Source organism: Lissotriton vulgaris, chromosome 10, assembly GCF_964263255.1.
Source record: "Lissotriton vulgaris chromosome 10, aLisVul1.2, whole genome shotgun sequence".
NCBI lineage: Eukaryota > Metazoa > Chordata > Amphibia > Caudata > Salamandridae > Lissotriton > Lissotriton vulgaris.
Window position 1 is genome coordinate 932,700,618 of NC_141698.1, and position 144,179 is coordinate 932,844,796.

The following is a 144,179-nucleotide window of genomic DNA, read 5'->3' on the forward strand; positions in this document are numbered from 1 at the left end:
CAAGGACATGTCAAACTTAAAACCACATGTCTATCCTTTAAATATAATGCACGCTGTCGTACTGCCACTATAAGGCATGCCATAGAGGTACTTGTATGTATTAAAAATAGAGATTTAGACCTGATGAAAGGTTTACTTTGCCAGGTTGAATTGGCTATTTTTTTAAAAACTTTATTTATAACTTTTCACCACAAACTGAGCGGTCATATACACAATCCTTCGAGACAATATCCATAGGCTTGTTTACATTTTACACATTAGAGCCCCGGTCACATAGCACAGATAAATACACTTTACATTTTTATGGCTTAGTAGTAGACACAGCATCATATACAATTAAGGGTACTCGCGCACCTGCGCTCTCATACTATCATCACCATCTGTCTCAGCAGCCTGGTCACTTTCCGTCCCAGTTAAGTTCAACAATTCTCTATATAATTTCCTCCAAATTGCTGTATCCTCATCCAACCTTTCATCCCTGCGGCACACTTTCATAGGTAGTTCCTCCGCCAGGGACCACTTCCCCATATCTCTCAACCAGCTTGCAAAAGAGGGAGCCTGTTCCCCCATCCAGCAAATGGCAACCTGCCGCTTAGCCAATACTAGTGCCAGTTGCAAGAACTATTTGGCCATTTTCCTCTTCTTACGGTGTGGCACCAGTCCCAGAAGACACTGCTCAGGCTTTGCCTCGAACGCTATTCTCACCCTTCCACTTAGTCATGCCACTACCTCATGCCAATACTGATGCAGTTCCGAACATTCCCATGCCAAATGCATGAACCCAGCATGAGTTGAATGACATCTAGGACATTCATGCGAGCTGGAACCATCAATACGGTGGAGTCTCACCGGGGTCATATACACCCGCTGCAGGAAATGATAGTACAGCAACTTGAACCGGGCGTTGCAGGAAACCTTACGCGTTAGAGTACATACTCTGGCCCACTCCTTCTCCAGCAACATTACCTGCAAGTCTTCATTCATTCCAAGCATCTCATGACCTACGTGCCAAAGACCCTGAGTCTGCCCTCATAGCCTTATATAACAAGGAAACACAACTGCGCCTCCCTCCACACGTTAACAAAATGTCCAAGGTCTCAGTGGTCCAGGGCATATCCAGATACATAGGCCATTTCATCTTAGCCACTTCCATTAGACCAGCATATTGGAGATATTGTCCCTGACCCAAACGGAATCCTTCACATGCCTACTCAAATGTAAGGTAGGTATGTATCATTGATACATAGATCATCCAACACTCTGCAGCCAACCTCAGCCCGAAACTGGAAAACATGTCCGCCATCCAGCACACAGGGGCCAACTGCCATACTGACAATTCTGGGTGAAAGGGAGCCCGTCCCAGCACTCGTTGCCATATTTAGGCCGTTTGTCAAACAATGTATGGCACTTCTGTGCTCACCCGCGCACCCTCCATCAAGAGCATAGGTAGATCCTCTGGCTGCACTTGCCCAGCATACAAACGCTTTTTCCCAATTGTCACCCTCATCCAACCACTGCACCGCGTACTGCAGGTGTGCCGCATAATAATAAATATAAAATCTGGGTACTCCAAGCCCAACCTCCTCGTACCATTTCTGGAGCACCTGCAGTGCAACTCTACAAAGCTTCCCTGCCCAAAGCCGAGTCACCAGAAGAAAATGTGGTTGTTAAAACACAGTGATAGGAATCAGGCACAGTGCGTTCTGCAAGGCATATAAGCATCTCAACAGCATCATCATCTTTGCCACCACCAGTCTACCCATTAAGGACAGTGGCAGCATATTTCAGAACGCTACCAAGTGCCTGAGCAACTCCTCCACCCCGTTCGTATGCAGCTGGAGCAGCCACGTGTCACCATCACCATAAGCCACCTTCACCCATAGATAGCTAAAGTGATCTATTTACCACCTCAATCCTAGACTAGGCAGGTCCTCCGCTTCACTGTCTTGCAGTCCTGCTAGCTGGAACGCCAAGGATTTACGTCTATTTATGCGCAGTCCTGAGTAACATAAAACAATGCATTGTCCGCATAGAGTGAAATAAGATGCGTACTCTGCCCAATTTGTATGCCCCAGTGGCCCAATTCTTGTCTTGCCTATATTGCCATAGGCTCAATAGTCAGAGCAAACAGTAGCGACGACAGTGAGCACCCCTGTCACGTGCCCCGCCCCGACAACTATTCTGCCGATCTGGTTTGACCCATTTGCACACACAGACAGGTTTTTATACAGTATTCTAACCCATCTGCAGAATCACGGGCCAATCCCCAACTTCCCAAGAATTTTGAGCAGGTAACCCCAATCCCCCGTGTCAAACACCTTCTCGAGGTCGTCGGACACCAACGCCATTTCTCCAGAGCTCCCTGCGTCTCTTGTAAGACATGCGCTAGCCTTCTTATATTCATTGAAGTACTCTCAAAGTACTCATTAAAAATTTGCAATAGGGCCCGGGTTAGTATAGCTGAAAATGTTTGGTAATACTCAATGGGTAACCCATCCACTCCCAGAGCTTTGGCCCTGGGCATGTCGGCGATCGCCTCTCTGAGCTCCTCCTCTGTAAGCTGCGCATCCAATTCCTCCTTGACCTCATCAGATACCTGCAGCCCCTTTAAAAAGGGGACGTATTGTTCCGCACCCACCAGGGGGGGAGCCAAATACACAGACTGCAAGTGCTGCCGGAATACCTCCAGCATATCTGCCCGAGAATAGACCAGCTCGCCCGACTGTGCTTTTAGACTGGTGACCATGGGGGGGACTGTTCCCTTTGCAATATCCAGGCCAATAACCATCCAGATTTATCGCCCTGCGCATGTAGCCACTGGAGATATTTCTTAAGGGTATATTTATCCAGCCTATCCCAATTGTCTGCAACCTGTTCCCGCAGTGCACACTCTCGTTCCTGGGAGTCACCTTGCCCTTGTGGCCCTGACTGGAGTTCTGCCAACATTTCCTCCCTGTCCTGCAGTTCAGATAACAATTGCCACCGGACACCATAAGTCAGCCCCATCACCACCCCTCTAACTACTGCTTTCATCGCATCACACTCATGCACTCTAGTGCTAGTGGTGGCCCAATTGAGGAATACATACTCTGTTAACGCACTCGAGATTGCCTCCTTACCGATCGGATCCTCAAGAATATCAGCGGGGAGCCACCATCTGCGGGGGCCCTGCTACACCATCACCTACCGCACCGCGCATCACACCAGCGCATGATCTGACAAAAAACGCACCAGGCGTTTAACCTCCGCCGCTATAAATGCCGGATGCTCTTTCGCTAGTACCTCATCCAAACGACTGTGCGTATTGTGAGCGGGTGTAAAACAGGTAAACACTTTCTGAGATGGGTGGCTCTCCCTTCGAACAGCCTGGATGCCTAAGTCGCTCATTAGTGTTTGCCGCTGCTTAGTCATACGAGACTTGGTGCCCCTTTGAGGGGGGCATCTATCCAAATCCGGATCCACCACACAATTAAAGTCACCCAAACATACAAGAGGAGTATCCAATTCCACAGTAATCAAGTCCTGCAGGACCACAAAGAAGTTTGGGGCATCAATATTAGGGGCATAGGTGTTTAGTACGTTGATGTCTTTACCATCCAACTTACCCCGCACTAGCACATAACAACACTCTACATTTGCTTTGGAATATTCTGTCATGAACGGGACCCCAGGTGACACCCAAACCAACACCCATGGCATATATAAAAGATGACGAGTGGAACACCTGCCCCCTCACTTTTTAGCTACGGGCTCCATCCCAGCATCATCCAAATGCGTCTCCTGCAAGCAAGCAATCTTTATGCCATGGCGCTTAAGAAATGTAAGAATCCTGTGCCACTTAGTGCAGGTGCCCAAACCCCTAAAATTCCAACTGATGACATTTTAGTAAGTCCGCCATAAGCATACATTCGCATTTCCCATCTTGCGATGCACCAGGACTCAGCTCTCTTCTGCAATGACTTACTCATGGGCGCAACCCCACAACTGTTCACACAAAAACTACTGAACCAATAAAAACCCCACCTCCTGCACCCACAGACAATACTCGACTATCATCACAGGCGATTTTGCCCACCCACTGCTTGTGCCAGGACGTGCACAGCATCCCCCTATTCCCAACAGGGGCAACAGGGAAACATCATACCCCCGCCCACCTGCCCGCCCCAGATCTATGATCCTGCAACCATTTTGAGATACACCCATTATATATATGCTTAGTCTAGATGAACCTCCCTCCCTGAAGCCCCATCGGGCCCACAGATAGCGCTATACTCCCTCCCCCCGAAAATACTAATGCAGCAAACACCACCCAACAGCATTACCAGTTTCTACACAGTAGATCTGTAATAACATGTAGCGTTGTAGTCCAGCAGGCAAAATTTAGTCACTGGCCTCCCCAGGAAGGTCCTCCATCAAAGTCTCGGGCACAACATCCATCGTTAAGGGCAGAGTCTGTTCCCGCATACTCTGTCCAGTGGAAGCAGCTCCCAGCAATTCGACCTCCGCAGCACTCGTCACATGGGAACCCGGCTGCAGCATTCCGTCATCCCCCACCATTATCCTCCGCTGCGACATCTCCGGTGTGTTCTGCGAGTCTATTCGAATCTGCTGCCCTCGCCGGCCTCCTTCCGACTGTGTCCACCAGAAGAGCTTCTGACCCCTTGCTTCTCCAGGCGGCATGCCATCATCACGGATCTCCAACTACTCCCAGACGGCTTCCAGGGAGTCAAAAAATTGTGCCTTGCCTCTGAAATCACCTTCAGCCTGGCTGGATACAGGAGAATGTATTGCACGTTCATTTCTCGCAGCTTACGCTTCACGCCCAGAAAGGCCTGAACTTGCTTAGTGTAATCTGGGTAGATAGTTACTTTACTATTTTCATACTGAAGATTCTGGTGCTCCTTCACCACACACAGGATACAGTCTCTATCCCGATAGTTGAGGATTTTAGCTATGATAGCTCGTGGCTGCACACCCTGAGGAGGGGGAGGAACAAGAGCCCTGTGCACTCTCTCAACCACCAACACGTCCAACAGGCCCTCAGGGCACGCTGAGTATGAATCCAAGGAACTGCTCCGATGCCCCCAGTTCCGCCCGTTCTGGAATGCCTAGCACTCGAATATTACTGCGTCTCGCCCTCCCATACTCCTCCTCAGCACGATTTTCCAGTGCTTTCCTGACCACAGTCATCTGCGCCACCTGCTGTAATATCCCCTTCAGCGCTTGTGACCTTACCAGCTACCTTACGGAGATCCGCACGCAGTAGTTTCACATCCACGGAGACCATGTCAATCCTATCTTCCAATGCCTTTCTGGAGCCCTATATGGCCGCCATGAATTCTGCCGTGGTGGGTTCCGGGCTCTCCCCTCCCGAGTCCCATTCTGTCCCCTTAGTCTGTCTGGTCAGGCGCTAGTGGGGTGCCTAGGCATAGTGTACTGCGTGATAGTGTTCGGCCCAGTCGTCTTCTGAGGCTTAACATTGCCCATTACGGCCCCTGGCACAGAGTCCATACTCTTCCACTGTCGCGACACACGCACAATAGAGCCTCCTCAGTGGGGGTGTACTAGTCACTCCAGTCCAGTAGACACAACAAAGCACAGTTGCAGCAATCCAGGGATACAGCATGCACCAGCCTCCCCCTCTGATGAGGTGTCCAACACCAGTTCCAGGGCCGTCCCGACCACAAGCCCAGCAATACACATCAGCAGAACCAGCGCCAGGGCACAAAAGTCCACAAAAGATACCACGTGGGAGTGGGGGGGGGGGGGCACAGCAAACCACACAGTCGGCCCTGTTGACACGATAGTTCCTCTTGCGCCACTTATCCGTCGATCCCCTGTATCATGGCGCTGCCCTTCACACAAGTCCCAAGTACCTGCCTGAAGCCCTGCAGCAAGTTCAGCACAGTCCTGTGAAGGTCCTCAGCCCTCGACTTCTGGCAGCACCCAGGTCCCCAGGAACAAGAATGGATTGGTGGGCAGGGGGGTGATTGACAGCAGCCCCGGCTAACACACAACCCCACGAACCAGCACACCTCGTCTGCAATCCCGCAGCTCCCAGGGGTGGGGGTGGGGGATGACACTGCAGCAGGACCTACAAGCTGGTGTCCCTGCAGTCCTTATAGTCCATCCACTTCCAGGCTACCCAGCATGAAAGAGGGGGGAAGGGAATTGTAATGAGCAGCAACCCCTCACCCTGCACACCACCCCCAGAGTCCAGAAGCACCAGCCCCACAAGTCCAGGAGCTGGTGCACGCAGTACATGCACAACTCCTGGGCTCCCCAGCCGGTCCCAGAGCGGACTTCTCCACCCTATATGGGTCCGATCGGGGGGGAGAGTGACGCCTGCCCCAAGCCCACTCACCAGCACTGGCCGGGGGCCCGAAGTGCACCTTTAACAGTGCTTCTCTGGAGAGCTCACACCACCAGCCGGGGCACAGGAGAGGTCCGCGTCGCTGCAGACTGCCAGTCATCCTGTTCCTTAAAAAGGGAGCGCGCTGCACCCAGCAGGCAGGGTCTCCGCTCCGCCATCAGCATCCGGCGGCAAGATGGCACCGGTAAACAGTCAAAATATCGATTTTTTTATTTCGACTTACACTTATATCGAGTTGCTAATATCAATGGGACAGAATATCGATGTCCAGAATATCGATGGCCAGAATATCGACCCTAAGGTAAGTAATATCGAAATTACTTATATCGATAGCATATATATCGATGTAAGTAATTTCGATTTACTAATATGTGTTAGAAATATTAGTTAAGTATTTAAATTAATTGTTATAATATGTGTTTAATATGTTTTTATAAATAAAAAATATATAAAAGTAAATAATATGTTTTACTACCAGAGCGGGTTGTGGGTTTTTAGGGGAATAGGGTGGGAAGTAATTTATTTGTAATTAAATAATTATTTTTTAATGATTAATTTATTTTGCAATGAAATATTAATTGGCAATGAATTATTTTAATTGATTAATTGATTATTTAATTGATAATTTATGTATATTTTTAAGTAAATTATATGTTTTACTACTGGAGCGGGTTGTGGGTTTATAGGGGAATAGGGTGGGAAGTAATTTATTTGTAATTAAATAATTATTTTTCAATGATTCATTTATTTTGCAATTAAATATTAATTGGCAATGAATTATTTTAATTGATTAATTGATTAATTAATTGATAATTGATGTATATTTTTAAGTAAATTATATGTTTTACTACTGGAGCGGGTTTTGGGTTTATAGGGGAATAGGGTGGGAAGTAATTTATTTGTAATGAAAAAAATATTTTTTAATGATTAATTTATTTTGCTATGAAATATTAATTGGCAATGATTTATTTTAATTGATTAATAGAATAATTAATTGATAATTTATGTTTATTTTTAACTAAATTATATGTTTCACTACTAGAGCAGGTTGTGGGTTTATAGGGGAATAGGGTGGGAAGTAATTTAATTGTAATATTAATTAATTTTGGGTAAAGGAGTATTTTTAGGGTTCAGGGTCAGTTTTGGGTTTTTGGGTAAAGGGGTATTTTTAGTGTTCTGGGTCAGTTTTGGTTTTTGGGGTAAAGGGGTATTTTTAGGATTCAGGGTCAGTTTCCAGTTTTTGGGTAAAGGGGTATTTTTAGGGTTCAGGGTCAGTTTTCAGTTTTTGGGTAAAGGGGTATTTTTAGGGTTCAGGGTCAGTTTTCAGTTTTTGGGTAAAGGGGTATTTTTAGAGTTCAGGGTCAGTTTTCAGTTTTTGGGTAAAGGGGTATTTTTGGGGTTCAGGGTCAGTTTTCAGTTTTTGGGTAAAGGGGTATTTTTAGGGTTCAGGGTGAGTTTTTAGTTTTTGGGTAAAGGGGTATTTTTAGGGTTCAGGGTCAGTTTTCAGTTTTTGGGTAAAGGGGTATTTTTAGGGTTCAGGGTCAGTTTTCAGTTTTTGGGTAAAGGGGTATTTTTAGGGTTCAGGGTCAGTTTTCAGTTTTTGGGTAAAGGGGTATTTTTTGGGTTCAGGGTAAGTTTTCAGTTCTTGGGTAAAGGGGTATTTTTAGGGTTCAGGGTCAGTTTTCAGTTTTTGGGTAAAGGGGTATTTTAGGGTTCAGGGTCAGTTTTAAATTTTTGGGTAAAGGGGTATTTTTAGGGTTCAGGGTCAGTTTTCCCTACTGTTGCACCCACTGGAGTGGGAATAGTAATTATTGTTAAGTAATTATATATTATATATGATTTTTAATTATTATTTTTTTAATTAAATATGTATTATTATTTTTTTTAACCATTATTACATATATGTAAATATGTTTAAGTAATTAATAAGTATTATTTACAGTATTTTTTATGTTATTTTAAATTTTAAAAAAATCGATATATTTAACAACGATATTTTTAACATCGATATTATTTTTTCGATATTTTGGTACTTACCATGTTGTACATAGGGCGTCGATATTTTTGCTATCGATATAATTACGCCGATATTTGTGTAGGTCGAAATTCTGTCTGTCGAAATTCTGTCATAGATCCGATGGCACCAGCAGGGGTCACGATCAGCTGCTCCCTCACCTCCGGAGGCCCGATCAACCCGCTTATCGATGTCGCAGGTCCTCTCTCAGTAGGTCTGGACGTCCCTGCACAGTTTAGATTCCGGCCGCACACCGGCCCTCTGTTCCTCTGTGGTTTGAAAGAGGGAGTCTTGCAAAATGGCTTCTCTGCAGCCAGAAATATTTTGCTTCGATCAAGTACCGTAAATGCTACTAGTGGGCCTCCAGCACTGCTTGTGCTACCCACTTAAGTAGTCCTCTAACCATGACTGGTGAGCAGTTTTACACTGCTATTTTGACCAAGTAGATAAACCTATCCCCAGACCCAAAACTTCCCTTTTTATACACATAAATCACCCCTGAAGCAGACCATGGGAAGTTTTGGGTCTGGGTATAGGTTTATCTACTAGGTCAAAATAGCAGTGTAAACTGAAATATATTGCACAGGACAGGGTGCAATATATTTAGAAGACAGGATATGCACTTTTAAGTTTAACGTGCACTAGCAGTGAAAAATTATAACATTTGCAAGGCACTTGCACTACTGCAAGGCATATTTTGCTCATAGGATAACATTGGAATTACCTTATTACATTTTTTAAGTGTAATTCCCAATTTCGATTAAATAGATTTTTCAAGTTTTAAATCACAGGAATTACAATTTCAAATCACAGTTGATGGTGACGTTGGATTTTAAATTGCAACTCTGAAAATGCCCCGTTTAGAAAGTTGGCATTTTCTTTCTTCAGCCATTTGGTGTCTGTTTCATGTCTCCTTTACATACCCACACACAATGGGAACTTAGATGCAACTTGATGGGCAATCTTGTCTGGATGCGAGGGAGGAGTTGGACCCACTCTCACTTACACCTGAATAGGCTGTGCCCTGTCGCCACACAAAGAGCTGCTTACCCCCCTTTAGTGAGTCTGGAGCAAGGGCACGAAGTTAGAAACTCTGCGCACTTCAACAGTATGTCTTCAAAAAGTCTCCCCTACTTCAAGAGTCCAAGTGTGTATAAGTACTGGATCTCTGACATCACCACTTCAGTACACTTCTGGACCTGGGAAGCCTTTGCCAGGAAGAAGTCCTGCTGAGCTGCTAAAGGACTGCTACTCTTCTGGACTGCTGCTTTGCTGGACTCTTGCCTTGCTGTGTTGCCCTGCTGCCTACTGTTCCCCTGCTTTGGTGAGAAGGACTGTACCTGTGTTGCTTGATCCCAGAGTGAATCCAAGGGCTAAAAAGATTGATGGAAGGAGCGTCGTGTTCAAAAAAGTCTTCAGTTCAATGCAGTATTCTAAAGTTTTATTATAGCAAATTTATCCGATATCAACAAAAGATTTATTCCAACAGTACAAATGTCCAATTGAATGTGGATTCAATAACCCAATTTCATCCAAATCAATATTTTGTTGATAATTTAAAATAGCTAACGTGTTTCGTCCAGTATGGACATCATCAGGACTGTAGATAAATTATAAAGAAACAGAAAAAATACGCTAGGTATTACACTGGACAGATCATATTCTTTTTTTGGACACGCTTCATTGATGACATTTTAATGATATGGAGAGGGACACAGGTCGAATTGTTGGAATACTTTGATTATCTGACCAACAATGATTTTAATGTGGCCTTTACCTTAAATCATATCCAAACCAGCATTGTTGTTCTAGATATTTGTTGAGGGTGACCGAATTTTGAGCAAATTATACAGAAAAACAACAGCCACCAATTTGATACTCAGAGCTGATAGCCATCACCGGTTGTCAGTTATTCGTGGGATCCCCTATGGAGAAATGATAAGAACAAGACGTAATTGTAGTAAGGATGTTAACTTCCAATTGGAACTCAATGTATTACAAAACAGGCTAGCACAAAGGGGCTAGAAAAGACAGGCATGTCAACATTCTAGGACTACTTCAAAATAACACAACCCTTATACCATGATAAAGGGAAAAGCAATAGTGACACTTATGGGTATTGAAAAATACACAATTGTTTATTCATTCATTAGTAATTTCTGGGTTTAAAAAAAATATAAATTGCATTGTAAAAAGACATATATTCACAATAAAAAAGTAAAAGTGACATTCAAATCATACAGAGACTTTGACAGGTGCACAACATTCTTACTGCTTTCATACCAAACCATACACACTAAGACATACATCATTTGACTTTACATTTATGTGTTTTGCGAATGATATACGATATATAATAATATTCAACCAAAAGATGATAGATTGATGAATGGGATAAATCTTTAGGATCTTTAAAGTGAGCATAAAGCTGACTCAACGCGTTTTGACAGAAACACTGTCTTCATCTGGAGTATCACCTCTGGAAGTTGTGCTCACAAGAAAAATAACCTTGTTTGACGTCTTTGAAGATAGAAAGAAAGAAATACCAAAGAGTCTTCGACATGAGAATCTCAAATAATATCCAGAAAGATATCCGAACATCAGTCAGTCCTTGACGTTATGTATCTGGGGAATCACGATGTAAAAATAGAATGTCCTCGTTGATGAAGTTTTAGAAATACTCTCATATAGGATTGAGCCTATCTCGAGCCCGAGACAGGTCTAAAAGGTCCACCATTGGAGGAAGGAATGATTTCCTCTCTGGCAGGCGACGATAAAAACTTGAACAAGCAGCTAGTCCTGATGAAAACGATTCATAAAGCAGATAAAAAGATATAAACGAGCATTACAGCTCTATACTGGTAACTGGCAAACCAACGTATATGGGCCGTAACATTAAAAAAAGACAGGACCTTTTGAAGGCAAGAGCAAGAATCATGAATATGAATAGGCAGTCCACTCTAACACAAAAACGAAAGGACAAATCGAAAGAACATCTAGCATTTGTCACTAAATATTGTGCACAGAAAGATGGTATATACAAAGCCCTAGGAAAAAATTGGAACCTTTTGAAAAGCGTGCCAGGGCTGATGCCACTCATTAAAGACCAACCTGAGGTGATCTTTATAAGAAGTCCTACTCTTAAACAAATGGTCACTTGTAATTATTTGGAGCCCAAGATTGTGAATGCTGCAAATTGGCTTCCTAAACCACCAATAGGTTTCCTTTGTCTGTGGATCTTGCAGTGTATGTAATTTGGGACTATACAAAACTAAAGATTTTTCTTTTGAGGTTCTGGTTTTTCCAAGTACACTAGATTGCACAACTCCATTTTAAAATATGGGTCCATTTTGTACTGTGCCACCAAATTGTGTTACCCTCACGTAGGCTCATGAAGGCAGCCTGACAAACAAAGTGATCTGACCTTCTTGGTTCAAGTACACATTAACTAGGTTTCCTTCTGACACTGGAGTGAACTATAGAAACTGACCTCTTCACCAGAAACTGGCCTCGCAAAACTAATTTCCCTGATCGATCTCGTTTTGAAATTGCCAATCAATGTTCAGGACATCAGTAACTTTTAGTTTCCTTGCAATCTGCCTTATCTTGTTCATCAGCTATAACTGTTCTTTCCTATGTTTCTTCAATTACATGGGTCATGCTTTCAACTATGGGTTTGTTCAGCTTTTGGAAAATGTATTTAAGACATTCCTAATAATTAACTTTTGTGTTGGGTTACTGTAAATTGAGTTTTTGCTGTGTCATACTTTGTTTTAAAATGTTACCGATTGGTCAGAATTTTGTGCAGTGGGTGTGCATTTATAATGTGATTTTTCTGCATAAAAAGAGACGTCTCGCCTTAGTAAAGTGAGCAGTCTCCTGAGAACTTACACTGTGTTGTACTTCTAGGACCACTGTAACCAGCTGCAGCTAATAAACTTGGTCTCTGACGCCACCCAGAAGTATTCCGTGTCTCTGTATACCAAGGCAGGTGAATCCAGAGATTGCAGGCATGGCCCTGACGCCGCTGGGTTTAAAGGCCCGGTCCTCCACTTTTAATACTAAAAACAGATGCATACTATCAAAGAGTTCATTAACTGTAAGAGTACGGTAGTGGTTTATGCAATCATTTGTGAATGCAATAAGGTGTATATAGGTATCACTAAATGGATACTGAAGCTAAGAATCCAAGAACACAGCAGATCTATCGCCAATCGTGCTGAAAGATCACCATTGTATCAGCATATTCGAGAGCACCATAAATCGCAGACTAGGATTAAGTTTCTTGGCATCCAGAAAGTCAAACCTCGAAAACGGGGTGGTGACTGGGAATTAGATCTTAGACAACAGGAAGCTAAATGGATTAGCAGATGTAGAAGGGTGTTCTTTGGGCTCAACAGCGATGATGAGTTACATTATTTTCTGTAATGTGTCTGTGCATTAGGTACTTAAATTAGGTGTTAGTCTCTCTTGTTTTATGAGTGCTGGTAATCAATTTTGTTAACAGTTGCTAGGAGTCAGTAGTGCCTTTCTGGCTATGTAGATTTTATGTATATAAAGAAAGTGGTCCTAGACACTGATTTAAAAGCACGGCTAGTGATGTGAATCTTACTTTTTCACAGTACACACAACTAAATAGTCAGACTAAATCTGAACATGCAAACAATGGAGATGTATTATTAGCTTAATTCAGCTCAAATTGCAATAAAAGCAAAAAATGTAGAAAACCCAACACAACATTATTATAACAAATTCTACTGCAGTTTATTTACAAATTCATAAAAATTTTGGAAAAAAAGAGAGGGGAAAGAAAAGGATGGTGCTCGAGTACACACTTATGGAACTTACTTGCTGTACAATTAAATGTACTATGGGACTGATTGGTTCCTTTTCTTTATACAGCACGATTGAATCGACTGCCCACTTTGTACTTATTGGTACTCGACTGAACCCTTAATTGTACCAAATTTCTCAGCCAGAGGTGAGTCCTAATTGTGCTGAACACCTCCTCTCTGACAACTTGGGATAACTGTGCCTTTGGAGATGGGCTAACAGTTTCCTGGTCTGTCTTTTACTTTGCATAGGTGCATCGCCCAACTGATCTGGAATTGCGACACCTTATCATTCTCAATTGGTAACGTACCCAACACCTCTTTTAGTTTCTTTTAGATTGGAACCCCACATTATAAATTGTAAAATATTTATACTTACCATTACAGGTGCGTCCCCGCCCCCGTCCCCACCTCCGTCCTGAAGAAGACCCGCAGCAGAGGTCGTGACTTTCCCTTATTGCGCCAGGGTCGAAACGTCGACGATCCCCCCGTTGTTTTTTAAGCCTACACCTGCCCCCCCCCTGTCCCCCTGTATAATATTGTATATATACTGTGATTGGGTAGGCTTCATATGTGCAATGTACAAATAATTCCCTTTTGCACTAAATCACTGTAAATCTATACTTACACTTTTCTCTACTCGAGCACCATCCTTTTCTTTCCCCTCTCTTTTTTTCCAAAATTTTTATGAATTTGTAAATAAACTGCAGTAGAATTTGTTATAATAATGTTGTGTTGGGTTTTCTACATTTTTTGCTTTTATTGCAATTTGAGCTGAATTAAGCTAATAATACATCTCCATTGTTTGCATGTTCAGATTTAGTCTGACTATTTAGTTGTGTGTACTGTGAAAAAGTAAGATTCACATCACTAGCCGTGCTTTTAAATCAGTGTCTAGGACCACTTTCTTTATATATATACAGTTACCCAGGTCCTATTGATTTCTTGGGTTCACCCCATTGTTTTCAATGATGTAGATTTTATGGTCAGATACGTGGCAGACTGTGTTTCACAGGTCACATCACACATAGATGCGATACTTTGATTCATGTGATAATTTTGGAAGTAGTGAGGCTTATTCAAGGTTTCATGAGAGGTGAAATGTGATTACATTTTTACTTGTGGCGTATTGTACAGTGACGGTGGTATGTTCAGCGTAAGAATTTTTTTGGGAGATAACTTGGAGAGAGTCATGATGTATTTTCTTATTGATGCTACACGCTCGGAGTAGCTCCCTCAAGTCTTGATATATGTGTCGTATAACTCGTTCACATTCCCTTTAGAATTATTATGATGTTAACAGTTGTGTACATTTTTTACAGAATGAATACTTCATGGGGCATATTAGAATCTTGTCTCTTCATTGATAACATTTCATACATTGGATTTGTTGTTTTTGAGGAACAACCAATAGTCATTGGACTTGTCCCTTCTCTCCCCTATTGCTACGGCGATACGATTAGCACGAAGCGATTTGATCATGTTCCCGTATTTTGTTATACGGACATCAGGATAGGAGGCGGGAGCAACTCTTTATGGTTTAGAATAGAATTTGTTTTCCACTGTCTGTTGAAGTATTAGAAACCCGCCATTTTCTTTTATTTATTTTTCACAAAAATAGCAGCGGGAGCCAGTATTGGCTTTAACAGTACTGGGCTTTGATTGGCCCGTATGTTTGTGTTTCCGTCGAATGAATGAATGGGTTTGTCTTCTCGCTAGCTGATCTGAGAGGGAACATGTTTCATTTCTATTTTGCGCATAATGATTGGCCAAGCGCAACACGGTCAAAAAGGTGGATATTCGTGATTGGCAGTTCGTCAGATAGTGGATGACGTTTATGTTTTCATGCATATCATTGGAGGATGAGATTTGCGGACCAAAGAGTACACCTTTGGTCTTGAAATTTGGCGGGAGTGAATGGTAATTAGGATTTGTTCGTAAGGTCTTTTTAACTGCACCGCTGCGGCGGTTATTTTTCCGCTGTGCAGCTTTTTTCGAAAAGCTGCGTTAGATGACGAGCTCAGCTCATCAGCACACGACCACCGTGGCTGATGACGACCTGAGCTCATCATCAGCAGCGAAGGGGTTAAAGGGAGACCGGATTTCAGACCGGTGCACAGTGGATGTATACGTACCCAGTGTCGCCGGTCTGGATTTCGCTAAACAGAACCTCTTTTCGCCCAGGTGAGAACGTGGGGGTCTTTTCGAATAGTGAGGTTCTATTACAGTGCTTAGCAGGTTGGTTAAATGATTGGTTACTTTCTTCTTTTGCAGATGATGGCAAATGGTTGAATTTAACTTTGCGAGAATCACTTTGAATGCTTTACTTGGGAGGTAAGCCTTCCAGTCTTTGCTAAATGCAGGACTGGGGGTGGTGACTTTTGAACTATGCTTTGGGTACATGTTTAGTGACTCTCTCATTTTTGCAGATTTCATTTTCAAAATCACACAAGTTACTTCATCCAGGCCTTATTTGAATAAGAAGTCGTTATTGTGAGGTGAGACCATGGGCACTTTGGGCCCGATTCACAGAATGAACTTGAGACTCAATCCTAAACTTACTACTGTTTTGGTATTCACAGATTGCACTTACTACTGTTTTGGTATTCACAGATTGCAGTTACTACTTTTGGTATTCACAGAATGAACTTACTACTTTTGGCATTCACAGAATGCACTTACTACTTTTGGTATTCACAGAATGAACTTACTCATTTCGGTATTCACAGAAGTTAGGACTCCTAACTTTAGGAATCCTAAATGCCTTCTGTGAATACCGAAACTCCTAAAATTACGATTTTTCTCAGTTTAGTAGTAGTAAAGTTAAGACTCCTAACTTTAGGACTCCTAAATACTTTCTGTGAATACCGAAAGTCTTAAAATTAGGATATTTCTCAATGTAGTAGTAGTAAAGTTAGGACTCCTAACGTTACTACTACTAAATTCAGAAAAATTCCAATTTTAAGACTTTTGGTATTCATAGAAGGCATTTAGGAGTCCTAAAGTTAGGAGTCCAAACTTTACTGCTGCCAAATTATGAAAAATCCCAATTTTAGGACTTTCGGTATTCACAGAAGGCATTTGGGAGTCCTAAAGTTAGGAGTCCTGTCTACCTTGCACAATGCTGTCTCCACCCCTGGGGTCACACTGCACCATTAAGAACAGAACTGGTTTGGACTGTGCTCAGGGCCCCTTCTTAGAAGAAGAACAAAGACAAAGTGGGGTATAAGTAGTGGACCTTAAACCCAAGAACTTTAGATCACTTCTAGACTCAAGAGGAACCTTTGCCAAGGAGAAGAACTGGAGAGCTGTGTGGAGGAGTATTGCCCCTTTTGCTGTGTGGGGTTGGGCCTGCAGTTCCTGCTTCTGTCAAGGAAAAGACAAAGACTGGGCCTGTGTGTGTGTGTTGGCCTCCTGTTCTGAAGCCTCAGGGACACAAAGACTTCACCCCAAGCTCCCCTGAACTCTATTGCTGAGCGTTCTGACCTGCCAGGAGGTGCCTATTCCAGTTTTGGGCCTCTGGAGGTTGTTCCTGCTGTTGGGAGCTGGAAGAAGCCTAAAAGAAGCAAGAAAAGCAATCTCCAATGCCGCCAGTGATGCCACAGTGATTTGCACTGAGGCCGGTGGAACAGCTTGTGAAGTGCACAAAGCACCACCCTGTCTGCACTGCAGCTCCGAAGCCCTTTGACGCCTGCCAATGCCTGCAGTTATCAGCATTCCCAACGCCAGAGCTCGCACCAACTCCTTCATCGCCAGCGCCTGCTTCCTGTTATCGTGGCACCAATAACCACCAAGAGTGACTCCACAAACTCGCCGATTTCCATTGCCTCACCGGAACCGACGCCTCAATGTTGATGCAACCAACTTCCCCTGTCCTAGATTCAACACGTTGCCTCCTTTCAGGCACGATGCATCGCTTCACTGTGGTAGCCAGAGTGCCGGCCTTGACCTCAGCACCGGCGCCTCACCTCCACAATGTCATGTATCGTCATAGACTTCCTTTTCCAAAGGTACTGTTTGTTTGGGGGTCTGTGTGACTCAGTGCCAGGCGTCAAGCACCTCGCGGTCGGCGCCGTACTTTGGATTTATTGCTGTTGCTATGTCGTAATAGCCCCAGGTGGAGCTATTTGTTTTCTACAAACGTTATTTCGGAAATAACTGTTTTTATGTGCTATTTTACTACACGTAGCTGGATGTTTGTTGTTTTGGTCTCGTTGGGTTTAGACAAAGATACTTTATTTTTCTAAATGGGTGTGCTGTCCATTTGCGATGTTATCACAGTGTTACTGTGTGTTTCATTTATTTATTAATAAAGTTTTATATAACGCAAACTTGATCCCGAAGGATATCAGAGCCCTTTACAGTTAGAAGGAGAGGAAGGAAAAAGATCATAACCAGACTAAATGGGGAAGCAAACATAACAGATCCTATATAATTCAGGGGTAACGTAGGGTGGGCTAGTCAATGAGAAAATGACATGAAGGGAGTGATGATACATAATGAAGTAAGGGGGGCAAATACAATTGTAAGAAACAAAATTATTAACCAATGCTGTAGTATTTACAGAGCGATTAGGGCTACAGTAGTTCATCTTGTTAAGGTAAGAACTTGTTCATGAGGAATCTCTTTGCTTACAATTTTAAAGCAACCTTGGAGGATATTCTACAGATTTTTTTTGGAAGAGAGTTCCAAATTTTTGGTGCAGCGCCAGAGAAGGCTCGTTGGCATGTTCTCTTTTTGCGGAAGATCTGAGGTTTCAGAAGGAGGGAGTTAGCACTCCTAGATGGTCTACCCCTCCGGATAGAACTAGTTTTTGCACAAGGTAGTTGGGGGTTTTGAAGTGAAGTGCTTTGTGGGATAGGCAGGCAATCTTCAGTTGAATTCTAGCTTCATAGGGCAACCAGTTTAGAGCTTTTAAGACCGGGGAGATGTGGGCACTACGCTTGGTGTTTGTGATCAATCTGGACGCCGCATTCAGTGAGGCCTTTAGGGGGGCCAGAGTGTATTTGGGGAGACCACATAACGTAGCACTGCCATAGTCCACCTTTGGCAGTACAAGGGTTGGACCACTTGCTTGAAGTCAGATTGGGGTTGGAAGGGTTTGAGATTCCTGAGTCTTCTCAACACATGGTTAGCTCCCTTGTACACGTTGCTAATATGGGTCTTCATATTCAGATGCTTGTCCAGGGTGATTCCAAGAGATTTAGCTGAATCAAATTGCAGGGGGAGCAGTTCAAAGCAGTGAGCTGGTTCATCCAGAGGTCTATTTTAGGAGTATGTTTCGGGGGAATAAGGAGGAGGAATTCTGTTTCTGGATGTGTTTAATAGGAGTTGGTTCTCAGTTAACCAGTTTTGGATAGTCAGTAGGGTGGAGTTGAGTGAAGTGAGGTCATCCGAGGAGGAGATTTTCGGAGAGAGTTGGGTGTCGTCTGCATACATGCGGAAGCGAATGTCCAAGTATTTTAGAACAATAGCTAAGGGTTCAAGGAACAAGTTGAAAAGAATGGGAGATAAGGAGGACCCTATGTGAGTACTATCCGCCCTTCCTGCACTGCTATTCTGCCGATTTTAAAGTTACTTGTCTTCGCCGTTTTTTTTAATCACTCGCTTTTTAAAATTAAATTGTTTCTTCTCATTGTTTTGCCGCCTTTGCGCGAGCTGTGTATTAACTGCTGCTATCTTGCCTACCTCTCTGCCTGAGTCCACTGCACGCTGCACTTTCCAATTGCGTTTTTTGCACAGTTTGTCCAGCGCCGCCCTCAGCGCTCGGCCCCAGCGGTTCCCGGAAGTGAGTCGGGACCGCATTGCACCGGGGTTGGCGCTCTAGTCTCCTGCCTCGCCCGCCCTACTATTTAGAGAGGGGAGGTCAGTGCGACGCTATGTGAGTACTATTCGCCCTTCCTGCACTGCTATTCTGCCGATTTTAAAGTTACTTGTCTTCGCCGTTTTTTTTAATCACTCGCTTTTTTAAATTAAATTGTTTCTTCTCATTGTTTTGCCGCCTTTGCGCGAGCTGTGTATTAACTGCTGCTATCTTGCCTACCTCTCTGCCTGAGTCCACTGCACGCTGCACTTTCCAATTGCGTTTTTTGCACAGTTTGTCCAGCGCCGCCCTCAGCGCTCGGCCCCAGCGGTTCCCGGAAGTGAGGCGGGACCGCATTGCACCGGGGTTGGCGCTCTAGTCTCCTGCCTCGCCCGCCCCTACTTATTTGGAGAGGGAAGGTCAGTGCGACGCTATGTGAGTACTATCCGCCCTTCCTGCACTGCTATTCTGCCGATTTTAAAGTTACTTGTCTTCGCCGTTTTTTTTAATCACTCGCTTTTTAAAATTAAATTGTTTCTTCTCATTGTTTTGCCGCCTTTGCGCGAGCTGTGTATTAACTGCTGCTATCTTGCCTACCTCTCTGCCTGAGTCCACTGCACGCTGCACTTTCCAATTGCGTTTTTTGCACAGTTTGTCCAGCGCCGCCCTCAGCGCTCGGCCCCAGCGGTTCCCGGAAGTGAGGCAGGACCGCATTGCACCGGGGTTGGCGCTCTAGTCTCCTGCCTCGCCCGCCCCTACTTAAAGCAGCAATGCGCCGAGCGCGTAGCGGTCGCGCGTTGCGCGCGCGCCGCTTGCGCACCGAAGGAGCGCCAAAGGAGGGCCCGTCTGTGCCCGTCCGTGTCCCGGACGGGCCCAGGGCCGGGGCACCCTCGCATCTCCCTCGTTGCTCTCAGGCTGGCTCTCTGAGGTACTCCTCTGAGGAGCTGTGTGCCCTCAATACCTTCAGCTGCGATGCCGCCAAATCTTGGGAGTTGCTAAAGGATATGCATCGCCGATGCCTGACATGTGGGTTCCGCTTTGCTAGCCATCATTCTCCGACCATTGCGTCCAGGACCAACCTAGAGACTATTAAATCTGGCCTGATCAATGCTAGATCAATAGTCAAACACGCGGCTGATATATTTGAGCTGCTTGATGAGAAGGAGCTTGATCTCCTTTTCCTCACCGAAACTTGGCTTTCTGAGTCATGTATGTCGGTGGTGGAACTTGCTATACCACGCGGCTTCAAGATCACCAGGATGGACCGACCGAAGGGTAGAGGTGGCGGTATGGCCGTAATTTACCGAGACCACTGGACATTGGTGAGTGAACCGTCCGAACTACTTGGCGAAACCGAAATGTTACACTTCGCCGTGATCCTCTCCCCTCATTTCACCCTGGGAGGTACTTTGCTTTACCGCCCCCTAGCTATGCGGGCTGTTTTGCTGGTAATATTGAGGAGGTTATCGTCCCCCGCGCCCTTAAATTCTCTCGATATCTTATTCTGGGGGATTTTAATATTCATATGGACGCGATGGACTTACCGGAATCGATCGGCTTGGCAGAAGTCTTTTCGTTGGCACATCTTACACAATGGGTGACCTTCCCCACCCATGCGGCTGGCCATCGGTTGGACCTGGTCTGCTCCAACTTTGAGATCTCTATGCTACCCCCTAGGTGGGTCACTTGGTCAGACCATGCCTTAATTCTGTTCACCTGGCCCATAAATTCAAAAGGGCCGAAGAATTCTTCTGCCTCTCATGCTCATGCCCAGAGAATAAATTTGTCTACCTTTTAGGACTCTCTCACGTCTAACCGGCCGACCCTGCCATTAAATCTGGATTCTGCGGTGGAATCATTCAACGCTTGGGTTGAACAAAGTGCCGCTCTACATACTAATAAGAGTGGTAGCAGGCGGACGAGGTCGTCTCCCTCCAAACCCTGGTTCTCCCATACGCTTAGAGAACTTAAATTAGGGTGTAAAAAGCTGGAGCGAGCTTGGCGCCTTGAGTTCTGTCCTGTACTTAAGAGCAAGCTGCGGAGGGCGCAGAAAGCTTATTATGCTGAAATCAAGGCTGCTAAAAGTAGCTACTTTTCAGGAAGGATTGAAAAGGCGGATAACAATGGCAGAGAAGTCTTTGCCATTGTTCAAAGCTTCCTCTCTCCATGTGCTGCCTCCCCAGCTCTCCCGGCCTCTGATCTGTGGTGTGAGGAACTGTCTTGTTTTTTTGATAATAAGATCAAAAAAATTCAAGAGGAGCTCCTAAACTCTGATAGTCCCCTTCCGCTTTTACCATCTAACATTGCTATGGATGCGAAGCAACATGTTAGCCAATTTTCCACCTTTGAGCCTGCTCAGCAAGCTGATGTGCTGGCCATTTTGGAGTCGTTAAAGTCTGGTTCACCCTCTGACCCATGCCCTGCTAGGGTTTTGGGGGGAGCGGCTAGTCTGGTGTATCAGGAGGTTACCCAGGTTGTTAACATGTCTCTGGCTTCTGCCTCAGTGCCTCTTTGCTGGAAACAGGCGAAGCTTCTTCCCCTGTTGAAGAAACCCAGCCTGGACCCCCTGTCTACCTCCAGCTATCGTCCGATATCACTGCTCCCGGCACTAGCGAAAGTGACCGAAAAAGTAGTTTTTAGGCAATTGAATACTTTCATCGAGTCCTCTCACGCCCTGCATCCGGCTCAATCAGGGTTCAGGGCTGCTTTCAGTACTGAAACGGCTCTGGTGGAAGTCTCAGAGGCCATTAGGGAGTGTCTTGACGGAGGCGGCAGAGCGGTCCTGGTTTTGCTAGACTTATCTGCCACCTTCGACACGGTGCCCCATTCCCAGCTGCTGGCTAGGCTGGCAGAGGTGGGGCTGTCGGGTGCGGTTCTGGCCTGGCTGTCCTCGTTTTTGTCTGAGCGGTCGCAGCAGGTATGGTTGCCTCCTTTTCCCTCATCTCCCAAGACGCCCACCACCGGAGTGCCACAGGGCTCGACGTTGAGCCCATTGCTGTTCAACGTTTACATGACTACGTTGATCTATCTGGCTGAGCAGTGGGGAGCCAAAATAATGTCATACGCTGACGACACACAGCTGTTGTTCACCTGGCCTAAGGACTGCTTAGACGCTCAGACGGTTCGTTCTTGTTTGACCCATGTCTTCCGTTGGCTTGTCTCAGCCCAGCTTAAATGCAACGAGGACAAGTCTGAGCTACTATTCTATGGCAATTTTCCGGCCAATTTTAGAGAGCTTATTTGGCCGACAGATTTTGCATGTCCTAGCTACCATGGAGGCCCGGCCAAAAACCTGGGGGTCTGGTTTGGACAGGATCTTAAGTTTGAAGCCCATCTAAAAAAACTTACTGCGACCTGTTTTGTGACCCTAAAGTCACTCAAGCGATTCCTTCCACTTCTCCATAGGGAGGCTAAGGAGACTGTTTTGCGTGCTCTGATTCTGTCAAGGCTTGATTATGCCAATGCTCTCTATAGTGGTCTCCCTAAATACCTTATAAAGCGAATGCAGATCATTCAGAACGCGGCCGTGCGACTTCTGTTCCATCTTCCACGAAGAACTAGTGCGCGTGCCCATCTTCGTGAGCTCCACTGGCTCCCTGTGGCACATCGCATTATGTTTAAATCATTGGTTTTGGCCTTTCGGGCCCTGCACCAGCAAGGCCCACAATACTTGCACAAGAGGTTTTCCTTTTACACGCCGCATCGTGCTCTTCGATCGGCCAATCTTCATCTGATGTCTATACCTAAAATCAGATATGCGAGACTGGGCGGCCAGTCAATTTCGGTCCAAACAGCACGGGCCTGGAATGCCTTGCCGCTCTCTCTGCGAGCATCAACTACATTGGCAGGTTTTAAGAAAGGGCTAAAAACCCATCTTTTTAACCTTAGTATTTAGTTCTCTGCTTCTTTCTTTTTGGACTGGGTCAGTTTAGTGCCTACATACCGCGCCAGGATACTCTGTAGTAGCAGAGCGCGTAATAAAATATTTTATAACATAACATAACATAACCTTAGGGAACACCCATGATGACTGGGAATGGCAGGGAGAGGGAGTGGTTAACTTTAACTCTTTGTGACCTGTGCTGCAGGAAGGATGAGAACCAAAGTAGCACCTAACCGGAGAGGCCCATCCTATGTTCAAGAATGAGCAGGAGGTTGTCATGATTGATGGTATCAAAGGCGGAGGAGTGGTCAAGTAGGATAAGGAGGCAGGATTCATTTCGATCAAGCATCATTAAGATGTCATCCATCACTTTGGGGCAAGATGGCGGCCGCTTAGGTGGACTTGAGCAGTGCGAGTAGGCTGCGGTCCGTCCGTTTCTATGTGACTCCAGTACTAAAAGCACCCTCACGCTAAAAAGGAAAAGAAAAGGATATACCACCCCCATTTGGGACTGAATGCTGCTCCTCCGTAAGATGATTCGGCCCAAACACTTGGCTGCAATAGTGAGATGCTGTGTGACGCTGTACCTGAAACGGTTGGTGTATCAGCTTGTGGACGAGGAAGAAGTTATGCCCCCGAAGTCGGTCCTTTGTGGTGCTGCCTCCAATGTTTCCGTGGCTGTGGCTGCTCGGAAAGCTCGATCGGAGGCGCTGGCTGCGTCTACACTGCACGATGTCCCGAATCAGGAGGAGAGAAACTTACTCACAGGAGAGAGCTCCCCCTGCTGCCAGCAACGTCTCGGACACCCGGACCCGGCAAAGAAAGGAAGGGGGGGGCATCGGCTGCGGGAGCCGCAAAGGGCCAGACGGTGATCGAAATACTGCAGAAAGGGAAAGAGCAGGTAGCGGGCCCGGCGAATGCGGGGAATGCGACTGCAATGACGGGAACCAGGCCGACAGAAAACAGGAAAATGGATCTCGGGCTGATACTGGCACCACCAGCCTGGAAGTAAGTCTGGGGAGAACGAATTGACATAATTACCAACCGGAGAGAGACAGACGGCAGTAAGCCCAGCAGAGGTAGATTACGGCTGGGGTAGGGGGTGAGAAATTGAGGAATGCAGCACACCACGATCAGTTGGAGCAGCCAGAGCCTGAGCTGTTAATGGGGGGCAGCGAGGATAATGGCAGGAATGTTAGTGTTAATAGAGTCTGTACACATAATGGGCAGACACTCGATCCTACTAGGTCTGCTATGACTTTTTCTCCTGTAAGCTAGTCTGAAAGGTCCAATATAAATAATATAACGGAGGGTAAGATCCCCATGGAAGCAAAAATAAGGACGAAGGAGAGAAAGAGTCTAGTGAGTGCTTTTTCTCTGTGACAGAAGAAGCAGAATGTTCAGATGACGCATTGAGCATTTCACAGGGAGCGAGCAGCCTAGAATCAGACCCCGATGACACCGAGGAGGACCATCAATTATCTGTTAAAAAGATGATCCAGTGGGGAAAGAAAAAAAAGGATCTGTTATGGGATTACTCCGCTACCACTCCACTATCAGGGGCACCTGGTGAAACACCTCAAGGGTCAATGCCTGTACCTCCACCGACCCTAGAGACTATCCATCAAGCTATCCTCGCACATAGGGAAGAGGCTCGGCAAGATAGTCATAAGGCACAGGCAGGGATGCGAAAAATGCAGGGGGTGGTAAGAAAGCTATCAAAAGCATTCTCTAATTTGGGAGAAAGAGTGGTAACTTTGGAGGAAAGAATGGTGGTTGTCGAAGCTGATGCAGCTAACGCAGTAACCCTGGTGGAGTCTCATGAGGATCGGATAAAAGACATTCAATGGAAGCTAGAGGAGTCTGAAAACAGACAAAGAATAAATAATTTAAGAGTGCTAGGTATCCAGGAGCGTCTCAAGGGGTCTGACTCCAGGTCTTATGTGGTCACCCTTCTCTCGCAGCCTTCCCAGAACTTTCCGAATGGAATTGGGCCTCTGAGATTCAGAGGGCACATAGTATACCCTTCAAACAGAGAACACCGGTAAAAGAGGGTGACAAGCCTCGGGCCATACTCATTTTTTTCTGGAATTTTCTGCTAAGGCAGGCCATAGCAGATAAGGCCAGGCCAGATGCCAGGAGGATAGTCCGGAGGGTCTCATTTTTTGTAAGACCAGATTTCTGCCATGTAACATTTGAAAGGCGGTGGAGATTAAGGCAGTTATTGAAACCCTTCCAGGACAGAAAGATTCAAGCATATCTGGTCAACCCTGCACAGCTTAAGATCATCAATCAGGGAACCACACATTTTTTTCCATCAGAAATAAAGGCAAAAGAATACCTGGACTCTCTCTAAACAATTGAGTTGTTTAATCTCTGATATGCCAAGCCAGTGGGGACATGGTGGGGTCGGGGGGATGGGGGAGGTGGCGGTAATGGTGATAATTATCCTTTTTGTTCCTCTTGTGTTTTTTTTTGAGGAAATGGCGTGGGGGGAGGATTGGGTAGGGAATGGGGGAGGTAAGTCTGAAATTATACTGTTTATTTTTGTTTCTTTTTAAGATATAGGAAGAATGATGTCTTGCCTCACTTTCTTCCCTTTTCGAACTGTAAGGGGTCAGTATGGTAAAATTACTAGTTTTCTGGATGCAATTAAGAGAATGCGGTCTACTCGCACTGTAAATGTAAATGTAAATGTAAATGTACATGAATTTATATAGCGCAAATCACCACTGGTTTCTAAGCGCTTGCTTAGGGAACCCGTCCTGGTATTCCCCTGCGAGATAACCCCAGCAGGGAATCCGCAAGGTGAAAGTCAGGCATCCCGCTGCGAGGGGCTGTTGTGGAGATTAAGCAAGCTATTGCCCTAAGTCGAAGAGTGTGAACCCGTGAATCAAGTAGGCACCGGAGAGAGAATAGTCAAGTCCATGGACATTTTAGGACTCAAGACCCCGCCGAGCCGGGAATTGAACCCTGGTCCCGGGCTGACCTCTGCTTCCAGGTCTGCCTCCTCCAACCAGTGAGCCACACTTCTCCACACTGTGTACATCTCATGCACAGACCTAGGTCTGAGCGTCCAGCAAGGGGGGTAGGTAGCTGTGAGGAGGGTTTGGGAGGAGGGGTAGGGGGTCTTGAAGGGGGTGAGAGGGTTACTAGGGTCAGAAGGTACTGGGGGTAGGGGTAGGGATAGGGGTGCATGGGGGAGGGAGGGTTCAGGGGAGGTCAGGGGAAAAAGGAGGAAAAAGAAAAAGTAAAATCTATCTGGTGCACTGTATTGAGCGTTAAAAAATCTGCAATTTCCAAAACTGATGATGATCGGGCTCCGGATCTTCCAGGAGATTTAGAACAAATGCCCAATGATGAGGAAACTTTAGATCTGTACGCTGAATATAGGGGGGATGAATGATTGGTATAAAAGACAAAAATGAGGGCATTTTATAGGGATAAATCATCTTGATATAATTTGTATACAAGAGACTCATCTGCCTTGGTCTAAACGCCATCTCTTAAATGTTAAGGGGTTTGATGTATTAGTATGCTCCACCCAGACATCTACTGTTAAGGGGGTTGCAATTTTGGCTAAGAATAATCTGGGTGGTAGTAAGCGGTCCCTGGCAGACATTCATGGAAGATGGGCGATTGTGGAACTAAAGATAGGTACAACCCTGTGCACAATTTATGGATCTAATCAAGACGAATAAGAAGTGGTTGACAGATTGAAAGTGGAATTATTGAATTGGCCGCACCCCCTAATAGTATGCAGTGATTTTAATATTTCAGCAGATATTGTGGGTGATAATAATAGGGTACCCTATATGGGGCAGAAACCTAAAGTGTTTAGGGCGTTGTCTGCTTTAATGGATACATATAGTTTGGTGGATGTGTGGAGAGACAAGGAACCTGATAACCACGGATATACCTACTTTTCATGCCCTTTCAAAAGATATACTAGGCTAGATTATTTTTTTATATCATCTTCAGAGGTGGCCAAGATAGGGTTTAATAGGTTACCTAAAACAATATCTGATCATAACCCCCTAATCCTAAGCTATGAATATCATCTGGCTATTACTCCCTCATCTAGATGGACTTTTGAAAGAAGGTTGTTATTGGATCCCGAATTTGTAGACCATCTTAGGAGCTGGGCTCAAAGCTATTTTGACTTAAACAGGTAGGGCGCCCACTCTGAATTGCGTTTAAAACTCCTTTAAGGCAGCATTAAGGGGTGAAACGATTAGCTTTTCTGCCACCCAGAGGAAAAAAAGTAGGAAAGCACAGGAAGTATAAATGGAACAGCTAGCCAAGGCAGAGGAACAGCATGTAAAGGAGATCTTAGGTGGGAATGATACAGGGGAAAGTTTAGCTAAGATCGTGACTCTCAAGGCGGAAGTACATAAACAAACAGCCCAGAAAAGCGCTGATGAATATCAAAGCCAAAGGGGCAGAATGTATGAGACAGGGGAGCAGGCAGGAAAGCTTTTAGCATTAAGAATTAGGCAAGGATTCAGCAGAAATTCCATAGATAAAATTAAGATCGCAAATCAGGAATATACGGAAGCAGAAGGTATCAGGAGGGTGTTTAAAGATTTCTACCAAAAATTATATCAGGAAAATGATAGGGTAGATCCTCCTGGCTTGGCTGTTGAAGATTTGGGTCATAATCTCCCAGATCAGGAGAAAGCGGACTAGATAAAAAATTGGAATTGATTGAAAAAACAAAGGCGATGGAAGACCTAGCTGTAGGTAAAGCCACAGGCCCGGATAATATACCACTTGAGGTATATAAATGCCTCCAGACAATTTTGGGCCCGATATTATTGGATCTATTTTGTGGGATAGTTTGGGCTGGAGTAGTGCCAGATTCCTGGAAGGAGACAAATATATCTGTCTTTCATAAAAAAGGGTAAGACCAAGGAGGACCCCGGTTCATATCGCCCAATATCCCTCATAAATTCAGACACAAAAATATATGCGAATGGTTCTGGTGAATCGACTGGGAGGGGTCATTGGCGGTCTGGTCTCCCCGTGGCAGCATGGGCTAATCCCGGGAAGAGGAACAACAGATCATATAAGGAGAGCTATCACGCTTTTTGATGCGCATGCTGTTACAGGGGGCTGGATCGCCATGATCCTTCTCGATGCCGAAAAGGCCTTCGACCAGGACACCTGGATGTATTTGTGGGGGATATTGGAGTGAAGGGGCTTTGGCCCCATGATAATGAAAGCAATCAAGGCAATGTATGTGGACCCATATGCCAGAATTCAGCTAATGGGCGGAGGGTCTGATATAATCTATATCTCGCGGGGGACGCGTCAAGGGGGCCCTTGCTCCCCAATCTTATTCGCCCTTTACATTGACCCACTAATTAGAAAGATTCTGGGGCATGAGGGTCTCAAACCGATTCTGTATAACGGGTTTGAAACTAAAGTGCTTGCATATGCCGATGACCTGGCAATAAAGACCCTGGAACCAGACGCGGCTAAGCGTGTACTAAGGTTATTAACTACTGACTTTGGGCAACACTCGGGGTATCTCCTGAACAAAAATAAAACACAAATAATATGCTCCCGTAATATTCCTAGATTGGATAATAGATATACTGATTCAGCAGTGTATCTTGGGGTTAGGATAAGCCCCTCAATGGAGACTATAATCAAAGAAAACTTCGACCCATTGATTGAGTCATTGTCAACTGAGTTAAAAAGAATAGACTCCATTTACTTGTCCATAATTGGGAGATTGAATGTGTTAAAAATGGCAATGCTGCCGAAAGTAATATATCTCTTTCGTGCAATCCCGTTTATGGTAGGTGAGAGTGTGCTCAAGTCCATTGAGTCAGTTTTTATAAAATGTATCTGGCATTACCGGAAAACAAGAAGATCTCTTAAATATTTGTGTTTACCGCAAGAAAGAGGTGGATTAGGGGCTCCAAATATCCGGTTTTATTCGGTGGCGTGCTTGTTCAGCCAGATGGTGATACTTTTGGATACTATTAAAGATGTGACATACAGCATACCTTGGAATATATACCCGCTCTCTATCTTTGAACTATTAGTGGGAAAGGAAGCGTTTGGGCTCCTACTATGTAAAACAGAACGACAATACTATAATAAGAAAAGGTATAAAGTTCTGGATAGTGTCTGGAGGGTATGGAAGGAGATACAGAAAATTTTAGGAAGTTTAATTATTATGCACCCTTGTGGAAATCAAATTAGCTTCCTTACTTAGATAGGAACGTTTTTGGGCAACGTGGGAGGCTAAGGGGTTTAGGAGCATAGGGCATATCTGGAAGGGAACAGCCCCGATGACCTTTCTCGAAGTTCGGCGGAAATTTGGAATAAGACTGAATCAAGGCTTTAAATATTTACAGGTCTCACAAACTTTAATTATTGTCAGACCCCGGATTGCACCAGGAGGAAAAAATGATATTTTGGAATATATTTTGGTAGGACGTACAAAGATTGGTACAATATATTCTGCCCTGATTTCTAAGTTACAGGATGATATGGAAAAGGTGGAGACCTATTGGGCTTTGAAATTAGATGACCCCGACATTGATTTGGATAGAGCTCTAATGATGGCAGGCAATCTATTCCGTTCTTCCAATCTTAGGGCTCAACACTATATGACAATATACAATTTATATTACACTCCAGCCAAGCTATTTGAGTAGGGGAAAAAAGATTGTGATAAATGTCCAAGATGCTCCCAGGGTCCTGCAGACATGATACACATGTTTTATCAATGTAGTGCATTCAGGAATATAGGTACAGAGATCGAAAGATTTTGGGAGGGGCTGCTAGGGACTAGAGTTACCCTATCCCCACCCCTGGTGATTCTCGGTATTGATTCTAGTTTGAGACTGAAACCTGAGGAGGAGGAAGCTTTTGTATTTATTTGTGTGGCTGTTTTCAAAATATTTTTGGCTGCGGGCTGGAAAGACTCCACTGCACCCTCATTTCAGATGTGGCTGTCAAGACTACTCGGGATTCACAATATGGAGGCAGCTTTATGTGCCCGAAGGGGTAGGAAGATGCAGGAGCAAGTTATGAACATTTGGGCCCCTCTTAAAAATTGGAGGGAAGCAAGATTTAAAAAAAAATCCTATTTATGAGGTTTTCTAATGGGATATTGATATTGAAATTTCTTTAGGTATTTTATTGTATACTCCTGTGTTTTAACACTCTAATGTATTTCTGAGGAATTTATCCTGGCTTAAGCTCAAATTTATTGTACTATAATTATATGGAATTTTTTAACGCTATTAACTGTAATGATGGAATCTATTTTATGCACAAGATACACTAATAAAAAAATATTTTAAAAAAAAAAAGATGTCATCCATCACGCGAGTGAAAGGCCATTTAGTGATGTGCCCACTCCTAAAACCAGATTGGTGTTGGTCCAGAAGATTGAAATTTTCGATATGCGCAGAAAGTTGAGACTGGACACATTTTTCAAGGAGTTTGGCTAGTGTGGGGTTACTGGAGATAGGTCGAAAGTTGTTAAGATCTGTACTGTCAGCTGTCGTTGTTTTTAAAAAAGGTGTTACCTGCGCTTCTTTTAGGCATTCAGGGATCGTGCCTTGTGATAGGTATGCATTGACGATCTTTTTCCAGAAGGGGGAGATATCTTCCTTAATAACTTTGAAGATGGTGGGTGGTAACGGGTAGTTGAAGTGATTAGATGGGTTAATACTCCAAGGAACCTTTTTGATCTCTGTTTCAGTTAGAGGAATAAATGTATCTCAGGAAGCGTTGTTCTTGATAACCGAGCTGACTGGTTCTGCCTTGTCTAACAAGGCCAGGGGGGTGCAGGTTCATTGGGTAGCAATAGAGCCTTCCTGGTCTCCAGATCAATGTTAATAAGTCTAGATTTCTCCATAAAGAAGGCAGCCAAAGCATTACATGAGGGAGGAATGACTCCTGAAGCTGACCGGTTAGGGGCTTCCACCAATTGTTGTTTGACCAGTTCAAACAGTTTCTTGTGTCGATTAGCCGCTTGGGTAAGTTGAGATCAGAAATATTCCACTTTAGCTGTCTTGATTTGTTTGTTATATGAGCTTCTTGCTGATCTCAGGGTGTTTAGCTGGTCCGCGGATGGTGTGGATCTCCAGGAACGTTCAATGGTCCTTAGATTACGAAGTTCCGAATTCAGGTTGGCATTGAACCAATGTTTAGATCTTTTAGGAGGTGCATTCTTTTATTGGAGTGGAGCCATAGAGTCCATGATACTGGCAATAGAGGAATTATAGAAGTCTGTGAGTGCATGGACTTCATGTATTTCCTCCTTTCGGAGAAAGGGCCCGCTCACAGCGGTTTGCTAGGTCAGCTGTGTTGATATCTCTGAGGTCCCTTTTTCAAATCTTTAGTTTAGTTGTTTGTGCATTAAACCGGAGGACCGCCGAGTTGATATGGAATGAAATGATGTGATGATCCGACTAATCACATGGCATAATGGAGTCCAGAGTGATGTTATGTTATGACCTTTGGAGAGGATGAGGTCTAGAGTTTCCCCTTTAGTGTGTGTGTGTTGGTCACAATGTTTAATTAGATTGTGATAATTCAAGAAGGACTTGCGGCATGATACTGCTTAGTCATTAGTATTTGACCAATGAAGGTTAAAATCCCCAAGGTAAATGTGGGGCTGGACTGAGTCGACATTGGCAGAGATGATTTCCATGAATTGCTCAATGAATGGGAGATTGTCACCTGGGAGTGATAGAAAGTGTGTGATTTGCAGACCAAAAGATTGTTACTAGAATTGAGGCAAAGGAATTCACAATTTGATGGCAAGGAGGACTCTGCGAGGGAGACCGCAAGCATGTTTCGATGTATACAAGCTAGCCCACCTCCCTGCTTCTTAACTCTATCTAGGCGAATTATGTCATGTGAGGGGGCAACAAGAGGTCTAGGATTGGAGTAGCGCCTGGACCCGGGTCAGCACCGTAGACGACACCCGCACGATGAACACCATCCACTCCGGATCGCCAACCGACCCCTGCCCCCACCACGTCTTCAACAAGGCCGACTCCATCATTGCACCCCAACTCCGGGACATCATCAACACCTCCTTCAACACCGCCACCTTCCCGGAGATCTGGAAGCACGCCAAACTCAGCGCCCTCCTGAAGAAACCAACAGCGGACCCCACCGACCTCAAGAACTACCGCCCGATCTCGCTCCTCCCTTTTTCTGCCAAAGTCATCGAGAAGTACGTCAACAGACAGCTCGCGCCTTCCTCAAGATAAACGGATCCCTCGACCCCTCGTAGTCTGGTTTCCGAGCCAACTACAGCACCAAGACCGCCCTCATCGCAGCCACTGACGACATCAGATCCCTGCTCGACAACTAGGAAAAAGCGGCCCTCATCCTCCTGGACCGCTCAGCAGCATTCAACACTGTCTGCCACCGCACCCTAGTACAGCGCCTCAGCAACATCGGAATCCAAGAGAAGACACTGGAGTGGATCTCTCGTTCCTCGCTGGAAGAACCCAGAGAGTCTGCCTCCCCCGGTTCAGATCCGAGGCCACCGAAGTCATCTGCGGCGTACCACAAGGATCATCAATCAGCCCAACCCTTTTCAACATCTACTCTCGCAGCCATCACACGCAAACACAACCTCAACATCATCTCCTACGCCAACGACACCCAGCTAATCCTCTCCCTCACCAACGACCCGCCACCGCCAGAACCAGCCTACATGAAGGGATGAAAGACGTCGCCGAATGGATGAAGAACAACCGCCTGAAACTGAACTCAGACAAGACGGAAATCCTCATCCTGGGATCATCACCCTCCGCCTGGGATGACTCCTACTGGCCCCCTGCCCTGGGCACCACTCCCAAACCAACGGACCACGCACGCAACCAGGGTTTCATCCTGGACTCCTCCCTCTTGATGACAAAACAAGCCAACGCCGTCTCATCATCATGCTTTAACACCCTGCGCATGCTCCGTAAGATCTTCAGATGGGTCCCCACCAAAACCAGGAAGACGATCACCCAGGCACTCGTCACCAGCTGACTGGACTACGGAAACACCCTCTATGCTGGAACCACAGCCAAACTTCAGAAAAGATTCCAGCGCATCCAGAACGCCGCCTCACGACTCGTCCTGGACATCCTCCGACACAGCCACATCTACGGCCACCTGAGAGATCTGCACTGGCTCCCCGTCAGCGAGAGGATCACGTTCAGGCTCCTCACCCACGCACACAAGGCCCTCCACGACCGGGGCCCCAAGTACCTCAACAACCGCCTGACCTTCTATGCGCCCACCCGCCAGCTACGATCAACCTGCCTCGCCCTCGCCGCCGTACCGCGCATTCGCAGAGCCACCACCGGGAGAAGATCCTTCTCCTACCTGGCAGCCAAGACTTGGAACTACCTCCCGATCCACCTCCGGCTGACCCAGGATCATCGATCCTTCAGGAAGCTCCTCAAAACCTGGCTCTTCGAGCAGTAGCGGACCCCTCCCCCCAGTGCCTTGAGACCCTTCCGAGTGAGTAGCGCGCTATACAAATGCCCATGATTGGTTGATTGATTGATTGAGTGGATGCAGGGTTGAGCCAGGTTTCAGTGAGGATAATGCTATCTATTTCATTATGTTTTATGAGGTCGAAGATCTCGGAGGCGTGTTTGTTGGCAGAGCTACAATTGAGAAGAATGCACTTGAATTGGGGCCGGCATAAATAATTTATATATTGCCTTTGGGATAAGCTTGTCTGCTCATGCCTAACTACCCAGGGGGTGAGTAGGGGTTATCTACAGTGTGTACCCCCTTACCCTGATTAGAACCAAAGATCCCTAGTTGGTCAAAGGTATGTAGCTCTTACAATTAGAAACCCCCAGGTCTAACATTGGTGGTCAGGGGTGAGGATTGTATTTGTACTTGACCTACAGTGATTGCTGTACATTACTAGTTTAGTGAAGACCATTACGCAACCACATGCTGTGTTTTGTTTTTGGTTCTATTTTTGATCTGACCCTTTAAGTATCCACGCACTATGTCTCTAAATTGTAAACCAGCAAGTGAGGCTACAGGATTGAATTTTGACATTGAAATGGTAAGTAGTTACAAATTAGATCAACTCAAGTTCTACAAGAGCTTCATAAGTCCCACGAGAAGCAACTCTAGGAAAGAGGCCTTAGGGGCCTGGTGGGAAGCCAGAGAAGCTGGGAAGAATGGAAATGAGGATGTTGATTCACCAGAAGAGGGCTTTGAGTACCAGGATTTGCCGGTAGGAAGAGCAGCCTTGCGGCTGGCAGTAGTATGTCTTCCAAAAATGTATTTACAAAGGAAATGGAGGACAGGCAGAGGGTCAGAAATCATGAGTTGGAACTACTAAAGTTCCAGATGCAAAAGTTAGAAATGATGAAACAAAAGTTGCAATGGACAAAGACAAGGAAGCTAGCCTTGCCTTGGAAGAGAATACATTTCTTTTGGCACATGAATTGAGCAGGAGAGAGTTGGACCTCAAAGTGAAACAGACGGAGTCCAGTTCACATGGTGGCAGCGTACAGCCAGTGTAAGGCATACATTCCCAAAGACCTGGTGCAGAATTTCGAGAAGGTGGAGGATATTTGTGCTTGGTTTGCAGCTTATGAGGCAGCACTGCGTATGAATGAAGTCCCTGAGAAGAATTCAGAGATGGGCCTTTGGGAAAACTTTGACACCAAAGGGAGGAACCCCCTGACACCTTTGGAGGAGGCGGGCGCTCTGCCCTACCCCAATATGAAGGCGGCTTTATGCCTTAGGTATCGGCTCACACCTTAGCAGGACAGGGAAAACTTTAGGTCTTATAAACAGCTTGACTCAAAGACATGGGTGAAGGCCTGACAAACGGGGTCCCAACAAGTGTTATGCATTTGGTCAGGAAGGTCACATGCAGAATGATCCCAAGTGCTCCCAGGCACCACCAGCACACACTGGTGCATCGTCACTGGGGTTAGTTAATGTACAGCTGGGGCAGGAGTTGGTTTCTAGTGAGGGAGGGGCACCAGTTGTGATGACCATTATCTCTTTAGAAGATAGAGAGATGGTCTAGGAATCCTGCCTGCCGGATAATACTAAAAAGTACCTGCATTGGGTCACCATCAATGTGAGGAGGATGGAAGCTCACAGGAGACAGTGTGACATCTGTCAGGTGTCAATGGGTGTCTGAGGAGCAGGTCATCCCCAATGTACTTCACCATGTAGTTGCTGCAGACAATTCTGAGTGCTTGTGTAAGATGGCACAAGTTTGATTTGAGTGGGGTTCCTTGAAGGTTGTTGAAAATCCATCCATGCCTGGTGACTGTCTGCTTTGCAATGACCTGGGGAGTTCCCCTTGAAAGGAGGTGGACCGCCAGTCTTAATAAATATGTTGGGTCTGCCTGAGTGGGCCGGTGTGACCACTCAGTCAGTGGCAGCCAGTAGTTAAGAGGACCTGGAGCCTGAAACATTGACCACATGCATACCAGAAAGAGAAGGAGAAGGGAGCATGGGAATAAACCTGCTCCAGAAGTTTCTATGGTTCAGGAAAAGGCTGACCCTGAGGGGGACACCCTGGAACCTACAAGGGTCGTGGACCAGGGTCAGTGGACTCGATAATTCTCGCCTCAGTACCTACTCTAACCAGGGATCACACTTGGCAACCCTGAGCATTAGCTTGCCTCATCTCTACAACGGCCCCCCACATTCGCCGGGGATGCCTGGTTTCACCTTGGAGATACCCAGTAGGGACCATCTCACAGGGATAGCCAGGACAGGTTCCCCAGCTGTCTACAGCGCCACGACGCCTCAGGGCAGCAGTGCGCTTTACAAGAACACATATATTACATTACATTACATTACAAGGGAACAAGTGGCAGCAAGTGGTCAGCCGGGATCAGATTGGATTTATTGGGAGAATGGACTCCTATATAGTGAGCCTAAGGTTGCTGTGCCAAGGGCACACATGCTGGTGGTACCCGAGTGCTACATGCCCTTCCGACTGGATCTGGCTCATGATGTGCCTTTGGCAGAACATTTGGGGGTGCGAAAAGACCTATCACAAGCTTGTCACCCACTTTGCTTACCCCAAATGCAATGGCACATGGGCACACATTGTCGGTGTTCTCAGACTTGCCAGGCAAGTAACCCTTTCCTGTGGTGAGCACCCCTTTCAAAAACATTCTGGGGCCCCTAGAAATCAAGACAGCCTTAGGCAACAAGTTTATCTTGGTCTTAATTGAGCATGCCACCCGTACCCGGAAGCTGCCCCTTTCAGGACAATCACGGCCCCTGTGGTGAGCTGTGCATTGATAGAGATCTTTTCTAATGTGCAGTTCCCCAGAGAGGTGGTCTCTGACCATGGGACAAACTTTATATCTAGGTACATGATGTCTTTTTCAACTTCAAAGCAGCCACCACAAGACACCACGAACTCATTAGATACTCAGGGATGAAGGCACCCCAGGACAATATCTCAACCCACGCACACAACAGCATGGAATTTTTCAGCATCGTCAAAGAGTTCGCCCATCCCAACAGTGAGACCACCGACATCCACCCTCCCAGGACCTCTGCGGCAGACACATCGCTTTTTCCACCACAAATTCAAGACCATCTATGACAACTGCGACGACAACAACCTTCACGAGGATCCCACTCATACCATTCCCTGCTCAGTACAGCCAAAACCGGACAGCTGTACCATCCTTAGCATCAAAGATACCCTAAGACTATGAAGACCACCCACCTTGGGGCCCCCACAGAACACTGCCACACCTAATCTACCACAGAGCCAAGGACATTATTGCTCCTTCGAGACCGCCTCCTTCCCCGCCAACTGAAAACATGCTGAGATCGAACTTCCCCTGAAAAAACCCTCAGCCGACCCCATCGACCTTAAGAACTTCCGACCAATTTCCTTACTCCCATATCCAGCAAAAGTCATGTAAAAAGCAGTTAACAGTCAACTTGCCTCATTCATATAAGGAAACAACTTCCTCGACTCCTCCCACTAAAGCTTCAGGAAGAACCACAGCATCTAAAAAGCCCTTCTCGCTGCAGCAGACGACATCTGCTTCCTCCTCGACAGGGGAGAGACTGGTCCTCCCCTTCCTGGACCTCTCCGCTGCCTTTGACACAGTCTCATATCGTATGCTAGTCTGCAGACTCCACAAAGCAAGAATCCGCTGGATCCGCTCATTCTTCTCCGGCAGAACTCATCGGGTCAGGCTCCCCCCTTTCATCTCAGAACCCACACCTACCACCTGCAGAGTCCCTCAAGGATCCACCCTCAGTCCCACCCTGTTCAACGTCTACATGGCCCCGCTTACATCCATCGTCAGATCACACAGACTCAACATCGTATTGTACGCAGATGACATCCAGCTCATCCTCTCCCTATCCAACGAACCCAACATCTTCAAACACAAAGAAAGACCTTCAACTGGATTCCCCTCTAACACAGGAAAAACCATCACCCACGCCCTCATCAGCAGCAGACTGGACTAGAGCCACGCTCTCTATGAAGGAATCAACAAGAACCTCACCCGCAAACTCCAGAACATCCAGAACACTGCCACCAGACTAGTTCTCAATCTACCGCAGCACTGCCACATCAACCAACACCTACGGACACTACACTGGCTCTTCGTTGAGAAGAGAATCACCTTCAAGCTTCTCAACCCACGCTCACAAGGCCCTTCACAACACCAGACCCTCCTACATCAACCACGCCTCTCATGCCATGCACCCCAGAGATCCCTCCACTCAACCCAGCTTTTCCTTGCAATGGTTCCATGCATCAAGAAGAACAGAAAAGGAGGACAATCCTTCTCTTTCCTCCCTCATTCCCTCTCCACCTCCGACAGACACCTACACTCTCCAAGTTCCTGAAGGACAGCAAGACCTGGCTCTTCGAATCACTGTGAGCATCCAGAAGTTGTGGACTCCCCCAGCGCCTTGAGACCCTTTTAGGGTGAGTAGCTGCACTGTATAAACCCATGATTGATTGATTGACTAATTGTGGGAGGAGTGAGGTGTAATGTACAGCTTCATCACTCCTTACTATCCTCAAGGAAATGGGTTGGTTGGGAGTTTCAAAGGAACCTTGAAATGCATGATGAATAGACTTGCAAAACACATGAGACATAAGTGGGACGTGTTCCTACCATGCATGTTGTTTGCCTGCAGGGAGCTACCACATAAATCCTTAGGGTTCACTCCCTTTGAATTACTGTATGGGCACCATGTGAGAGGACCTCTCAGACTGGTGAAGTAGGGCTGGGAGAAAGCTCCTGTGAGAGCCCCCCAGGATGTGATCAGTTACATGCTGGCCTTCAGGAACCAGAGTCAATGCTTCTAAACTCTCTCAGGTGAACCTGGAAGCCAGTCAGGAGGAGATGAAATTATAGTACAACCGGAACACCACTCTGGTTTAGTTTCCGCCAGGCCAAAAAGTGTGAGTGATGGCGCCAGTAGAGCCTTGTGGGCTCTAAGACAAGTGGACTGGTCGATTTGAGGTGGTGGAAAACAAAAGTGAAGTAACCTACTTGGTGAACTTGCAGACTCCGAGGAACCCTTTGAGGGTCCTGCACGTGAAACGCCTCAAAAATCACTTTGAGAAGTCTAAAGTGACAATGGTCCAGGCTGGAATGGAAGAGGAGAGTGAGCCTCTTCCCAAACTCCTGTTGGCAAAGAAACATGATGGGTCAGTGGATGGAGTGAACGTCTCTCCCACCCTGACCCCAGAGTCGCAGAGGGCCTGTTGCCAGGTGCTGGAACAGTTTGCCTTCCTGTTCTCTCTGTCTTCAGGAATCACTAAGTGGTGTGTCCATGATGTGGACACTGGGGAAAGTTTACCTGCAAAACACAAATTTTACAGAGACCTGACAAAGTCAGGGCCAGCGTTAAGGCTAGCATTAAGGAAGAGGTTTTCAAGATGTTGGCATTAGGGGTTTTAGAGCCCCCCAGCAGTCCCTGGACAAGCCCAGTGGTCTTGGTTCCGAAAGCTGCTGCACCCTGTGCCAGTACTGAACTCTGTTTCAGCATCTTAGACTACTGTGGGCTCAATGCCATCACCAGGACTGACATGTACCCCATCCCCAGAGTTGATGAACTAATTGATCGGTTGGGAGCTGACCGGTACCTCAGTACGTTTGATCTAACGTCTGGGTACTGGCAGATTGCCTTGAATGATGGGCGAAAGAGAGGTCTGAGTTTTCAACCCCAGAGGGGTACTAACAATTCCATGTCATGCACTTTGGGAAGAACTCCCCGCCATATTCCAGAAACTGGTCATCCAGGAACTGTGCAGGCTGAAGGAATTCAGCATCGCCTACCTGAATGACATTGCTGTGTTCAGCTCCAGCTAGGAGGAGCACTTGCAACACCTCTCTGAAGTGTTGAAGGCTCTACAGAAGGCAGGCCTCACTATCAAGGCCAGTAAGTGCCAGACAGTGTAAAAATCTGTGGTGTACTTACGGCACAAGGTAGGAAGCTGCCAGATGGCGCCCCCTACTGCCTAAGATACACACCATTCTGGCTTGGGAGACCCCCAAGACCCAGAGAGAGGTGAGAGCCTTTTTAGGTCTCACTGGGTACTACAGATGATTTGTCAAGGGATATGGCACCATTGTTGCCCCCCTTTACAGAGCTGACTTCAAGGAAGCCGCCAAGAAAAGTGATCTGGACTGATGCCTGTCAGACCGCTTTTTATGCCCTGAAAAATGCCATGCGCATGGGGCCTGTGCTCAAAGTACCCAACTTCTCGCAAGTATTTGTTCTGCATACAGACGCTTCAGAGCATGGTGTGTTAGCAGTACTCTCACAGTTAAATGACAAGGGCTTGGACCAACCCATAGCTTTCCTCACTAGGAAGATACTTCCCAGGGAACAGAGGTGGAGTGCAATTGAAAGAGAAGCTTTTGCTGAGGTCTGGATGCTGAAGAAGCTAAGAAAATACTTGGTTGGGACTCATGTCCGGGTTCAGACAGACTACAGACCTCTAAGATGGTTTATGCAAATGAGGGGTGAGAACACAAAACTGTGGAGGTGGTTCATCTCCCTACAGGGAATGGACTTTATGGTGGAAGATGGTGGTACAGAATGGTCCTCACTGGGTCCCTGTATCCGGGTGGTGCTCAAACAAAGTTTTGACTTTGTCCCAGTACGGCCCGACCAGATATCCTAATTAACCTCTTATGGTATCTAAGCATTATTTTACAGTTTATTGTTTAACAATTCATATCTCAAGGTCTAGTTATTGGATTTTTGTTGTTTTGGTATTGTTGTATTTATTTAGGTAAAAGCTGTTTTCTAATCTGGTGTGCAATCTTTTTCTGTAGTGTTTTCACTGTCTTACTGTTTGAAGTGTTGTACAAATACTTTATACATTGCCTATTAAGCCTGACTGCTCTGTCCCAATGTACCTGAGGGTGAGCACAGAATAATAACGTTTTATTAATTATATGGAAAGTCATAAGCAACAGAAGTAGGATACCAGTTCACTCAGATCATTTTTAGAACTGTTATAAATTACACTTCGACATTGAAAAAAAATGAAAAGTGGAGCAACAATTGGTTGTGAAACGAGAAGTTTAAAATTAGCGCTAAAAACTATAATATAACTTCACAAGTATGGACGTGTTCTACAGACCTGATAATGTATAGTAGGGCTGACGTTCAATAAATGTGATTCGTACTGTTTAACTTTGTTAGACAAATACTAAACTTACATTTCACCACAGCTGAAGTTTTTTTTCAAAGTTGTGGGAAGAAATCTGGCATCAGCTCGACAATAACCTTAAGCCCTCTGGGGCTTGCTCTCCTGCAGTTTACCTAACAGTGCCTTTCGTTTGATTAGGGGCTCCTGGCTATTATGAGATCCTGGGAATCCCCAAAGGGGCTGATTTACGGACTACATCATAAACAGTAGGTCGAGAAGAACACCACAGATTAATTGTCTTTCACCTGGGCACTTCTACTGCCGAAAGCAGCTGGAATCTCGGGGTGAAAGTCTATGGGAAAATAATGCATTTCACATCCAATTCGCCCGGTAGTTTTTTTCTGATGGGACTTTCATTGGCCCAGATGTAATCACAAAATTTCCCGAACACCCAGAGAAACCGATACCCCTGAATTATATGTCCTGGAAGGTGGGGGATACCAGCCGAAAATCAGGGAACTAACTTTGTATGATGCCCTTAGAGTAGTGAAGAAAGTCCTTTCTTGGTGGGAGACTCTTTGCGACCGAGACTATAGCTATGAACTAATCATGCCACACCTGCTTTTCTGGCCATTTACACAAAGGATGCAGGTACATATACAACCTGTAAAAGGGAGGATAAAGATGGCAGCATTATTAGTGTTTTGACTGAAAAGCAGGAGTTGCTAAACGTAATCCTCATAAAGTAAAGCTGACAGCTATTAGTCATTTTTGAGACAACATGAAAAGCAGTGAGGGGATGATAAGAACTAAAAAAGCCACATTTCCCCTTCATGAAAGTGTTGCATGTACCCGGCAACAATATATTTTCCACCAAAACTGCTTCTTACATAGTCAAGTGTTTAATTTGATAGCAACTATTTCCTTTGAAACAACTATCAAAATACATAATAATACATACAAATATGTTTCTTCTTTGTGTCATCTATTGTGATATAGGAACGATTCTGTGGTAGCATACAAAAATAAAAATAAATGTAACAGTTGCACATCCCATGGTAGAGTGTTCCTTTCTAAATTGGCTTATCTGTTTTCCTGGAAAAACAGATCTGAAATGGATTGACCCTTTTGAGAGGATGGAAAAAGCATTAAAAGGCTTGAAAACATAGAGCTGTTTGTAGAACTAAGGCACATTATCTGAAGCAGAAGAAAGAACAGGTGCACAAATTAACTATAATAAAAACTGGTTGCCAGTCATACTTTCAAATATGTAAGCAAAAACATGATTGTATTTCAGTGTACTCACATCAACCTAAATCATTCCACACAAACACACACAAAAATGCACGAATTTACACAAATGAGCCCAAACAAACATGGACTGACAAACAGAAGTTAACGGTTAAGAAGCAAGTATTGTTTAAAGGCTGGGGGTGCTAGAGGGCGCACGGCAATATTGTTATTGTTATTGTTATTGTTATTGTGGTTTTATATCGCGCCTAATCACCTGCAGGTCTCTAAGCGCTTAGAAAGATGGTAACAGACAATAACTTGGCAAGGTGGAAGCTGAGGCCATAGCTAGATTATACTGTGCTCATGCTTTTACTGAACAGTAATGTTTTTAGGCTCTTTCTGAATCGTAATAGATTCCCTTCCCCATGCAGCACCCCAGGCAGCCTGTTCCATAACTGGGGAACTAACACTGAAAAGGCTCTCCCTCCCTTAGTCACTAACCTGTAGCGAGGGCAGACCAGTAGTTGGGAGTCTGAGGATCGGAGTGTTCTCATAGGGCAATACAGCTGCAAACGATCTTTAATGTAGGCTGGGGCCTTGCCATAGATTGCCCTATGGACCGTACATAAGTTCTTGAATTCCACTCTTTCTTTAATGGGGAGCCAATGCAAACTTTGTAGTAGGGGAGTGGCTTTAGATCTCCTCGGAAGTCTGAAGATCAACCGAGCTGCGTCATTCATTATGACCTGATGCCTACTGGTCAGAGTTTTAGGTAAGCCAAGGTAAAGGGCATTACCGTAATCAATTCTGGAGATGATGGTGGCCGCTACTATTGATCGCATCATGGATTGTGAGAGGGCAGGAGTTAGCTTCCGCAGTTGCCGAATGATGTTTGTACAGCTTCCCACAACCGAAGAGATTTGAGGGGCCATTGACAGGTCATCATCCAGCTTGATCCCCAAGCTCTTTACAAACGGGCTTGGTTTTAGAGCAGGGCCTAACTCCGTGGGCCAATAGAGAGTGATGGTGAGGTAGTGGATGAAATCACTAATACCTCAGTCTTGTCTGGATTAATTTTTAGCAGGTTATCCGTCATCCATTGCACTGTGAACCGCAAGATGTTCTGAGCTTGGAGTTGTGCGGCCGTAGTGTCATCGACACTTAACTGCAATTGCGTGTCGTCCGCGTAGTTAAAGACTTTATATATATGGCTGCGCTGTAGTGCAGCTCCGCCAGCCGGTGATTACATTCATCAACAATCCTGCTGTTTCAGTCCACATCCTTCAATTTCACACATATGAGCTAAATGTACAACACCTGCGACAAGCAATACTATGAAGATATTGCCACCAGCGGCCACGACTGCAGCGTTAAACAGGTCTCCTTAACGTGGGCCTAACTGCTAAAAATAGCAGCCTGAGGCTCTTGCGGGATGCCGTCGAGTTGGGCGTGGAGTGTACAGAGGATTGCACTCTGGTGTCAGCGCTGATTCCTGATGAACACCCACGGCTGGGTGTGATCGGTGAGTGCACGCTGGTATGGTGAAAGGGAGATGAACCGCTGCATCACTGGAACGATCAGAGGCCTGGGCCTGGAGTGCGCCGCGTTCGCTGAGTGTTGAGGGGGTGGGTGGTCTCTTTGGACGCCGCATGTGCGTAAAACCATGCACGCTGACACCTGGGCTGCTGCTAACTACACTGTGCCTACCACCCGGGAACAGGTGGGAACGCCACCCAGAAGGAGGAAAGATCCACGGGCAGACTTGCAACTGGGTCTATTCCAATTTCTGAAGCCTGCGCTCTGCGGTGATCGGGCGACCGGGTGCCCGGCACTCCATATGGCACCTTATAACACAGAGGCATAACTCCTACGGCGGCGCCTTACGCCAGCTGTCCTGCTACCCTGCGGTGTGGAGGAGAGCTTGGCGAGCTACCCGAGGCCCTTACAGTCTCTATTGAGGTCAGTCGACTCAGAATGGTCTGCTTATTGGACTTCAACATACTATGTAGTGTTGAATAATGCATATATTACAGCGCCTCATAGCATCATACCACTACCTACCTTCGGCCCGCGCCAACTTACAGTGACTCTTTTTTTCTGGCCAAACTGCAGATGGCATATCTGTTTCAGCTTTAAACAGGTCTAGGGCCCACCTCGGTGGCAAGCGGACTCTGCGTAAGAATGGATTGTTGTCATCACAACTCGGTGTGGTAATGACCCCGGCCAGGGAGTAAATAGCCACACCCAGCGAAGCACCACAATCGGACCTCGCAGTGCACTACCTGGAATCCTAACGCTGTGAAATAGCTCCTGGCAGCCCGGAAAGTCGAAATAGTCTCCACCTGCCGGCAAACCCAGCAAAATAGTAGTGCTGTGCTCCTATAGTTTAATGTTATTGTTGGTAAGGGGACCCTAACTGCGGGATCTCAACACCCCGTCCGTATAACAATTGTTGCTGGGTCTCCGCATCACCTGCGCCGTGGCTGGACTGCAGCTGCAAAGTTGTTCAGGCCATGCTGTTTCCTGGTGCCCAAGATCACTACGACATCACTACTGCGTCCTACAATCATAAGAGTACAGAATAAAAATGGGCAAAACTGAAACTACATTTCCCAGCGCTCCCCGAATCACATGACCGCATCTGATCATGTGATTCCATTGACTGAGAGCGAACGCATAAACATCTCTTCGTTGCAACAAGCGGTGACCCCCCAGACAGCTCGGACGACTGTCAGGAGACACCGACGGTCAGGTGAGCTGGCTATATGATTCCTGCAAGCTAGCGCGCGTTTGACGAATTTTCGTCACTCAACGCATGAGACAGTCAGTGCAGGCAGTAAGTCTCATAGACATCTTTAAACTCCGTAATGAGTATTTTTCTAAGCCTGGTCTGTCACAATGTCTAGTGGATTGACGCTGTAAATTGCGCAACATCATACTCTCATAGACACCTTTGATCAGTCTGTCGAGCGAAGCTCGCGTCATGCAAGTTAGCACGCGTCTAACGATATTCGTCAATCTAAACGCATGAGACAGGCAGCGCAGGTAGTCCGTCTCATAGACACTTTGAAACTCCGCATTGAGTATTTTTCCAAGCCTGGCTTGTGAAAAAGTCTAGTAGACTGACGTTTTCAATTGAGCAACATTGTAGTCTCATAGACACCTTTGAAGTCGGAAATGATCATATTCCGAGTCCAGCTCGTGTATATGTTCTTTACACCACTGGACGTTTGCGCGGCACATTGAGTTTTAAATTGAGCAACGTAGTTAAACATCCGATTGTTGGGGATCGGTATAAGCAAGGTTACTTTTAAGCAAACCACTTTCTGTTTGATGGAGTAATTGACAACAAGGGGTGGTGAGGGACAGAGTCTCTGAATTAAGCAGAAAGCTCTCACCCAGTCAAGAGATCAGGGCTAGATCCAACACCGTTTTTTAGCTCACTGCACCATCCCAGTTTCAGAACCTGGCTGTATGCAAATTAGTCTGTTCCTGTCCCAGTGCATGATGGGAACAGGGCAAACCAAACTACAAAAGCCAATTCTTACACTGGGAAGGAAACAAGCTCCCGGGGACCGGTTTCTGGCATTACAGCCGTCTTCGGCCCGGTTTGCTTGAATCCTGATGGTGCAATGAGCAAGGGTCTCACATCTGAGAATACCCTTCCACGCTTAGGGTGGACAAAAATATTTACAACAAGGGGTGGTGAGGGACAGAGTCTCTGAATTAAGCAGAAAGCTCTCACCCAGTCAAGAGATCAGGGCTAGATCCAACACCGTTACTCAGACATGAGTCCCTTTCTCACTGCTCCATCAGGATTCAAGCAAGCCGGGCCGAAGAGGCTGAAATGCCAGAAACCGGTCCCCGGTAGCTTGTCTCCTTTCTGGTGAAGAATTGGCTTGGTAGTTTGGTCTGCCCTGTTCCCATGATGCACTGTGCCAGGGACAGACTAATTTGCATATAGCCAGGTTCTGAGCTGGGATGGGGCAGTGAGATAAATAACGGTGATGGATCAAGCCCTGATCTTTGGACTGGGTAAGAGTGGTCTGCTTAATTCAGACACTCTGTTCATCACCACCCCCTTTTCTGTATCGTTTTTGGCCACTATAGGTGTGGCAGGGTATACTCAGACATGAGTCCCTTTCTCACTGCTCCATCAGGATTCAAGCAAGCCGGGCCGAAGAGGCTGAAATGCCAGAAACCGGTCCCCGGTAGCTTGTCTCCTTTCTGGTGAAGAATTGGCTTGGTAGTTTGGTCTGCCCTGTTCCCATGATGCACTGGGCCAGGGACAGACTAATTTGCATATAGCCAGGTTCTGAGCTGGGATGGGGCAGTGAGATAAATAACGGTGATGGATCAAGCCCTGATCTTTGGACTGGGTAAGAGTGGTCTGCTTAATTCAGACACTCTGTTCATCACCACCCCCTTTTCTGTATCGTTTTTGGCCACTATAGGTGTGGCAGGGTTTACTCAGACATGAGTCCCTTTCTCACTGCTTCATCAGGATTCAAGCAAGCCGGGCCGAAGAGGCTGAAATGCCAGAAACCGGTCCCCGGTAGCTTGTCTCCTTTCTGGTGAAGAATTGGCTTGGTAGTTTGGTCTGCCCTGTTCCCATGATGCACTGGGCCAGGGACAGACTAATTTGCATATAGCCAGGTTCTGAGCAGGGATGGGGCAGTGAGATAAATAACGGTGATGGATCAAGCCCTGATCTTTGGACTGGGTAAGAGTGGTCTGCTTAATTCAGACACTCTGTTCATCACCACCCCCTTTTCTGTATCGTTTTTAGCCACTATAGGTGTGGCAGGGTATACTCAGACATGAGTCCCTTTCTCACTGCTCCATCAGGATTCAAGCAAGCCGGGCCGAAGAGGCTGAAATGCCATAAACCGGTCCCCGGTAGCTTGTCTCCTTTCTGGTGAAGAATTGGCTTGGTAGTTTGGTCTGCCCTGTTCCCATGATGCACTGGGCCAGGGACAGACTAATTTGCATATAGCCAGGTTCTGAGCTGGGATGGGGCAGTGAGATAAATAACGGTGATGGATCAAGCCCTGATCTTTGGACTGGGTAAGAGTGGTCTGCTTAATTCAGACACTCTGTTCATCACCACCCCCTTTTCTGTATCGTTTTTGGCCACTATAGGTGTGGCAGGGTATACTCAGACATGAGTCCCTTTCTCACTGCTCCATCAGGATTCAAGCAAGCCGGGCCGAAGAGGCTGAAATGCCAGAAACCGGTCCCCGGTAGCTTGTCTCCTTTCTGGTGAAGAATTGGCTTGGTAGTTTGGTCTGCCCTGTTCCCATGATGCACTGGGCCAGGGACAGACTAATTTGCATATAGCCAGGTTCTGAGCTGGGATGGGGCAGTGAGATAAATAACGGTGATGGATCAAGCCCTGATCTTTGGACTGGGTAAGAGTGGTCTGCTTAATTCAGACACTCTGTTCATCACCACCCCCTTTTCTGTATCGTGATGGAGTAATTGAGCCATAATTGTTCTTCCCTTTACTTAAACTCTTTTAAAAAAACGACTCATTTTCTAGAGCGGTGCTCCACATACCTGAGCCGCAGCCAGGTGGGGTGAAGCTTCTCAACCACTACGTATGGGTGAGTGTCCATATTAGAATTCACCTTCTGATATGTGTGAATGCGCAACGATCGCACTGTGGTTCTAATTGACAAAAACCACGTGAATATGATACATTCATGTTCCTTTTTCTTTCTTGTTTGTTTGTCTTTCTGTTTGGATCCAATACCGTTTGGTATGATGCGGTAACAGTATATAGTTGAACACATTACCTGGAATCCTCAGGTGATATCATTTTATTACTTTTCACATAAAGCAGTAGTTTTAACACCATAAGGTCCTGAAGAATGCATTTGAAACTTTTTTCTAAAGATGCAGAAACATGTTGACCACCATTAAGTGTGGTTATTATTTCAAACCCGCACTTACACTTGTTTTTTAACCTTAGGGATTGGGAGATACTAATAAAATTTGTTTTTCTACCCGATTCACCTAATTTTAGTATAACCCCTCACTATTTCACTCCTATCACTATACACTGCTTTTCTTCAGTAGCCATTCTTTGTAACAACACATACTACCCACTTGCCACATCTATCGGTCACGGTAACATCAGACCGGCCGTTTTGTCTCCTGGGTAAGGAGAACTAGGCATGGGCGTAAAATCCGTTCCGCTCGCGGATTTTGCGGATTTTCGGTAAATCCGCAATCCGCGAGATTCGCGGATTTCCCGCAAAATCCGCAAATCCGCGCGCTGCGGATTTTTTGCTTGTGTTCGCACTGCTCGCGGCCCGCGGCGCGGGCAGCAACAATCTCGCACTCGCGAAATTACAAAAAAAAATAAAAATGGCGGAGGAGTGAAGGAAGGAAGTGGCCCAGTCTCCAACTTCCTGTTCCTGTCCAGCAAGTTCCTCCCATTGGGGTGGGGTGAAGGAAGTGCCCCAGTCTCCAACTTCCTGTTCCTGTTTCCTTTCCTGGCCATTTTGGATTCGATCTTGACTGGGAAGGATTACTTTTTGTGGATGCTGCTGGATATTTGGATTTGAGGCCTTTTGGATTCAAAATTTGATTTCACAAGTAAGTTGATAAGTTGATGTTGTTTGTGGTGATTTTTGTGTGTGTTTTTCGACTTTTGGGGTGGTGTTGGGGGCTGGCTATGTTGGTGGTGGGCCATTTGTATTACTTTTGGATTCGAAATTTGATTTCACAAATCAGTTGATAAGTTGCTTTTCTTTGTGGTGATTTTTGTGTGTGTTTTCCGACTTTTGGGGTGGTTTTGGTGATTTAGCGGGTATTTTGCCATGTTCGCGTCGTGAAGCAACAATCTCGCACTCGCTAAATTGCAAAAAGTGCAATTCTGCACCAGAAAACCACCAGCAGGCAGCATAAACCTTCTGAAACTTGATGGATGGCATTGGATTGTGGTGATTTGTGTTGCTAGAATTCGGTTAGGTTCCTGTTAAAAAAAATTACATTGCAACAAACAGGAAAAGGAAAGGAAAGGGAGCAGACAAGCAGGTGCCAGCCTTCATTAATGTCAGTTGGGGCAGGGCAGGTGTTGTTGTAATTTAATTATGCAAAACTTAAGGCACTTAGCAGGTGTGCTTTGCCACAATAATGTACACTCACTGGTCAACCAGAGGGTGCTGTGATGACACCGAGGGTGGCATGGGTGTGACAGCCAGAGGGTGGCATGGGTAAACCAGAGTGCCAGTGTTGACAGAGGATGGCAGTGCTTTGTTTGCCCCAATAATGTACACTGGTGAACCAGAGGGTGCTGTGATGACACAGAGGGTGACATGGGTGAGCCCGAGGGTGGCATGGGTGAACAAAGAGAGTGCCAGTGGTGACAGAGGGTGGCAGTGATGAAGAAAGGCTTGCAAACAGGCTGGGCACGTAGAAACAACAAGTTCGCAAAACTGGCGACCTGACAAGTAAGTTCGCAATTTGCGAAATTGCACAAAACCCTCGCGAACTTGCAGAAACCCGTGCGAACACCCCCCAAAAAAAATCCGCAAAATCCGCGAGGATTCGCGGATTTTGCGGATTTTCGCAATCCGCAAATCCGCAAATTCGCGGATTGCGAATCCGCAAAATCCGCCCATGCCTAAGGAGAACCCAAATGATGAGAAAGAGGGCGGTACAGTGTGGCTTCTGATGGGAATATTTCTCTCCATATGCTCTTGAGTCTTGACTTGGCCAGCATAAATTAGTGTGCATGGTGTTCTCTCACTGGTGTTATCTGCATGATATTGGTTCTGTGATCCATGTTGAATGACTTACCTTCTTTGACCCCCAGGTATAATTTAGTGGTATGACAAAACTGAACAAAGCCAACCCTGTCTCACATTTGAGCTCCGCAAAGCCAACAAATCGCAACAACAGTCCGCGTTGGACTCTGAAACAGACACCACTGCTGACAGCCTCTCAACAATTGAAAAAACTCTTCTGACTGTTCAGTCCAGCTTGCAGACCATTGATGGCAAGATAGATAATTTAAACCTGAGGATGGATAATATGTCAAATAAGCTGGACAAGGCACAGACGCGTATATCTGATGCCGAGGACGGCCTGCAACAAGTGACATCAAAAACATCCGACATGCAGAAGGTCCTCGCCATAATATAGGCCAAAAATGAGGATTTAGAGGCCAGATCAAGGCAGAACAATCTGTGCATCACTGGCCTGCCAGAGTCCACCAACACGGGCCGCCTCGAAACAATCATTGAAACCCTTCTGCAGGCGATCTTTAGAGCTTATTCTTTAGTATGCTTTAGAGCTTATTCTTTAGTATGCTTTATTCTTATAATAATCTTTAGAGATTATTATATCTGTCATCTGTACTTATCATGGAATGCGTGCACCGCTCTCTGTCAGCCAAGCTTCCACCTGGCACTCCTCCATGCTCTGTGATCGCACGCTTGCTGAATTACAGGGACCACAACACTATACTCCGTATGGCCAGAGAGAAAGGGAACATAGTCCACGAGGGGAACTCTCTTGCTTTTTATCCGGACTTTACCGCTGCGTTACAAGCTGCAAGGAAAGAGTACCAATCAGCCAAAAAGATCCTTATGGCAGAAAAAGTTCCCTATGCAATGTTATACCCGCTGCTGTTGCACATTGACCTGCGTGGAAAATCGAGGATCTTCATATCGCCAAATGCAGCAATGGACTTTGCAAAGTCACTCAGGCGCAGACACAGAGACCCCTCCTCTCTGGAGGATGATGATAACGAGTCTTCCTCACAGGGCACTGCCGAGGGACATCGTACCTGAGCCCACAGGTATCTCTGCTCCTGAAGGTGCTGCCTGCTGTCTCATCACGCAAACTCTGCACAGGTGGCACCAGCCCTACTCTGTTGGCCGCCTCCGACCACTTTGCTGTCTCGAACATTGATGTTGCAGATAAGATTTCCTGTTGAATGTTACTTTATATATATCAATGCATGCAAGGTTGTTTTGTATTGGGATTCATGTATGAACTTATATCATTGACCTCCGGCCACCTTCCTTTTAGACTTGGGAGGGAATCTGCACTCCAGCGCTCTCCAATGGGCATTCCCCGCAGCTGCAATGGCAGCAAATTTTCTCTGTTGGACATTGTTTTGGGTGGTTTGGGATGGCTTCAACACGTTGGGGTCACTGAAGTTGGTGGGGGTGGGAATGGGAGGGGGGACACAGGGGTTATGTTAAAGTGGTGCAGCGTTACTCTGACATTCCGATACAAGATGTGCAGTGGCGTAGAGCCATTGTCCTATAGTGCAGGCTTCATGCCATATGCCAGGGTCCCACACAGGCCATGACAGCATTGTTTGCCTGATATGGAACGTACGGGGCTCAACTCTCCCAAAAAAATATGACAAGTGCTAGCATATCTAGATCGACACAAGGCCCAAATAGCCCTCATACAAGAAACACATTTGACACAGCATACCGAAACACAAGTAGGGGCGGAATGGGGGGGTACAGACTTGCCTCATCGTACTCATCCTATGCCAGGTGGGTAATCACGCTAATCAAAAAGAATCTGCCTTTCATTATTAGCAAAAGCCATTTGGATTAAGCTGGCCGATATGCCTTAACGCACGGCAAACTATCAGGGGAATTAATCACACTGGTGAATGTGTACGGTCCTAACGTAGACGACCTAGAATTTTATGAACGCATACTCTCAAAACTGAGAGAATGGCCGGATGCAATGATCATATGGGCAGGGAACTTTAACATTCATTAAGATCCCTGCAAGGACAAATCAAGTGGGACAGGAGGACACTTGCCTAGAGCTGCCAGACTCATCAATGACGGTATGGCAGTGCTCGCACTGACAGATGCTTCGACTTTGGAGACTGCACAATCCAGACAAACTTAAAGAGACACATATCTCAACGGCACATGGTAGCTGGTCCCGACTAGACTATTGGCTCATGAGCGAGCGCAGTTCAACCTGGGTATCAGGCATTGAGGGACTCCCGAAGACCCTATCCGATCGCAGTCTAGTTAAACTCTGCTTGCATATCCCACAAACTATACACCAACAGTTCACTTGGCAGTTTCGCACTCTACACACAAACTATTTGTGAAGCCATTACACAATACTTTGAACAAAATAAGGGGACATTGGACAGTGCAGTGACCGTGTGGGAAGCCTTCAAAGCCAAAATCCACGGGCAATGTATAAGCACTACTGCCGGGATACTGAAAGACCTTCGTGGTCAGTTTTACAAGATTGAGCACACACTGTGAAGACTAGAGAGGGAATTCGAGAGCACTCCGATCGACTCACTTCTTGCCCAAATCAAAGCATCCCTAACAGAATATACTGATCTGGCGGATAAGGAAATTAGATATTTATCCAGACAAAATCTGGCCTGTGCGTATGTGGAAGGAGGATGACCAGGGGATAATTTAGCAGTTAGAATCAATGCTAGGGAGGACAAGCACACCATCACTAAAATAACTGACACTGCTGGCGTGGTTCATTACTCAACTACAGCTATTGTCACACAATTCAGCAAGTCTTATGCTGGGATGTACACGTCACAGACCAATGCTCCGGCCACGGAACTAGATGATTACTTGTAAGACATTGCAATAGCACAGGGATTATCTTAGTCAACCCATCACCGAAGAAGACATCAAGTCAGCGATAAAAACACCCCCAAATAAGAAGGCTCTGGATCCTGATGGGCTCACCTGCAAGTTCTATAGGGAATTTGCAGAAAAATTCACCCCTTATCTCCTTGAAATGTATGCTGGAGCGTATGAGGCAGGTAAGCTATCACCAACTCTCTGGGAAGCCCTAATAATAACTTTGTTAACAAAGGATAAACCGCCATGTCCTGCAACTCCTACTGTCCGCTGTTGCTCATTAATATCGAGGCAAAACTGTAAGCAAAAATCCTGACATCTAGACTCACTCCCTTGATGTCCAACGTAGTCTTGCTGGATCAATCCTAAGTTATACCCGAAAGATCTACCTCACATCATTTAGGAGCGCTATTCGCAATGTATCACATTCGACATCCAACTCTAAAGGCTGCAGCAATGATGCTCGATGCAACCAAGGCCTTCGACTCCAAAGAATGGAGTTATCTCTTTAACATCCTCCATCGTATGGGGTTTCCCCACACTTTCATCACCTGGACACGACTGCTGTACACAACCCCAACTGCACGTATACGTGTAAAAGGCGTTACGTCGGATCCCATACAGATTTACAGGGGCACTAGGCAGAGATGTCCTCTGTCGCCGCTCCTCTTTGCAATTATACTGGAGCCCCTTGCTTGCATCACCTGACAGCGGCATGGGGCGGCAGCATTGCAATTAGTTCATCGCCCTGTGTGATCATATCTCTTCATGCTGATGATATGCTGTTATTTGTTACAAAGAACTGCAAGCGGTCATGGAGCCTGTGCTCCGTGATTTCATATGGTATGGATGCTTTTCCGGCCTCACTATAAATTGTTTCCCTTTGGGGTGGTCGGCTGACCCTGTCAAATAACTTGGGGTCTTGGTACATCGTGATCCCGAAATAGTAATCCGGGAAAACTATGGCACAGCCTGTGCAAAGTTGGAACAGCAGGTTGACAGTTGGATAAGGCCGCCACTATCGCTGGCGGACAGCATGGCGCTCACCAAAATGGTTGTGTTACCTAAGTTCCTCTATTTGTTCAACACCATCCCTATACAGCTTCCTACAATGTTATTTAAAACAATACGAATACTGTTGTTCAAGCTGATATGGGGGGGTGGGGGTAAGCAGGCATATGTGAGTTTGGAGACTGTTACTCTAGACTACAACAGAGGGGGCTTCAGTCTACCCGACATATACCTTTACTATCTATGTGCTCAAGCTCAATATGCATTTTACTGGTACAACCCTCATGAATTCATTCCACATGTGGCAATAGAAGACGGGTATGAACACCCTATTCCCCGTAGATCTATATTGACCCACCCATGCAGGGGACACCCAAAACTGAAATCAATGTTGTTGATGTCACCATCGCAGCTTGGCAATCGCTTGAGATGAGAGCCGAGAAATTGCCATCATGCTCTCCACTCATGCCTCTGGCGTATCACACAGGGTTGTCAGCCACACATGACAAAGTTGTCATGCACATACTGATACTGGCCGGCATTGACAAAATGCAATACCTCTTCCCTGAGGGCGTCTTTTTAACACAGGCAGATCTCAGTTACGTACAAAATCAGACGCTGCTATTTACTTTCACCATGCACAGATTGAAGAAGTCGTTGCAGGCACTCTAGCCCACATTCCCAATTGAACCTCCAATGCTTGCCTCCCTACACACCCTGCTTACCAGCCCCATGAGACACAAACTGGTGACCATCCTATACGGAGCCCCAAGAAGGGAAACCCCACCACCTCCTAACAAAAGCTTTTTGCGAGGGAACTCAAAATTAGACTCACAACTCACGCAGAAAGTTTGGGAATACTTTTGCCAGATTATTAGAGCTCTTACATCCAATAGCAATTTGTAAATAATCCATTTTAAATACCTACACCAGGTCTACCACACACCACACAAGTTGTTTAAATATGGCCTCAGGAACAACAATAAATATAAAAGATGTGGCGCCTCAGGTGCTGATTTTTGGCATCTGGCATGGAAGTGTAGGCGGGTAACGGCGTTCTGGACAGCTGTCATCACTATTTTGGAAGGCATGACAGGTCTTTAATTGGACTGTACACCACAGGTGTGTGTGCTGAGTCTAGTTCCATTCTTGAAGAGAACTATGGGTAGACTTGTAAAAATAACACTATTGATGGCAAAGCGTGGGGTGGCAATGGTGGGGGAGAGTCAAGCTAGTCCCTCTACCAAACTGTGGTTAAAAGATCTGGGGGTAGATGTATCAAAGTTCCCTTTTGCGATTTCTAAATAGCGATTTTTGAGAAATCGCTATTTAGAAATCGCAAAACGGGATGTATGTAAAAAATTGCAATTTATTAGCGATTTCTTAATCTTCTTTATTTGCGAATTCACAATTTGCGAATTCGCAAATAAGGAATAATTTCCCATTCATTCCTATGGGCCAGGAGGCCCATAGGAATGATTGTGAAATACATCTCATTTTGCGGTTCGCAATTTGCTAATCGCAAAATGAGAATGATTTCAAGGGTGCAGGGGTGTCTCAAGGACACCCTGCTGCACCCCTGAAATCAGCATGTGTGTGCATATTGGGCACATAGATGCACTATGGGCATGTATGTGCGTCACATGCTACCTTTAAAAATGCCAAATTGTGCATTTTCAAAAGATTTCGCAAATTACCACCAACTACAAGTTGGTGGTAATTTGCGATTTCTTAACCTAAATTCGCAATTCAAAAATGCTACATACATAGCATTTAAGGAATCGCAAAATTGCGATTCCTTAAATGCTATAGCAAAATAAGGAATCGCACATTTTTGCGATTCCTTATTTTGCAAATTTTTGATGCATCCCAAAACATGCAAAAAGACCGTTTGCGATTCGCAAATGCCGGAATTCTGCGAATTCCTGCCTTTGCGAATCGCAAACGGCTTGATACATCTAGGGCCTGGTATATTACAGTGACACCTTAAACGCCGAAGAACTTCCCACGACTTCTAGGCCTAAGGATATTTGGGAACCGCTACTACAATATCTCAGTGCACAGGACTGTGTTACACCACCTGACCCTGATGTATAGTTTCGTAGTGTTGGATCCTTCCTTGTATTGTAATGCTCTGCACTTTATATACAAGCATCTGGAAGTGTATATGCCACTGTACCATTACCATCAAGGGTTGTTACGTTGTTACATGTTTTGAAGATTTTCATGACGCCATTTATGTAACTTGCATAAGTCTCAATACATTTTTTTTTAGGTATTGTTTAAAGGCCATATGGATAATATTCAGAAAATGCGGCGCCATTTCGTGACTTTTTCGATCCAGGTAAGCTTGAGATAATTTCCCCAAGCGTTTTTGCTTTATCATCAGTCCCATGGCTGATTATAGGCAGTTCATCTTGTCTTATTTGGCATGTGTTTTTTCGTAAGAGTACCCGACTTTCTTCCCCTGTATTTTTCTGTCTCAGAGTAGCAATGCTCTAAACAGCTTTCGCTTTTGCTAGGGGAATTTTAGTCGGTGATCGCATTGTTTTAGTGCAGCCAGAATACACCGCTTATCGTGCCTGCCGTACACGGCTCATTTGTTGCACAGGGAAGTTATACATTTAGGGCCTCATTTATGAAAAGTGACGCATCGCTGCGTGAAAACAGCGATGCGTCACTTTTCACTGCGCACTCCTTGCGACACCAATGATGCGTCATATTTAATGTATGACGCATCATGTTGCAAGGAGTTACAGATACGTCAGTATTTCTGACGTATCTGTAAGAGCAAAGGTGACGCATTGCTGGAGTGTGTTACAAAAGTGACGCAACTCCAGCAATGCGTCCTTTCACATGGGGAAAGCCCCATGTGAAAGGGCTTGCGTCAGTCTTACGCCTGCTGTGAGGCAGGCGCAAGATTTTGACGCAACAGCATCCTAAAAGTGACTCAGTGAAATCTCATAGATTTCACTGCGTCACTATTATGAGGCTTTTTGCGGGGGAACGCCCCCTCTGCATACATTATACCTGCCGCAGGTATAATGTGGCGCAGGGGTTTAAAAAGTGACGCATCTACCTAGATGCGTCACTTTTAAAATATGGCGCAACAAGGCGCATATTTTACGCCGCTGGTGCGTCACAAAAAGTGACGCACCGGCGGCGCAAACTGACGCAAGGCCTCATAAATAAGGGCCTTAGGATTTAAGCTGTCAATGATATGATTGCCTTAGCATTTTCCTTCATTTAAAAGGCACACCGCCATTTTTCCCCTTAGGCCTTTCTAACGCCAGTGAGGGTTACTAGATATTCCAAGCGCAACTGTTAATTATATTCCTTTTTTTATATGTATTATTCTGAACTCTCGGAGGCACTATTGTCTGCTGTTCTCATTCGCGCAATTAGTATGCGTTTTATTTGTTGCATGATAGCTGTTTTGTACACCATTTCATGTATGCCCGCCATTTATTTTACAGATTTTTTTTAACTTTCTTTACTCCAAATGGCCTACTATATTTATATGTATTGATATATACTAGGGGGCCGGCACTGTTTTAATATGTAAGTTGCGAGCATCTGAGGCGCGCATATCTACAGTCGTTACGTATGCAATTATCATTTTCGCTTTTTGACAATCGCCCCTGTTTATTTAAGGGACGTCTGTTTTTACATTGCGAATAGGTTCCATCCAACGTATTCATGGCGGGAGCTTTTGAGAGTAATTGCGTAATCGCATTCTCCATGGCTCCAGCTTGCATGTGGTTTTTTATATATATTTTTATATATATTCTTTTGCGACAAACTTTTGTTGTATAACACTCTGTTCTGGTCCATTTGTATCCCATTAACTTTACTCCACAGTGCCTTTCTATTGGCCCATATCATGGTGGCCTGAGCATCAATTTTGTAACGAGCGACGATTGCTTGAATCACAGAAATCAACTTCACAGTGATATTATTATTCGACGTATACACTTGGTACGTACACATTGATATTGAGTTTTTTAAATTATTGTTTGGGGACCAACTGGTTTGATACTTCTCAGTGTATACAGAGGTGTCCATCTTAATAGAGACACACAGTGTTGACAGTAAAGCGTTCCTGAAGTGGTCTTGCTTGTAGTAGAACTGCACATCGAAGACAGGAGCCAGAAGTCTTCAGTTTGAAGAAGTATTTATTGATATACTTGGAAAATAGGTAAAGCATTGTAAAATTGGTAAAGCAGTGTAAAGGGCTCAGGTTAGCAGGTACAACTGCCACAGAAGCATTCTGTATTCATAGAGCAACATTCTCTACAGAGTAATATATAGAATACATGAGCCACTACATTTTAACATAACTATTCTCTATAAAAGAGGAGCACTATTTCACAAAGTACAGATACCACAGTTCCATTATATCATCTGGCGCAATTTGGGCTAGATACTAATGACCCCATCCGATGGTTGCCTCTTTACATCACTAAAATAAGGTTGCCACATGGCTGCCAACAACCCGTTGAATCTTCTTTTGAGGGTCACTACATTTTATACATTATGAAGATGATTGGCTTAAGTTACAGGTAGCTTTGGAATTTTTAATTATATCAACAAACCCTTTTCACATATCTCATCAAGGCCAGATTGGATGAGGTATCAAGAGTGGCCTCCTACTTATTATATATATGCATTAAATGTATTGATAATGGTCTCCCACCCACCACACATACAGTTTAAACCAGAATATGGTAATATAACAAATGAATTTTCTGTCCAATGGTGTTTTTTCATTAGTTCAGTATAAATACCTGGGGTTGTCACCCTCCCCTAGGTTTCTAAAAATCAGTGTCTTTTTTAATACAAATGTTTTGTGTTTTGTTATGGGTTATTAAGTATTCCATCCTTTATATAGTTTGATTGGTAATTGATGTCTCAATCCTTTTGTCGTATGTTCGCAAATGTGGGAAGTGTAATAGATGAATTATGGGTCCATGTTTTACTAGTTTGGGTACTTATATATGTTATTTATGTCTTTTTCTCCAGCCCTGACAAAGTTCTTTCGAGAACGAAATGCGTTGGCTGTTGTTGTGTGTTCCTGCACTTGGATATATATGAATAAAGACTATTTTCTGCGAAGAAACTTATCAAGCTTCATTATTAATTCTTGGACATTCTGGTAGTGCACCACTCCATCTTCTTTGCAATTTTTTTCCCGGTGACGGGTTGTACCCCTCAACGGTGGGTACAGGAGTTGTGTATGCACACCACGTGAATACAGATATTCAAAGCTACTCTGGGGAATCATAAGAGGGCAGTGCGGCACTTGGAGTCCACCGTTGGCCTTCTGCATGTAGCATAATATTCAGAAAAGTGTCTACATTTCTAATAATACCAAAACATGTCAGGAGCAAGTTTCCTGCCCTGCCATAGCAAACACTGCTTTGCTTAGTTGAAGCAAGAGCAGGAAAACCTGCTCTCACTTCAACGAAGAAAAGCAGAATTGCTTTTGGGCAAGAGGAGCTGCATGTCAACAGCTCCCCTGGCACAAAAGCAATTCTGGCTCCCGCAGGAGGTGTGGAGCCGGCAGGGACAGTGGGGGCATTAGGGCTCCCCCCATGGTCCCCAACACTGAGTGCCGGACCCGGGGGATGGGGTCCTCGGGCCAGAAGTTGTCCGGGAGGGGAGCCACGCGTGCCCCTACGTTTATTTAACAAAATAAATGGCTGGACCCCAGGAGACAGGGTCCCCGGGCCATAATTGGCCTGAGGAGCGGGTCATGTGGCCCTCCTCCTGAACAAAATATATATGAAAATGTAAAAGCCTTGGGGAAAGGGTCCCTGGGGCCAAATTGGGCTCAGGGTAGGGGGTGCTACGCGGCCCCCTTCCCTATAAATGTTTTTTAAAAAGAGACCATACCCCGAGGATAGGGTCCGCAGGGTCAAAAGTGGCCCAGGGAAAGGGGGCCACATGGCCCCCCTTCACTATAAAAAAGTATCAAAAAAGGAGGCAATGTCCCGGGGGGATGGGGTCCCCAGGCCTGAAATAACCCTCGGGAGGGGTGCCGCATGGGCCCCTTCCCATTTTTTTAATTTTCTTTTTTTAAAAGGGGTCTGGCCCAGCGCCCCACAAATATTGAATGAAGAGGACCACACAGTCACCTTTTATAAAAAAAAAGCCGGCATCTCGCCGGAGGCCAAGCCCCCTCCCTGTACCACTCTGCAAATGAACCTCCTGGTGCATTCTAAGTTGGGGGATAAAGTCCCCTTGACTACTGAGGGTCCCTGGGGGCCAACTAGCCCACCAGGTACCTCCAATAGGCGCCACACAGGAGGATTGTAGAGAGGTGGTTTGAGGCCACACCCCTTTTTATAGCACTCTGCAAACGAGCCACTTGGCGCACTGCTGGTGGGGTGATGAGGTCGAGGTCCTCTTGTGTCCTGAGGATCTCAGGACACAAGTGGACTTCATCCCACAATCATCAGTGCCCCAGGAGGCTAGTATTTTGTAAGGATTGCTCCCTCTGGGAAACCGCCTTTACAATGAGGTTTTTACCACGTTTTGCCTTTACCACACATTTTTTAGCACTGATGTTCTTCTTACCATGAATATGCATTTACAACGCATGCCAATACCACACATTTAAGGTCAGTTGGGGGTCTCCCCCACAAATACATTGTTTTCAAATTCAAAAACAATCTGTGGTGTAGGCATGTGTTTTAAATGAAAATTCGCAGTAAAAAACATGAGCGCTAAAAAATAAGTGTAAAAGGCATGCAATGTAATTGCATGCGTTATAACGTTGTACAACCCTCCCACTTATATGCAACAGTTGTCCTCCCCTATACCATTGTCCTAGAGTAAGCTTTTTGCCATGGATGCACCCCATGGAAAGATACAGGTGTGTAGTATCAGTATTTCCTATGGGTGCTGATTATGTTAAGAATTACCTGTAGCATATCATCCCCAGTCATTTGCCATGATTTTACCATGTGCCAAATACCACCTCTAGCACGTCAGGGTGAGTATTTCTTCCCATATGCCTTTGATGTTAAGAATTGCCTTCAATATACTGTGGAAGTTGAATATTATTACATATATTTACCTCATAACAATGTAGAAAAGTGCATTAACATTAACATAGAAATGCAGGTCAGAAAAGTAGTTAGAGAAAATGTGCTTTTATTAAATATGCAAAAAGTGAAAATGCTGCTCATCTCTGCAGAAAGCATCCAATTATAGCCTTCTTTCATGGCCAGTACTGAATATTTTCTTGATTCTTTCCTACCCCATTAATAAAATTAGTGCCTATTTGTAAATGCTGATTTAATGTTAAAACTGAACTGTAGAAATGTACATCTTCATCAAATCTGCTGTTAGCTGCAAAATGTCTTTCTTTCCTTCCTCACACCATCCAACTTCTTCATATTTTAGATAGTTTCCTCTGTCACATGCTTACAATGATCAATTATATCAACAAAAGAAAATGCTTGCTGTAGGTTTAAATTCTACAATCTAAATATTATTTTTTCATTTCATAGAGCAGTCAATTGTTACACGATGCGACACTGCACAGCTAATAGAGTAGGCTAGCAGAGATTCTCATGAGAACCTTCCTAGATGTATCTTTTTGTAATAAACTGTAGCCACATTCAAAGAACTACTTGTCGACATGGACGTTTACCTTGGTAATTGAGAAAGAAAATGACAGACCATTGAACGACCCTTTCCTATTGTTTAGAAATGATTCAACATTCATAATTTATAACAGGTTTTGGGCTCCATGCATCAACCTAAACAACGGTGTCAAACGGGCAAATTCACAGAATCTGCCACTTTGCAACCGCTATTTTTGCATCATCCCAAATGCAAAAATCGCAATTTAAGGAATGGCTAAATTTGCGATTATTTAAATAGCAATTGCATTTAAGGAATGGCTACATTTGCGATTATTTATATGCAATGTATTAAACAATAAAATTAAATATGAATTGCAAATTACTGTCAATTTAAAGTTGATGGTAGTTTGCGATTTCTTCGAAAAATGCACTAAAGTGCATTTCTCAAAGTCACATTTTACACACACACATATACCCAACATGTGGATACATTGTATTTCAGGAGTGCAAAAGGGTGTCCTTTTGGAGCCCTTGCAACCTTGAAATTGCATGCACAAATTGCAAGTACCTATTGGATACTCTGGGCCCATAGGAATGAATGGGAATCAATTCCTTAATTGTAACTCACAACTTGTGAGTCGCAATGAAGGAATATGTAGGAATCGCACATTTGTTTGCGATTACTACATGCATAGCAATAGCGATTCTTTAATTGAGATTCCTTAATATTCTCAATTAAAGAATCGCTACTCTATATGTTGATGCATGTGCACCTTTGGACTTTCTATATAGACCGTGTTCCTAGCTAGAGAGTTGATGCATTCTACGCAACCCTACCCTGCCATGTTCCTTAGCACTTTTCTGTGCTAGCCTAAATTGTCATAAGCTACTGCTAACAGTGACTTATTTGCTATCCTTACCCTTTGTGAGGAGACTTTCTAACTTCATGCTGTTCATAGCTACTGCTGTGAATAATTCCTTTTACCTGTTTTAACCGTTGCTACTGCAGTTGTTAGGGAACTCAGCAGACTTTCCAGAACTACTCTTTATGGGGAGATCAATCTTTCATAGCTATTAGTCTTTTGCTCCAAATTTTACTTGCTCTTTTTTAAACGAACTCTTTATGGGTTCTCGCCAGGATAGGTTAAGTCCTTTAGATTAAGATAGGGGACTAATTCCTTTCTTGAACATGCTGTTATTTTGTATGCCTGTTCTAACCAAATGTTCTCAATATTTCTGTAAATGGATTAATGTGACTAATCAACATAAAAAGACAAAAATACAGACTAATCTCTTAAAGAGAAAATACGACTTTTAAAACCTCATCAAACCTCTCATCATTGACTGAACAAAATGCTGTAAGAAGCTGAATTACACAAATTACACCCACCTCTACTACACACCATTGGAGACCCTATGTCAAAATGTCAGGATAAGTATGTTGTCATGATTGCTCCCCTATTATATGCAACAGTTGCCCTCTTATATACCAATGTTCTAGAGCCCGCATTTTGCTATAGATGCACCCCATGCAAAGATGGAGGTATGTAGTACCAGTATTTTATTATGGGTGATGATTGTGGCAAACACTTTCTGTAGTGTACCTGCCCTAGTCATTTGTCATGATTGTCCCATATGCCAAGTATGACCTCTAGCATGTCAGTGTGAGTATTGCTTTACATGTGCCTGTAAAGTTAAGAATTGCTTCTAGTCTACCAGTGATAATAATTTGCCATGAGTGCCTCTACTGGCTTTGAATTACTTTCAGTATACCTATGTCGAAGGCATTGAACAACATTCCCTCTCAGGCTCACTTTGTTTCACTTGCTCATACTCATTCGATTTTCATTCACTCAATCATTCTAAGTCACTTGCAATCACTGATTTATTCTCACTTACTCTCTTGCAATCCCTCTTGCACTCACTCACTCATTCACCAACTTTTTTACTTACTTATATTCACTCTGACTGATTCTCACTCTGACTCACTCATACTTTATCACTTACTCACACTCACTGGCTCCTACCCTTATTTTTGTTCCCTCATTCTGACATTTATTTTCATTGTAACTCTCTCATTCTTACTCATTGATGCACTCTCACGCTAACTCAGATTCACTCTAACTCTCATTCATTCCTATGTTCTCACTCTCAGTCTCACCACTGTCACTCATGTCACTCATTCTCTCTCACAATGTAACACTACCTCACACCCATTCTAATTCATTCTCTTTCTTTCTCATTCATCCACTCTCCTCCTGGCAGTTACTCTTCCTCTGCCATTCTCACTCAAACAGTCTCACTCATTCTTACTCACTACTTACTATTGACTGTCACTCACTCACTCAGTTTCCCACACACATGCTCACACTTATGTTCTCTCACTCAAGCACACTCTCATCCACAGCCACACAAGAAACATACATTTTAAAGCATTTTGTACTTACCTCAGCTGCCAATAAAATTCCTATTTCAGCTCCTGTGACATCATTTTTTATTACCCTCACAATAAATAACAGGATATTGCTCACTAATAGTAAAATAAGAGATGGATATAAAATAACGAAGGTGGAGCCCAAAGTAGCACTGTGCTCCTAGCACTGTTTTTTTGCCACCCTTGATGCCAGAGGTTTGTAAGATAGTATCATGTTTTCTAAAGGCCAAGTCCCAGATTACAGCTGTGACGACTAGTGACCCCCTATATGATGTCTGTCCTTATATATCATCAACAACTTTAGTCCTCACATGGAAGAGATAATTGATAAGATAATTTAATTTTTACAAGCTATGGCAACTGTCACCTTCCTTAGATTACCAGTACAACAAGTAGATGATGAGCAATAGTACTCAGCAAGTGTTATTGAGCTGTATGGGGCCAGGCACGCATATATAGCTAAGAAGGGTATGAAGAAAATTAAACATTTAAAAAACAGTAATGCTGAAGGTAAAATTATTATTAGTATTGATACTTGTGGACCACTACAAATCACCCTGACAGGGTCTCTAGGCACCGCTGCGTATCTTCAGACATGTGCTACAGATTAGGATATTTGAACAATATAGTAAAGCAAGGTTAGAACATCCATGATTTAATAGTCTGTGGTCAGTATTAACACAGAGATGTATTGGGACCTGGCTTCTTCTTAAAAAATAGTTGAATTAGCTTATACCCAAATTACATATTTAATTTACTTATAAGCTCTTAGTAAATAGGCACTACCTGTGCCCAAGGCCTTTAAATTAGATGCTACTAGTGGGTCATTGCCGCCCGAGTGTGCTATTTTGACATGGCCCAAAAAGTTTTGCCAGGGACAAAACCTCCTTTTTAATACACATACTGCACTACCTATGGTATGCCTGGGACAGCCCCGACTGCAGGGTGCAGTATATTTAAAAATAAGGACATGTACTCTTAGGTTTTACATGTCATCATAGTGAACAACTCTTAAATTAATTTTTCACTTCTGCAAGGCCTACCCTTCACATAGGGTAACATTAGAGTTACTTTGCTACATTTAATAAGATGTAGCCACCAAATGGGAAGAGGTAACTCATTCATCTTTGGTGGATTTTAAATTACAGTTTTGAAAATTACGTTTTTAGAGAGTTGCCATTTTCTTACCTCTTTGTTCACATGACTGGGTGTTGTTGACAGTTGGGGTTTATGTATTCCTCCTAGGCAGCCACACACACTAGGGAGCTTAGCTGTGCCTGGATAGGCCATCACTGGCAGGATCGGAGGTAGAAGCTGGGAACTGTCCTACTTACACTTGAATATGATGTGTCCTGCTTCCACACAAAGGACTGCATTCCCCTTGTAGCTAGTCTGCAGCTGGGGCAAGGAATGCAGGGCACCTCTAGAAGCTTACCCCACTTCAAAGACAGAGCTGGGTATAAATATTAGATCTGGAGCCAGTGCAAGGAAGGCAGGGCACATGTGCACATCAAAAGCAAACCTCTAGTAGCGTATCCCACTTCAAAGGCAGAACAGGGTAAAAATATTGGACCTCACGCGATGCAGGACCTCGCACCACAGTCTTGATGCATCTAGGAACCAATGCATTGCATCGGCTGCAAGATGCATCTTCAACATGGACGCTCGTAGTTCTGCAAACCAAGATTTAAAGTACCTTGTTCAGCAGGCCCAACTAGGTCTTTGTAGCGGCCCTATGCTCTATCATGGTCGGCCTGAACTTGTGACTTTGTCAAAGTTTGGTGTGACCAAATATCCACAGTTGTCACACAGTGCTTTTTGGTGCTATTTTCACTGAGATCTTTTAACTTACATATTTCCAGATCAACTGATTCGATTTTTGTTCTTTTAATTAAAATTACTAATTTTACTTGGTTTGGGATCAGTTTTATGTGATGTATACACCTTATTACTGTTTGAAGTGTGGCACAAATACTTTACACCTTGCCTCTAAGTTAAGCCTGACTCTCTGTGCCAAGCTACCAGATGTTGTGCACAGGTTCCTTTAGGGTTGGCTTGTGCCTCACTCTGACAAGGATTGTGGGTGAGGCTTGACTAGGGCTCAAACTCCAGTCAACCAACAACAACATTTCTTACAATGACGATTCCAGAAAAATGACAGCATATGTGTACATATAGGCAGACGTCTTTGAATGGTTTAAAGCAACTTTAAGGCTCTAATCCACTGATGGGTATTACTCACAATAGAGGAAAAACTTTTGAATTGTTTTTTTAAGTAGTTTGGGTATAACAACCCTTCGAAAATATGCATACAGACATAGGATTGTATTTGAAGTGTGCATTACTTTTTGACCTGTTAATCCGCTATATTTAGTTTTTCAGAAGGCATTCCCCCGGATTTCCCAGTTGATATGATTTCAAAGGAAATGCTCAGGCTGCAGAGCTTCTCACACATTCGGTTTGAACAATTTTGCTTCCTGCGGTTAGTTAAGCCAAACGAAAGCCCTCATACCTAGGCTTTTAATCACTGAACCTTTAGAATGTTCTAACTTCTAATGAAAGAGGACTGGACCCAATTCATTATCTGACAAATAATCACATTAAACATCGAAACCACCACAATGTAACTTTTACTGCTTTTCAGTGTTTTATTTTACATAATCCATGACCATTTGCATCTATTTATTCAGGAAGGTTTATTCTTTTGGCCATTAACTTTTATTTTGGTAACACTTCTAGGACCAATAGTGCTGGAACAATTTTTAGAGTCAGCCGCTACACATCGTTTCTTAATAAAATGCCTTGATTTCACTTTCCATGGAGCCCATATGAATTTTGAGCTATTTATAGTTTGACCTGAATGCATCTATTTAAGTATGTGTTAGAAAACCTCTGGAATACACTGACCTTCTTCTTTCACTTATACCTCAGCAAGAATGCCACTAATTAAAACTACAAAATACTCTAAACATGCAGTTAAAAAAGGAATAGTAAACACAGCTCTCATGTAAAAGCACTCAGAAGTGCTTTGTTAAATGTCATTGTCTGTGATGAGACTGTTTGTACTTAAGCAAATAATAATTTTAACATTTTCATAACTCACCAACGATCTGTGGGGGATATTTTCAAGAACGTGTGATAAACATTACAAAATTAACTTAACACAAGTTTCAACATCTCAGTCTATTGCGGGAAAACAACTCTGGTTTAAGTAAGTATTCACAACACAGAGTCACCATGGGACAGGCCCCCGACTGCGCATCAAATGTCCGCTATAAAATCAATGCAAAGCATCAAAAATAGGAGACACGAAAGCAAAAAAACTTGCGATGAGGCCAATCACGATACAAAAAGCAAAATAAACTAGGGGCAGGCCTGCAAATCCATGCGGCTGGTGGGAAAATGAACCATAAAAAGAGCCACAAAAACACACCAAAACATTTCAAAGTGCGTAGCAACAGGAATGCACCCTGACCGAGTGCAGAGGTGTAGGAGAACCTCACAAGCCCCACAGACCAGCAGCAAGGAACAGCGGGGTCGGGAAGGGCAAGGAGAAGAGGGAGAGGAAGACAGGGTGCAGTCCGCTGGAAAACCAGATCAGCGTCATGGAGGTGACAGGACACTACCATCAACTGACCAACAATTGGACTACTGTGAATGCGGTTGGTGTGTTGAGGAGGTCCAAAGGTGCTGGCTTGATGTGAAAACCAAACAAAGGACAAACCCGCTGCCAACAGGAAGGCAGCAACGAAGACAGGGGGTTGGAGTCCTGCACCACAGGAGGAGCTGGAGGAAACCGAGGCCACAGTCACCAGCGGGGAGATGGCGCAAGGAGATGGGAGTACAGAAACAGCTCGAGAGGACCTGACACAACATCAACTGGGTGAGTAATGACCAGGGACTGGGGGGATGGGGAGATGGGCACAATGGCACAAATGCACAATGATGTGTAGCACACTGCACACCCACAATGACCCTGGATCATGTCCCTGATCCCTGTGGCACACTGCAGCACACACATAGCAATCACAGCACCTCCCACAACAAAATAGTACAAAGAGCACCACCAACACTGCAGAACAGGGGACACAACTGGGTCCACTCATGCGCAGAAACAGGCCAATCACATCAAACATATGTACGTGTACAGCCTCACATACGTAATGTAGTCCAAATGTCCACTGTCCCCCATCAAATCGCCACCACCGCCCAAACAGTAACACTGTACATTGTCATACAGTTTGCATGTCAACAAGCACAATGCTCCAACATACATGTCAACACAATGTCAACATGCATCTCCCCTTCACATTGCAGAGGGACAAACAACACCTCCAGCAAAGCAGACCAGACAACCCATCAGTGATGCTGGAGACCACCACACCTTTGACACCGACGCACTACAACAGCTCATGGACATCACAGGCAACCCACCCCAAGGAGCAGGGCAGCCAAGCTACATAGAGGATACCCCAGCCCCTGCACAGACCACACAGCAGGAAGCACCCGCCATCATGACTGGTTCCCAACACTCCACCAAGGCACACATCGAATTCAGAAGCCAGGTGTCAGAATGCCAGAAGGAGGTAGCCGAAGAGGTGCAGTGGAGTCAGAGCTCATGGAAGCCGAATTACATCACATACAGGGTGTCTAAGTTCCATCAGGGACCATCTACAACCCACAAAGGAGACACACACTGCAAAAGAGACACATGCATTTGCACATTTCCTGCACTGAACCACGCCCAGAGCCCCGGCATTACCATTCATACACCCACGCTGGACCTCCGTACGTTGGCCCTGTCCTCTCCTCTTACGTATTGAGTGGCTGGCGACAAAGCTACATCTCCAAGCTCTAACCCGCTGCCTGCAATGACATGGTTGCGTCCGTTGTACACAGCACAATGTCATTTTGTAGGGCCCGGGGCCCTCATGCACACATCATGACCACACTGACATATGCAGATAGTTTGTGGAAGTGGCTACGGGAACGTGCACCCGGCCCCTTTATTGGCAAGGTCTCATGTACAGTGATGGCTTTGCTGGATGTGTGTGTTGTGAGTGTAGGCCAGCCCTCAGGGAGTTGTTGCTGCTGGCAACAAATTCAACAGTGAGAACTATTAAAACAGAAACAAATAAAAACAGTATTACAGAGACTGCAGCAGAGTATTATAGTGGTGGTCAGAGCAAGTACAGAGGTCACCCAATGAACAAACAGAAGTGTCTGTGAGTTGCAGTGCAGGGTCACTAGAGCTGATCGTGCCCATGTGAGGACATTTCTGATGCAGCTGCAGTATGGGGTGTCACACCTGTATCATCTTCCTCATCAATGTCCCCGGTCCCCCACACTAACTGAGGTGACATTGCTGTGTGAGCTCTCCAAGGTACATAACCAAAACAGAAATGGACGTTGACTCATGGTGCACTGAATTAGTGGCACCTGGAGTGCTGAGCAGGGTATCAGCCAGATGATAGCATCCACAACAGGTGTGAGCAACTCCGTTAGTCTGCCAGCACGGCTGTTTCGACTCTGGCAGATGGTGGTAGGAGGTGGTCCTGGCATTGGTAGGATGTTCCTTCTTTGGTGAGGCGACGTCCGGGCCGGTCAGGAGTCAATTTATTGTGTGAACCCTGGTGGAACGCAGTTGAGGCTGGAGGCAGCAGACAGCACAGGGCCACAGACACATGGTGTTGATGACCCAAGGCCATCATCTCAGAGGCCATCCAATATCTCAGAAAAAAGGGTCCCTGGCTTGAGCTGCACAGAGTTAGTGGCCCTGAATACACAGCGGCTGGCACAGGCACCCCACCACAGGATTGTGCCTTGCAGTGGACTGAGGCAGGGCCACGCTGACTGACCAGGTCCTCGTCGATGTCCAAGGGGAATGTGGTGAAGGGCTGTGGGGGACAGTGGAGGGTTTTCTCCAGGGCATGATGCAGAGGGCATAAGCCATCCGGAAGCAGCAAATGGAAGAGTGGAATGCCACAGCCTTGTTTTCACCAATGTTAGAATTGGGGGTCTCTGGTTGGCACAGGTAAGTACTTGTGACAAGCAGGGACCCTCTACTCTAGTCAGGGCAAGGGACTTACTCTTAAAAATAACCCCTGCTCACCCTCTAGGTTGCGTTGCGCGAGCAGACAAGGCTCCCATTACAAAGAAGACTAGACATGGAGACCGTGCTTTCTCTGCTGTTGGCCCTGCCCTCTGGAACAATCTTCCCATTAACCTAAGAACAACCACAAATTACCTGTCCTTTAGAAAGGCATTAAAAACTCTTCTCTACCAGGAAGCATTTCTAGCCACATAATTTTTTAGGTTGCTCTACTTAATATCTTCTTAGCTGGCAAAGCGCGGAGATACCCTTACGGGATTGATTCCTACGCTATAGAAGAAATTAAATAATAAATAATAGAAGGCTAAACTTCAGAGCGTTATGGGTTAAGCATTTGTAACTACACACAGTAACTTAGTGACAACACCACACATGGGCACCACACAAGGTTTGTATCAAAAATAATCTTCTTTATATAAAAAGGTGTAAGCACAAGAACCAATTACGTTTCAAAATAAGGCCACAATACTATTCAGGTAACGCGTTCTTTAAAAACGGGTAGATCTCTTGGTTGTGCGCATTGCGCAATCTTGTCCGACTTCTCACAATATAAAAACAAGGTCAAAAGGTACTATACAAACGTTGCGGACTTCGGGGCCCGTGGCGTGCACACATGGGCACAAGTTGGCTTACAGTACCTTTAAATGTGAGGAGTCCGGCTCGAAGGGGGAAGTACGGGACGTGAAGGCAAACAAAAAGATGCTGGCGGCTCCTCTGCGAGGCGTGCCCTGGCTGCTGTCGGTGTCTCGGTGAGAGTCGTTAGAGCGAGGGGGGCCTTGAGGAGCGAGGCGGACGAAGCTGTTTCATTGAGGTGTTCACGGCATTCGGCGGTGTTCGAGACGTACCTTCGGTTCGGGGCTGCTGTGGTTGATGCGGGCGGTACAGCACGTGGCAGCCAAAACGGGGTGCACGGGCCGGGCTCTTTAGTGGTCCAAAGGGCGGTGCGAGGCGGGTGGTACGCTTCGTGAATACGGGCCGTACTTCGCGCGGGGTGCACGTTGATCCAGTTTCCAGCGGCGGGGACGACGAGTCGAGCACTGCGACTTCAAAGGGGGGAGAGGGAGACAGAGTGCGGGCTACCCCAGCGGCTTGTAGCGGAGCAGGCTCACACGGTGCGGGGACAGCCAGGCACAAGCATCACAACAGAGGAGGGGGTGAGGTGCACTGGGATCGCAGCTCAAGGGATCAGGAAGGGCAAAGTTCGGCAGACTTGTCAGCGAAGGCAGGAGGAGTCCAATAATCCTGGACTCCGTTCAGGGGGCAAGCTCACCCATAAGCCCTTGGAGATTGTTGAAGCACAAGGTTACAAAGTCTCTTCAGTCTTTTCCTCTCCTTCCACAGCAAAGCACCCACTGCAGGCCAATCCCCCAGGTAAGGGACAGTACTCCTCCTTCAGCTTTTCCACGTCCTTCTTGTCGGGCAGAGGTTCTTCGTGGTTCAAACAGGATCTGATTTCTTAGGAGTAGGGCTCCTATCTTTATACTGAAAATCCTTTGTTCTTTCAGGCCAGGAGAGCCTCTGCCTAATCCAGTCCAGTTCCTGAGCACTTTGTTTTGGAGACTCTGGCTTTTTCTTTCAGTGTGCAGGGTAGAGACATCAGACGCTCCTCAGGGGGTGGAGCCAGCATTGAGGTGACAGAGCACAGCCCTTTTCAGAGTCAAGGGGCACTCCTCCCACCCATCCTGATGTAATCTCTCTATTCACCACCTGGCAGTCACAGCCTGTCTCCTGGAATTCTCCAGCCCTGTCACTCACAAAAACCAGACAGCAGATACACATCCTAGCAAATGGTTAGGCAAGCAAGTACTAACTTTCTAAAAGTAGTACTTGCAAACACAGGATATTAAAATAAACTTTACTAAAAGATGTATTTTATTATTATGAGTTCAGGCATGCTAAACGGTACAGAGCAGGAATATCGTCGTAAAAATATCGACTAACATAAATATCGCTGCAAAAATATCTACAGGAAGAAATATCGATGACAAAAATATCGTCTGACCAGAATATCGACAGACAGGTAAGTAATATCGTTAACATTAATATAGTTGTAATAAATATCGTTTACAAAAACATAGTTTACAATAATATCGTTTTTTAAATAATTATAAGTAATGTAGTGTTTTTAATGATTATTTTTAGTCAAAGTAGTATTTTTAGTAGTATATTATTATTTAATAATGTATTTTCAGTTGAATTTAGTATTAATAGTTCCGTAGCGGGTTGTGGGTTTATAGGGGAGTAGGGTGGGAAGTAATTTAAATATAATGAAATAATACATTAATTAATGTTTTAAATGAATATAAATAGTGTAATAAATAATAGTTAATTAATTTCAATTAGTTAATTGAATAATAATTATGTAATTAATTATGTTCATTTTTTAATAATTTTTAGGTGTGTGTACAGGATTTTTTTAGTGAAAATGTTTTTGGGTAAAGGGGTATTTTTAGGGTTCAGGGTCAGTTTTCAGTTTTTGGGTAAAGGGGTATTTTTAGGGTTCAGGGTCAGTTTTCAGTTTTTGGGTAAAGGGGTATTTTTTGGGTTCAGGGTCAGTTTTCAGTTTTTGGGTAAAGGGGTATTTTTAGGGTTCAGGGTCAGTTTTCAGTTTTTGGGTAAAGGGGTATTTTTAGGGTTCAGGGTCAGTTTTTAGTTTTTGGGTAAAGGGGTATTTTTAGGGTTCAGGGTCAGTTTTTAGTTTTTGGGTAAAGGGGTATTTTTTGGGTTCAGGGTCAGTTTTCAGTTTTTGGGTAAAAGGGTATTTTTAGGGTTCAGGGTCAGTTTTCAGTTTTTGGGTAAAGGGGTATTTTTAGGGTTCAGGGTCAGTTTTCAGTTTTTGGGTAAAGGGGTATTTTTAGTGTTCAGGGTCAGTTTTCAGTTTTTGGGTAAAGGGGTTTTTAAATATAATGAAATAATAGATTAATTAATGTTTTAAATAAATATAAATAGTGTAATAAATAATAGATAATTAATTTTAATTAGTTAATTGAATAATAATTATGTAATTAATTATGTTAATTTTTTAATTAATTTTAGGTGTGTGTACAGGATTTTTTTAGTGAAAATGTTTTTGGGTAAAGGGGTATTTTTAGGGTTCAGGGTCAGTTTTCAGTTTTTGGGTAAAGGGGTATTTTTAGGGTTCAGGGTCAGTTTTGGGTTTTTGGGTAAAGGGGTATTTTAATTATATATATGTATTATTGTTGTTATATAAAGTAATGTGTAAAATCAATTTATATGTCCACATTTATTAAGTTTATAATTAAAAAGTGTAGTAAATTTTTTTGAAATAGTTAAAAAATAAAAGTAATGTAATGTATTTTGTTAATAGTACTTATATTTATTTATTATTTAATGTAATTTTAATTATTTTAAAAAGTCGATATTTTTTACATCTATATTAATTACAACGATATTTTGGAGTCGATATTTATGTACTTACCTGTTTAAGTATAGGGTGTCGATATTTTTGTAAACGATATTTTTGCAACTATATTTATGTCAGCTATATTTTTGTTATCGATATTTTAACACCCTACCATGCTAAACTTGGGTTTCTACCATGTTCTCTGGGTCTGTTAGGATTATAGAGTGTAATAATTCCAGCAGCCCATTCTGACTTATGGAGAACAGGTAACCTTACAATAGTGAAAAACGAAAATGGCTGTAATTCTCTATTAGGACATGCCACACACTTCAGGGCTTGCCCTACCTTATGCTTACAATGCACCCAGCCCTTGGGCCTACCATATGGCTGACTAATATGAAGTTAAGGGAAGATTTAGGGGCTGGCAAGTGTGTGCACTTGCCAAGCCAGCATTACATTACCAGACTGCATGCAAGTTCTGCAATGGCAGAGCTTAGACACATTTTTCCAGGCTGCTTCTGTGGGTGACACAACCAGTGCTGCAAGCCCACCAGCAGTATTTGTATTTACAAGCCCTGGTACTCCTGGTGCCCCTTACTGGGGTCTGACAGTAAACCAAATAAGCCAATCATGGAGACCAATCAACATATATATACTTTAATATAGGGAGCACTTGCACTGTGGCACTGATTGGCAGTGGCACAGTGCCCTGAGCAGCTAACACCAGCAAAAGAGCTGAGGCAACAGCAACAAGAATGGAAGGGAGACCCACGCCAATGGTGCCAGGTCTAACAACCACCATTTCGGTATCAGCTATATGAGCTATATGAGGATGAAGACAACCCCAGTCCATAGCCTCAGATGCCACCAAAGTAATATCAGAGAATGCCCATAAATGTCGGGGAAAAGACTTAGTGGCACCGAGGCTGAGAGTGGATGCAGTGGGCGATGATGCCGGTACAATGATATGAACTCGGCCATTGCTTAATCAAGACTCAGTTCCAAATGTGTAACCTACTTGACCGCACTGTAGGCCAAAGGCATTTCCAGCAAGGGGCCACAGACACACGTGTTTGTAATGCTATGCACCACACAGTCTGTGGCACCACATCAAAGGGAGTATAGTGATTTGAACTCTGCATTAACATGTGTACTCGGCCATTGCATAATCAAGACTCCGTTCCAAATGTGTGACCTACTAGTCCGCTGTGTATGCCGGTAGAGTACGTCAACGAGAAAGGAGTACTGCAAGCCTTGCTCACAGAGGGCGTGATGGTCATAGCAGGTTGACAGGGTCACAGGCCTCGGGCTTGGAGCTTGCACCGGCATGTGGTGGGCCCTCTTCGACACACGCCAGTGTCAGCAGGTGAGCATTGAGGCCTGGGTGTGGAACGGCGGGCAAGACATGTTCGGGGACCAGCAGCCTACGGTGCAGCAGGCACGCAGGATCGCAGGCAACACCGCTCATGGCGACGGCGTCGGCCTCATGATGGGATGCGAGGCGCCGCCCTGGCAGAGACAAAGGTTTTTTTATTCACACCCCTACAGCGGGGGACTTAACAAGCTACATTTCCCCGATCTTCCTCACTAGCTGGGGTGACATGGTTGCACCCTCTGTCCACTACACACCAAACACCAGCAGTGTGTGTTGACATGGATATGTGTGTGGTCTGCGTACTGCAGTCTGGCCATCACAACCACGCCACACTTAACACTGTGTACATTGTCATTCATGGGTCACTTGCCTCCTTTGCACATGCCTGGTTCCACCTCTCCCCACAATCTGCTATTGTGTGACTGAGGTGCCATGCCATTGATGGCTTATGTGCATGGCTGGCCCAGGTTCCCACAATTAGTTGTGCTGCCGTGTCTGGTGGGTGGGCATGTTGTTTGGCATGTTGTATGTGAGTTTGTAATGTATGCATTCCCAGTGTTGCGAGTTGAATGATTGTGGAGTTGAGGTGTGCGGTTTGTTCATTTGGTACTTGCCAACGAGCAGTGCATTTCCTTAGGTGCCATCCTGGAAACGCTGGTTTAAGATGGATTGTCGGTAGATGTGGGAATCATGCCTGGGTGGTTGACGTCGACGTTTGGGGAGATTCCCAGGTGGTCCACTTTTGCCTGCACATTGATGGAATGCGTGTGCTTTCTGTTGCAGTTATTGTGTGCAGTGTTGCCAGGGGGCACAAGTGGGACACGTGTGAGTCATTGCTCCCAACATGTGCGGGAATCCAGCTTTGGCTGCGATAAAGTGCAGATAACGCGGCGATAGTTCCTTGAGAATATACCACTAAGTATTTCACTGTTGACCATTTTCCTATCCCACGTATTGCCTGCCCAGTTAGGCCAACCCATTACAATGCCTATCAATTAACGCTTTGCGCCTTCCATTGCGTGTTGACATGCCTGTGATAGCAGCAGTGAGGGGGACAAAGGGGCGTCCGTGGAGGGAGGGGAAGGGAGTACTGCCCCCACTCCATTTTTGGACGATGTTCCATTCCCACAACATATACCCCAGGTTTATGAGCAGTTTCTTATGTCTAGTATTTTCAAAGTGTTTCCACATTCCAAATAGTATCGGGGTTGTTTGTCTCCAGGGTGCAGTCCATGACGTCTTCTAGCCTTTGAGTCACCATTTGCCATTACTTTTGGAGTTTGGGGCATTTCCATAAAGTATGGAAGAATACCTTGCTGCCCGCAGTTTTTCAGGCATCCTTCTGCCTCAGCCCATCCTATTCTATGCAGCAAATTCTGCCATAGTGTGTATACCTGATGTAGGATTTTTTGTTGTATTAGACTGTATCTAGCTCCTGCTGGCTCTTCACGTGGGAATCTCTCTGCCACCCTCCATTCATCATCCTTTATACTCCCCAGATCAGTCTGTCATCATTGTCAGTGCCCTTTGTTCATGCCTGTGCTATACGGGAGGAACATGACCTTAGCTGTAATCTGGCCGTCGAACAGTCTCTCCTGTGATAGAGTACACTCTTGTCTCTTTCATCTGCTGGGATCGTTCAGCGCAGGGCATGTCTCAACTACAGCTACTTTAAAAATTGGGATGGGGCCATGTCATACTCTGATTGAAGATGTCCAAAGGGAATAACCCCATTTGCAATCCACACCTGCGCTAACGTCGATATGCCTGTTAGAACCCACATTTGGACTTAAGGGGTAAACTAGGCAATGCGCCCCATGGACAACTGGAAGTGGCTTTCAAACATCTAGTCCTGCAAAAGAGTTACCGTTTACACGCCATTGGATCCAGATGAAATGCACGGAAAAAATATTGCCGCTGTCAGCAGATAATGGCCTTTGTTAAAATAATGAGGTTAGATGTACATATTCTCCTTTAACTAAAATAGAATCGATCCCTCCAATGAAAAGGTGTTTCTTCCATTATCTTCATCAATGTTACAACAGTGCCAAATAATTCTGTCAAAAATAATCTACAGAAAGAAACAGATTGAACCCCAGCCGGAAACATGAGAAAGAAAAAAAACAGGTAAATAAATAATGAATCACATAAATAATAAAGATACGGATTATAAGAGAAGGTGACTATTGGGAAAAGGATAGAGAAAATGTGTTTACCTCATTGTAAATAGAACGCCAGTGGTTAGGACCTTTCACATCAGAGTTCACTTTTCACTGTGCAGGGGAAGCTTCACTAAAATAAATCAAGCGAAAACCCACTCACATATTAAACATGTTGCATAGCATGATGCTTCTTGGAAAATAGACAGCCAATTAAAACGTGCAGAGTTGGTCTAAATGGTCTCTGAATTGATGGAAGTAAGCATTTATCTCAAATGCTCACTGTGAGGTTTTGGATGTGGTGCACTAATGGGATCTAAATGAATAAAGCACGTGTGGGACCATCTTGGATAAGGGAAACAGTAGGTAAGATGGCAAATGTAAACATGTCTATGGAGGGCACTCTGGCAAAGCACATGTATAATTACAGCCCACGAAATGTAAAACATCCCTGAAACGAACATTAATAACGCAGTGTTTTTCAAAAGCATTCATTGCTTTGCATTACAAAATGTTTTGAAAGATGAGACAAGGGCCTATTATACAAACCGCCGATGTGACTGGGTCAGAAAAACAGAGGACTGATTTCCGAGAACCATAATCCAGGAAGGGCTTAGAAAAACAACACTATAAAAGTAATTCAGCATTATTTCAACAAACTTTCGAAGATTACTGCTAATGCGTAGAAACAAAGGGGCAGATTTATCAAGGTAATGTGTTGTCCTTGCGTCTTGCATGATGTCACAAGGGCAACGCTATACCAAAGCTAGTTTTAACTAGCAACGCAAGGTGCTTGTTAAAAATCTGGGGCCTCATTTATGAGGCTGTGCGTCACTTTTACGCGCCGGTGCGTCACTTTTTGTGACGCACCAGTGGCGTAAAAAAATGCACCTTGCTGCGCCATATTTACAAAGTGACGCATCTAGGTAGATGCGTCACTTTGTAAACCCCTGCGCCACATTATACCTGTGCCAGGTATAATGTATGCAAGGGGGGCGTATTGATGCAAGGAAGGGTCGTAGAAGTGACACAGTGAAATCTATGAGATTTCACTGCATCACTTTTAGGACGCTGTTGCGTCAAAATCTTGCGCCTGCCTCACAGCAGGCGTAAGACTGACGCAGGCCCTTTCACATGGGGCTGAAAGGACGCATTGCTGGAGTTGCGTCACTTTTGTGACACACTCCAGCAATACGTCACTTTTGCGCTTACAGATACGTCAGAAATACTGACGTATCTATAACTCGTTGTGACATGATGCTTCATACATTAAATATGACGCATCAGGAATGTCACAAGGAGTGCCCACTGAGAAGTGACGCATCGCGGCTTTCACGCAGCGATGTGTCATTTCTCATAAATGAGGCCCCTGGAGTAAAGCAAGGCAGCGCCAGTTGCTGCTTTGCGTTACTCTGAACTGGAAAGGTTTTCCATGACTAAAGCATGAGTGCCCACTCATCCACCCAAGGATTTTGGCACTTTCTCTGCAGTACCAATACTGGTAAAACTGTGAATGTGTCATAATGCTATGCCTTCCCAGGGGAGACACAACGAGGAGAAATATTTTTCTTTTCCTTAATTCTTTCCTCGTCCCAAGTATGCACCATTCTGAAGCACCCTTAGAAAGAGGCAAAAGCCATCAGATCATTGTTTTTGTGCAGGAAGATGTCCCTTCCTGCACATAAACAATCCTGCCTGCAAAGCAGGCCCCTTGCACCTTGGCGCAAGGGTGCCTGCATTGGCGAGTAGGCAGCAGAATATCTATCAGTGCAGGCAGAGAGCAGGAATGCACCATGTACTGATGGATATGGGGTATTCCTGCCTTCTTCCTTTCACGCAGTGCAGCAAGCTGTCTTGCTGTGTTGCATTACATGAAAAAATTATAAATCTACTCCAAAGTGTCTTTTTCATACACCTCCATAAAATCATAAGTCAACACATACACAAAATTATGTAACTTGCAAAGTAATCTGGTTTATATGATGGGAAAAGTGTTGCTCTTGTTTTTTTGTGAGAAAGTGAAGTATCTTAAAATAATGAATTAACAGACGGATGATTTAGTACACACACTGTCCATGTATGTATGATTTTGTTAGTCTCTTTCTGGTAAACGATGCTATATCGACAGACTAGTCAGCAAATAGCTAAGTAACTTAGACCCCGATTATGAACTCAATGGACTGCCAGACCCACGAGGGAGCAGGGAGGGTGTTCAACCTTCTCCCTATTATGAGTTGGGAGATAGGACTGCCACAGCCCTGCCGCAGCTGCCAGGGAACTGCCATTCCCTGGTGGTGTGGCACGGGGCGAGAGGCAGTAATATCCTTGGCGGTACTGCCACGGCCCGCCAAGCATATTACAAGTTTCTTCTCTGCCACGGTTTTCAGGGCAGTTCAACCACCATGAAAACCAGGGCGGACACAAAGGGAGCCCTACAAGGCACCCTGGTGTCTCATGCCCGTACAGTCCATTCTGTGCAGGAACTGTTTTTGGCATTTTCATTGCGGTGCCCATTTTCATGGCACTTCGGTGGGAATGTTAAAAACAAAGCCCACCAGACAAGAGGAAACTATTAATCTGGCAGGCAGTCTGACCACAGCTTTGGCAGTGTGGTGGCGGGGCTGACAAAGTGCTGTACCGCCAAAGTCATATTCGGGCCCTAAGTTACCAGGGGCTAGATTTATTAAGGGTTTGTGTTGCTCTTGGGTAACGCAAAGTAACTCAAGGGAAACACATGCCCTAAAGTGAGAATTACTTTGTCATTCAGAGCCAACTTGCATGGCTCTGTGTGGCATTTGAAATCTTAATGTAAGACAGGGCAAGTTGCGGCCTTGCGTTACTTTGCCCTGGAAATGCATTTCATGCATGGAGCCTGAGTGTTCCCACGTAGCCACCCATATTTGTTCACATTCAGGTATTACTACATTAGTAAACACTGGAATATGTCAACATTATATGCCATCCTACATGAGATATATCAAGGAGCAATATGAGTATTTCTCCTCTTTTTTCCTCTTTTTAGGTGTACTGAATTCTGCAGCATACATCGACAATAAGAAAATGCCTCTGAGGTTTGTTTTTGTGCAGGAAGGTGTCCATTTCTGCCCAAAAGCAATCCCGGCTCTAAAGCAGGTACCCTTACACCATGGTGCAAGGGTGGCTGCATTGACACTTGGCAGACATGGCACAATGGTAGATATGACACATTCATGCCCACTCTATTTAATACAGCCCAATGTAGCATGTTTTCTTGCTGTGTGTTAGGCATGTCATCCTTAGGGTGCTCTTCCCTAAACATTTTGCTTGCTTACCTCCTCCTTTTGCTCTATCTTTTTGTTAGTCTTAGATTTCTGAGCACTTTGCCACTGCTGACCAGTGCTAAAGTGCATGTGTTTTTCCCTTAATCAACATGTTGTGCATTTTACCCAAAGAGTACTTCAAATATGATGTAGATAATCATGCATTTGAATATGTTTAATATTTTTTTGTATATTGAACGATACAAATGTATAATCAAAATGCATCATAAGCTACAATGAAAACCTCTAGCAAGGGGTGATTGAATCTAGATTGCTGAACATAATCAACATACAGATAGCTCAGGAATCCCCCCGCTAACAGATATAAGCATAGAACATCCGAAAGGAACAATAAAAGGAGCCAACCATTACCTAATTATTAGGGTTATTAGACAGGAATCTAGAATACAAGAAAGTAATTTCAACAGTTTCCTTCTATTCCAGTCAAGCAGGTCAGGTGTTACACAGGCATTAATAACACTGCTCACCCATTAGCTGGATCTTACTGGGAACAACAGCAGAGAACATTGGGCCGGGTGCATTAGCTTGGCATAGTGGCCAGCAGGAAGCAGCTTAACAATACATAAAGTAGCTGTGGGTCACAAACAAGAAGTAGACTAGTGACTAACTAACTACCTGACCTACAGAGAATGTTGAATGCAAATACACCTTTAGAAAAAGTATATATATGTGTGAAAAGGATATGACACTAATGGTCATGAGGGTACTTTCTGAGTGTGAAAAAATACCCATCAGTTATCGACCGAGGACGCCCTTGTCATCATCTGGGATCCTTAACACCAGGAAGGAGATGTTATCAACCATTGATGTAGACATTTTCTTTATTTTAAACAATGTGTGTGTCCCAGTGAATTAGAAGGTGTATGGGCATATGGTGACAACTGGTAAGCAGTGCATGAATATAAGTGCAGCAAAAGAAAATATAGAAGTGCCAGAAAAAGGACTAAAAATGGAGAGAAAAGAGGAAAAGTAGTTTTAATTGGTACCTCTCTACTTCCAAATCAATAAAACCAGTGCTACATAGTAGTTTGAACAAATATCTACTATGTGTGTTAATAGGTCAACATGTTTCTGCAGGCTGATGGACCCTAGTAGGTGTCCGCTGCTTTCGTCAGGACCAATGGCGCTACTGCTTATTCAGTGGTGAACAAATATATATTACAAATATCACCTGGGTATCCTAGGTGTGATCATTCTCCTAGCTGCTATTTGGTAGGAGAGAAAAGCTCCACCTCACCTGGCTATGGCTCAGGTAAGTAGAGCACCGGTACTCCAAACGTCCCTCTGAGACATCTTCCCAAGACGGCCCAGAGGGACTTCAAATGTGCTAATTGAAAGAAATAAAAGACAACCTTTCTGCAGAGTGGTTTAGCATGCCTATGATTAAGATGTTCTCACATCGGAACGCGTCAGGCTACTCATTATTCCGTGCTGCCAAGGAGCTTTGAGAAATATGAAGTCCTGTCGAAAGGCTTCCCGCGAGTGCACCGCCAAGCTTTTGGGCATTTTGTTGTACTATAATCACGGCTGTCCTGCCGTGGGTGGACGCACCGCCTCTGAAAAACAAATTAAGGGGCTGTGGTCAGAACCTTCCGTGAAGCCATGCAGTGCGGAGAGCCAAAGGTTAAAGCAAGCTCCTGAATCACCACAGATCCTACAAAGGAGGAAGAAAAGCAATTAATTTAAACCATGACAGAAACCTACCAAGGAGAAAACAACTGGCTCGAAGGAGGACTACATGTCCCAATATTCTTTGCAACAAACATTATGCTAAACCAAGCCCACTGAGGGTCATGCACTAATCAAATATGCTAATTGAAAGAAATAAAGGAGAGCCTTTCTGCAGAGTGGTTTAGCATGCCTATGATTAAGATGTTCTCACATCGAAACGCGTCAGGCTATTGATTATTCCATGCTGCCAAGGAGCTTTGGGAAATATGAAGTCCTGTCGGATGGCTTCCCGCAAGTGCACCGCCAAGCTTTCGGGCATTTTGTTGTACTATAATCACGGCAGTCCTGCGGTGAGTGGACGCACTGCCTCTGAAAAACAAATAGAGGGGCTGTGGTCGGAACCTTCCGTGAAGCCACGCAGTGCAGAGGGCCAAAGGTTAAAGCAAGCTCCTGAAGCACCAAGGATCCTACAAAGGAGGAAGAAAAGCAATTTTTTTAAACCATGGCATTTTGTTGTAATATATATATATATATATATATATATATATATATATATATATATATATATATATATATATATATATATATATATGTATCCCAACAAATAAATGCCTGATGTAGAAGACAACTACACCACAGGAAAATATCAGCCAACGTGCGTTTATTCAATAGGCAGCAACAGCATGACAGCACTTCAGTCCGCTAAAAATCAAAGTCTTATCCCGAATCGTTTCGTAGATTACTTCATTAGAGGATTGAGGCTGGAAAAGAGCAGCAGTGTAGGATTTAGCTGCACTTTTTCAATTCCAAGGACCCACCCGGGTGGGCGTGGCCTACACTGTGGCCTTTTGGTTCTTGTAGTTCCTGCCAGTTTTTTCAAGTGATTTGCCTGCTTTTCAGTCCAGAAAATCACAATCAGTATTATCCATGTGAATCGTGACTTGATGTGTTGTACAATGACACCGCTGTGTAGTTATTTGAAAAACTGGCTCCCGTGCCATATGTAAATCCACAGGTTGACTTAGTGTGTTATAAAATCACTATTACAAGTATACAGTTATCCATATAGTGACTCATACAATCACTAAGTCTTAGGCACACTTAATTAGATATAACTGTCACATACACTGCCTTTTTTTCAAGTTTAATGGAGATGTACCATTGAGAGAAATATTTCATCACCACCACACACATAAACAAATACACTCACTGAAAAAAACGGTTATAACATGTAGTCTTAACCTTATATACCTACTGAATGAACTATTCACACATTTCTGGGCAATCACACACCCCCACCAAACCACATAGACATTCATTTACCCATACAAATACTCAGTTAAGAACCAATAACAAATATAGTCTTTAACATAGCAATTAAGACAAAGCAATAAAGACTTTCACACAGTTTAGTAACTACACATTATAGATAGTGAGACTTTACAAATTAGTCAAGGAAACAATCAATGACACTGTTACTAAATCCACCATCCACACATTTATATTTATATATCTACTCATTCTTCAATGCAAAGTAGTGTATTTATAATACATTTTTAAATATCAAAGCAAACCACATTCACTGGATGATGCCATCAGTGATGTCATTTGAGATGTCATCAGTGATGTCATAAGTGATGTCACTGACCATGTCATGAATTATGTAATATGTGACATCATCAGCAGTGGATTGCGGGCGCGCGAGTTGTAGTGAGTACAACTAACTATAACAGGGGAATTTCAATGGTGTTGTATGAGTAAAATGTCCAGCTAACTATAACTGGTGTGAAACCTATGGTTTTTTCAGTGAATTTCAAAGGTTTTTTAAATGCTAATTCCTAACTACAACGTGTGTGAAACCTATGGTTTTTTCAGTGAATTTCAAAGGTTTTTTAAATGCTAATTCCTAACTATAACATGTGTGAAACCTATGGTTTTTTAAGTGTATTTCAAAGGTTTTTTAAATGCTAATTTTAAAATGTATCAATTATTATATTTATTTGTTATTATACAAATGTTCTATATTTTTTACAATATTTAAATTTTAATTTTGATTTAAGCATTATTATTTACTAATTTTTGTTGTTTTAAATTATTCTGGCCTTTTTTTGGGGTTTTTAAAGGTGCGCGCGCGGTGTTTGCATGCATGTGTGCGCGCTGCACGCACTCCGCGAAAATGTGTTCATTCCAAAAGGACATTTCCGTAAATGTAATGTACATAATATCCCAAGACATTATCTGACATAATTGTAAAAATAGTATTTTTGACTTTTAAGAACCGTATATTCGCTTTAAACGCATTTACGAAAATCGGGTAAAACATCATTCATATGTGACTCGTGCGCGCTCCGTCTTCGCTCCTTGTGCGCACCCTGCGCGCACGTAAAGTCATGTGACTTGAAAACAACACTTTTCATTGGCTCATAGTAGTTTCTTTTCCAAATCTTCAAACACCCCGCCCACTTCCCTCACTATCTCTTTCACTTTCCTGGGAGAAACATCTGAAGAGATATCATCGTGCTCAAAACCATTTTTAGAATGGCAGAACAGCAACAACACCAGTCTTCATTTGACTCTGAGGTGGAGTTTGTACCAGAGAATCCACCACAGAAGAAAACAACGGAATCTTTTATATGGAAGTTTTTCTCTTATCCTGAAGGCCAAAAGAAAGTTAATGCTTCTAAAGTCACATGCTGAATTTGTGACACCACTCTCTCAAGAGGAGATCCCGCTAAGCATTATTTTTTTGGGATTGCAAGCATGACTCGCCATCTTCAAAAATTGCACCCGAATAATTATGCTCGGGCTTCTACTGCACATCTGAGGGACAATCCTCCAGGTGCTGTCCCCCGCACCTCTTTTTCAGCACCGGGCGCATCTCCATCATCAGCTGGCCCAAACATCCGGCCAGAATTTGGAAACCTGAAGATACATTGTAAATATTGTAATGAACTATTGTGCTATGGGGAACAAAGCATCGATTTGATGTCCAAGAGGCAGCATAGATTCTTCCGTCAGTAATTTTATTTTGTTTGTTCCTGTTGAGCAGTTTTTGGTTACCTGTTTATTTTTGTGTTACAGAAAATCCCCCAAAAATATAAAATTGTTCAAAAAACACAAAAAAATGTAAAACAAAAAAAGACAAAAAAACAGTTCTTCTAAGAACTAACTTCACTTTTCCAAGAAGAGCTATATTTCATATATACTGTGTCATACTTTTTTGAATGAATGTGTAGTGTATAAATGAAAGACTGAAATGACTGAGTGAAGGGGAGGAAGGGACCGAGGGAATGAGTGAGGAAAGAGGAGTCAAACAGTGACTGAAAGAAGGGGACTAAGGGTAGGGGAGTGAGGTAAGGGGCGTGAAAGAGTAAGGGAAGGGCGGTAAGGAAAGGAGAGTGAGGGAGGGGGAGTGAGAGAAGGAGAGTGGGGGACGGAGACAGGGAAGGGGAGTAAGGGAGGGAGAGGGGGAAGTAGAGCAGGGTAAGGGGGGTGAAGGTAAGGGAACCAGAGTGACGGTGAAGGAAGGGGTATAAGGATGAGAAAAGGGGGGTAAGGGAAAGTGAGGAAATGGGAGTGAGGGAGAGATAGGGGAGTGAGGGGATGGAGGGAGTTAGGGAAGGGGAGTGAGGGAAGGGGAGTAAGGAATGGAGTGAGGGAAGGAGAGCGAAGGGGAGTGAGGAAAGGGAGCGGGAAAGGGAAGGGGTGTGAGATACAGACAGGAGGAAGTGGAGTGGGGGAAGGGGAGTGACGGTGAGTGAAGGGCAGTGACAGGTAGGGAAGGGGTATGAGGGTGAGGGAAGGGGAATGAGGGATAAAGAAGAAAATTAAGAGAGAGGGAAAGTGAGTGAGGGAGAGAGGAGGAGTGTTAGAAAGAGAAAGGAAAGGAGATTAAGGGTAAGGGAGAGAGAGGGAGAGAGAGGGAGAGAAAGGGACTGAGAGGGAGTGAGGCAGTTAGAGTGAGTGAGACAGAGGGAGACAGGGAGAGAAACATGGAGGAAAAAAAGTGAGGGAGGGAGTGAACGAAGGGGAATAAGTGAGATGGAGTGAGGGAGTGAGGAAAGAGGAGTGAAGGAAGCGGAGTGAGGGAAGGTGAGTGAGGGAAAAGTAGTGAGGGTGAGTGAAAGGCAGTAACAGTGAGAAAAAAGGGATATGAGGGTGACGAAAGAGAAATGAGAGAGAAGGAATGAGATTAAGAGAGAGGAAAGGGGACTGTGGGATAAAGTAGGAGTGATGGAAACAGTAAGGGAAAGAGAGGAAGGTTGAGGGAGAGAGAGGGAGAGAGAGAGAGAAAGAGAGGGAGAGCCAGTGGTTGAGAGGGAGTGAGGTGGTTAGACTGAGTGAGACAGAGGGAGAGAGGGAGAGAGAAATGGAGTGAAGGGGAGTGAGGGAGTAAAGGAAGGGGAGTAAGCAAAAGGGAGTGAGGAAAGGGGAGTGAGGGAAGAGGACTGATGGATGGAGTGAGGAAAGGACAGTGAGGGGGAGTGAGAGGATGGGAGCAGGAGAAAGGGAATGGGAGTGAGGCACAGAGAGGAGAACATGAAGTGGGGGAAGAGGAGTGAGATTGAGTGAAGGGCAGTGACAGTGAGGGAAGAGATATGAGGGTGAGGGAAGGGGAGTGAGGGAAAAAGAAACATATTAAGAGAGAGGAAAAAGAAGTGAGTGAGAGAGAAGGATTTATTGAAAGAGAGAGGGAAGAAAAGGAAGAGTGGTGGAGAGAGAGGGACACAGTTAGAGAGAGAAAGAGAGGGACAGTGAGGGACTGTGAGGGAGTGAGGCAGCTATATTGACTGACACAGAGGAAGAGACCTAGAGACGAATGGAGGAAAGGGGAGTGAGGAAGGGAATAAAGGAAGGGGAGTGAGCGAAAGGGAGTGAGAGAAGGGAAGTGAGTGTAGGGGAGTGAGGGATGGCGTGAAGGAAAGAGAGTGAGGGGGAGTGAGAAGAGAGTGAGGGATAGAGCAAGACAAGGGTAGTGATGGAGGAAGAAAGGACAGAGAAGTGAGAGACAGAGAGGGGAAAGAGGGAGCAGGAGAAGGTGAGTGAGGGTGAGGGAAGGGTATTGATGGTGAGAGAAGAAGTGTAAAGGTGAATGAAGGGGAGTAAGGAGAGTGAGGGAAGGGGAGTAAGATGAGTAAAGAAAGGGGAGTAAGGGAGAGAGTGAAGAAAGGTAAGAGGGAAAGAGAAGTAGGAGAGTGATGAAAAAGTATTTTTTGTTTGTCATACTTACCTTATAAGTAATGACAAGTTGAAAATATTTTTTTTATAATGATAGTATCTGTGGAAGAGAAGAAAAAATTGAGTTATAATATATATTTCACAATACAAAATAATTTGTACAATATGTTATGTATCTTATTTTGCTGTTCTCAGAATATATTGAATTTCACTAAAAACAGTGAATTCAATAGTACTCATCATATAACAGCGGGCAAAAAAAAGACAATAAGATTGTCTTTAAAAAACCCATTCAACATTTTCATTAATAATGTAAAAATTAGAAAAAAACATATCTTAAATGTTTTTTTCGAACAGCAATTTCTTACGTAAATATAGGACATCTTCAACAATCACAAAGTAATAAAACATTATTACTTCTATTTTATACACTCTAAATAAAGTTATGTACAGACATATGCTAACAACATTTACCCAAAATAGTCATTTTTTGTTTCAGATACTTTTCCTCATGGCCAAATAGTATGTGTAAAATCCTTAGTTTGGAAGTTAATTAATAGTACTCTTAAGCGTCAGTTTCCCAACCTTCTGAATCAAAAGCACCAACATCTTTTGCACCATCGAAAAATGGTTATACCTCCACCCGATGCTATTTATCATGTACATAGAACCTTAAACAACTAGCATGCTATCAGAATCTCAACATGATCTGGTATGCCGATGACACTCTGCTCATCCTTTATCTTAGCAAGGAGCTGTATACCATTAAAAGAAACCTCTACAAGGGAATAAAAAATGTCACCAACATCGCTACAATTTTTCTCATATCTTCTTTTTCGACCTACCACACGCTTTTCAAATAAAGGATATTGAGGTAAATTGGGAGCATGTTCTCTTCTTAACCTATACTCTTTTACACAATTTGCATCTGCACTAATCTTTGTCTCATCAAAATCAATCAAGTATAATCCAGATAAAGTTCTGACTCGAGATAAAGCAACATATGCCATACCCTCTTTAAACACAGTACTTCCAATATTCACCAAAGCACTATCTACACTTAAACTTTGAGATTTATGAATAGTCACCGCATATGCCAAACAAACAGGAAACTGTTTTTGGCAGACATATAAACCTTTTACAAGCAAAAATTGAGCTGAACAACGACTCACTTGTTGTACTTCTTCAATTTCATCAAATTTAATTTTCAAAAATTCAATGTCATCTCTATTTGGGTACTTAACAAAATCAACAACATTACCCATTGCTCCATTTACTAAACCTCTTTCCACATGTAAATTACGTCGTAAAATTATCCAACAATTTATACATGCATGTAGATTATTTTCTAAACCAGCAGTTTTAGATATTGATTTCTCTAAAGAATCCAATTTTGACTTCAACTTTTCTGACAAAATAATAGTAGCTCCTTCATGCTCTATCCTATCAATGGCTTCCAGTTTTATAATTCCTTGATTTTCTAACTTTAACATTTTTTCATTGAATATTGAACGTTCTTGCAGAGTTGGAATCAAGCATATCACTGATTTCTTTTCAGCAATTTTTCTATATATATTCTCTGGAACAATATTTTTGTTTGGAAACAAATTTGAATTTAATCATGCCTGTAAAGCTTCTTTGCCATGTTCACTCACTTTTCCAATTCTTAGATCTTCAAGAATACTTTTATAATCAGCATCCTTTGCCTGTCGCATATTTGTAATGAATTCTGTATATTCGAAATATGACCAAATATTAACATTTCCAATGCTTCCCAGGCACTTTCTGGTGTCTTAATGTGTAACTGTTTTAAATACTGGTTGTCCTTTCACAGGAGTTAGTTGAAGTAGATCTCCAAAAACTATAACGTGTTTGCCTCCAAATAACACATCATACTCTGTTTTAAGGATTTGTTGCATTCTTAAATGCACAAAGGCAAGCATTACATTTGATACCATGCTTACCTCATTAATAATGAGAAGTTTAATTTTTTTCAAGATTCTAGAAACTTCACAACAAGCTTCTCCAGATAGCTTGTGGTATTCTAATTTATTTTCATGCTCTAATGGCAGCATCAATAAACAATGTAAAGTAATCCCTTTAATGTTATGTGCTGCCAACCCAGTTGGAGCAGTAACAACACAAGAGAGTGACGACTCAGTTCTTTTCTGTAGATAAGTTGCAATTCCTTTAATTAGAAAACTTTTTCCAGTTCCTGCTTCACCACTCACGTACAGTGGGACAGGTTTAAGTGATGTACATGAGCACTCTTTTTTCTCATGATATAAACCATGCTCAATCTGCTCTGTCACTTGATCATATATTTGTTTTTGCTCAACATTTAGTTGTTTTTCCAATTCTTCTAAGCTTATTAAATCCTCTTGAGCTTGTTGCATTGCTCTTTCCACCTCATCCATGGCAGTTGCTGCTTCATTTTGGATAATTGGTTCTCCTAGTGGATCCTGACTCAACGAAGCAGAACTTTGACTGTCTTGAGAATTGTCTCTAGCAATCTCTGCTGCAATTGTAGCTTCTTGCTATATTTCGTATTTTCAGTTGCGTTGAATGAATCTTCATAACTGTGAAGATCTCCAAGAAGTTCCAGTTCTGTACGCCATGGTTTAAAGAGTTGCAAAAGAGCTAAATAGTAACATTCTCTTTTGTCAGGAGTTTCGCAACTCAGTTTTCTGTGATTAATCAAATGTCCTTTTCTTTGTTTCACTAAACATCCTTCAGATCCAATCACAGCATATACTCCTTTATTGATATCTTCTGTAATATTCCTCTTAAAAGTATAGCTTTGCAGTTCTTCATAGAGACAAATGTTCTCAAGATGATTACTTCTATTTGGATAGTATGTATCCAACATATTTGTCTTCAAAATATCTGTACTGTCTGGTTCTCTCTCTGCTAATTACTCAATTTCTTGTACAGATTTCAAAACTCGGTTTCGTGTTCTTGTAAGACCTAAACTCACCCAAATGATTGTTCTAGATTTGGAGTATAGACTTGCAGATGATAAGCGATCTGAACATTCATATGTTCTGATTTCTCGATGAGACAACATCTTCAAACTGTAGCTGTACAATTTCTTACTTAGGCTCTTTTCATGAGAAATTTCTTCCCACATTTCCTTTTGTTCTGTCTTTTCAGATTTAGTAATATAAGACGTTACATATCGAGCCACAGCAATGGAGTTGTCTGCAACATATTGAAGGTCCATGTTAGCATTCCACATGGACAAAATGACTGGGTTATAGTCATTTATGTATTTTTACTCTTCATTTCTTCATAAGTTGTAGGTATTTTTCGGTGATTTTCTTGTGACAGTATGTCACAAAGATGACATAAAATTGTTCACTCTTCCTTTTGATATTACTGGCTGTGGAAATCCAAAACGACATTTTGTGTAGAACTTATCCTTAGATTTGTACTGTCGATGACAGTATTTTCACACAACGATGGGTTTGAAACCGTAAGACTTGAAGCCTTTAATTCTTTTGTTCTGTACTTTTTGGTACAGCACATGTAGAATATTGTTCAATAAAACTCATCACTGTATCATCAGAACCTGTTCAAAATTTGGGGGCATCTTTGATCCATAGCAGGATATGTATGTGAGGAGCACCTCTTGCTTGATACTGCTTTCTCCAAAAGAAATCCAGAACCTCTCCAAGAGGAGGATTTTTTTGTTTGTGATAAAAGACATCATAGCTTCAAATCTATGATTGAAATACCTGCATACATTTACTGGATCCACAGAGCACAGTTCTCCAGGTATCTTGTATTCTATATTTTCTATGTTTGCATTTGCCTCTCGAAGAAATTGAACTAAATCTTCCCAAGCATACTCAGCACAGCTTAGAGTAAGGAACCATGTAGGAGTTCCTAAGTTTCTTAGCATAAATTTCAATTCCCCATGACGACGGTACGAATACTCATTAGTGCTATGCTGACATGTCATGAGATTAATTAGCTGAGATTCCAAAACAGTATCTTTCTGTTGGACTTTATCAATAAAGTCCTTTGCTGAAACGTTTTGCAGATGTACTCCACTTTTTAGTATATGGTTCACTGCATAAGAAAGACCAGACAAGTCACTCTCAAACAGAAGATGAAATAAATATGGAACACATTGGCGAAACCTTGGATCTTCTGCATATAATCTTGATGTCCGGTATTCAGATACAGGAATCTGCACAGGTCGGTCATCATATCGTCCACCTTTGCCTGTTGGAAATAACTGAGGGAAACAACGAGCTTCCAAACATTCTTCCCATACACTAATAAGACTTCCTTTTGCTTCTTTCATTTGGAATAACTCAATAGTATTCCCCATTACTTCTTTAGAGTGTAGTGGATGCACACTATAATGTTCATAAATTTCTTCAGTTCTGGACACATCCACTTTTTCAATTTGTCCAGTTGACAAATCACTGTCCTCTTCTACAGTTGTTTCGTCTTCTCCTACATATATATTTTTATAGTATCGATTATTTTTTACCAAATACAACGTTGCCTTTTTCACTTTCCTAACATCCACTAATTCTTGCCAGATTTTCTTACTCTTCGTAGGAACGCCATTAACTAAAATAACTAGAGGTTCCTCTTACACATTTTCTACACCAATTGTTTCAATATTTTTCTTTAAATCTAGAGGCAAATATACAACTCTTCCCTTTAATCCTCTCTGTAAATCTGAAGGAGGTAATTTACCTGTCTTAGGCCCCATACGAACAATAGCCTGAATAAGAATAGACTCATAAGTATTTAAATCCATCATTTCAAAAGGAATATTTACCAACTCAAGATTATTATGAACAGCTCTAGCAGGCATTTTGTTTTCATTTCATTTATTGTAAATGTCAAGGTATTTGTAGAGTGCACTGTCACCAAGCGGTTTCCAGGTGCTATTACTCATACCGCTGTGGAACCCGTCCTGGCTTTCCCTGTGAAGTGTCCACTCCTGGGCACCCCCAGGGTGAAGCCAGGCATCCTAGCGCTGTTGGGGCGGGTGTGGAGGTTAAGCAAGCTATTGCCCGGAGTTGCAGCGTGGGGCCCATGATTAGAATAGGCACCGAGGCGAGAATTGTCAGGTCCGAGGAAATTGAGCCCAAGACCCACCAAGGCGAGAATTGAACACTGGTCCCGGGCCAGAACTCTGCATCAAGGTCTGCCGCTCTAACCATTATTATAACTATATTTACAAATGCGTTGATCAGAACCCAAATCAAAACAATTCTCTACCAACAAATTAGTTGCAAATTCCTTCCACTGATTATTATTCTCCTTTTCACTTTTTAAATATAGATCAACTAACCTGGTCTGATTTTTATAATCAATTCGTCTACAACAGATACAAGAAAAGTTTGGCCTTTCACCTGAAAGGACCTTAAACCTTGTAATTTCTTGCTCAACATGTTCTGTACTAAAATTCTGTCATTTTCTTCCACATTTCCTTCTATTAATGTATCAGTTTCTGCACTGTCTTCTTGAGGACCAAAGTAACTAACCTCAATTTCTTCACAAATGTTGATTACATCTAATACAGATCCATGCAAAAGAGCACTGTTTAACTGTTTTAGCTTAAGTGCTGGAATTTTTGCATAATACAACCTTCTCACTAATTTCCTCACTTGAGTATGATGCACTGCTAACAACCTAAAATGGTGAAAAACACTCTGACATACTTTTGTAGATAGACAAGCCAGAGAATGACCTTGCAAACCCGGTTTTTCTCTTACTTTGCCAGGGTCTAATGCTTGCAACATCTTAATCTTTTGTTTAACACTTTTCTTAGTATACTTACATAAGAAATTGGGAATAAAATCAATTAAATCCTGTTGGAAACTACAAATACTACTTGAATTACAAGTGTACACTGGACCCTTAGGATGCCTCCCTGAAACTTCATCAGCTAACGCCTCTTCTGCATATCTAGGGACAATTTTCTCTTTTTCAATCGGACAACCATTCTTAACCTCATAAGCTCGACCACTGGTGTCAACTGCATGCAACAAATCAATACTCTGAAGGTAACTCTCTTCATTAAAAAAACACTCACAACTTGAACTATGTTTCCATTCTCCAGAAAAAACATTACAAAAATTATTTCTATTAATTAGTCTTTTCCACTTACTTTTGGCCTTCATAACATTGATTGGCTTATCTAGTGTTCGAATTCTATTGATTACTAAAATAAACAACTTCTTTTTTAATTCAAAAGCCTTCTCAATAATTGTTTCAATACGTTTCTTTTTCTTATAAAAAGCTGTTTTTCTTTTACAATTCTTTATACATTTTAATAAATTTAAAACAACTCTGTTATAAAACATTCGCTTGCGAATTTCAACAAACTGATTTTTTTTGTCTTTTACTATACACAATTTCTTTACCCCATAGTTTTCCATCATTTTTCTTTTTTGTCTCGTTTTTCTTTGTAGTTACAGATAATTTATTTTTTCCAGATTTTCCACACTTTCTTTAGTTTGTGTTATTTTCCTTATAAAATCATTTGTTGTCTTACCAGGAGCTTTCTTCTTTTTCTCCACACATTCTTGTTTAGATAAATCTTGTACTTGTTTTTTCTTGGAAAAGTAAGCCTGTTTATATGTTTTGCTTTTCTCGCTCTTTGAAGGCATGATGGTTTTTCTTTCTGTAGATAGTTAAAATCTGTTGTGAGAAGAAAAAAAACATGTTAACATTTTTTTTACAATTATAGACCACTACTAGCATACTACAAAGCAATTAGAAGCACTATATGTTGTAAAGTCTGGTTCACTCCATAACTAAGTTGAAGGTACAGCAGCAGTGTTCGGGCAGTGTAGAAGATCATGCAGGGAGTGCTGTTTCAGGGTTTAGGGCAGTGCAGTGGTGTTTCAACATTATAGGGGCATTCGCTGAGAATGGTGTTTCAGGGTTTAGAGCGGTGCAGTAGTGTTGAAAGAGTTTAGCAGGTTTTGCTAGCGATGGTGTTTCAGGGTTTCGGACAGTGCACTGGTGTTAGGGCAGTGTAGGGTGTCATGGTGGGACTGGTATTTCTGAGTTTAGAGCAGTGTTGTTATGTTTGGGCAGTGTATGGTATCATGCAGGGGCTAGGAATATAAAACAGAGCATGTCCTAAAGCCTAACTCACTCCATGAGTACATGTATTCCCATGTCTGCAAATACATGCACCGAGCAAGTGATTCTGTCACAATATTTCCAAAACACACTGACTCACATTCTGATTCTACACAAATACAAATATCCCTTGCAATTCACTGAAATGATTACTACATGCTACAGAGAGAGTTGCTATGGCATTTCTACAGCACAGCCAGGATCTTTACTACACAGCATGGAGAATGTGTAAGAGGCCTGACACACATACTGCATAGGACTTTCTAGTACTACATGTCCTAAAGCCTGACTCACTTCATGAGTACATGTATTCCCATATTTTTAAACACATCAACTAAGCAAATTATTCTGCCACAATTTTCTGAACTGAATATTGACTCACAGTGTGATTTTAGACAAATGACAGTATCCCTCGCAATTCAGTAAAATGATTACTATAGTGAAAGAGAGTCTTGCTGGGAGTGCAGTTTCAGGGCTTAGAAAACTACAGTAGTATTCACCCAGTATAGGGGGTATAGCAGGGGGTGTTTTTTTTTTAGAGTTTAAGGCACAGCAGCAGTGTTCGGGCAGTGTAGGAGATCATGCAGGGAGAGCTGTTTCAGTATGAGTACATGTATTCCCATATTTTTAAACACATCAACTAAGCAAATTATTCTGCCACAATTTTCTGAAATGAATACTGACTCACATTGGGATTCTAGACTAATCAAAATATCCCTTGCAGTTCACTGAAATAATTACTATCTGCTACTGAAAGATTGTCTATGGCATTTGTGCAGCACATCCATAATGTTTACTAAACTGCAAGAAGACTATCTGAGAATTCTAACCCTGATATACAAGTTTGTAAGTGGTTAGACCACTTCATGTACACACTCTACAATTTTAAAAACAGCACTGTACTGCAAAAAATATCTCCTCAAACACATTAACATACCAAATGCTCCTATCACAATGTTTTTCCCAAAGCAGACAAATTCAGAATCAGACTCTATACAAATAAACTCCTGCTTCCACATTAGAACACATTTTACTTATTAACTTAAAGTGCACAACATAGACCCCTTTCCAAATTAACAACTCACCTTTAAAAACGCTTTTGTAGATTTAGAACAGTGTCAATCACACACCAGATTTTCTTAAGCAGAATCTCTGAATTGTGCACCAGTCACTGGAACCATAGAATGGCATTGCTTCCCTCTCATTTTCCACACATATTCATGTAGATAACCAATGAAATTTCTTCCCACACGAATACAAAAGCAAACTAACATTTTAATTGGTTATACATTTCAACACTTTCAAACTCACATAATGGTCAACCTTCCCCCACTGCTCTCTCCATGGTAACACTTCATAGAACACCTAACTGAACACACAGGTGAAAAGTTCATCACAAAATGTTGCAAACCAAACCAGCAAGGGTGCTTGACTTCTCAATATACCAGCTTATCCTGTGCAATGTTCCTTTCAATTACTTTTTCTCAACCATTAGCATTTCTCCTTTTAAAAAACAGTAGCATGCACCTTAGTTTTCAATGTTGAATTTTCAGGAACCACCAATCATTTCTTTCAAGTGCACTGAATCTCATCTACATTTTTTTCTAAACTCCTACTTTTCAACCGCCCATTTCATTTCCAGAACCCATCTGAGTACAACCAGATCTCCCTTCAAAATGCTTAGAGTGTGGATTGTAGGACACAGCTATATTTTCTGGAGTGAAAGGTATGCAGCAAATAAATGCTTTCTCAACCTTGATTTATCAAATGTGGTTATTATGTGGATTGGCCAGAGAGGATTGAGATGTCACCAATTGATGCCATTGGTAAAATCCTTTTTGCATCTCCCACACCCTGACCTCATAATTATGCACTGTGGTGGCCATGACCTAGACACTTTGACAGGGGTAGGTCTGGAAATGCTTTTAAAGGACACCTTTGGGCAATTGATGTCACTTTTTCCACAAACTGCCTTTGTATATTCTAATATATGCCAAAGGCAAAAATGGAACTGGTCCAACTAATATTGTCCACAGATTGAGAAAGCAAGGAAACATGTGAATAAGTCTGTTTCTGCTTTCCTCAGAGACTATGGTATGGGTTCTATATACCACAGCAACTTGGGTTACAACATGCAAGGTATTTATAGAGGAGACGGTGTACATTTGACAGATGAGGGGAACAGAGTCTTCCTCTTAAACTTTAGACTCTGCATCAGTACTTACTTGTAGGTACAAAAAACACTCAATGAACACAACAGCTCTTTTTAGAGCCAACCAACGTCTAAACACTCAAACTTGATATTTACCTGTATTTTTTCAACTATGAAAAATAATGTAGCACCGTAACACTATTTTTCATAGTTGAAAACTACATTTCCAACAATGCATTTGCATTTCACTGTTGTTTTTTCACTGTGCACTGAACATAAAAGAAGGCTCGTGTTAGAGGTCAACATCCGTGATCAAGCCAACGTTATGAACAATGATGTCTCTAATGCTCCTCCCTTTTCTGTATGTTATTTTAGGTCTTTACTGCATCGTTGGGCCAATAATAGGATCACTAGTTAGTACATCCCATTTGTCTGCTAGTATTTTCGATATTTAGGTAGAATTACTGTTGTAGGTAAGTATCACCCTAGTGATGTCCTCTGACTCCTTATTGTTGATCTTAGTATTTTTCTCTTCATTTGGGCTAAGCAGTGAGTTACGATCTACAGTTCTAACTCGATTTATAGTTCTAGTTAGTACCCACTCTGGAGCAGGGAGCAGGGAGGAGCATTAGAGACACCATTGTTCATAATGATATTACACCTAGAAGATCAGATAGTGAACATCAGTTGAAAGGTTTTTATCCCTGTGGGCACTGTAAAGCTTGTCGAAACAGTAGTATGGTTAAATGCGTCTCTATTCCAGGTCATGGCACACCTAAAGTGATTGATCGATTTTTGGCATGTAGTTCTACTTATTGTATATATGTACTAATGTGTCCATGTAAGATGAGGTACGTTGGAAGTACCACACTAACAACGAAGAAGAGAGTACTTGAGCATATGCGGGCTATAAATAATAAGGACCCGTATTCTCCCATAGCCAGACATTTTGAGCTTTTTCATCTATCCAATAGCAATCTGTTAAGCTTTTTTGCATTGGAACAAGTTCATATTGGTCCAGGGGTGGTAACAGAACTTTGGCATTACGCAAACGAGAATCAAAGTGGATAATTGATCTCAAGACCAAATACCCCAAAAGGCACAATCTCAATGAGGAATTGGCCTCTCACTTAAGAGAGTAGTAATTTTGTCTGACATTGGTTTTTATTGAAATGACTTTTTATGCAAAAATTATTTTTTCTGCAATAATGAGTTTTTCTATATTAATGATTTTTTCTGCAACCATGTTTTTTGCTTGTGTGATATACAATTGACATGTTTTTATTAATATGTTTATTTACTATGTAGCAATAGTATATCATATGACTATTTTATATTCACGTAGGTGTTAATATCTATTCTATTTTGCACACAGAAGGAAAGGAAAGGTTACTTGAGCTGCGGACTGTCTCATCCGTTCCGGATAACCTACCTCTTTCTTCCAAGGGTCCTGTTTTCAGATAAGAATTTTATTTAATTTAGTGCACTTTATCTTCTTTTTTCTCTTTTCACTTGTTAGAAGGAATAATATTTAGGCTATCAACGAATATATCTTGGACTATCTCATATGAAAACATAGGACGTTGTTCTGAGATTCTATGGGCACTATGCCATATAGTATTTTGCATATATCATCGTCAATGAAATATATCTCCCGTTTTGGTTGATATTTGTATAATTCTGGCACTATGTCGAAAGAATAATTACAATGAAAAATAACACAATGTAATTTATAAATATGTACATTTTTGTGAATATGTAAATAGCTGTTCACAAATATTTTTTACAACTTGGGTGATTTATTAGGCATTGTTGTATATATATGTAAATATATGAACATGCGCCCTTTATTGTGTACATTTGTATACCATTTTAAGATGGCCGCTAGGTTGACCTAGACACCACTTACCAAACAAACAGTCCTTTTTTGGTGTCTAGAGCCTATGTATACACTTCCTGTAACAATAGCAAATCGCGTGATCAAGACAGCTTTTGCTGTCGAAACGCGTAGCCTTTGCTAAATAAACTGTGGCATACTCTGAGTGCAAGTATTTTCTTTGAAGAAAGCTGCGGTGGATTTATCAATTGCCGAGAGACCTGCTCGGTGTTTTGTCGCCATCTGTCTAGTCTATGGTTCGTTTTGGAGAGAAAAAAAAAATATATATATATATATCCAATGTAGTTATGGTCCTTCCGAGATCATTTCTCCCATAGACAGTTGGCGTATTCCTACGGCGAACCCAACGCCGTTTACTGTTTACAATTTCCAAGTTGCTTAGTCAAGCTATTACGCACTCAGAGGCAGGTTTTGAAGAAAAAAGGTTTTTTATTCCCAAATTACGCTACACATTTCAACACAATGCTGTGTCTTGTTAACACGTATATTCACTGAAAAAAACAAAAGTTAAAGTGATGTTATACTTAGGTGAATATGTTAATCACAACATTAAAATTTTGAACAAAAAAAAACACAAATTAATCAGTTAGCAGAGCTAACTTAACCTGCACTCCCGCAATGCACTGTTTATGACTTCACATATTAATTCACTCATAACATGCTCTATGACATCATTCATGACATTGTTGATGAAATTTCAAATTACATTAGGGCACCCACCAAGCATAACGTTGGGGGCTGCAGGAAGTCACAGGGCCCCCCAGCCAGTTCCCCGCATGGTGTGAAAGCCAGCACTACTCCTGTCCAGCAGGAGGAGCTATTTAAGCTGCTTCCTCTCGGCAGGAGCAATATGTTGTATTACTAAAGCCCCAGCCTGCTGGTAGCAGACTTAGCAAACGCATGTTTCCCTGCCCGCACTAGTGCGGGCAGGGAAATTTCTGTGTCCCGGGGGTTGGCTCCCCAGCACACAGTAAGTGAGTTGGCCCTAGGGGATGGGGAATTCAAGGGTCAGGGAGTGGGCGCATGGCCCCCCTCCCTTTTAATAAAACTGATGGCCCTGAGGGGGGACGAGTTTCTGAGGTGTCTGCTTCACTGGTTCGATCGATAGTCCATCTGTAAGCTGGTGCTGGGGATGTTATTATTCAACTGGGATTTGCACATCTGAGTAATTGTGAGAGAATGTTCGATATCTGTCACTTTTTTTACAAAATAGTGTGCTCGCTTCTCACATTGTGACAGTCAAGGGGAAGGAGATACATTATTAGGATCTGAAAGTTATTTAACTACTTTAAAACGTGTTTTAGAACAGTTCTGAGTGGCAGTGATTATAACCGAGTAGAATGTTGCGCGGGAGGCTCTGCATAGTAGTTTTTGATTGCTGCTTTGTTGTGAGTTTTTTATCCTCATCATAGGATTTCCACCAGGGCCTTTCCAGGCCCCCTCACCTCATTTTGCCCCACATAAAGCCTCAATAAACCCAGGGGTTTGGGTGAATTCTAGCAGATCAGCTAAGTTTGGCCAGCGGGATTGCATCCAGGGAATCATGGGCTCCAGTCATCCACCAAAGGTTGGTCTGAATCAACACCGTGCACCACGTTTGATGACGTGTTCCAAATTCGAGCATCAAGAGAGGGTAGATCTAGTTTGGACCAGTTCCTAGACATACCTTGAAGTCCAGCCACAGCCGTGGAGGGCATATAATGACTCTGAATAGAGGAAGACACTGAAAAGTGGTCAGACCAAAGTAGCAGCGGATGAAGTCTTTGGTAAGGCATTCATGTTTGACATAATACGATCTGATAGATGGCCAACCTTATGTGTGGGTATCGATTTGATTATGCCAAGATTCAAGGTGCTACGATCTGCTATAAGGGCCAATCCCGAACTGCACATGGAATCCTCCAGATGAATGTTTAAGTCCCCAAGCAGTATGAAAAAAGGTGCCGGCCACTGTGAGATTATGAGTAACGCTGGTCTTGAACTTTGCATTCATAATTTTCGGTAAAAATTATAGTTATCCGAACTCCTACCTGTCCTTGCAGTCCTTTTTAACAATGCAGTAATTTTAGGGTAGAGTGGCAAAAACATTGGGTAATGATGCCTTGTGAGCCATGTTTCAGTCCGAACAGGGTATCAGAGGCATTATCTATAAAAACATTTCTTGTATATGCTGATGATGACTTGACAGGGAGCTGCAGTTAATGCCGTGGAAGGGAAATTTACTCCCTAACACTCTACACAGGGTGGTAGACCCACTTCTCAATGACCCAGAAGATCAAGAAACATCTTCACTGCAAGAGGTATAGGAGTAACAATCTGAGCTAAATGAGAAGTTGCAATGAGTGCAGCTTTTGAGACTCACATGAGGGTATACAGAGGACAGGCAGGCCTCTGAGCAGGCTGAATAAAGTGCCTTAAGTTGCTCTGTGAAAAATACCTTTCTATTTGGCTGAAAAGATGCAGGGCCCGATTCACAGAATGAACTTACTACTTTTGGCATTCACAGAATGCACTTACTACTTTTGGTATTCACAGAATGAACTTACTCATTTCGGTATTCACAGAAGTTAGGACTACTAACTTTAGGACTCCTAAATGCCTTCTGTGAATACCGAAAGTCTTAAAAGTAGGATTTTTCTCAATTTAGTAGTAGTAAAGTTAGGACTACTAATTTTAGGACGCCTAAATGCCTTCTGTGAATACCGAAAGTCTTAAAATTACGATTTATCTCAATTTAGTAGTAGTAAAGTTAGGACTACCAACTTTAGGACGCCTACATGCCTTCTGTGAATACCGAAAGTCTTAAAATTACGATTTTTCGCAATTTAGTAGTAGTAAAGTTAGGACTCCTAACTTTAGGACTCCTAAATGCCTTCTGTGAATACCGAAAGTCTTAAAATTAGGATTTTTCTCAATTTAGTAGTAGTAAAGTTAGGACTCCTAACTTTACTACTACTAAATTGAGAAAAATCCTAATTTTAAGACTTTCGGTATTCACAGAAGGCATTTAGGTATCCTAAAGTTAGTAGTCCTAACTTTACTACTACTAAATTGAGAAAAATCCTAATTTTAAGACTTTCGGTATTCACAGAAGGCATTTAGGAGTCCTAAAGTTAGTAGTCCTAACTTCTGTGAATACCGAAATGAGTAAGTTCATTCTGTGAATACCAAAAGTAGTAAGTGCATTCTGTGAATGCCAAAAGTAGTAAGTTCATTCTGTGAATCGGGCCCTCTGTGTTCTTGAGACGGGGAACAGTTCGGCATGGACGGGCATGGAGGGGTGCAGATGGGTGTGGACCGATGCAGATAGGCGTGGACAGGCACAGATGGGCTTGCCTTTAGCGTGCCTTGCGCACCTTGCTCGTGTCTGCTGCACGCATCCACTGTGTGTCTGTGCTATGGTAGTTTTTATGTAGATTGCATGTGCATGAACTAGACCATTAACAGCTGCAAAAGCGTACCAGCCAAAATAACTGCTTTGCAATGAGGATGTAAGCACGGCACTTGAACATATGCATCACAATTTGAAATACCCCCAAAAACAGAGCAAAAAGAATTATAGGGGCCCTGGTCCCTGCAATAGAGTTTGCAACACAGAGCACAACAATAAATGCATTTAAAAATAATGCGTAGTGTGGAAGTGCTGCCAGACACCTTACCTGTGCTTGTCAGTCTGCCCCACAGCCGCTCAGAAGTAGAGGCATGTGCATAAACTAGAAAGCTTGCTGCGCAGCCAATGCAGACCAGCCAAAATGTTCGCTTTGTAATGAGGAAGTAAGCAGGACACTTGAACACATGCATCATGCCCTATAACTGAGTAAAATATTAAAAAGGCCCAGTCCCCACAACAGAATTTTCAACAGAGAACACAATAAGAAATGCATTTAAAAATAAAGCATAGCGTAGCGGTGCTGCAAGACTCTACTGTGGCCATTCATCACTATGAAGAGAGGTATATGCAGAGAGAGCAGGTGCTACCCATATCCTGCTTTGCCCATGTGTTGCTGACAGGATACTGTGTTTCCTTTTCATAGTCTCTACAGTTGTTATGCAAGACAGACTTCTCAGCATAAAGTTAATTTCATCCCCACACCTTACTTTTACATCTGTCATCCTGCGGAGACCTTTTGGCTGCAAGATAGCTAAAGAAATTGGGCTCCCATCCTGATTCTTTGAAATCTTGACCCCTTGACCAAAGTAGCCCCTACAGAACTTAGATTACGTACAGGTATGTAAGGAGTTATCATGGATCTTAGGCAGCTCAGGCCCTTATTCCACAAAATTCTGTGGCAGTAGCACATGGCCCTGTAGGTAATCCTCTTCTCCACTGGCAGTCAGTGAAGAGTAGACAGTGCTAAAGAGGTATATGCTCTTCTCAGTAAATTCAGGAACAAACCCGCAGCAGCATTTTGGATGCATTGAAGTTTAGTTACACTTCCTTTAGAAGCTCCCAGATAAAGGCTATTACTATAGTCCATTTGAGATCTAACTAGGGCATGAACAATAGTTTTTCTGGCTGCTATAGGTTCTAGGTCTAGGAGTTTCCTTAGGACATAACGCGAGTTTAGGATTAAACCATACCCTAAGATTTTTAGTTTCTGCTTCGGAAAAGGCGTTTGCCCCAGGGCTACACGCCACCAGGCTAAGGACCAGATAGAAGGCGCTTTCCCGATGATCATTACTTCCGTTTTATTGCCATTTAGTTTTAGCCAATTATTGGACATCCAGGAGGCTAGTGCCTCTACAGCTGAATACAATTGAGTTGCAGCTGCCTCTGTGTCCTTAGATAGGTTACAATGAGTTGCTTATCGTCTGCATATGACACAATTGTTACATTGTGTTTTCCCACGATATCTGCAAGGGAGCCAATATAAAGATTGAATAGGGTAGGGCTCAGGATAGAGCCCTGTGGGATCCTTTGCATGAGAGGAAAACTCTGACATATGCAGGCACTGGGAAACTTGGAAGCAAGGTGATAGAAGGAAGAAAGTCATCCAACATGGAACTGTACCCCTGACCCCTCATCGACTTAACCTCCTGAGACGTATGTTATATGATACGGTGTCAAATGCTGTGCTTAGGTCCAGTAAGACCAATGCAGCTGTTTGTCCTTCATCAGCAGATTTTCTCAAGGTTTCAGTAGCAAGAAGTAGGGCAGACTTCTTAGAGGAAAAGCCTCTAAAACCCTTAGTTAGTTATTCACCACTTACTCTTCAATTTTGGTGAAGAATGATAGCAGAGAAATTGGACATAAATGTTCTAGTTGCATAGGGTCAGCAGAAGTTTTTTTCTGAAAAGGAAGTACTATCACTTACTTCGATTTCTGTGGGATTTTGCCTAGGTGAAATGATAGAGCTAGACAGCACTGCATATTGCTGTTGTTCTACGGAGAGGTGTCAGCACAGAGGCTACTGCTTCACTGAACCATACTGCACATCCATGTCATCTGGAAGTGGGTGTTATTGCAGAAGAAAATGTTTCCCTTTCCCAGCATGCTACTGTATGTGTCCATCATGCTGGGGAGAGCTGTGAGTCGACAGTGAAATCCATTCCTACATGCTAAAATATATGGTTATTTCCCTGGGGAGAGGTCTGAGTGGGAGGCTAGTACTTGTTATATTCACCATCGAGTTGTGAGGTCTTACATGTGAGGTGAGTATCTTCCCCATCCTGCTATGCATACTACTGAGCCTGGGGAAAGATGTGATTGGAGAAGAAGTGTCTCTTGACACCCTATGCTATAAACCGGTTACCTTCTAGCAAGCTCTCAGTGGAGAGGCTAGTCTTACTGTGTAGTCTAGCAATGAGGATTATAAGGGATAAGTACTGTAATGAAGGAGAATGTTAACTCGTCCACTAAAGTATTTTACAAACTTGCAAGAGTCTTGCGGGATCATATGAAAAAAAAGGGGGACCGAAAATCTGGTGCATATGAACTATACATATTACAACAGGATATGAAACAACAGAGACCCAATGATGGAACCTTCTTTCCTGCCGCACCTAACCAACTTAACCCAATGTATGTATCATCCACTATTTATAAAAGTGGGGTTTGTGTGCACACCGTGTGGCACCCACCGCAACAATGCCTATTCCCAAAAGGGAATTAATTTAACATTAGCAACCGCAAAGGTGCACCACAAGACAAAGCAAGCAATAACTTTTATGTAATGAGCCGCGAACAATGGTGTTTTTTTTTAGTTACAAAAGATTCTTTATTTTAAAGGTGTAAATGCAGCACCATACAGCCGACGCGTTTCGTCCCACGCAGGGGACTTCTTCAGGGCTGTTAATACAAACACAAGAAACAACCATAAAAATGTATAAAAGGAACATTTGACAACACGTGTACAGGCAAATACAAATTACAATGCATCATCACTAACAAAGACATACATAAAAAGCCTGCATATTAACAACTTTACCAAAAAACAGCTTCAACGAGGCAAAGGGTAGAAAATTAGTGGCCTCAATTTACAATACACAGAACAAATCAACAGACAGCTTAAAATCTTAAGAAAAAAGAAATTGTTCTTGCAGCAAAAAAGCATTAACAGAAGCAAGCGAGTACAGAACAACGAAAGGAGATGCAAAAAAAAACAAGCAGTCAAAGAGACATTAGTCAAAGTATGAGTTGTAAATCAAGGGCCGATAGAGTGAAAAGGCACCATAGAAACGAGAAAGGTGGCTTTGAGACAAGAAAAGCAAGTAACCCAGAAAGAGAGTATGATACGAATACAAATATATACCTCAAAGACAAAGTGATGGCTTCAGAGACAAATGGCACTCGATGTCCAGTTAACCTCGTTGCAGTAGTTAATTGTACGAGGACAGTATATCTAATGGTCTAAGATTCTGTGAAAGATGACCATAAAGTACAAACACTAAAGAAAAAGCAAGGAATTAGTGTAGTCCTGAATGACTAATAGGGGCTAAAGAGTCTCCTAAATGAAAACTGTAAGCAATCTCAAATGATAAACTTACAATACCAGTCAAATAAGCGTGTTACAGCAGTGGAATGAATCTCGTAAGGTAACACAAATCCTCTTGGAAGGAATTGCCAAAAGATGCACGAATGGGTTACAATAAACCAGAACGATCTATGAAGAAAATAATCCTGGGTTAAAAAAGAAGAACTGCCCAGCATATGAAATATACACTTCGAAATATCTTAGCAATCCTGTAAACATAAAAGGAAATATGTCAGAGACGCAGAACCTGTAATAACAGTGAGCAAAGGGAGACAGCTAAGTCCGGCCCAAGTCGGAATAATAACAGTGACTAGGTGTATTTAGCTAAAAAAAAAGTAACCATAACACTGATTGACGGCCAGCACAAGTGGTGCACGTAAAAGCTGAAACCCCCAGCCAAGTGGGCCAGATAATAATGATAACTGGGACAAGAAATATACACTAACCACATAGTGTACTTACCTAGCTCAAGAACTGTAATCCTCCACCTCTTCAAAGGTATTTCAAATCAGAAGGTAGGTAGGTGAATGAGGAGCAATAACAGGTATGTATAGATCTAGGTTAGAATAATAGGGCCAGAAATAAAAACACAATAAATACCTTTATACCATTAAGTAGAAAAAGTGCTATATACCGGCCAAGGAGAGCCTAAGATGAAAAATTAACTATATTGAGGCTATATACGTGGCCTGCAGGCTGCCTGCCCGGATCCCATGAATGCACCTAGTAACATTGAAAGACTTATCGACGGTGGGCCAGTCCTTATATTCATAACTCTACGCACAATAATGCTTACCAATCTCAGGTTTTATTTTTTGAACATCAAGAACTCCAAGGCCAAAGATAATCAGGGCAGGAGTGAAGAAATAAAGGATGTACCCGGTCTAGAAGGGAAAATAAAGACAATTGGTACTTCCACTATGCTAGGAAAGAGACATTCACTAGGAAACATGAGGATAAACGGCAAGGGTATTAACAAATGATAAATGACTGCCTCACAGTTCAAAAGCTGGCAATAGTGAAGGATGAAAAACACTGTAAAAGAGCTATATTTAGAGTCAGCTATTTCTGCAATACATAATGATACTAACCCCCGTTTCCACCAGTGATGTTGCCCAATGTGAAGACTGTAAAGACTCAAGGGAGCCAATTATTCAGGATAGCCCAAACCATCCCTGCCCTCCCGAGTAAGCAGACACGAGTTGTCGATAAGGACAGGCCTATTCCGAAGTTATCGTGATCGAGATAAAACATGCAGGAAACAATGAGCGGTACGGTCTTTAAGTATACAGAAAAGACGGGATAAATAAAGTTCGAGCGCGATGTAAGTCCATCTTACCGGTTAAAATATGGCCGTCCTGCAGCAAGACATCCAGACGTTCCCCCATAACAACCGTAATAAGTCCTCCGGCGGTCCGTGAAGACGAGTAAAAGTCCCGATCCATTTATATCCCACTAATATTGTCCAAGTAAAAACACCTGTGGGCAGCGTAGGTCCCTTCCCGATCTAAAAAGTCATGTGAACCGGTCCTAACAAGACGGTGGCCATCTTATACTGTATCTTTATAGCATGAAAAGAATGAAATGTATGGGAACAACGCCCCATATCATAAGAATACTTCAAAGTTGGAACAGCCATAATGTGTTCAAATCCCAAAGCAAAGGCATGGGGGACTGGCGGCGGCAAAAAAATAAGTATTATGCACAACGAAATCCACAAGTATAATAACACCACTCACAAACATGAATATTCCTGCTCACAGAATATAATTAATAGAGAACACTAACCAGGAGAGGGGCAATTTGAAAAATAAATATGAATGGAAGTGCAGGTAAAGAAAACTTATCTACAAAAATATCTAACAGACAAAAGCACAACGTATAAACCGCCACCAAACCTGCAGCCATCTTGTTATGTTCGATAATAGTACCTCCATCTAACTTTAAAAGACAGGACCTAAACCATTTTCCAAGCTGCTACAACGCCAATTTTTCCAATTTAAATGCCATAAACATATGAGGCATATAACAGATCACTTGTGGTGATTTCAAAACGGAATCTTATATAAAATATGCAGATAAGCATGATTATATGTAATGAATTCAAGAACGAGACATGTGGAAAGCTAGTAAAGAAATTTTTTAGGTAATGAAGAAAAAATCATAATAATATCCACAAATGGATGGGGCATGAGCCCGGTAGTGGTACAAGCAATCTCAAATGGAGCATTGAGGAGCAGAATCCAAAAGTGATAGTCAAAGAAACAATAGCATAAAGACAATCTGACAAAGTCAGGTGGATACACAGGCAACCCAAAAACAATGCTTGGTAGGATGAATAATGCGTCAAAATTCTAGAACAGCAAAACAAATAAGACATCATCAGCAATCATTTAGCTTTAAACACTTGAGGAGGTTGATCCCTTAATTGCAAATGTTACATTAGGTGTGACATTCTCCAGTGTACTAACTGTGTAAACAGGTTTGTGCGGGGTACAAGTTCATAGAAACAATTCACAGACAAACGACCTAAATTCCTTGCATGCATACTCCTACTTTTTCAATAGAGTGGATGAAATAGAGGTAAACCAGCATGTTTATACTGAGGTTTTCTGGGTGAGATAATTGCTCAAACAAAAAAGTTTAAGCACATTCTCTAGTCGCATGAAATATTCCAGGAAGTAGTGCAGTTCATCCTCTGTATTATGACCCAATTCAATACAGCGTAATCTGCATATCCAGCCCGCCTCCCTCTGTTTCAGAGCCAATTCCCTGTTACCGCCTCTCGGGCGGGCTAGTTCATGATCAGTACCAATGAACCACATGCTGTCTGTATCACTGTGATGCTCTTGCATGTTGAAGGTCAAAGGGTATCTAAGATCACCATTTCGTCTTGCGCGTACGTGTTCCTGTATGCGGATTTTTAGGGCCCTTTTGGTGCTTCCTACACAAATGGTATTACAATTACACCCTAAAATGTATGTCACATATTTGGTATTGCAGTTAATCAAGTGGTCTATTTTGTATGTTTTTTTGGTGTTAAAAGAGAATTCCTTGGTTCTATTCTTCCCCAGCCTGCACATATTGCAATCATTACACGTGTAGAAGCCCTTTACACTTGGCGTGAGCTAGGCGTGGGCGGAAAATCCGTTCCGCTCGCGGATTTTGCGGATTTTCGGGAAATCCGCAATCCGCGAGATTTGCGAATTTCCTGCAAAATCCGCAAATCCGCGAGCAGCGGATTTTGCTCGCACTGCTCGCACTGTTCGCGTGAGTTCGCGCCCCGCGAATAAGTGCGAAATTGCAGAAATACGATCTAAGCAAAACTGAAAGTAACTACTTACCAGGTTCAAAAGTTCAGGCACATCATTAGTAGCCATTTCCTGTAGTGCTTCCTGAGGGGCCCCTCCAGAGTTCAGTTGCCAGTTGAAACTATTATGTGACCCTGCTCTGAACCTCAGAATAGTTACACATATGCCACAAAGGTCCTGAATTACAGCTAAGGGAGACAAGCAGGAGCCAGGCTGGAAGTTAAAATCCATTAATCAGCCCCTAATTCATTATGGTCAGTTGGGGAAGGGCAGGTGTTGTAACTAATTTTGCAACAATGAAAGCACTTAGCAAGTGCAAAAGATCACTAATCAGGGCGCACTAAGGAAGCAGGTGCCAGCTAAAAAAATATTCTGTGACACATTAATCAGCCCCAAATTAATTCAGGTCACTTGAGGCAGGGAAGGTGTGCTTTGCTTTGCCGAAAATAATGTACACTGGACAACCAGAGGGTGTGGTGATGAAACAGAGGGTGGCATGGGTGGGCCAGAGGCTGGCATGAGTAGTCAGAGAGTGGCAGTGGTGACAGAGAGTGGCAGTGATGAAGAAGAGTGTCCCAAACAGGTTGGACACGTAGAAACAACAAGTTCGCAAAACTTGCGACACGACAGGTAAGTTCGCAAATTGCGAAATTGTAAAAACCCTCGCGAACTGGCAGAAACACGGGCGAACACAAAAAAAAAAAAAAAAACGCAAATTCGCGGGAATTCGCGGATTTTGCGGATTGCGAATCCGCAAAACCGCAAAATTCGCGAACGCGAGATCCGCAAAATTCGCTCATGCTTAGCGTGAGCCAGCTTGGTTTCCTTGGGGACTCTATGTAACTCGGCACAGTAGATTTCTAGGTTTTTTGCCTCGTCTATAGCAAACTTTGGGTTTACTAGCCACAGTGCCCTGTAAGCTTGGTATATCCGTTAGCAAGTGACAATGTTTCCTCAATATGTTGTACACTTTACTGCTCCGATCCGTGAACTGGGTACTAAAGGCCAAAAGTCTGCTGGTGTTATTTTTACCAGCTGTAGCCCCCCTTCCCCCGAGCTGGACTCCGAGGACAGTGCGCCTTGCTCTCACGAAAGGCTTGTGAGTGTAATCAAGAAGGAAAAAGGGCAACATAGTACAAACAACATACATATTAAAAGTATAGGGTAGTTATAAAAAGAGCTTTTGTAATTAAAATTTTGGAACAACTGTATTTGTATGTGTTTGTTGTATATTGTTTTGTATTTTTTTAACCCCTTGGGCGCGGCCGCGATTCTGCGCCTGTGCGGCCCATTCCGATCGCGGGTGCGGTCATGACGGCTGGGAACCGTCATTAGCACACGAGCACTGTGTGCCATGATGGCTTCCGGCCGTCATCAGCATGGAAGGGTTTAAAGGATACAAAAAAAAAAAACTGGGAGTAAAACAAATATATACTGAAAAAAAAGTAAAAAAATTATCTGCTGACATAATCAGCTTTATTTGAATAAGGAGTAAGCGTGGGCATAGTTTGCGTAATCGTGCTATGCCTAGCTACGGGAAGATAATGTTGCACTACGCAAGCTACGCATAACTACATGAGTGTGCATAGTTGCTTGTCATGACTGTTCGTAATGCTTTTTCTTGTCCGGAAACGCGTTGTGCGTGTTCGGGACGATATTTGCGTGCTCGGGGGATAGTATCTCGCGAACTTGCCCATGCGGTCACCTATGGGGGCAGCCATCTTGTTTTTCAATTGTCCCGCCCGCTCACGGTACCTTATTTCCTGTTAGCTGTATAGCGTATTCACGATGCTCATGTCCTGTTTGGGAATGCGTTTTACTTGTTCGCGACGATTATTGTAAGCTTGGGGGAAAATATCGCACAAGCTTACCCACTTGATCGCGATGGGTGCAGCCATCTTGTTTTCCACTCTATGCTATGGTTCTGAGCCTGCTTTTCTATCCTCCCTTAATCTTTGCAATCCTTAGTTTTTTACACTGTTTTTCTGACTTTTTTTATTTATCATATATCTCTCTCTGTCGCTAAGTTTATATTTTGCATTTTATTTCTACTTTTACTGTGTTTTTTTTACTTTTCTACTGTTTTATAGTACTTCTTACTTTAAGCTCCTACTTCTTCCCCCTAACTTTATTTTTTCCTCCTATCTTTTCTTTTCCTCCTCCCACACACCGCAGAACCATGGCGAAGGGTAGCACTACCTGCTCCAAGGGCAAGGCGCCTGATCCCTAGAGCAGCCTGCCTTGTGCCAGAATGTGCCCTTCAGGGGTGCAGGCCCGGCAGCTTTTTTCCGAGGAGGAGGTAGCCAACCTTGTTTTTTTTGTCCAATGCCTCCTCGCCTTGACCTTGGCAGCAGGCAGCAGGCGGCAGTGTTTGGCTGCTCAGGGGTCCGCGCACCCATAACCAGCTGGCCCACCAGTGGTCATGGCCTGGGAGCAGGACCTGTAGGACCTGCTAGGTGTCAAGGTCGTAGGGCTTGGTGAGTAGCTAATATATAGTAGTATACATATTGTGTATAATTTTTTTACGAATAACCAGATTACTGCTGCTTACATTGCAGGTAAATTATGTTTCAAAAATCTTCTGTGATTGTAGGACACAGGTGCTCAGCGCTACTCTTACTTGTTTGCAACTTTGCGCTTGCTTGGGATGATTATTATGTGAGAGTTTACTTTAGTGAACTGAAGTTAAGTAATGCTATTGCTAGAGAGGCTCCAGTCCTTCCATTGTCCTCCTGTGAAATAGTGGTGAATAGATTGACACTAGGTTTAATTAGTATTAGTTCATTATTTCTTTCCGGTCTGCATGACGCCTCCTCTGTCACTGAGTGCTGCTTACCCCAGTCCTTCATTAAACCCTTTGTAGTTTGTTTAGTGAGTGGTAGGCTTAGCAGTGTCAGTCAGTAGCAGAACATCAGATGCAACCAACCAACAATTTGGTGTATGCACAGATTTATGCATGTGTCCTCCATCTCATCTATGCATTTTTGAAGGCTAAAAAAAATGGAAATGCAGACTTAGTGAACAATTGGCCCGTTTGGAATAGGTGGACTAGGTCATGTGGTGCTTAGGCTTTGTTAGTATTCTACAGTCAGAATGATTATGGAACACTGGATTAGTGTTCATAAATAAGTAGACGGTCCTTGAATCCCGCAAGCCAGTAGTCTATCTGAATAGATAGGTCAATTTTATTGCAATTGTTGTTTCCTAAAATGTTTTTTGAGCGTTTTTTAAAATAATGTATTTGTTTCACAGCAATCATTAATGTTTGTCTCCCTCTTTATTGTATCTTACATGATCACCAGCACCCAGGGGCAAGAAGATGGGGTCCGAGTCGGCAGGACAACCAGAGGACCACTCCTCTACCGAGGGCCCTGCTGCTGGACCCAGTAAGTCCTCCAGTGGTTAATATTAACAATTATATTTCCACAACTTTTACTGCACATTATTTATTCTGAACTATTAATTCTGGTTCCACTTCCTAATTATATTTTGTACAAAAGCTTCTATGATCTGGACTATCTGTTTCCAAATTCCGGTTATCCCTGCTTCTAAATTCATTCTAATTGCCTCTGCTATGACTCTCTATATTACTACTATTAGTCTGTCTGTAGCTAAGCTTGCCCAGTTGGCCACTCTTTATTTACAGTTTTCTTTTGAATAAAACTCAGATTGACCAATAACTCTAGCACTGGGTCCTGTCCTGTCCTTTGGGTTGTCCTCGTCTAGTCTTCTTAATCTTGAGGCGTCGACAATTCCCACCAACAAAATGACCAACCAGATATTTGACTAGTATTTTTGATACAATGGTACATACTACTACTGTTGTGGGGATTCGGCACAGCCGCATACAGAACTATGCACACGAAAATAGGATGTTGGTGATGGGAGGTTGGACCTTACTCACACCTCAGTCAGAAACCACAATCGACTAGCTATAGTGTCTCAATAGGTCCCGAAACCCCACACGAAGATACCCAATGATTACACAACCCAGAACATAACACCGTTTCGCTCACTCACTCGTGTAAGTCCACCCCACCACACCAAATACCCTAGAGTCTATGTGTAAGTTCAAAAGATGTATTTTCAAATAACAAGCTATGTACGTTGTTCTATGAAATTACTACAGCCAGCTCCAACAACAAAATGCATAAGATTAAAACAGTAAACATTGTTACAAGTGCATGAGAAGACAAAAGATCCGTGAGATCTGGGAGACCCCTCACCGTAGAAATACTGGTTACATGCATCATAAGCTCTACAAATCTCTGGTTTGTAGAAGGGAATCTTCGGCCTGTTCTGAGAAAAATGGTGCACGTTGGATAGTATAATGCAATTATGCAAGCATTTCGCAGTCAAGCCAAAAAGTGTAACATGTTATGGCTAAGCAATAGGGACTAACCAAACTCCATAACAAAGTGGCTTGTTTTTCGACCTCTTCACTTGTACGCAACACTCTTGTGGGCTCAAAGGCGTCTTACTGCACATCAAGCTGCGAGGTAACATGTGCAAAATACATGAATCTAAAATGGTTACATGGCTCAGGCTAACTTTGCAAAGAGTAGAGTAGGACTATATGACCCTAGGGACCATAACACTACCAGTGTCTACTGACTCTACTGTAGTACCCGATTTGGGCTAGTGATGTATGTTGTATATGTATGTATCAACTTTTTTTCCAATCTTCCTAGTGAGACGAATAAATAGGGGGAGGTGCACAGACATCTAAAAATGTGTAATGGTTTTTCTAGGTGTACTGCCAACCACCAGTGCCAGCAGGGCCAGCGGCGATGGCGATGCAGCCATTCCGGAGGGGGCAGGAGAAGATGCGGCACCTGCAGGAGCTACACGGAGGGAGCCAGCAGCAGTGGCGGGTGGTGGTAACTTATATTCATTACTTATTGACATTACTACTAGCTGGAAGGGTGTTCACTTCACTCACTGTACTGTTGAGACTTATTGAGTATGAAGTTGTAGTGAACATTATACAACGGTTGAAGAAGACACCCTTTACTTAGCATTAGCAATGCATTAGCAATAGCATTAGCAGTGTGAGTTGAGTAACCAATGGCCTCTTCTATCTGACTCCAACTCAGCTGTGAAAGTTTTATGGAGAAGACTAAAAGTCAGATTAGATGACCTTGATGGATGTGTTGAACAAAAAGGGAAATAAGGGTGGAAGGAGGAAAGACGGGCGAGATGGAATATGACTGGCAGAGAAGGATACGTTGGAAGCATGCATAGGTGGCTGATAGGAATCAGATCAGACGCATGGGTTGTTGAAGGATGGGTGGAAGGTGAAAGAAGATGCCTGCCTGAGTGGGCGACACAGTATGGGTGGATACTAGATAGCAAGAATCATCAGCGGTGTTTGGGTCAAACTCAAAGCCAAGGCAAGCAAGGAAGGAGCGGACGCATGGGTGGTTGTTGGTGAAACCAACTAAGGTTTGCTAAGAGATATATAAAAAGGAATGATAGACATTTACTTTTAATGGATGGATGCCTAGATGTATTCATCATAGACAGCATAGGTGGAGACTGTCACTGGATGCAGAGTCTTACTTTGAAGAGAATGTAAAAGAAACTGCGCCAGAGTAGCACAGCAGAGGGGAATATATATAAGTAGTATTTTCAGAATACAGTGGACTCACAGTAGTTTGCAAGCACATCATGTATATATATATATATATATTATCAAGCGCCTCCCTCCGACTCCGAGGACCACTCTCTACCTATGTTAATTTATTTTCGATTGTGTCAGTCAGCCTTCAAAGGTTGGCCTATCTGTTGGATACACAATCAATAAAAACAAAGTACCTTATGCAGTAGCGGTCAGTGGTGGGAGTGCTGGTGGGCAGTGATGTGGATAGAGGGAGGGGCAGGGTCGGGGTAGTAAACTATGTAGTACGGCCAAATACAGGTAAGTAAACATAAAAATAAATAAAATGAATTTCATTATGCGCACTGCACTGCCAAATGCAATGCAGTGCGCACAACAAAATTTGTTTTATTTATTTATATGTTAACTTACCTGTAATTCGCTATAATCCATAGTTTACTACCCCCCTGCCCCTCCCCCTCCCCACGTCACCGCCCACCAGCATCCCACCAGTGACTGCTACTGTACTGACCTTATGTCGTCGTTCCATTTATAAGCAATGATCATTGGATCAGATATATAATATTAATCTGCCTTTTTGTAGTAACCAGGGCAGAGTAAAAGTGAAATTGAGCAATTGCCCTTCATGTAACAGAGAGAGTATGGCCAGTGCACCCGTAATAGAAAAATACGAGCTTCCCCACCTGCAGACAGTAGTAAATAAAACTAACAAGAGTCTGCGTCATGACTCGTATGTTTGTCTTGGGTGCAAGCTTAGCTGACTGAGCTGGCATGCCGGCTACAACAAGGTTATGCAATTTAGCTAAACTAGAGATAAGAAAAAGACTGGTGTTCTGTGTACTGGAGTCCATAGTGCTAGTATAATGCCTGAAACTCCAACAAATGTTAGAGGCCGAGTAAGTGGGAGGATAGATACTTACCACAAATGTTATGCACTGTACTTGCTTGTGCTACTGTGCCACTATGTGTTGAATTAATTTTGTGTTACTGTTTTGCTAAGAGTATTTGTTACAATTCTTTTTCTTTCTTGATATAGATCCTCCTTCCCAAGAAAAACCTACCTGGAAGGAGTTGGCAGCCAGGGTCTGGCACCGGAAACTGGAGGCCATGTGCCAAGAGTACCGTCGGCTGGTGGCTAAGGCGGAGGAGGGGGAGAAGGCGGCACCAGCAGCAGCCTCCTCCAATGCCCTTGGCCCCAGCCAGACCCTGCCTTCATTGGTACGGGCCGCGGTGAGGCAGCCGCCCGCCTCCCGCCGCCAAACTTTGTCAAGCACTGCTGCACCCCCACCCTGGATGCAACTGCTGGGCATTTTGCCGCCTGATGCTCTTCCGGGTGGCACGCCTAGAGGAGCGGGTTAAGATCCTGGTGGACAAACATCTTAAAGCCCGCCGAATCTAGAACTATCTAGGACCCCTTTGCATTGTCCCTTTTGTTGGTGGGTGGGAATTGGGCATTGGGGTTTATGGACATTGTTAGGACTTGTTTGTTTTAGACATTGGTTGGGGTTAGGGAGAGGGGTGGGTCAGGTACGGGATAGTTTATTTTTGTTAGCGTAATACATTATATTTATTTATACTTAAACATATGATGTTAATGTTTTGTTGTCACATGGCTTCCTTGCTGCTGGAGGGCGGCAGCCAGTGTTGGATTTAAATAATCTGTACATTTTTGTAACACACAAGCAGATAGATGTGGTACCCCTCAATGAGTTATTTGTCCTACAAGTAATGTCAGTCTCTCCTCCTAGTCCAATATACTTCCAACCAAACTTATCTTACCTGTGATTGACGATGATTAAGTTTGGCACAGCGATGGCTTCATGGTTTCCTAAGAGAATGGAGAAGATGCCATGGTTGTGGTGGTAGTAGTAGACACTGGCAGTTGCATTTGCAAAAAAAAAGACAGTCAGTTGCCTGAGAGAGACTGTGGGAGGAGTATCAGAACTTAAGTAAAGTACAGTACAAAAGAAGCCTGCCAAACAAACAATATTGCAACATAAACATAATGGAGGTGGGGACAGCCTAGTACAAAGAAGTTACAAACTGTAGTTGTGTTGAGTGAGTCACTTAACACAATCATAATTCATAACCTTTACTGCTGTGTGGTAGGATGATGATAATGATAATGATGAAATCAATGCCGGCAATTAATTATGATGTATTATGTCCCTTTGGAAAAAAAAAATTGGCTTGCACATGGAAAGGGGAGACCTCTCGGTCACCCCGGACGTACGGCTGGGTGCCCCGACCGCCCGGGAAACATTTGCAGGCGGGGGCGTGTCCCCGGCCGGTATGCCCAAAGTGGCGTGGTTGGAGCACGCTCCCACCGCCTAAGAGGGTTGTCCTAACACCCGCCCGGAAGTCCCTGCACTTTTGGGCGGGATGGGATGCTGCCCCGCTTTCCCGCCGCAAGATAAGAGTAGCGGGAATCCAGGCAAGCGTCCTCTTGTTCCTGCGCTCTGAAGGCTGAACCACTCGTCGCTTGTGAGCCCTCAAGGGAACAAGCTGCAGTTTTTGACCCACCCACCAGCCTCTGTTGCAGAAGTTTGGGAATTAGCAAAGTTCTGATTCGCAATTGATTGTGATGCATAAACGGCTTGTTTAGGCCTTTTTCTCCCATCATAGATTATTCCAAGAGTGTGTATGCAACTGAATACTTGTCTATAGGCCTTTTTTCCTTTGTAGAAGTGTAATGGACTGTATGCAATAAAATCGTTTCACTGTTATAGGACCTCTTTCTCCTTTGTAGCAATGTTTGTAGTATGTTGGATACTATCTTGGGACGTCCGCTCGACAAGGGCGGGAGTAGCAGTGAGGGATATATCTAGCTGTAATATAAGATTAGGCATAGGTTTTTTCCCATTAGTAGGTAACTAACTGTCATATTTATTTAGTCTTCGGTTGGGCGGTAAGGTCATGATCGGTGAGCAGTGATTTCAAGGTCCCTAGTGGGGGCGCCACCCATTATCGATGGGAGCGCCCGGGAGGTGGCGGCTATTGGCCCCTCCAACGGGGGGGCGGCACCCATTACGGATGGGGTCGCCCAGGGGGAGACGGCCATAGGCCCCTTCCAGGGGGAGACGGCTATACGCCCCTCCCACGAATTTCCCGGGGGCCGGATATCCGCTTTGGCGGAAGAGAGTGCGGGGGAAGGGGGGGAGTCCATGCTGTCCTTCTTACGGATACCCCGCACGGTAACTCGGACGACCTTAAGATGGCGCCGAGTGAAAGGGGGCCCCCATGACAAGGGAAGTTACAGTTGGCTACGAGGGTAAAGCCCTCTGCGCATGCGCCACTCTCACGAGAGGGCGGAAATTTGGTGATAGGGATCTGACACCGGTTAAGACCTTGCCGTTGGCCCCTAACGATAGGATGTACAAAATTTGTATGCAATGCATTATGTCATGATGTTAGACTCGGTTAGGAAAATCTTTGTATTAGAGATTTGTTAAGGTTAGCGTGGATACCTGTCTTCATCAAGTGTAATGAAAGTTGAATTTTGTACACGATAAATGAAACGTTTTTAATTTAAAGTTTAAAATTTTGATTCATATTTTAATAAATACGTCCGGGGGGTCGCGAGGCCCCCCTGCCTTCCAAAAGTTCAAACTGTGTCTGTCTCCTACCATTGGGATTGGTGGTGGAAGGGGTGGCGGGCATCCCGGACCATATAGACTGAGCATGGGTGGGCAAGCAGAAGAAGATCCTCGCCCTGCCTTCAAATTGAATTAGTGTTGCTTTCACCACATCTGCCCGTCAAGTGTGTGATCAATGGTTGGTGTACATTGAACGTAGTCACATTACACCTCAATATAAATCACACAGCCCGGGGGAAGAGGGTTATGGATTGATGAAAGGATGGGGATGGGGGTTTGGGTAAACGTTTGCCAAAGAAAAACAGTATGCATGGACACAACAAATGCAAAACACTACCTTGCCAGACGAGCATGATATTATCCAATGAATCTAGAAAGGGAGAAAAAGGAAATGCATGCATGATGATGATGAAGAAAACTTGATGGTTTATAATAATGAGTAGTACTTACTAACTACTACTAGACAATTAGACAGTACTGGGCAGCAGTATATTAGTATTTATTTTGCCTTGCCTGGGTGTATGCCCTGAGAGAGACCCAAATTACATGTTGTACCGGGCTTACTTTTAAAGATAGCAAAGAAAATTTTAAAATAGTTGTAGGGATCAGTTAGCTAACAAACAATAACAAAACACACAGTTGTAATGATTGAAGAGAAAAAAAGGGAATAAATTAAAAGACGAATGATGAATGATACTGAAGTTACAGTATTATCCTGGTCAAATTGAGGAGTTGAATCTTGTCATTCATCTAGGTCCTCACTTCCATGGATGCTCCGCAGAACAATTTTGGTAGTTCTGCGGATGAACTGCAGTACCACTACCTACTTCTACTGAGGTGGTGCTTGTGCTGGATGTAGAACGCTGCCGGGCCTTTGCTAATGTAAGTATGGAAGCTGGAGGTCAGGTTGGTGTTACCTGTGTTGGAGGTATGCGTGCTACATCCCTCGTAGCCATTTTGGATAGGGTAATAATGTTGGTCTCCATCTCCTCGGGCCGGGAGTGATGTTCGTGATGAATGGCTCATCATCATCGTTATCCTGTTATTTTACATCGACCTCCATAAGTGTAAGGCTTTCTGGTACCTTTATTTTCCCCAGCCTGGTCCTGGGATGTGTCTCCCTCAGGTTGTTCTGGCTCCCAAGTGACATCTAGATCATCAGAAGGGATGCTTGGTAAAGAACTCGATGGACTAACCCTCCTTTTCCTTGGTGGGGATTCGGAAGAGAATGGATCTCCTGAAGGAGTGGCTTCCTATTCTTCCTCTGCATGTGGCTCAATTTCCTGAACTGCCCCTACTTCGGGAGGAACAACAACTACTATTGCGGGCGGTGGTTGTGGCTGTTGTTTTTGACCACTTATCTGCTGTGTTTCCTCCTATGGTGATTGTGTACTACTTTGAGATAGCGATAAGCTTAGGTCAGGCTCAGCATCACTGCTTTCCACCATTAGGCTGGCTACCTCTTCCACACTGATCTGCTTGGGCCTGGGTTGGTAGGTTGAGCCCACTGATGCAGAGGTGCTGCCCCCAGCTTGGCCCCCGGAGGACACTGCTGCTGGAGGCCTCATTTTTGGTGTCCCAAGAAAGGTTTTGGGCAGCACACCAGACTCAAGTGACACTTCCTTCTTCTTCTGTTCCTTCTTCTCAATAGCAATTTTCTTGGTACTGAAGGACCTTGTACCTGTTTTCTTTGGGGCCATCTTCTTCAGATGTCAACAGCACTCAGTTGCACAAGTTGCAGAGATGTCTGGTCAGGTCACTGACAAGTCACGTTAAGTATAGCAACAGGACGTCTGTCTGGCACCACAACGGGCGATGATGACACACCTCCTCCTCAGTCTTTTTTTTGCACCTAAAAGCAAAAAAGCCAGTAGAACATCAGTCAAACAATAGTACAATCAAACTAATATCATATATAACTTCTTAGTGTGTGGTGGCCAGAATTATTACATTTTTGTAAATCAGTGAACAACAACAGTGTAGCCATTTATGACACCTTGACAACAAGGCCATTGCTTTTCTGGTGTACTGTACTGTGTACACTCAGGAAGAATAGGAATTGCAAAGAACAAAAACATAAATGTATTGGAGCCTGTTTGCCCTAAATTTGTGTATCACGTGGGATGGATGCAGCATCAGGGAGCAACAACAACACATACGCATGCAAAAAAGGCATTTATATAACACACCCAAAAAGTGAAGTATAACCCAGAAAAAAAAAACACATTTTGCAATTCAATCCAATTCATACATGACATACATGATGTTAAAATTATTCAACACAAAAACAGTTGTTTAACTTTCATGCATCCATGATGATTGATGAGTAACCCTGGGCCTACTGGCACACTAGGCCACAAGTTTGGAGGCCTATGGCAAAAGCACAGTGGCTGGCCCCACAAAATGGCTGCCACAACATGGCCAGGCCACTCACAAAAACAAGAAAAGGGCCAAGATAGACTATGCAGGCCTATGGCAAAAGCACAATGCCTGACTTAACAAAATGGCCGCCACCCACATGGTCAGGCCACCCACAATAACAAAAAAATGCATTCAAAGGACAGGAACAGGAAGTTCTAGTCTCTAGGGAAATTCCTTCCTCTTTTAAAAAATTGTAAAAAAATGAAAATGACTCCATGCTCTAAAAACTACATGCAAATGACAACCTGAGGAGTTTTTTTTAGCAAAATGAATAAAATCATCCTTTTCGAGAAGGTTTTATGCTGCTCGAGATATATTCAGGCACATGCATCAATATTGGCTTTTGCGATTCCTTAATTGCGATTTTTAAGGAATCGCTATTAGGAATCGCAAAAGCCTATGCATGTAGAAATTGCTTAAAAGATAGCGATTTCTAAACAATCCTTAATTGCGACTCGCAAATTGCGAATCGCAATTAAGGTATACCTCCCCATTCATTCCTATGGGCCTAGAGGTCCATAGGAATGAATGGGAAGACATTCTCAATTTGCGATTCTCAATTGGAGAATCGCAAATTGAGAATGCAATTTCAAGGGTGCCAGGGTGTCAAAAGGACACCCTCTTGCACCCCTGAAATTGATCTGTGCACATATGTTCCCCACACACATGCCCTAAGAGCATGTGTGTGTGCAACGTGAAACTTTGAAAAATGCACAAAAGTGAATTTTTCAAAGTTTTTGCAAATTACCATGAAGTTCAACTTCATGGTAATTTGCTACCCCTACTAGCAAAATCACAATTGTTTTTACTTTGATGCATTGCAGTTAAGGTATCTCAATTTGGGATTCCTTAAATTCCGATTTTTGCATTTGGGATGATGCATCCCAAATGCTAAAATACCAGTCGTAAAGGGGCAGATTCTGAGAATCTGCCCGTTTGCAACCGGTTTTTTAGCTTGATGCATGTGGCTGATTGTCGCCAGATTGCAAATTGTGCGTGTTCGGCATTGCGATCAGTACAAAAAGTTGATATAGCGTGTGCGAACATGCATATTGAGCATGCAAAGAAGACAAAAACTGTAAGTCCACGTTGTCGCGCTGTGCAGAGTTGCCAAAACTACGCGAGTTGAATGCCTAGGGTTACCTACTGGCTGTAAAGCCCTATTTATTTAACACACACCCAAAAACTGAAATTCCACGACCAAAACCACATTTTGCAATTCAATCCAATGCCATCCATGATGTTAAAATTCAACACACAACACAGAAATAGTTTTTATACACTCATGATGATGACTACCTCTGGGCCTACTGGCAGACTAGGCCACACGCTTGGAACTGAAGCCTTTGGCAAAAGCAAGCACACTGCCTGGATGGCTCCAGAAAATGGCCGCTAGCCACCCACAACAAAAAGAAATGGAAGACAGACACTGCAAGCCTATGCCAAAAGCACAATGCCTGCCTTCACAAAATGGCCGCCACCCTCATGGCCAGGCCACAACAACAACAACAAGCATAAGCCAAGGGGAACAAAGAAAAGACATGCAGGCCTATATGGAAAAAGAAGCACACTACTAAACTATCACCACAAAATGGCCCCACACCACATGGTCACTCACAGTCACAACAGACAATGGAAAACAAGGAACTAAGCAGGTCTATATATGGCCAAACAAAGGAGGCCTGCTAAAGAACACACCTTTAATACAAAAATGCAAAAACAAAAATCAACAGGGCTACGAAAGGATTGGAAATTTACACATCAAGCACACACACATCCAAGAAAGTATTTAACACACACCCAGACAGTGAAATACACCACAACCACATTTAAAAATTCAATCCTAAGCCATCCATACCCTACATGATGTTTAAATTCCACAGACACCACAGAAACATGCACCCATGGGTACCTCTGGGTCTACTGGCTGAAATTACAAAGAAAAACAACTAGGCCCCTACTGAAACTACAGGCCACCCACAACAATACATTTTAAAAATGTTGAAAGGTACAAACAGGCCCCAATCAAACAAACATGTACACCAATTCTCCAACTTACTTGTAAAATGAAATCTCTAATCCAAAAGTTCTCAAATCCAAACCAATCATATGATGCAGCAGACAGACACAAAAAGGGATCGTTCCAGCTCCAAACCCAAATGAAAGTAAACAGCCCATGGACAAAGCACTGGGAGGAGCCTGCTAGACAGGAACAGAAAGTTGGAGACTTAGGGGCACTTCCATCCTCTTGAAAAAAAGAGTAAAAAAAAAAAGGCCTCCTTGCACAAAAGACTACAGCCACATCACAATCTGAGGAGTTTTTCTGGGCAAAATTATCATTTTTGAGAAGGTTTTATTGTGCGAGAGAGATATTCTTTGCCAGATTGTAGTGTCTGCGTGTTCGGAAAAGCAATCTTACCGACACTGCCGCTGGAAGGAAGATGGTGTGTCCGAATGACGAGTTCACTTTCGCACAGTCTCGCAGGATCATGCGTCCAGATTCCAAATCTCGTGGCACACGCGAACGGATAGAAAATCGAGTCGGTAAACGCCGAATCACGGTAAGCCAATACCGCGCCCATGAGAACGCATATTGAACGCGCAAAGAAGAAAAGCAGCTACACTATGTTGTAGATTGCATAGTATTCGGTAACTACGCGTTCTACGCGAACCGCAAAGTTACCGAAACTTTGAAAACTCCTCGAGCGGAGCGTAGTTCACCGACCAGGGTTAGTAAGGTGTGCTGTTATGTGCTTGAGTGCAGAGTACCTGGGCAGGCACAGTGTCACCAGGTTCAAACTACATGGACGCCCCTGAGGAGTTATCAATCTCTGCAGCATGGGCTAACTCAGCCAGAGTCAGGTGTTGAAGGTGCATAGCTCTCAAATATTGCCACATTTCACTGGTACTGTTGCTGTAATGATAGTTCCTTTTTTCCCTAGTAAACTCCTTTTAGCATATTTTACGTAGGTTATATTTCTCAGATACTTTTTTCCCACCTGACCTCATTTTTAAAAATATCCACAATAGGACTAATTGGGTGGCTGAGTTGTAGGAACAGCACTAGGCTGTTCATCTGATTCTGAGGATGACATTCTGGTAACACAAAATCAGCAATGTCAGAAAGGTAGCCAAAAAGGTCTAACCACAACAAAACCCATTAGCTAATAAAGCAACACATACTGAATCTTTCTTTTCTAAATACAGACATTCATATAAATCAATCACAATCCTTCCTTGAGATGTCTTTCCTCTCCTGGACATCTCACGGGTGTCTCATGAGAGGCTCTCAAGAGGGTAAAACTAGTGGACTTTTTTTATGTCCGAAATGCAACAATACATCAACTATTTTATTTATTTTAAACAACACTTCTCACGTCTTACTTTCTTCAGAACTACAAAAATTCAGTGTGCTGAACCTACTTCCAAATGTACGATCTAATGAGCAGATCACGAGACCCGGACAGTAATAACAGCCCCTTGTAATTCATGCAGGGGATTGTGGGTTTAAATCCCGCAATTGCCTCATGAGAGCCGTAAATCTGTAAACAAAATAATGAATACAATATACATACTGTACTAAACTTTATTATTAACCATTAGCATTCATTGATAACTGACCAGAAGGAAAAGAACTGAGAGAGCGGTCACACACCTTAAAAAGTGGATGTACATAGTGAAAACATATAGATTTTCAGTATAGTAAAAACTGATCAGTGTCTTTTTGAAATATAAATATGATGTTTATGTAATCATAGATACAATGTCTATGCAAGGAATATTTCTGAATATGTAAGTTACAGCAACTAAGAAGTTGAACATTCTCGGCGCAAACATTGTTGGAGTAGTTAGTTTCTATGTAGTTATGAATACAATTTTATTTTTTTTAAACCCTGCAAATTCACTGAAATAAACAAAGGTTAAAGTAACTTTATAGTTAGGTGAACTTCTCAGTGACAACCTTACAGTTTGGAAGTAAAAAAAACTCCACAGAAATTCAGGAGTTAAGGTTAGCAGCACTAAATATAAATTGTACTCCCGCCATGTACATTTTATGACCTCACATATGACATCACTCTTGACATGTTCTATGATGTTATTGATGACATCACTGATGACATCATCACATTTAACCTAAAGTAACCATAACATGAGCCCTGGCCATGCACTGCTTTAACTCTTGAATATATGGGGCCCGATGTATTCACTGACTCTTAAATACCGAATTTTACTGATTCGTTATTTAGGAATCGGTAAATATGATATAGGTAAAAAATCAGTAACATTTACTGATTCTGTAATATTCCTTATTACCTAATCAGTAATACCAATTCGGTAATAAGGAATACCTTATTACCTGAAGGCCCATAGGAATGAATGGAAAGCCATTCACTATTACCGATTCGGTATTACCGAATCAGTTATAGCAGGAGTATATTCAAGGGTGGCAGGGTGTCACATTGACACCCTGTTGCACCCCTGAATTGTGCATGTGTGCACATGTGGCACACATATGTATGTCTGCCACATGGCACCTTGAAAAAAGTAAATATTTGATTTTTTAAAGGTATTCAGTATTTACCACAACTTGTAGTTGGTGGTAAATAACGAATCCTTAAAGAAAAAATGCACTCACTTAAGTGCTACCTACATAGGTTTTAAGGATTCAGTAATTTACTGATACCTTAAAATAAGGAATCGGTATTTTACCAATTCCTTAAAATAAGGAATCAGTAAAATACTGAATCCTTATTTACAGCCTCCTACATTGGGAAGGGCTAAATCCCGGTTGGTAACGGGAAACTCACCGATTTTCAGCCGTTACCGACCGTTATTTAGCTACCTATATCTGGCCCTCAATCACTAATGACATATTCATTGACTACATTTACAAAAACCCTAAACACATCTAAAATGCCATAACTGTTGACAATACTCAGCATGGCCAGGGTGCAAGAACTTTAGAGTGTGAGTTATAGTTACTTGATCTAAGTATAACTGGTGAATTTCAGTGGTTTTGTTAGTTTAAAATGGTGTGTTTTACGTGACACTTTCACCTAACTATAACATTCCTTTAACCTTTGTTTTTTAAAGTGAATTTCTTAAGTTCTTTTATTGTAAAGTTACATATTCCTACAATTCCTAACTATAGCATCTCTTTAACCGTTGTTTTTTTTAGTGAATATTCATATTATTCATATTTATTTATTCCTAGTGGTGGTCACCACTAGTTAGTTATAGTTAGCTCAGCAGTTCCATAGAAAGCTTTTTTTGTGTTGCCAATAACTTTGGCCCCGTTTGACAAATCTCAACTAATCTTTAAAAAAAAGTGCACATTTTTGACTAGATTGTGCATGGAAAGTTTCGGGGTGATCCATCAAGAGTGTAATGAGAAAAAATGGGGTGCTAAAATACGAAAGCCCTGTGCATTTCCATAGACTTCTTTAGACTAGGCGTGGCATTACTCCAAATTTGGCAAGAAGCTAGATTTTGGTCCGCTGATTTGTACTTTTTGTCATTTGATGTAAATCCCTTCAGTAGTTTTTGAGGAATTAAGGTTGAAAAAGTATTGCATATTTGGATGGTTGGGTCTGCGAGAGTCTTGAGAGACTCTTAAGGGAGCGACAATTTAAAAATGGAGAGTTCTGATTGGCCCAGGGAGCTTTATTTCCCTTGGGCCAACTCACTCTTGCAGGAGTCAGATTTCTGCAGACCTAGCACTTTGATTGGCTGCCAGCAACATGAGAAATATTTTGCTGGCAGCCATTACAAGACATGAGGATGTAGTCTCCAGTCTTGAGAAAGTAAAAAATATATATATAAGGGGGCAGCCAAGATTTAATAAAATGTGAGGGGGGGCATGCCCATGCCACTAAAGGACCTGGGAGTGCCCCTGGGGGTTGATTATGTAAAGGGATGGGCTCTCCCCATTAAGCCATTATTAGCCCCTTGGACCCCATCCACCGGGCCAGCTCACAAGCCGAGGCAGGGAAATCTATGTTTGCTCTTACTTGGCAGAAGCATTTTTTAAACTCCCACCAAGGTATAGCAAACACTAAGTCTGCTCCCAGCAGACAGGAGCTTTGAAAATGCTCCTGTTCCCTGAGAGCAGACTTATGAACTTTTTCCCTGCTCTCATTGAAGCGGAAACAGAGCAAAATAATGCTCCTAGAGGGAGGGACCAGCATTAGTAGCTGCTCCCTCAGGGTGGGGGCAAAGCAGGCTCCCACTGCATGCAAGGAGCTGTTTGGAGCCATGAAGCTACCCCCGCAACCCACATCAAGTATCTGGTGGGTGCCCTGGGTGGGATGGGGTCGCCGGAGTTAATAGCGGCTCAAGGATATGGACTGCATGACCCCCTCCCCATTTTAGATAATCTCAGCCCAGGATAGGTGGGCTCTTTGGGCACTTTAGAGACTCAGAGAGGAAGGTCGCACTGCCCACCACGTTTTGTTATACTTCAGCCATGAGGGCGGACTCCCTGAGGCCTTTGAAGGCACAATAGCTTTTGTTTACTGTAGCGTGGCATAAACAATGACCTATGGATTCACAATAGTTAATTAGTTATTATAAAATTAGTTATTAAATATTGTTTTGTTCAGTAAGATGAGAAGTGGAGAAGTGTGGCTCAATGATTAGAGCGGTAGACCCTGATGCAGAGGTCTAGCCCGGGACCAGGGTTCAATTCCCCACCTCGGCAGGTCTTGGGCTCAAAATTCCACGGACCTGATAATTCTCGCCTCGGTGCCTATTCCAATCATGGAGTCCCACTCTGCAACCCTGGGCAATAGCTTGCTTAATCTCCAAACGGCCCCCACAACGCTTAGAATGCCTGGCCTCCACCTTGGTGGTGCCCAGGAGTGGACACCTCACAGGGAAAGCCAGGATGGGTTCCACAGCGGTATTCGTACAAGCGCCTTGAGACCCTTGCGGGTGAGTAGTGTGCTATACAAGTATCAATTTACATTACATTTACAAGAATATAACGCTCTGTAAAAATCTTAGATGGGAAATTATAGGTAATTTATTATGTGCTGAAACTGGTCTATATATGTAATTTAATAAGAAAGTATTTGAAGTCTAATGGAGTATGATGTGAACCAACACATTAACAAATTCTTGAGAAGTCAAACTTTGACTTGATTTGCCTAAATTCCCGAATGACAGATGGACATTTGATACAGGACTTTGGAGTAAAGTTTGAAAGCATTTTGCCCTTGGTACATGAGATTAGGGGAGATGGTATTACCTTGAAACAGAATTCCTCTAAAGGATGTATTTACTTTTCTGTTAACACCCTTCCCTGCTGATGAAGAGCTGAACTCGTCATGGCACATAGTGCTCGTGTGCTTGTGACGCGTGTGCTGGTTTCCGTGAAATGACGATCAGCTCGCACATCACGCTGACGTCATTTCAATGAAACTGAAACTGAAATGAGCCAAGAGGTCATTTAAGTTTTCCTTTCTACATGCTCAGGGGGCTATCTCAGCCCCCTGAGCATGTAGAAAGACGGGAGAGGTATTGGTGGAAAAGGGAGAATCTCCCCTTTCTAATGGTACCCCAGTGGAGGGCTATCCCCAAGAAGGGATCCACCCACTAGACACCAGGGAGGGGGGAGCGGCCCCTTGGGCAAGGGCCTTTGCTCCCCCAATGTAAATTGGCAAAATTTAGTCCCCTGGGCAGTAGCCCCCAATATGCCCCCCGGGGGGGAGGGGCAAAAAGCCCACTAGACATCAGGGATTTTTTATATTCATTTAAAATAAGGGTGGGGCTGCCCTAAATGGGCATACCCATGCCCCCACCCCCCACAACTATTGCCCCTGAGGGGCAGATTGAGAATTGGCCCCTAATCTGCCCCTTCGGGGGGGCAGAAAGCCCACTAAACACCAGGGATTTATTTTTTGAAGTTTTATTAGGGTGACGGTTGCCTGAAATGGGCATGCCCATGCCCCCACCTACCGCAATCATTACAGACTTTCTGCTGGTATTGGCCCCTAATCTGCCCCTTCTGGGGGCGGAATGCCCAATAGACACCAGTTTTTTCTAGAAAGTAAAATTAAGAGTGGGGGCTGCCCAAAAAAGGCATGCCCATGCCTCCACCTGCAATCATTATAGTCTTTCTGCCTCCCCCTTGGGGGGCTGATGGGGCATTGGCCCCTAATCTGCCCCTTCGGGGGGCAGAAAGCCCACTAAACACCAGGGATTTGTTTTTTTGAAGTTCTATTTCGGTTGTAGGATGCCCAAAACAGGCATGCCAATGCCCCCACCCAGCCTCCACCATTACAGCCTTTCTGTACCCGGGGAACAGATGGGGCATTGGCCCCTAATCTGCCCCTTCGGGGGGGCAGAAAGCCCACTTGACACCAGTGATTTTTTGGGGGAAAATTTGAATTAGGTTGGGGGCTGCCCAAAATGGGCATTCCCATGCCCCCATCCCCTCCCCACAAAAACAAGATCCTTCCTGCCCCCCGGAGGGCAGATGGAGCAGTAGACCCCAATCTGCCCCCCTGGGGGAGGAGAAAAGCCCACTAGACACCAGGGTTTTTTCGGGGCAAATTTTAATTAGAGTGGGGGCATTGGCATGCCGTTTTGGGCAGCCCCCACCCTAGTAAAAATTTGCCCAAAAAAATCCCTGGTGTCTAGTAGGCTTTCTGCACCCCCTGAGGAGCAGATGGGGGCATTAGCCCCCAATCTCCACTCGGGGGGAAAAGATCACTAATCCGACAGGGATTTTTTGGGGCAAATTTTAATTAGGGTGGGGGCTGCCCAAAACGGCCATGCAAATGCCCCCACGCTCTCCCCTGCAAAAATTACAGCCTTCCTGCCCCCCCAGGGGGCAGATGGGGCAGTAGCCCCCAATCTCTCCCCAGGGGGGGCAAAAAGACCACTAGACGCCAGGGATTTTTTCAGGGCATATTTTAATTCGGGTGGGGACATTGGCATACTCTTTTGGACAGCCCCCACCCTAATTAAAACATTTCCCAAAAAATCCCTGGTGTTTAGTAGTCTTTCTGGCACCATTTTTAACGGGAGACCTGGGGGAACGCTGGGTGGTAGGAAATTTGTGCGAGCCTGGTGATGCCAGACTTTGCCACACAAAAATGTGTGAAAAAACAGATTTTTTCAGTTAAAATTGAGGTTTGCAAGGGATTCTGGGTAAGGGAACGTTGGGCGATCCACACAAGCCATACCTCCTTGGAAGCCCCCAGGTGTCTAGTTTTCAGAACTGTGTGGGATTGTTAGGTTTCCCTTGATGGCCGCCGAGCACGGGGCCAAACACCCACATGACCCCCTTCGCAACAGCAGGTGGTTTCGAGATGGGCAATTTTGATTTTGCCTCACTACTTTTGGGGCCCTTGCCTGTCACGGGTACTTGCGCCTCCCACACAAGTGAGGCACCATTTTTATCGGGAGACCTGGGGGAATGCTGGGTGGTAGGACATTTGTGTGAGCTTGGTGATGCCACACTTTCCCACACAAAAATGTGTGAAGAAACTGATTTTTTCAGCTAAAATTGAGGTTTGCAAGGTATTCTGGGTAAGGAAACGTTGGAGGATCCACACAAGCCAAACTTCCTTTGAAGCCCCCGTGTGTCTAATTTCCAGAAAAGTGTGGGTTTCATAGGTTTCCCTAGGTGCTAGGGTTCAAAAACTACAGCTAGGCACTTTGCAAAAAAAGGGTCATTTTTCACTGCAAAATTGAGATGTGACCATGTTGCGTTTTGCCCCGTTTCCTGTTCCAGGCACTAGGCCAACCCACACAAGTGAGGTACCATTTTTCTTGGAAGACTTTGAGTAACGCGGGGTGTGAGAAAATGTGTGGATACACACAGATGTAAGGACTTTCAACCACAGAAATATGGGAAAAATGTGGTTCTTTGGACAATTTCTTAGGTTTGCAAGGGTTTTCTGGTAACAGACCTGGTAGGAGGCAATCAAGTCACCCCATCCTAAATTTCCTTGGGTGTCTAGTTTTCAGAAATGTATAGGTTTGCTAGGTTTCCCTAGGTGCCGGCACAGCTAGGATTAAAAAACTACAGCTAGGCACTTTGCAAAAAAAAGGGTCATTTTTCACTGCGAAATTGAGGTGTGACCATTTTGCGCCGTTTCCTGTTGCAGGCACTAGGCCAACCCACACAAGTGAGGTACAATTTTTCTCAGAAGACTTTGGGGAATGCGGGGTAGAAGGAACTTTGTGGATACACGCAGATTCCAGAACTTTCCACCACAAAAAAAGTGGGGAAAAGGTGTTTTTTTGTCAATTTATTTGGTTTTCTGGATAACAGAATCTGGTGGAAGGCAGTCAAGTCACCCTATCCTGGATTTCCCTGGGTGTCTAGTTTTCAAAAATGTATAGGTTTTCCAGGTTTCCCTAGGTGCAGGCAGAGCTAGGGTTAAAAAACTACAGCTAGGCACTTTGCAAAAAAAGGGTCATTTTTCACTGCGAAATTGAGGTGTGACCATGTTGCATTTTGAGCCGTTTCCTGTTGCAGGCATTAGGCCAACCTACATAAGTGAGGTACCATTTTTCTCTGAAGACTTTGGGGAACGTGGGTGGAAGGGAATTTGTAGATACACGCAGATTTCAGAACTTTCCACCACAGAAATATGGGGAAAATGTGTTTTTGACATTATTTTAGGTTTGCAAGGGTTTCTGGGTAACAGAACCTGGAGGGAGGCAGTCAAGTCACCCTATCCTGGATTTCCATGGAAGTCTAGTTTTCAGAAATGTATAGGTTTGCCAGGTTTCCCTAGGTGGCAGCAGAGCTAAGGTTCAAAAACTACAGCTAGGCACTTTGCAAAAAAAGGGTAATTTTCCACTGCGAAATTGAGGTGCGACCATGTTGCATTTTGTGCTGTTTCCTGTCGCAGGCACTAAGCCGACCATTGCAAATAAGGTACAATTTTTCTCGGAAGACTTTAGGAAACGCGGGGTGGAAGGACATTTGTGGATCCATGTGGATTCCAGAACTTTCCAACACAGAAATGTGGGGAAAATGTGTTTTTTTGTACATTTTTTTAGGTTTGCAAGGGATTATGGGTAACAGAACCTGGACGGAGGCACGAGGCAGTCAAGTCACCCTGTCCTGGATTTCCCTGAATTAAACATCCTCCCTATTGCACTTGGTTTGCTATTTGTAATCTTTTGTCTACAATTCAGTGTTCTGAAAGCATCCTTCAACACCACCTGCGCAATTATGTTACAGGACAATGACTGATTGATTGTAAGAGGCATGCATATTTCCCTCCTGAAGAAACCAATCTAAAACACTGAGGGTCATCATATTAATTTTAGCTTGAACTACAGTTGTAGTATAGATTTTATTTGTATAATTTTAAAAGCTATTTAAGTGTCCAAACTCGAAGGAGGAATCCAAGACGTTAAGAAATATAATCAAACCACTATACCGTCTAAAAATATCAGGATAGCGAAAATGTATCATAATGCATGGGGATACCAAGGAATGGGTCACTATGGTTCTAGCAGCTTTCATATAGGTCAGAACACACCTCACATGTATGTGGGGCCACGAAGGATGTTCATGCGTGTGTGTAAGGGTGGTGATGCCAGAATGTGTAGGGCAACACATTTCGGATACATGAAAAGCACAGTGATTGCTACTGTTCTTTAAGTATGTGAAACAAATCACCATTAATTAAAAGGCTGACACTAGCTTTTATGCAGCACATTTCAGCTGATATTCAGTGTAGACAGATGCAATGTGCTGCTCTCTTTAGAAGGCTGATTAAAGGGTTACCTTGCCATAATATATAATGCCCTGAATTTATAATTGTGCCTCAAATGCAAAGGAGTTGATGAACATTATCCGAGACGTGCCACAAAAAAATATAGAGCAGAAACTACAAAAGTACATTTGGATCTAGGACATCCTGCTTTAAGAACAGGAGGAACAACATGTTCTTTTAAGGATTAATGAAAGTAGATGTTTTAGAACAATCTTTGTGGAGAAGTTCACTAAGAAATTGGAACTCCATCCCACCAGACGGTAGGATCATTACAGTCTATGATCCTATGTCAGTGCCCCTTCCAACAGAGAGAATCATTGTTCTCTTTGCTGTCATTTTCGAAATTATACTATAATGCTTTGAACCTTCAGTATTATGGCAATGCTCTATTTACTGGTCACCTTTTGTAACTGTTTATATTACCATATTATACTATATTATTAATCAGTTATTTTTTGGGGGGAAAACTTCTACTGGGTAAAGGGTTCTACCTCCAATGGGTTTTGTCTATGTCATACGAAACTACTTCTAAATAAAGTGCCCAGCAAGCAGATCTCTACTTAGAATGAGAAAGCAGAAGCCACACAATTGATGGACGGAATGTTTTGATTTGTTCTACATTCCGTCCATCAATTGTGTGTCTTTTGCTTTCTCACCCTAAGTGCATCAGGTATGCCCAGACGTGGGTCCTGTGTTCACTGTGCCACTGGAATCAAGCTATCCTGGCTGAAGAGGGGTGAAACCCTGAAACCGGTCCTAGGATGCTTGTTTCCGGTCCAGGGAGGACCCGGCTTGGCAGTTCGGGCTGAACTGTTCCCATGATGCGTAGGGTCTAGACTGATTTGCATATGGTCAGGTCTAAAGTGGGGTGGCTTGGTGAGAAAAAGAATGATGGATTTAACTCAGATCTCTCGACTGGGGGTGAATGTTTTGATTTGTTCTGCATTCCGTCCATCAAGTGTGTGTCTTTTACTTAGAATGAAAAGTCAGTGGCATGTAATGTATTGGTCCAGAATATGTCAGAAATTTCTTTAATGTTCAGGGATATTGTCTACGCACTATTAGACCCCTAACTCTTGCCTGAGGCCATATTTGATAAAATGGGTAAAATAACAGCCACTACACAGCGGGAAGGCAATGCTAGGGACAACGTTTTACTAGTTCACAGTGCCACAATGTTGAGAAATAATCCAGCCTTCTTGCAACACAATATTTTAGCCAGTAATGTAAGTCATAAACTACATACAGTATGCATGATACAATAGCTCCCTGGTCATCCAAACCTCCCGTTAGGAAAAATAAAAGTGCCCCCTGGTTTTCTAAGGAACTTAGGGAAGCCAAAGCTAAGTGTAAAAATACTGAACGTCGCTGGAGGAAAAATTATACTCCAGAGGATAAGCTGCTTTATAAAAGGGAATTAAAAACCTACTATAAATTAGTTAGAGCAGCCAAAGGCGCTTATTACAATGGACGCATTGAATCGGCCAAAAATCCCACTAAAGAGCTCTTTCTGATCTATAAGGAGCTCACTATTCCAACTAGGCTTGAGACTCAGGATAACTACACTAATGAAATATGTGAAGATATCGCTGATTTTTTCATAAAAAAAGTGGACTCTCTACACGCCTCTTTCACAGGTGGCATGTTGACCACTGACACAGTCGTGGGAAGTGTCGGTACTATAAAGGCCTCGCTGACCCATTTCACTGTTCCTGAGAGGGCAGACCTCCTAAGTATCATCAATGGCATTCAGTCTGGCTCTCCCCTTGATGTGATTGCCCCCAATCGCTGTAAGGCAGTCATTGACTGTATGATCGAGCAACTGGAACATTTGATCACTCTATCCTTTCAGGAATGCCATGTACCTGATACATGGAAAATGGCACAAGTAATACCTCTGAAAAAAAAGGCTAATATACACATTTCTCAGCTACAAAATCTTCGTCCTATCTCTCTCCTCCCCTTCTGTGGGAAGGTTGTGGAGAAGATAGTTAACAGCCAACTTATGAAGTTTGTGGAAGAGAACTCGCTTCTCCACTTCACGCAATCAGGGTTCAGAGCAGGCCACTCTACTGAGTCGGCGGCTCTATTCTCCACAGAATGTTTAAGACAACTTGCAGATGAGGGGCAGACAGCAGCATTGGTATTATTAGATCTGAGTGCAGCTTTTGATACCGTGCTGCACTCAACGCTGCTGTCTCGCCTCTCAGATCTGGGAGTAGATGGGCCAGCTCTAAAATGGATGGCATCCTTTTTGGAAAACCGAAGTTTCCAGGTACACTGTCCCCCTTATAAATCATCTATCCACAAATTAAAACATGGGGTACCACAGGGCTCAAGCTTGAGCCCCACGCTTTTTAATCTTTATATGGAGCCGCTAGCCCATATAGTGGAAACTTTTGGTGTGGATATCGTCACATATGCTGACAATACCCAATTGATAATTAAACTCACCCACAATCAGCCAGAGGTTGCCATCAACTTTTCCAACTGCATGCGTTCGGTGGCAGGGTGGATGCATAACAACTGCCTACGCCTTAATGGCGAGAAAACAGAAGTGTTGATAGTGGGCAAATCCCCTTCTGCCTGGTCGCAGGCTTGGTGGCCATCAGAACTGGGTGCGTTTCCCCACCCCGCTAACTTGGTGAAAAACTTAGGAATATGGCTAGATGCGGAGCTTTCCTTTAAGCAACAAATCAGTAAAGTTACGGGTAAATGTTTCGGTATTTTAAAAACTCTCCGGAAAGTCTTAGATCTTCTCCCCTTCAGCGCCAGGAAGACGCTCATCCATGCCCTGGTTACTCCACACCTGGATTACGGCAATGCCCTTTTTTTAGGACTAAGCCGTAAATGTCTGCATCAATTACAGTGTGTCCAAAATGCCGCAGCCCGCATGGTATTGAATCTTCCCCGCAGGGCCTCCGGTAAAACAGCACTATGAAAACTTCACTGGCTCCCTATTGAGGAACGTGTTAAGTTTAAAGCTCTATGCTTTGCCCATCGCATTGCCCAGGGAAAAGGACCCAGTTACTTACGCAACCTGTTGACTATCCACCGCCCCACTAGGAACCTTAGATCCGCGGGAACAATGTTGTATCAGCTCCCTCGCGTACACAAGACCAGGATGGGAGGTAGCTCCTTTCGCTTTCTTGCGAGTAAGCACTGGAACAATCTCCCGTTAGATCTACGCATGGAGCCCTCTGAAACAAGGTTCAGGCTCAAACTTAAAACCCACCTTTTTCCAAAGTAATATTAGTTCGCACACCCGTACCCGTGTGAGCTCCTGACCTTGGCCCTTTGGTATACTGCAGCATTTCTTAGCGTGGGGACACACTGTCATAAGTGTAACCAGGCGCTTTATAAGTGTTTTTATTATTATTATTATTATTATTTGGAAGGATGAGCACATTAGTCAGGAAGCCCTGAATGTAATATATAGGATACCATCACAACATGAGAAAGAGAAGACTTCCACAGTGATGAACCTCTATGTTGCCCCTGTATTTTAACAAGGAGGGCCTACACAAAATCAGTGCCCATATCATATATGACTAATAAAGTGCCGGCCTAAGACTGACAGGATGTAACCTAACATGTAAAAGTCTAATATCTGCAGAGTGCATCATCTGCTTGAAATGCATGAGGGCAGGGCTGGTTGCTTGGTCTCTGCCCCACAGAGGCTTGGAAGTCAGATATCCCTGAAGATGGGGGTTGCCATGGTGTACAGTACTGTGGGTTTCAGTGTGAAATGATTCACTGTAGGACAAACTCTGTCATACTAAAGGTTGTACAAGCTCCTCCTACAGAGCAACTGTTGGATCCTGCCAGATGTGTATAGTTTCTCTAGGATATGAAGCTGTGACACATAGATGACATATATGTATACCTGTGTAGTAACAGCAACAACCTACCAAGGTATCAGGCTTCCTGTCACTTATTATCTGCCATAACATACTCAGGAACACCATTCACATGCACCCAGCCAAATATATCATGAAGTGAATGGTACCCCTGTGTTGGTCTAAACTGCCTCCAGCCATCTCAAATTGTTGGCAGCATCTATGCATTTGTAAAACACAGAGAAAATCTTTTTTTGTAAATAAGCTAAACATATTGTCTTTTTAAATCCCTAATGATGCAATTTGGTTGTCTTTCGTCAATCATTTCTTTCCCTTTACTCTCCATGCCTGAGGAATGTGTGGCATCATTTCTGCATTATTTTATTTCATCCCTTTCCCTTCTGCTTGGGTTTATACATCTTCAAGTGCAACTGTGGCTCTCCCTGCATAATAATCAGATCCAGATCAAATGAGTTTAATCATTTTACTTTATAGAAGGAATCATACGTTTGAGGCACCATAATGCCAATTCTCCATTTGTGGTAAAGGAACACTACCTCTATGATCAATTCTGGAATGACAGGATGTTTTTCTTTTAAACCACCTCTCCTCCTTGTTTCCTTCACTACATCCATCTCTCTTTTAGGGAAAGAGGGTGTGTATGTTAGATCAGCCAGCCTTTGGGCAGTGTTCCCCCCAAATGTTTTGCCTTACTCCTCCAGATTGTTTCTGCTATCATTTTGTTATCTTTAGGACTCTGTGCATGTCACCACTGCTAACCGGTTTTAAAGTGTATGAGCTCACTCCCTAAAAAGATGGCAATATTGGCTTATATTCAATTGACATACTGAACTTTAATGTTTTAAGTCCCTAGGAAAGTAGTACTCCTTTTACCTTGGCCCTGTAAATTAAATACTACTAGTAAGCTACTCACTCACTTAAGTAGCCTCACCAACCTGTCTCAGTTCTGCCTTTGAAACCTGTGTGTATACTTGAAACTGCCATTTTGAAGTACCAAAGTAAACCTCTTGTAAAGCCTAAACCTTCCTTTTTAATACATATGAGTCACCTCTTGAGTAGTACCTACACAGCCCAGAGGGCAGGGTGCACTGAATTTAAAAAGTAGGAAATGTACTTTTAGGTTTCACATGTCCTGGTAGTGAAAAGCTCTTCCATTTGTTTTCACTACTGCAAGGCCTGCCTCTTGCATAGAATAACATAGGAGTTACCTTATTACATTTAATAAGCTTCATCTTCAAATCGGGAACAGAAAGAGAGTTTATGTTTAGAGTGTTGGAATTTGAATGAAAAAATATCTTCAATGGTAATTCTGAATTACAATTTTGAAAATGCCACCTTTAGAAAGTTGGTCTTTTCCTGCCATAGCCACTGAGAGCCTGCATCCTGATCTCGGGTCACATGACTGGGAGTAGTTGGCAGTTGGACTTTGTGTATTCATCCCAGAGAGTCACACACAACAGAGATCGTCAGAGTGCCTGAATGGGCCATCACTGTCAGGAACGGGGGCAGAGCTAGGTACAGCCCCACTTACACCACTCACCAGTCCAGTACTGGAACCTTGGGAGGTTTGAAGGTGCTCTGCCAGCCTATCTGTGGTCCCAATAGAACCAACTCACCTGCCCTGCTGTGTGGCACAACCCCCAGCAGTATAAATGCATCACCACTGCTGCATGGACTTTTCTGATGTAAGGACTCCGCATCGCTCATCACAGCCCATCACAACTACCGCTGTGTGACACACCTCCTTGCCAGGACATTGTTTTGCCTGTCACAGGTCTTCGGAACCAGCGCTGCATGATGCATCTCCTTGCCCAGACCTCACTTTGCCTCTGCTGCTTGGAGCATAATCTGCATGTCTTCGCAGCCAGGATTAGGGTGTTGTGTTTAGCAGACCTAAATGGGACACTTTAGCTGGCCCACACTCAATCGTGGTTGGCCTGAACTTGTGACTTTCTATCGGACTAGAGATCAAATATCCACAGTTGATGCTTTGTGCTTTTTGGTGTTATATTCACTGACATCTTTAAAATTACATATGTTCAATTCTACTGATTAGATGTTTGTCATTCTGGACTTGTTTTAGTTACTAACACATACTGTAGTTTCCTAATTTGGTGTGGGATTTTTCTTGTTTTGTGTTTTCACTGTACTACAACTTGAAGTCCTGTATAAATACTTTACTCATTGCCTCTGAGTTAGGCCTGACTGCTGTGTGCCAATATACCGGAAGGAGGGTTAAGTACAGCTTAATTTGGGGTTTGCCTGTGGCTTCACCCTGACACACATTGTGGTTGTTGCTTGAGTAGGGGTTCACCCTCCCAACAAGTAACCCAATTTCTTACAATGTCTCTCTAACATATCTTAGGCTAATTCTTAAACATTGTCTTGTGGTGACTAGGTCATGGGTATATCTATGAAGCAAAACCTTTTTTTGGCACTTCCACGCATTTTTATCACCTTTGCTTCTATTACTCCCCCCTCTGGTACACTTTTGGGATGTTGCCCAAGGCAGGTGTAATTTAATCCAAAAACTTTGACTTTCAGCTAAAATGTCATCTTAATGGCCAAAATCCTAGAGTCCATTGTGATTCCACACAGTGATATTGCCCCCTCAATGCCAAGTGGTTTATAAAATATTTGCTACTTGGCCCAGTGTGATGTTCTAACCCACATGGGCAGTGCTAAGTACTCTCTGGCAAAATGCTGGATATGACATTCTCACAATGTAGCCTGGTTAGGAAGAACATTGTTGGTAGACTTAAAGAAGCCTCCGGCCCACTAACTGAAACAAAGGCTATAACCAATTAGTACTAATTCAATAAATGAGTTGAATGCATGTATCATCTGAAGTGGTAGCAAATGCTTCTGTTCAATGACCACTAGATTTAAATGACCATCAGTATGGATAGAATAACATTTACGCAGAAAAATGCACGAGCAACAGAAAAGTGTTGTACAGTCTGGTGCATTTGGCATGCACATCACTTAAGGTGAGGGTCTTAAGTAGCACGTATCCATAGTAGAATCCGTTCATCAATACATGCTGGGCCTGATGTTTCAAAGGATTCTACCCATTATGTGTCTTTGGGAAAATATGTTAGTATAAATGATACAACCAACCTCATGTCAGAACAAATTTGGACATTGTGAAAACTGTAAGACTTCTGAAAAACAGTTACATTCTGTGTGGGTGAGGGTGACTAGTCCAGAATAAATATATATTTGGCAATCACATTGAACTTACATGTTCCATGCTACGCAATATAGAATTATTTCAAAGTTAACATTTCAGGATGACTTAGCACAAACAGTTATAATTGATCACAGTGAACGTCAAAATGATGCTTACATACAAAGATGTCATAGCTTAGCAATTTGGTTTTTGTCTGCCCATGCAATTTGCTGACAGTTTCTTATATTAAGCTGCACACTAGCACTTTGCCTTTTCTGTATAGTCAACCCAGATTTTCACTTGTTTTACATCTATTTTTGCCGGATTTATGATTCTGTGAACTGTGACACTGCCACACAGTAACAAAGCACATGTGCTCCGGCACTAAAATGGCATTGATAATATTGGTTTAACCTCAGTGGTCTGTTTAACGTTCCAGTGAGGCCACAATTGATGGCACAGAAAAAGTTTTCATGGTACAGAAGGAAAATATCAGATATGGGTTTTGGTGTGTAATTACACCACCTATATTTATATCACAATATGTGTCTGCCAGGTGTGGAATTGCTGAGCTGCAGTTTAAAGGCAACACAGTAACATATGACAAAGATAAATGTCTTAGCCATGAAGGAAACCCTAGTTTAAGATATTAATAGAGCACCCCTAAAGTGAGCCCTTTCAGCCCACAATGCAGATTGATGAATATATGAAAAGTGGCAAGCTATGCATTTGAAAACTGTGTCCTCGTAGTAACTGAAGGCATAAAAGTTAATTCACTGTGTAGGTCTAGCTACAGTTTCCATACGACACCCCTAATTGTGATTAAATAATTACTTTTTTAGCTCTGCCTGAGAAAATACCAGTAACATTATTAACCTACATCATTTTTATAATATGATTTAATGGTGTAATGTAAGTTTTATAAAAATGTAACTTATACTGCCTGAGTCTGAATTGATTTAAAGTCCGTTCTACTGCTACTCTCATCGACAGAAATGGAATACACATCCATGGCTGGGAGAGTTTATGACCCTGGTTCAACACATAGTTGCCATTGTTGAACCCTAGAAGCACGGGTAGTGTTAATGTCTAAGCTCTTGGGTTTGGCTATCTGTCAGTAGGCACAAACAGATGTGTTGATTCAAGGCTAACCTTAATTCTACCTCTTTTTTATGGAGATGACAGGTGTGGATTATCCTGCTATTCCCAACACTAACCTATACAGCCCAGCTTTATTCAGAATAGGGGAGAAAACCAGCTTGGACCCTGTCAGGTGAGAAGAGAGTGCTCACCAAAATAGGGGAATAGCCAAAAATGTCAATACTGGCTTGCCTGGTGAAAGCTGTTTTCTGCCATATTGAAGAAGGGGTTCCTGTATAGTTTTACAGTATGGTAATGAGGTTGTGCTGCAAAAGAGGTGAGGGACTGTGACAAATAGTTAGGCTTGGGTCGCAAAATGTTTCCAATTACTGGCTAATGCACAGGATAAATATCGCTATTCAACCACCCCTTCCTCACAAGATTCCTCATCCTGGGAAGTCTGCATCTGAAGACAAAGACCCTGTGGGAAGAATACTCCTGACTCCTTTTAGAAGAAGTGGAGTACTCACTCAAGGACTCATCACTGAATCTCCTGTTAATTCCACCACCACTTGGGCACTGGAACTGCTCCCCAATGGACAGGTGCTGGCCTTCTGTTAGACTGCTTTAGGGACAAAAAGAATCTTTGTAATTCCTGCCTCCAAGAAGGCCCATGGAAGACTGGACCTTCCTGAAGCTCTGAGTGGAGAGATAACTGGTACCTAGATGCTTGCCCTGGTGAGCTAGGGGGCTGCAGGACTGATCCGAAAGGAACTTTCCCTGCAGTTAAAAAAATGGGACTTGGTTGTTTCTTCTATTTCCAGAGGATCTGAACAAAGTGCTGGGGCTTTCCTTTCCTCAGAAGATCACACCCAACGTGGACAAAAAAAGCAGGGTATTCAAATTTTGTCCTTTTTACTGCACTATAAACAGGTTCACTGATACCTATTGGCAAAGGTATCTAGCCTCACGAAGCCCAAGCCTGGATACACCTTCAAACCTTGCTTGTGGAATTTGACTTTCAAAAGATTTTGAAGGTAAAACCTTAGACAGGGAATGCAGTAAATCTATCTGTTCAATGAAGCATCCTGATTGAAGCTTGTGATGAAAAAAATTGATGGTTCCAGCCAGAGCTTGACTATGATGCATCTGACTTTGAGGAATCGTCACCAGAAACAGCCTTGGACCTGGAAGAATTTAACTTCCATTTCTGGGAAATTGTCTAAAGTCAAAACATTGACTGTGAAGACATGCTTTGGGTAGCCAATCACTGCTCTATTGTGGTCAGCCTGAAGTTTTGCCTTAGTACTGTTTAACCATGAACTGGTGTTTTTAAGTGGCACTCTACTTTTTTAAGTACTTTCTGTCATCATAATTTAAAAAGTAATATGTCTGGTTCCCCTTTTACTACTTTACTAATCTTGGCGTGTTTTTACTTATTCATTTTTTATTTTTTTCGAAATGTTTTAATTGGCTTCTGAATTTTATTTTGTTGTTTTCTTTACTTTAATGTTGTTAGTAATGCTTGGATTCAATCCATAATTTTCTAGGGACTGCTCATGGTATAGCTAAAATCCTGGCAGGGTTTAAGGAGAGATTCCCCCAGAACTGTGTTTAGACCTAACCAAGTTGTGCTTATTAAGCTCATAAGGCTCATCCTCTCCCAAATTAATAACCAATCTGAAAATAAGGGGCCTATTCTGATGCGGTTTGGAAATTATTCCGACAAAATTGGTTTGGGAATGGTTTCCGACCGACTTGGATCGAGAGAGTCCGAATGACGGATTACAATGCATACGAATGCTTTTAGATACGATTGGGTCAGACTTCCATTGACTTCAATGGGAGTCTTTTTTCCGACCGGAAGTATAGGCTCCAATTGAAGAAAGGGGTGGCTGAGGAAAATCGGGCATCCTGTAGCGGACAAACCCTGGTGCCTGCCACACTGTACAACTGTACTGGGCCCAACCGTGGGGGTTGAGACCTTTTACCACGGATATCCCTGGGCCTGACCTACTATGGATCCTGTGCAACTGGCCAAGCACCCCTTCAGCACTTGACTCTCAATGGTAGCATGGGTTTAGGAGTCTACATGGTGAAACCCCAAAGCCACTGTGTTCCCATGGGTTGACTTTTATAATGATTGCCTCCCATTCCCTTTGAGTAAGAGAAAAACTAAACTGATTCTGGGTGCAGTACAGTGTTGGACTAGCATTTTGGGCAGCCTGGCACTGCCAAATGGGCCAACTTGAAAATGCTAGTATGCAGGTCTTTTTTTTAAACAATTTTTTTTGTCCAATCGGCTGTGACAGGACACAATAAAAAAAATGCCACCCATTGACCCTTTCAAGCTAGGACATCTGACAGTGCCAGACAGCCTGAAAAGACAGTCCAACTTTGGCCTAGTCAATTCATGCAGTCACTGGATCCAGGCTGCCTGTGTTTGAGGGACTCTCGAAAGGAGAGTTAACATCAGAGTTCTGCATAGGGAAAACATACTAAGGTAAACATGCCACAGCCAGGGATCCTTTGAATTATCTCCTGACTTCACAAAGACCAGAAACTTAACTTAGGGCCTGATTTATATGTCAGAGCGACAGAGTAAGTATTCTGTAGCCTCTAGGGATCCCTTCGGCCATTGTGATGACCTCTGGCTCAGCGGATATTTCTAGCATTGACAGGAGCCACCATCATGGCAGTTGATGTCAATGCATTGTAAGTTTGAAGGACGGTTCCATCAACATAACTGAGCTGGATGCTATGTTTTTTATTTATTTTCCAAAGCAAAAGCCAAAGTGGGAATAACTTGAAATTAGTGACTTATTTTCTGCAAGACTGGTGGCATCAGTTTTTAATGTAGGTTTCCACATATGCATCTGGTGATAAACCATTTCAACAATGGGATTTGTTGATTTCTTGTAATCGCTTAGCCGCGGCGAAAATTCTGCCACGGTGCAGCACTTTTGGTCAAGTGGGCGGGGCCGCGTCGGCCAACGGACGTTCGCAGCACTATGGAGGTAGTGCTTGCAAAGGCCGTTAGCAGACAGAAGCAGTGAAGGGGTTAAACTTGCACAATGTATTGAAATAATTATAAAATGTTTTTAACAGTGAACAAACCTTTTAAAATTACCTAAATTTGTCCGAAGAAATTTAACGTAATTTGTGACTTTAGTAATTACAATGTTTACCTCTGAAGTTTTTTGGAAAGCATCTTTTAATTAGGATTTTGTTAAAAATATGCTTTTGTCAACAAGCAGGCATTTTCTAACAGACTGAATGACGAGAACCAGGTTGAATAGAGCTTTCAGAGTCAGAATTTGACTGAGATGCTTATCTGTCATTTAACTGGCTTATGTCTGAGATTTCAATTAAAACTGGACTTTTTGTGTACTTCAGTTCAGGAACAGCCGTTGTGGGAATTCAGCTATCGTGCACTTGCGTAATTATAGCCAGATGGGCCTCTTTATTCAGCAATTCGTGATTTCTGGAAGAATATCTTGGACAGGATGTCTTCGATTGTCAGTTGAAGTGTCAAACCAAACATCACAGTGATTTATGGTTTGCAAGAGCAATCCAATTCAAAACAGCTAATAGTTTTTTTGGTGCTTGATCTTTAACTTCCCATTTTCCCCTTAACTGATAATAAAAACAAAAAGGACCCCAGGTACTGTAAAATCCCATCACATACTACTTGGCAAGAACAACTCTACTGGCTTTCCCCCTCAAGCGGTAATACACGTTAATCTAGCGACCATCACTTTAAAAGTGCTCCTACACTACCAGTGCCTTACATATGTTCTTCTCTCAAACTTTAGAAGCCTAAAGAACCTTAGATTGAAAAACAATCAATAATGTAAGGGTGCTACGGTATCATTTTCCGTAGCAACTCACTCCCTATAGAACTGTGTATTACATTTGTCAGAAAATGTTCTTCTTCAATTGTCAAAAAAATAAAAACCCACCTTGATGAGATTTGACTATGTGAAGCTTCTACTTTATAGGCCTCTGGTTACTTTTACCTTACCACCAATAGCCTTTCACAACTCTTCCTCATCCATTCTTGCACCGCACTACTGTTCCTATCTCCTCGAGTGTACTTACCTCTTGATTCCATCTCACCCACCGCTTTAACTCTTTCATCACTTCATTTTATTTCAATTTTGTGCTCTTTGATAATTTCCTCTTTCATTCCCTCTTTTACAGGAGCGTAGCTTGGTCAATAATATTAGGTGGGTCTGAGCTCATGTTTTCCGACAACCATGCTGGCATAGCATTTACAAAATGTTTATAGGGATGCAGTGCACAAGGGGAGTTTAAAAGGCGGTGGAAAAGCAGAGTGCAGATTGCAAGGGGAATTTAAAACACAATGTTTTGTCAAATAACCAACAACTTTGAATACATTTAATTCATAGACGTGAGGCAGTGTGTGTGCATGTTTTTTTCTGCGACACACTTCTAATCACACCATAATGAAAATGGTATTCAGACAGAATATCGACTTACACAAATATCGAGTTGGAAATATCATGACACTGAGATATCGACAGCAAGATTATCTTGGTTAAGAATATCGAACCTAAGGTAAGAAATATCGTTTAAAAAACTTATAGAAGTCA